At 28.4% G+C, this 119,019-nt stretch overlaps 11 protein-coding genes and 3 long non-coding RNA genes across 33 annotated transcripts; 5 read left to right on the top strand and 9 right to left on the bottom strand.

Moving 5' to 3' along the window:
- The first annotated feature begins 4,820 nt into the window (after window positions 1–4,820).
- LOC100867469 (protein-lysine N-methyltransferase SMYD4) lies at window positions 4,821–19,816 on the top strand. The gene is made up of 9 exons (XM_012495472.3): window positions 4,821–5,763; window positions 8,688–8,838; window positions 10,513–10,640; window positions 11,421–11,616; window positions 14,427–14,548; window positions 14,617–15,063; window positions 15,645–15,846; window positions 16,970–17,185; window positions 19,306–19,816. The coding sequence occupies exons 1-9, from the start codon at window positions 5,403–5,405 to the stop codon at window positions 19,628–19,630; spliced, it is 2,148 nt and encodes a 715-aa protein (XP_012350926.2). The 5' UTR covers window positions 4,821–5,402; the 3' UTR covers window positions 19,631–19,816.
- On the bottom strand, window positions 18,924–19,659 carry LOC147657680 (uncharacterized). Its single transcript, XR_015291976.1, has 2 exons — window positions 19,227–19,659; window positions 18,924–19,138 (listed from the first exon to the last, which is right to left on the bottom strand). It is a non-coding gene; the product is annotated as an uncharacterized LOC147657680 (long non-coding RNA).
- An 89-nt stretch (window positions 19,817–19,905) lies between the features above and the next one.
- On the bottom strand, window positions 19,906–29,599 carry yps (Y-box binding protein ypsilon schachtel). Of its 4 annotated transcripts, none has more exons than XM_012495473.3 (7): window positions 28,835–29,599; window positions 27,285–27,348; window positions 26,369–26,402; window positions 26,013–26,274; window positions 25,635–25,945; window positions 23,586–23,648; window positions 19,906–23,233 (listed from the first exon to the last, which is right to left on the bottom strand). In XM_012495473.3, exons 1-7 carry the CDS (start codon window positions 28,893–28,895, stop codon window positions 23,189–23,191), a joined length of 840 nt encoding a protein of 279 aa, XP_012350927.1. In that variant the 5' UTR covers window positions 28,896–29,599; the 3' UTR covers window positions 19,906–23,188. The 4 variants fall into 4 exon arrangements, with proteins under 4 accessions (XP_012350927.1, XP_012350928.1, XP_012350930.1 ...); XM_012495474.3 differs by having other exon boundaries at window positions 26,034–26,274; window positions 28,835–29,045; XM_012495476.3 differs by lacking the exon at window positions 23,586–23,648.
- Window positions 29,600–30,326: 727 nt separating this feature from the next.
- Window positions 30,327–36,054, bottom strand: LOC100872678 (uncharacterized). Of its 2 annotated transcripts, XM_086907823.1 has the most exons (6): window positions 35,774–36,051; window positions 35,169–35,660; window positions 34,502–35,079; window positions 33,887–34,420; window positions 31,288–33,822; window positions 30,327–31,206 (listed from the first exon to the last, which is right to left on the bottom strand). In XM_086907823.1, exons 2-6 carry the CDS (start codon window positions 35,657–35,659, stop codon window positions 31,043–31,045), a joined length of 4,302 nt encoding a protein of 1,433 aa, XP_086763949.1. In that variant the 5' UTR covers window position 35,660; window positions 35,774–36,051; the 3' UTR covers window positions 30,327–31,042. The 2 variants fall into 2 exon arrangements, with proteins under 2 accessions (XP_086763949.1, XP_012350934.2); XM_012495480.3 differs by having other exon boundaries at window positions 35,169–36,054.
- Window positions 36,055–37,435: 1,381 nt separating this feature from the next.
- Window positions 37,436–40,387, top strand: bor (ATPase family AAA domain containing bor). Its single transcript, XM_086907816.1, has 4 exons — window positions 37,436–37,778; window positions 38,205–38,679; window positions 38,760–39,783; window positions 39,881–40,387. The coding sequence occupies exons 1-4, from the start codon at window positions 37,583–37,585 to the stop codon at window positions 40,010–40,012; spliced, it is 1,827 nt and encodes a 608-aa protein (XP_086763942.1). The 5' UTR covers window positions 37,436–37,582; the 3' UTR covers window positions 40,013–40,387.
- A 1,997-nt stretch (window positions 40,388–42,384) lies between these two features.
- On the bottom strand, window positions 42,385–45,693 carry Skp2 (S-phase kinase-associated protein 2). 10 transcript variants are annotated; one of them, XM_086907818.1, is made up of 9 exons: window positions 45,488–45,693; window positions 45,374–45,405; window positions 44,511–44,559; window positions 44,383–44,405; window positions 44,094–44,316; window positions 43,719–44,016; window positions 43,174–43,610; window positions 42,967–43,094; window positions 42,385–42,893 (listed from the first exon to the last, which is right to left on the bottom strand). In XM_086907818.1, the coding sequence occupies exons 1-9, from the start codon at window positions 45,565–45,567 to the stop codon at window positions 42,547–42,549; spliced, it is 1,617 nt and encodes a 538-aa protein (XP_086763944.1). In that variant the 5' UTR covers window positions 45,568–45,693; the 3' UTR covers window positions 42,385–42,546. The 10 variants fall into 10 exon arrangements, with proteins under 10 accessions (XP_086763944.1, XP_086763945.1, XP_086763946.1 ...); XM_086907819.1 differs by having other exon boundaries at window positions 44,094–44,298; XM_086907820.1 differs by having other exon boundaries at window positions 44,094–44,298; window positions 44,511–44,564; window positions 45,488–45,583.
- Window positions 45,694–45,935: 242 nt separating this feature from the next.
- LOC105737443 (uncharacterized) lies at window positions 45,936–47,977 on the bottom strand. 2 transcript variants are annotated; one of them, XM_012495448.3, is made up of 3 exons: window positions 47,692–47,977; window positions 46,236–46,380; window positions 45,936–46,145 (listed from the first exon to the last, which is right to left on the bottom strand). In XM_012495448.3, exons 1-3 carry the CDS (start codon window positions 47,825–47,827, stop codon window positions 46,007–46,009), a joined length of 420 nt encoding a protein of 139 aa, XP_012350902.1. In that variant the 5' UTR covers window positions 47,828–47,977; the 3' UTR covers window positions 45,936–46,006. The 2 variants fall into 2 exon arrangements, with proteins under 2 accessions (XP_012350902.1, XP_012350903.1); XM_012495449.3 differs by having other exon boundaries at window positions 46,037–46,145; window positions 46,243–46,380.
- Window positions 47,978–55,887: 7,910 nt separating this feature from the next.
- On the bottom strand, window positions 55,888–65,779 carry LOC100873035 (MAP kinase-interacting serine/threonine-protein kinase 1). The gene is made up of 5 exons (XM_003691232.4): window positions 64,651–65,779; window positions 61,449–61,586; window positions 57,956–58,312; window positions 57,291–57,861; window positions 55,888–57,179 (listed from the first exon to the last, which is right to left on the bottom strand). Exons 1-5 carry the CDS (start codon window positions 64,703–64,705, stop codon window positions 56,717–56,719), a joined length of 1,584 nt encoding a protein of 527 aa, XP_003691280.3. The 5' UTR covers window positions 64,706–65,779; the 3' UTR covers window positions 55,888–56,716.
- An 860-nt stretch (window positions 65,780–66,639) lies between these two features.
- LOC116415637 (uncharacterized) lies at window positions 66,640–70,069 on the top strand. The gene is made up of 2 exons (XR_015291973.1): window positions 66,640–66,909; window positions 67,767–70,069. It is a non-coding gene; the product is annotated as an uncharacterized LOC116415637 (long non-coding RNA).
- A 10,568-nt stretch (window positions 70,070–80,637) lies between these two features.
- Window positions 80,638–81,490, top strand: LOC147657679 (uncharacterized). Its single transcript, XR_015291972.1, has 3 exons — window positions 80,638–80,909; window positions 80,983–81,166; window positions 81,235–81,490. It is a non-coding gene; the product is annotated as an uncharacterized LOC147657679 (long non-coding RNA).
- Window positions 81,491–85,128: 3,638 nt separating this feature from the next.
- On the top strand, window positions 85,129–89,513 carry LOC100863283 (nitric oxide-associated protein 1). 3 transcript variants are annotated; one of them, XM_086907815.1, is made up of 6 exons: window positions 85,129–85,330; window positions 86,808–87,940; window positions 88,035–88,331; window positions 88,420–88,741; window positions 88,870–89,084; window positions 89,150–89,513. In XM_086907815.1, the coding sequence occupies exons 2-6, from the start codon at window positions 86,947–86,949 to the stop codon at window positions 89,329–89,331; spliced, it is 2,010 nt and encodes a 669-aa protein (XP_086763941.1). In that variant the 5' UTR covers window positions 85,129–85,330; window positions 86,808–86,946; the 3' UTR covers window positions 89,332–89,513. The 3 variants fall into 3 exon arrangements, with proteins under 3 accessions (XP_086763941.1, XP_003691282.3, XP_086763940.1); XM_003691234.4 differs by lacking the exon at window positions 85,129–85,330 and having other exon boundaries at window positions 86,420–87,940; XM_086907814.1 differs by lacking the exon at window positions 85,129–85,330 and having other exon boundaries at window positions 86,442–87,940; window positions 89,129–89,513.
- On the bottom strand, window positions 89,514–91,608 carry LOC100863516 (uncharacterized). The gene is given in 7 exon segments (XM_031920665.2): window positions 89,514–89,638; window positions 89,750–89,871; window positions 89,873–90,107; window positions 90,232–90,332; window positions 90,427–90,543; window positions 90,619–90,978; window positions 91,052–91,608. Coding segments are annotated over 7 exon segments (1,032 nt in total). The 5' UTR covers window positions 91,100–91,608; the 3' UTR covers window positions 89,514–89,589.
- Window positions 91,337–91,945, bottom strand: LOC100867716 (uncharacterized). Its single transcript, XM_031920671.2, has 2 exons — window positions 91,692–91,945; window positions 91,337–91,608 (listed from the first exon to the last, which is right to left on the bottom strand). Exons 1-2 carry the CDS (start codon window positions 91,943–91,945, stop codon window positions 91,449–91,451), a joined length of 414 nt encoding a protein of 137 aa, XP_031776531.1. The 3' UTR covers window positions 91,337–91,448.
- Window positions 91,946–92,027: 82 nt separating this feature from the next.
- Window positions 92,028–115,256, bottom strand: Nuak1 (Nuak family kinase 1). Of its 4 annotated transcripts, none has more exons than XR_015291971.1 (13): window positions 115,139–115,256; window positions 114,705–114,904; window positions 113,592–114,062; window positions 112,485–113,001; window positions 111,309–112,425; window positions 110,878–111,225; window positions 110,392–110,774; window positions 109,533–109,829; window positions 109,310–109,345; window positions 107,729–107,895; window positions 94,999–98,523; window positions 94,443–94,865; window positions 92,028–93,481 (listed from the first exon to the last, which is right to left on the bottom strand). XR_015291971.1 is itself a non-coding variant. In XM_086907813.1 (13 exons), the coding sequence occupies exons 1-13, from the start codon at window positions 115,234–115,236 to the stop codon at window positions 93,394–93,396; spliced, it is 7,542 nt and encodes a 2,513-aa protein (XP_086763939.1). In that variant the 5' UTR covers window positions 115,237–115,256; the 3' UTR covers window positions 92,028–93,393. The 4 variants fall into 4 exon arrangements, 3 of the variants coding, with proteins under 3 accessions (XP_086763939.1, XP_086763937.1, XP_086763938.1); XM_086907813.1 differs by having other exon boundaries at window positions 95,127–98,523; XM_086907811.1 differs by having other exon boundaries at window positions 94,443–98,523.
- Window positions 115,257–119,019: the final 3,763 nt, after the last annotated feature.

Genomic DNA, 119,019 nt, shown 5'->3' with positions numbered 1-119,019 from the left:
AAATTCTGAGAAAAAATATACTATAAATGTATATATAAATGCAATCATCGATTTATTTTATCAGATATATATTATCATATCATAGTATCATAAAAAATATATATTATATGTATATAATATTATATAAATTTATTAATAAAAGTATGTTACATAACACATATAAAATAATATAAAAAATCGAATCGAAAACAATTTTATCTATTACCTTTTCTACTCGAACTATCTATTTATATTTTTTTTTCAGAATTTGATTTGATCACTATTATATTAGACATAAAAATAAAAATTTTTGAGATGTTCAAGAATGGAACGTGATTCAAAAGAGATTATAAAGAATATAATTATTAAAAATTAAAAGCAAAAACATCATTTTCGAGCTATGGAATTCAAATTGACATCTTTATATCAAAATTATACATAATATTAAAATTTCCAACTATTATTTAATTTTAATAATTTTCCATGAGTAATAATGAAATTTTAAAAGCGAAAAATTTGAAATATAAATCGATGACAATTGTATCAAATTATAGCAACAATTCATTTAAATTTGACAACTTTTTGCTATAAATAAAAAAATACTAACATAAAGATCAAACGGTAAATCCCTAGCTAATAATCATCAGCAGATGTTAAATTTATCAAATGTCTGCTTGCATGGTTGCATGACTAGATCGTCGCTTCAATTAACACTAGCATAAAGAGTGATGTATTTGCTAGTGATGGGATCGATCATATCGTAAGCCTCGACAAACAAGATTTATATTTTATTAAGTATCTTGAAAAAAAAGAAACTTTCAAATAAAATTCGAAATTGAACAAATTCAAATCCTCTATGAATATTGTACTTTATGAGACATAAAAATGAAAAATTCAAACTGGAATCGAACGATCTACTCGAACTATCTCTACTGGAAATTTTTTATTTAAAATTAATTTTCTTAACTGTTTTTGAAAATAATTGTTGCGAAAGAATTATCTTATAATATAACATTTCTTTTTTAATTTTTTTAAAAATAATATACATTCTCATATATATGTTTTTAACGATGTATATTATAAATCAAATACCATTTTTCAATAGTTACGAAGTAGAAAAATTAAAATAAAATTGTAGAAATTTTCGTTTATGCTTTTGAAATTTTTTATAAAAATTCAATAAAATATATCTATTTTCCTCATAATTCGATTGTTATTTATAAAACGTTTCTAATATTGAACTATGTAGGAATATTTCTCCAAATACTTATTCTTTAAATTAGAATTGGTTATTAAGTTTAGCTTTACACATCTTGTCAAAATAGCATTCTTTGTCTAAATCACGAAAAATAATAGCAAGCTTTCATCATATTTCAAATTTATGGCTACGTTACATCCAATGGAGGAGAGAAAGAAAAGTAAATTTCTAATATTTTGATATTTGCCAATACAAATTCATTAAAAAAATTATTTAAAATCAAAGAATATTTATTTACATTAAATAAAAATGCGATCATCGAGTGAGTAATCTTTTAATAACTAAACAATGAACGACTTAAAATTTTTTGAAGATTATGAAAATGATCTCTTACGATATGTATCAAGATGAAGATCATTCCAATAAATTGCATGTTTGTGATATATAGAATGGTTTACAAATTGACTTTGTTTTATATCGTTATTATTATTTATAGCAAAAAAATTTTCAAATAGAGTTAAATGATTTTAAAAAAAAATGTATTATTAGTTTTTTATAGGAATAAATTTTTATAGGAAAGTAGAGGATGTGTGAAGATCATTAACGTTTTTTTTTTTTTAAATGGAAATATATATATTTTTATTGCATTTGATACAACTTGATATTCTCTATGTAAAAAAAGATTAATCTACTTGTGTGTAAAAATCATTAGTTCAGAAGATATTTTATCTTGAAATTCATAAAACTTATCGTATAAAAGACAAGGAAAACGCAGAGATATTTTATACGTTCATGTTCTCTTTGTATACATTAATTTGTCTATATAAAACGATGATGATAAATTGAATGATAAAAATATGATTTTACTTTAAAATTTTTTTATAAAACTTCAAGTTAAGATATCTTCTACATTAATGATTTTTTGACGCAAATAGAATTTTTTTAAAAAAATATCAAATTGTATATCGGTATGATGCAGTAAAAAAAAAACATTTAAAAAAAATATTAATCACTTTCATACGTGTATTTTATGCATTCATCTACAAAAGAATTGCCAACATCAAAATATATCCTTTCTGAAATCATTCAATTTCGTGTGAAACATTTTTTGTTTGTCTGAATGGATGAAAATCGAAATGATGATATCTTGTGAATTAACCTTTATCTTGAAAATTAAAGTCAAAATTAAAGCAATCATAGGAAAAAGTTATTTAAAATTATTCTTAATGTATTTTAAATCATTATAATCAGTTAATTATTCACATTATTATGAAATGAAAAGGTAAACGTTTATACATCCGGCAATCACATAATTTTATATACAATGATATGCACTGATTTAATAAACGGATATTTATGTGCGTGAGATTATTGATCAATATCTAATGTAATGTATATACTCATATTATTTAATCAATTGTTTTTTAATATATTGTGATACATGTTTGTAGATACATAAATTTAATTTAAATAATGCATATTTTTTTTGCAAACAATAAACGATTTATCAAATTAAATAAATGATGAAAAGATTGATGAAAAAGATATTCAGACAAGTGATCAAATATTTATGAATATTGTATATACCAATGATAAAATGAAATATATATAATGACTTATTATTACAATGACTTATTATTTTTACATTATAAAACCTATGTCTATTAAATAAATAAAATTTCTATTAACTATAAAAAGTGTTCAAATATGTATGTTAAAAAACAATTAATTTAGTAACATTAAAATAAACAAATATATATCATAATGTTTGATTATTAATAATATTATTATTAATAAGAATAATTCTACTATTATATTATATTTATATTTTTTTTATTTCTACTATATATATATACTATATATTACTATATATATATATACTAAGATTATAATTTCTATATCAGAAATGATATATATTCAATGTAATAAAATTATATTTTTCACTTCAAAAGATTGGAAAAAAATTTCCTTTTATAAAATGAGAAAATTTAAATTAGGTAAATGTAGAGGGAAAAACAAGTAACAGGTGACTATAATATAGGAGATTAAGAATCAAAATAAATAATTTTCTTTTCTTTTTAATAAAATTCTATTTTTATATTAGATATTCATTTAAAAGAATATCTTGGAAAGTTTCTATGAAAAAAGCATTATTATTATTAGCAACTTTTTTTAAAAAGATATCAGAATTAATCAGAATAATAAAAGTTTCATGAAAATAAATTATTTCAAAGCAAAGTTAGAAAACATGAATAAAATTAGTATTAAATAGATATTTTATAAGTTTTGTTCTAACTAACATTTTTATTTTCAAGAATTTCTTACTTGTCCTCACCAGAACTCACAATATGAAATTCATGTTATAAATTGAACTTTTAAATTAGCATAATTAATTATATATATGTGTATATATATATATATATATATAAACAAGACATAATAAAATATACAAACATAAGATCAACAATTAGTAAAGGAGAACTTTACTAAGTGCAATGAACACTGATTTTGCATTACATTTGGAGAAAGTAAGTCTACAAATTTTGTATGAATACATTTTGTGAATTTTCTTAATCAAAAAATTAACATCACTCATCATTTTCAATATTTTTGATATTTTTAATAAAATTTAATTAAAGTCTGGATGATATTTAATAATAATTTTTATTAATTATTGAAATATATGATATATTTAAGTACATATTAATAATTTTATTAATTTTTTTCTTTTATTTTGATTATGGTAGTTTTATTATAATATAAATATTCACAATTTTTTTAAATCAATTAATGTGATAATGTACAACTGTTTTAAATAAGCTCAAAAAATTTTCAATTGAATTTATTCAATCAAGAGAATTATCTGGCCATGATAAAAAAAGTATAATGAAAAATAATGAGATATTATGTATCATAATATAGTATAAATTATCAATATGCGTGAAATATGTAATATTTAAAATTTGCAATTAAATTTTCGAATTTTTTAAATTCCATTAAAAACACGAAAAATAATGAAAATTTTTTTATATATCTGTATATATCTATCAAAATTATCTAATTAATAATGTATTTAAATTTAATTGATTTCTCTTAATTTACTATCTTATTTTACTCTTCTCACAAAAATAATTTTTCTTCAACTCTTATTTTGAAAGTAACTCAATAGGGGTTCACAATAATAACAAAAATAACGAAATATATGTTATTGTCCACACATACACACACACTAAGGAAGGTTGTTCCAATTGAATTAAATCGTAATTTGATTGATTCAATTACATTATTTCAATTATGTGATTCGTGAAACTTTCGATTAAATATTTTATCATCAATGTAATCACGGTATAATATAATTGAAATACATTGGAATTCAATGTAATCAAATTATAACCTCGGTGTTTTTTTCTTAATGAGTGAGCCGTTTACGTGATTGCCGTTATTTTTTCCCTGTAATATACATGATATATTATAATCTTAACACTATAGAACAATCAAAAAATAATTTTTTATTTTACGATTATCGAGAGCATGAAAGTATTTTTAACAAAATTAATATTGTATAATTTATTTTCATAACATCATTTTAATTGCAATCATTCTTACGTAAAATAGATGGTTAGATACTGTAGACAGATTGTTCTAACGTTAATATATTGTATTTTCTTCTAACGTACATAACATAATATATAATATGTAAATTAAAATTGTATCAAATAGATATATATTTCATTATTTGAATACATATGTTTAAATTTCGAAAAAAACAAAATAAAAACACTATTCGTGTTCAGATACTTTCCCGATTACTTAATCTTTTTCATCTTTCATCATTTCATCACTTTCGCTTTAATCAACATTCCTTGATTCCTAATTCCCAAGTCATCGTTCGATTACGTTATATCTTATGCGATCGTGAATGAGCACAGTAATCTTGATCGAGCAAAAAATCTGAATTAAAAATATAATTCGATTAATGTGAACTACATTTTAATTAATTATAACACATATCACATGGAATAATTCAATTGTAATAATTGCAACAACGCTCCGCGGCGTAAAGCAATTCGCAATTGCTATTTCGAGACGGAAATAGCTGGGTCGAGTTCGTCTAAAATTATTCGATTGGATAGAACGAAATCTCGTTTACCACTTAGTACGCTTCCGTGCCGGTGTCTCTTAACCGCGATCGATCGCGCCGGTGTATCGATTCAACGACATCGATATGGCAGAATCGGAACGGTTTTACAAAACTCTGTGCTCGTTGGAGACCGTGAGATCCGAGAAAAGAGGTTTCTTCCGTGATTTTAGCGAGAACGTGACACGAGTCGCCGGGGAACAGTGGATTTCGAAGGTGTTCGGTCGACTGGCCACCGACGAGGAACGAGTTCGAACTGTTTTCACCGATTCAAAGATAAAGGACGCTGTTCTAGAAACATTGAATCGCACGGAGATCCTTTATCGTGACAAGGATGCAATGGCGTCTAGAGCGAGAAGACTCGAAGGATTCGAGGCAATGGCAGCGGGGGAAAGACGGAAGGCGTTATTGCTGTTCAGTCAAGCCATTCTTCGAGCATCTCTTCCAGGTTTTTCTTTTCTTTTTTTTTTTTTTTTTGGAAGATAATAAATTAATTTACCGATGTTTAATTAAACTTTTGCCCACTGCGCGATTAATGGAAGAAATTAAGGTTAGGTTACGTCTGGGTTTACGTGTATCTTTTGTGGTTATGTCTTTATATATTTAGGAATTTTGAATGGAAAGATTCGTTACATTAATTGTAAATTAATGTTTGATTAGGAAATGTTATCTTTGCTTGAAATAGTATAATTCTTTATTAAAGAGTTTGGAGTTAATATGGGATTTCAATTCTCTTGAACGTATTGATTATGATATTTAGTAAATTTAGTATTATTATTATCTTTGTTATTAGTACTTGTATATTTATATTCATATCTATTAATATATTGTTTTTGCTTCGAGATATATCTAAATATGCATATAATAAATATCTATGAAATGAAAAACACATTTATTCAAATAACATGAATTAGAAATCCATAATTTACATAAAATTCCACATTATCAATAAATTAATATTATAAATATATTAAAACTTCTTATTAGAAATAATAAATAAATATATTGTCTAGTTATCTATTAAAAATAACGAATAATTATCTACAGAAAAAATAGAAAAAAATTAATAGACAAAGAATTAAGAAAAAATTTTTTGAAATGTTTAAATCATTTTTTTCTTTCTGCTAGAAATATTTGTAAATTAAAAAATTATATTAGACATCACTTTAATATTGATTTTATTGGAAGATTTATCAATTTATTGATAAATTTTTTTAACTTTTTTCATTACAATTATTTATTGTTATCAGCATACAAATTTTTACTGTCGATCGAACAAAATTTTAAATATTTACGTCGAAGATTCATGATACATCAAACAAGTGGAAAACTCCTGTATATATCAATCTGCCAAAAGTATCAAAATTATTCAAATCAGTATCGAATCTTTGAATATTTAGCTAATATACGTAAAAATCGAAGAATCGAAAAAAAAAATCGAATTTTAAGATTATACATACTATATTTACCAATATATAAAATGTGAAAAAGAAAATATAAAATGTTATATTGGGGTGTTTTTAAAATAGCAACAGACGTGAATTGCAAATGTATCGATATTTTTTCGAGATGTATTTTATTTATTTAAAAAATTCAAAACGATCGAGTAAATATCATTTACGATTTCTTTTGATGGCCACAAAGAATCATATATTGTGATTGCCATTATATTGCCATCATTCTTTGTCAATAAAGGCGCGGACACATTTGAAAGTAAAATTTTCGAAAATTACTTCTTGAAAATACTATCAGTGCGACAATGTGATTAATCGTTTCTTAGATATAGATATATGTATATGAAAAATGAAAATATACATTGTGTAGAAAAAAAATTGAGTACAAATTTTAAAAGCATATCATCAAAAATCATTAATTTTGAAAGTATTCAGATATTTTATTGTAATAAAATATTATTTCTAAATATTATGTATTTTTTTTTTTCAATCTGTATTTCAATATATTTTTTTTATAGAAGTACGCCGATTTAAATCCAATGGATTTTTATCTATGGAGACGTATAATATATAATAAATCAATTGTTTCATTAAATGAATTAAAAAATCGAAAATTATTGTTAAGAGAAATGAATCGAATATTGTTCAACTTATGCATGCTTCTATGGAAAATGGTGAAATGGATGAGAGGTTAAAATATAAAATATCTTTTTTTTAATTCAAAACTAATGATTTTTGAACTTACATTTATTAAGAAATTGTTCAACTTTTGATAATTATTATTACACGTTTTTAAAATTTGCCTTCAATTTCTTTTTCGTACACTCCATTTATATACATATATATATATATATATGTAATTTGAAAAATCAAAAAAAAAAAAAAAAAAAAAAGGAAAAAGTCATTAGTAACATACTTAGGAATTAACAAATGATTCATGCGAAGAATATGTACACGTTATGGAAATAAAAAATATGCATTATGCAAAATATGTAAAATAAAAAATATATTTTTAGAATTTAGTCCTACGATAAAAATGGACAATGATAGAAACATAGATATTTTTGTTCGAGTTTCATTTTTTTATCTTTATTTCGTGTAAAAATAGGTATAAATTATGATAACATTTGCATAAATATCCTAGACAATCTTTAGATAAAAATCGATAATACCAAAGCAAAGACAATACCAAGTATTATCAAAATTTATTGATATTTCTTATTCAGTATATGTATTGATATATATACTGAATTGTATATTAAATATTAATATAATATTATTTGTGTATTTCATTTTTTTTTATTCAAAATAAAATTCAACGTTATTCTCTGTTGATTTTAAATATATATTATAAATATATATTAATATGTATTTTATTGGTTCTATAAAATTTTCGTTTATTTACAATAATTTCTATTTTTATAAAATAATTCTCTATATATTTTTAATGATTTTGCATAATTAACTATGTTAAAAAAAAAATTATTATTTCATAATAATTTATATTATTTATAACATGAACATTATTTTACGTATACACATGATTTTGAAATATCAATAATTTTATAACACGTAACAATCGAAATTAAAATCAAAAAATATTTTTAAAAATATGTTTAAAAAAAAATTATCGAAGTCTTATCAAAACTTTTCAAAAAATTAATTTTACAGAAATTATTTTTTGCATATGAAATCATAAATAAGACATTAATTTTAATTATACATATAAATAAATATAATCCACTTCAATATGATGCTATTCTGGGGAAAAAGTCATGAAACCACGAAAAAAAAAAAAATGCAGATCTTTGTAATAAAATAAAAGCAAAATAATTATTTTGAGATGCAATTTTAATTTTTTTCGTTTCACTATCAATTTTTCTCTCTCTCTTCTCTTGTTTCTTTTTTTTTTTTTCAGGCAAATGCAAGACAGTCGATCGAGGATTAGGATTACCACTCGCGTTCCTAGCTAGAGCCGAGGCTTTTCTCACGTGGAACGAACACCGGTTCGCTCTGGAAGATTTGACTTTCGTCGAGGAGATGAATCATCTTCTGCCAAACGAGTTAAGGTGAAGAGAGAAGCGTTTGACAGGAAGATGGAAGAAACAGAGATCATAAGTGTCGTTTTAAAAATTATTCAAAGTTAAGAAGATGAATATACATATTTTTTTCAATGATCTTTGTTATAAATAATTAAAATTATCTATTTCGATTACCTAATAATCAATAACAATGATAAGAATTCTTTTTCTTTGTTACTCGTAATCAATTTATAAAAATGTTTTATCATTATATTAGATTATTGTCAACTTTATGGTTATTTAACCGATCAATGATATAAGATTAATTATTATTTATAGAAAGATAGATATGGATATGCATGAAACAAAGAATAGAATTAAATGGAAAAGTTAAGATGTTAAACATTATACAAGATGATGTATCTAAAATAAACCGAATATTTCAATTGTTGTTAATGATGAAAAGAAAAAATGAAATACCAGATTAAATTTGCACGATAAGAAGCATCATAATTTGATATATGAATAACTTTTTTGGTAAGTAGAATTCATATGAAATAATATATTTTTGTAAAATGTCGTAGTAAAGCATTTTAAAAGTAAAGCATTGGTTCAAGATCATTTATAATCAATAAAGCTTGTATTATCAATTGTAAAAGAAAATAATTTATTCTTAATATGAGCAATCAAATATTTTACTTGTGTAATGACAATTTATCAATGTATTATTGTATTTACTTTAAATATGTAAAGTGGTGAATTTGAGCATCCAAAATTTGAGCAAATTTCGTTCTTTCATCTCTTCTCTGATTATCGATTCTCTATTTTATTGTATTCTTTAATTTAATCTTCCCCATAAATAAAAATCTAAAGGCATTAAGTCTAATGAACCATATTGTTCATCCTTAACATATTTTGTAAGCCATATTATAATCTATAGTAGAATATATTTAAAATTAATAATATTCATAGATAAAGAATAAATAATGACGTATAAGAATGTTTATATTCGATATATACGTATTATGATGTTATTAATGATATTATTAATAATCAGAGGAATTATATAAAATAAATTATTCTCGAATTTGATTTTAAAATTGACCTTGTACCATTATGCAAATCATTGTGCGCATTATCTTAAAATGTTTTACTAGATAATAGATACGAAATATATCATTCCATTTAAAAAAAACGATTTTAGCATGACCTCTAGGCGTTTACCTATTAAAAAGCTATTTACATGCAAGTTTGGTTGATATATTTTTTCTTATCATTTTCCTATCAATAAACCAAGATGTTTAATTCATTATTTATTTTATTCTTTGTTTCATATATATTCATATCTCTCTTCGATTTAATAAAATATATAAGTTTTACAATTAATTTTGTGCTATTGATGGATATTAATTGCAACAAATGACAATTGACAATAATTAAATATAAGAAACATTTTAAAAATTGTATTAATAGTAATGAAGAAAAAATTTTCTGATCATTAATATATTAGTTATCAAAATAAATTTTCATTTAAATGGTTATTCTAAGTAACGAGAAGAGTTGAGAGTTTATTTTATTTCTAAAAAAGATTTGATTATGGCTGCCATCTATTTAAGTAAATAGTTAAATTTTTACTCGACGATTTTTTTGTTTTTTCTAATTTTTTAAATAACTATGCTATTTTGGATTTTTGGAAAAAAGTAAAAAGAAAGTATCTTTTAGAACAATGTTGGCTCGGAAGAAAGAAACGTGCGAGAAATTCTTACGTGCAAATGAGAAAAGCCTAGTATCTATTGAACAGGTGTCGGATCGAAGGAATGGAGCATTGGTTGCCACCGAGGAGAAATATGGTATGTTTCTGTCGTTGAGATTGGCAACCATGACGGCCAATACAAGCTACACATAAGATATACATCCACATCTACATCTCCATAAAATCAAACAATTCACTAAATTTTAACCAAAAAAATTTTGTTGAACTGTTGAAAATTTTGGAAAGAAATATTTATTCGTTTATTTACATATTCATTTATACAAAAAAAAAATATATACCTACACATTTTAAAATCCACAAAATTAAAAGATTATACATATTTTAATCAAAAAATTGTTACTCTTTCAACTGTTCTACCTTTGAAAAGAAATATTTGTACAATTATTTATTTATTCATTTATAGAAAAAATCCACAAAATTGTCATCCCTTAATTTATCAATTATTGAAACTCAAAAAATAAAATTTTTCGTTTATACAAAAATAAATACGGAAAACAATGTCCAAGCTTAATCAATAAATATTAATTAACTCTTAAATTAACAATTACACCAAAAAAATGGTTTTCAAAAGAACATTCAAATTCTTTTATTTTATAAACAAAAATACATAATCCTCTTTACGATAAACAATTCATTTTGTGTATAATTTACATACTTTCAACTTATATTAAATTGGAATATTCACCGTAATTTAATTGTATTGCATTCGTATCGGAAATTCCACAAAGAACGTGTTAACGTTTGAAATATCAAGAAATTCATTTTAATACTCATACTCATACTTCGTTTATCAAACTGTAGATAATTAACGATTTCCTTTTCTATTCATTTCAAATCGAATTCGTTTACTCTTCAGTATTGAAAGGTGGTGAAAATCCTCGTCTACCAGGAGCCTCGACTCTCCTTGACGTCGAAGAAACGGCGAATGCTGGGAAACGAGTGATCGCGGCGAAAAATATCGAGCCTGGGGACCGATTGATCATTGAATCGCCACACGCGGCCATTCTGCTTCCAGAATTCTTCGGTACCCATTGCCAACATTGTTTTTCGAGGTTAGCCTTGTCCCCATAAATATCCTTTTTCTAGAAGAACCGCGAAAATTTGAAACAATATTGGAAAATTTCCAAGCGTTATTTAATATATTAAATCGAATATTATTTGCTACGGTAAAACTTTCATTATTTTCATCATTGCTAAGATAATTTAATTTACACGTTTAGAATATTTAAATATTTAATATAAAAATATATGAAATAAATTGTACAACAAATATTGTTACAAAATTTGAAATATTTTCATGAATATGTAACTTGAAAATATTATTCATTTAATATTTGAATATTATTTGTTGTAATATAATCTTCGTTATTTCTATCGCTATGATGGGATAATTTAATTTTTGCATTGTAAAGTGATGGAATGTTTGATTATTTTAATATAAAATATGAAATAAGTTGAAAATTATTCTATATTCATACGAATACTATTTATTACAATAGAACTGTCATTATTTTCATTGAAGTGGTATATAGATAATTTGCATTATTGCGAATACGATTCAAATGATAGAATGTTCGAATATTAAATTAGTTGAATAATGAAGGTTTTACTAGTATTTACATTTGGATTAGATTAGATAAATTGAATAATTTTAATTCGTATTAAAATAAATTAAAATAATTTACTTAAATTTAAATAAACCGTTAAAATAAACCAGTCAGAAGGCAAATATATGATATGACTAGTTAATATCCCTTATATAATAATAATAATCTTTTCGTGAGGATCATTTTTGGAGGATTCATCCAAAATAAACAATTCTGACGACAACAGTCGTACACTCGTTTTTGGTCCAAACGATTATTTTTACACAGATGACAGTTTAGAACAGTGGCCAAATTAGTGTGAATGATACTGATTAATCAAACATTTGTATAAATATACAAATTTATGATATAATATATATCACAGGTGATATATTATCTGTTCTAATATTTTACTGTTATCATTTCTTTTTTGCTTATTACAATTAGAATATGGATTATCCATAGAACAACCAATAACTAACTATTTGTAATATGATATTCAAACATCATGGTATGAAAGGTTGTTGCTCTAAAATTAATACACCTTTCAGAATAAAATTAAAGTTGACGAAATTATAAAAATATCTGTTAAAACTTATTTATTAATAATTATAAAAACTTGTTATTAGAATTGTTCCACATTATCCAACGTGAACTTAATTTGTTTAATAATTTAATAAATAAATCTACTAATTTTATGTGTCAAATTTTGCATTCGTTCTAGGATTGATCCTTCAAAAATGTCTTCATATAAATTCTCTTCTATTATCTTTTCATAATTTATACGTTCGTTTTTATCTCTAACATCAATCCTCTAAACGTATTCCACAAATATATTTCGAAATTATATTTTGATTGAAATTATGTATCTTTTACAAAAAAAAAAAAAAAATTAAATCTGAAATTGAATTTTCACACATTTTCGAAACAAGCATTTGTGTGCTATTCAAAAACGGAAGCAAAATATATAAAATCGCACGTTAAAACTTATGTGAGAAAGAAAATCAGGTAAAACTTCATGTAAATAAAGTCTATTAAAGTCTATCTATTTCAAAAATCTATTTCCACTTTCTTTTTGTATTAAATCGTTAGTTAAATCGGTAGTTTTAAAACGATTCTGAAAATAATTTCTTCGTACTGTTATATATCGGTTCTAACTAAAACAGTTATATGGAACCGAAATGATATTATAACAGTTATAAATTAAAAAAGTTCTAGTCTATATCGGTTACGGTCCCGGTTCTGCAGAAACCGTTATTATCGGTTCTGAAACGATTCTATATCGGTTTTTAAATGATTACGTATCAATATATTCCATTTTCTCTTTTACCTCGATCGTCACGAATGAAATGTAAAGTATTAAAAAAAAACTTTTCTTATTCCTTGAAAAATTGATGGCAAATAAAGTTTGATGCATGCCAAACAGAAAGACATATTTTTGTGATTAGGCACAAGTGAAAAATAATGACTTTGAAACTAATTAGTTATATATATATACATTAATATTAATAATTTTGGACATAATGATGATTATTGACATTAAATGGCATTTATTTCTTTGAATAAAATATTAAAATGTTTATAAATGTTTATTAATAAATGAATAAAAGAATTGATGCATTGTTGATCATATAAATTTATATAATTTATTGGAAAGAAAAATTGTTTTGTTCTTTGTATATATTTTTGCAGAAAAGAAAGTGATCTTCAGTTTTCTTTAATTTGCAATACTGCATATGCTTTTACAACATATGAAACCATATCATGTGTCAAGACGAATTCATTCGTGTGCCTGACCATCATTTTCAGGTGTATCATAAACGATATTTTTAACAGTGCATCATAAAAAGAAATTGAGAGGAGACAAATCTGGAATCATCATCGATAACCATTTAAATTACCATAGGTTTGTCAAATTCCATTTGTTTGGATAATAATATTCTATTCAAGAAAGATGTCTAAAACAAAAAAAAGCTAATCACATTGAAAATATCAATATAATATATAAAATGTTTCTGATCTTATAAGATCATATAATATGTAATAAATAATCTTAAAGATCACTTATGCATAAGATCATGCATATGAATGAATTCATTTCATTCATTCATGATATGAAAATATGTACAATATGTGCAAGAGCATTTAAAAATTGCTCATCTCTGTCTCTCGAAAATTATTGGACAAAATGTAAATATAAGTATGCAAACTAACCAATTTTAAAAAACCAATATTATCTCCTTTTTTTTTATTCTTCCCAACTTCGACATTTTCAGATTCAAAGCGCCGATAGGATGTCCGGATTGCAGCAGCGTGGCGTTCTGTGGAAGAAAGTGCAGGGATGCAGCCTTGGCCGGCTACCACAAATACGAGTGCAAAATTCTGGCCCTGTTGATAGGTATAACGCACGAGTAACAATCCCCGCTCCAACGTTCCGAAAAACACGATCGTCTGTTGCTTCGTCAGGCTCGGGGATGAGCGTTTTGAGCATGCTCGCCCTGCGAATGGCGACTCAAATTGGCGCAGCAGGCTGCCTCCGCGTCCACCGAGCATTAAATCGTCAGGATCCAGTGGTGGACGGGGAGGAAGCCGCGGAATCGTCGACGATAACAACGACGACGTCAGAGGGGAAACTGAGCAAGTCGGCGAAGCGTCGTTCGAGAAGGAAGAAACTTCGAGACTCGAGACGGACAAAGGAGGGGGAACCGGTGACGAAACGCGGGGAAATAAAAGAAGAGGAAGGGGGGGGCGAGGAGAGAATGGTGGAAAGTGTGGATCTGCGAGTGTACGGTCTCGTGATGCATGAAAAACGAAGGGCGGCCAAGGACTTTTTCGAAAGATCGTTGATGGCGGCGTTTCTTTTTAAGTGCTTGCAGAAGGTTGGATTCTTCGACGATCCGTCGAGCAACGAAGGTAAGAAAGGAAAGTATTTTATTTTGAAGAGGAGAGATTATTTTCTCTAAATAAAAATATAGAATTAATTTTATTTCGTTCGAAAAACGATGCGATTTTATTCTATATTTTTTTTTTTTTATTTATCTTCACAAGTAAAAATCGAAAATTAATTAATATAATTATAGTTAGAACAAGTTTTCGAATTTAATTTTCTCGAAAACAAAGACCTAAAAGAGAAAAATTTTATTTTATATATTTATATAATACACTATTGCTTATTTATTAGTAGCAATGAAATTTGCAATTTTTGAAAATTGTATTATATACAGAAAAAAAGCCATTGTTACATATTTTGCACAACACTTTTCCATTTTACGAAATTTTACAAGTGCATTTTTGAATTGCACGTTTCCTTGGAATTTTGATGCAAGATTCTTAATCTTAAAACATTTAAAATCATGATTTTTGAATTCTTGCAAATAAGCGATATGTATTTCTATATGCTCAAAATCGTTATTTCGTCTTTATAATTGGTTCGAAGAATACAAACAAAAATTTAGCGCTTGAAAATAGAGTTTAATCACGCCCTCTCGTTTCAGAGACGCCCAACGATCGAGAGATCGCAGTGGCCAGCCTGCTGCTGAAACATCTTCAGTTGTTGCAATTCAACGCGCACGAAGTATTCGAGACGCGACTTGGAGTGGAGCATCGGTTTCGTGGTAGCAAACCTATCTATATAGGAGTAGCCATTTATCCGACAGTTGCCCGATTCAATCACGATTGTTATCCGGCGGTAACCAGGTGGTTGTTACTTTTAGGGATAAATTATTCGAGACTTTTCGAGTTCTTAAGCCTCGAAACTTTTTGCTATTTTTTTCGAAACGTGACGAATAATTTGCAAATTAATTATTAATTACGAAGATAATAAATTATACGATACAATGTTAATTTATTTTTATTATATTTACCATTTGTATTATAATTCATCTCATTTTATATTTGGCACAATTTCATCAATTCATTAAGTATACAGTTTACTTAAAAAAATAAAAGACAAATATTTAATTTTCTGCAAATCGAAAAAATTACTATTATATGGCCAACTATGAAATTTCTAAATTTAAAAAATTTCAGAAATTAAAAGTTTGTTAGTTCTTTGCGAGACAGATGAGTATTTTTCAGGAAAAGAAAGAATAATATAAATATTTTAAGTGTAGAAAGTTTCGAGAGTTCATAAAATTCGAATTTAAAAATTCAGTCTCAATCTTTAGTTACAGTGATGTCCATTTTAATTGTCGCAGGAATAGCATAGAAGTTCATTCGTTATGGGAGATATAAGTCTCGTGACAATTGTTTTTACTCAATTTCATTCTTCAATTTTTATTAGTTTGATTAGAAACAAGAGAGAAAAGCGTTCTCTAGAGATGCTTGTATTTCTTTTTACGATACATAATACTTTAATAGATGGGCGTCATTTTTATTGTTTTTGCACATATAACGAGGAAATCTCATTATTGCTCATAATTAAATATTATGAATTTAAAGAAATGAAACTTAATTTTGTAACTAAAAAATTAATCAATTATATGTAGATTTATTTGTTATTTTTTTGTAAAAATAATTATCTAAAAATTATCTAATCTAACCTAATCTTAAAATTAGAACCAATTCATAAAATGGAAATATGAAATTTTAGAATTTTCATGTTTTTTTTTTTTATTTTTATAAAAACGACAAATAAAAATTTGTTCTATTCAAAACTGAAATCTCCACAATATCTTCGAAATATTAAGTTTCTAGTTTCTATGCATGTTTAAAAAAAACTGGTTAACAAAGGACTATATTATATTTCGTATTAGATCAACCATAACTTTTCACACTAAAATTCTCTGAAATTATTATACTTCTTATTGCACTTCTTTAGATATTTTCTCGGCCGTTGTATCGTGATTCGAGCAACTCGCAGTCTCCGACCAGGAGACGTGGTCGCTGAAAATTACGGGCCTATATTCACGAAACGAAACTTAGAGGAAAGACGAAGAAGTCTGGCTGGAAGATATTGGTTTTTCTGTGAATGCAACGCCTGTCGTGAAAACTGGCCATGCTTGGAAGTTATGACAAACGATGATGTTAGACTGAGGTGAATGTGCTTTTCTTTTTTTCTTGTCTTATATTGTCTTATACTCGCCTATAAAGATGTTTTTGTGTTGGGATCTGAGGGAAAAATATGAAGTACGAAATCAAAAAGAAATCAAATTGGATTTGGAATAATCAATTATTACGTGTATTGCACATCTCTTCGTGAATTTAATGACTTTTTAAAGAGAAATGTGAACAGAATTTTAAAAAAAAAAATAAATAATATTATACAGAAATCTGAGAGAAAATTAGATTGAAAAAAATAAAAATTATCTTTATATAATTAAATAAACTTTACGCTTTTATAGATTGTTTTTAATCACTTTGTTATGATGCGTATATTTATGGAAGATATATTTTTAATATATTCTCAGGTCGGAACGAATAATAGAAAAGTTAATGTACAAAAATGTCGATTAAGAATTATTTATTAAATTATAATTCAAATTTGTGTAGATGAAGCGAGAAAAAGTCGATGTATCTCAGAAATATATTAATATCCTGTATAAATAATAAAGAAATAATTAGTAGAAATTCGTTGCATCTCAATAATTTTAAAAAAAAGAATAAAAAGTTTAGTCTAATCAAAATTAATTCATGAAAATGTGAAAATGAAAAATCTTAATTTCGAATTATCTTTTTTTTTGAATTGAAATAAATTTAAACGTGGCCAATATGCCAATATTGAAATTCAAAATTTCAATACAACTGCATAAATATTTTTTTGGAAAATTTTGGCGGAAATTTTTACTAATTAATAATAATATAATATAAAACTTTAAACAAATTACAATTTTTGTTATTATTTATTAACCTAACTCGCTTTAATTCACAAGTTAAACTTACATTAAGTCTAATCAAAATCTGAAAAATATTACAATATGTATAATGAATATATTTACATTTTTGAAATTAAAACCGAGCAGAATAAAAAATTTTTTAAAATTAAATTATTAAAAAAATTAATATAATAAGTTGATTATTTTAAATACTGAGTTCAAATTGTGTTGTCTTTATATTAATTCATACTAATTTTTTTAGATTTTTTTCATCATCATCTGACACAAATCACAAATTTTTTTTTATTTTTCTCATTATAACAAAGTGTTTAAAATAATCTTATTATAATATGTGAGATACATTTATCAAATTTTATTTTTAGGGAAATAATTTAAATTTTATCTTTTTCAAAAAATCTTTCTCTTCAACTATGTAAAACAATACATAAATATATAAATATATAAAACAATTATAATTCAAATTGAATCTTCTATAATAACGAAACAAAACAATACAAATATATTTTTCATGACAAATAGAATAATTCCTTATTAACAAGATTCAGAATACTGTATATTTTTCCTATAACCGAAAATTAAATTGAGTTTAAAGAGTATTGATGCAGTAATTGAAATCACAAGATTTCATTTTGACCAAATTTTTCTTGAACTCGATCTCTGTATATAATATCCAATATTTATTCCAAAAAATATATTATTCAAGATATATTCAAGATAGGAGATACTTCAATTGCAAATGTTACAGAATTGGATTGATGGAAAAATAATATTAGTTTTGTGTAAAAATAGATCAATTTACTGTAATATTCTGTATATCTATCTAATTTTTAAATTATTTAAACTTTGTATGAATATTATGAAACTGTTATAGCGTATTAGTAAATATTTTTCATATTTTTCAAGAAATATATGTTAAGAAATGATAAATGATTATTCGTATTATTCTCAGAATAGTTGCATTTATATTTTTTTTAAATTCATATGATTGAGAAATTGTCTCGTTTAAATGCTACAATCTTTTTCAATTTAATTTAAATTGATTTATAAAGTCAACAATAAAATACAACATCTTCATCTTCATAAAATGAATCCATCATATTACATATGAAATTACTTATCTTACCAGATATCAGTGAAAAAACTTTTTTCAATATCTAAAAAAATATTAAACCAATAAGAATTACAAATCTACAAGTATTTATAGAAGAAACTATCCATTTCAATGAAAATTTTTACACTTACAATTTATAATAAAATTTTTATATTCACAGCCTGGTTTAGTTTTTTGATCACAATTTCATAAATTTGTTTTCAATCGTAGATGTCCAACCAAAGGATGCTCTAACATTCACCAGCGTCCACGAAATACCAACAAATCCATCTTCGAGTGTTCCTCTTGTCGACGAAAAATCGACTTGAGAGAATCGTTGGACCAGTTGCGCGAATGCGAACGACTATACGCTCGAGGATTTGAAACAATGGAAAAAGAACAACCCAAGAAGGCACTGGAGGCATTCTTTGAAGCAACAAGCAAGTTTCATAAAATCGCTATGCCGCCTCATAAAGACACTCACTTGGCTGAAATTGCAGCGAGCGCGTGCATGGCGGATGAAGGAAACGTTTACCAACTTGACTCCTTCCTTTGACTACGCGAATTTGCTACCATCTATACCATCTTATGAACAACGAAATAGAGAAGAAATGGAACTAAAGAGAACAGGAATAGAAAAACAAAAAAAAAATTATGTGATTATTACCTTCATCGTAGTTTGATCGTTTGAGCAACATTTATCTCGATAAATGGTGATTAAAATAAAGATATTTCAAAGAAATTGTTACAAAAATCACGTGATAGATCGGAAAAAAGGAGAAATATATGGATAATCGATGTGAGAGTGTAACAAACTTCACCCTCAATTCGTGAGTTTTGCGATTTTTTTGGCATTTATTTTTTATAATGCACATGTTTCGTGAAAAAATTAAATTCCGTATATGAAAGTAGCTTTTCCAAGTTTCGCATTTCGGTACAAAATTCACTGGGTTCAAAGGGAAGGAGGGAATCGTCAGTCGTTGAGGAAACGGGGACAAGGACAAGGATATATGGATTGGGATTAGGGAAAAATATGGAAAAAGGTTAAGAATGAGGAAAGCAGGATGGAACGATCGATGGGATATCGATCGACGGACGACGTGTTGCAACGCGTCCAGGTCGCGACCGGCGAGATCTACGTCTCCTCTTTTACCTGTTGTTTATTCGAGGGACACAAGTTCCCTCGACATTCTTCTCTTTCATTCCTTTTTCTTTCCATCTGTCCCTCGACCCTTCGATTCGATAGGGACAGCTTCTTATCATCGTGCATCATTGCGATCGCTCCTCGCGAAAAGCTGAATTTAAAACTAATTGACTGTCGCAACGAGTGGTACGCGGATTGTCACGATCCTCTCGTACTCGTCTCTCCCTCGAAAGTAATAAACGCGATTCAAAAAAACGTCTCGCTCGAGAAAAACGAAACGAGAGTACCGAGAACCGTCGAGTACGATTGTCACCCGACTGATTAATTCCAGGCCATCGAAACGGGAACGCATCAACATTATACAGATCGCTCGAAAGGGATCGTACGATCGCTTTGCGCTCGCTGTTCAACCGCAACGTTGGCCGACCTTCGAACATCGCGTTGCCTGTTGCGCTCATCACACGCGTACACTTCCGCTCGGTTTTTCTTTTTTTTTCTTTTTTTTTCCTTTTTTTTTTTTTTTTTTTTTTTTTAGTACATTTTCCTTGTTTCTATTTCTTTTAATTCCGATATTCACTTTCAACACATGCATCGTTCTTTTTTCTCGTACAATTATAACGTTCTTTGTCAAATTACGCGTGTTTCTCGTCTTCTTTACGCTTTCTGTTCTCCCTTTCTTCCTTTTTGTCGCTAATTCTGCGTCTCGCGCGTGGGCTCATTGAAGAACTACGAGACCACGATGAAATCTCGTATTTTAATTATTTATGAGCCGGCACGCTACCATCTTCCCTCATACTCACTTTTTTTTTTTTTTTTTATTTTCAATCGACTGCGGAGGAACGCGAGATCAGGCGATACTGTTTCATATTTGATGCTATATTTCAACATACACACGCACACGCACACGCACACATTCTCTTTCTCTCTTCTCTCTCTCTCTTTTTTGCCCCAGCTCTATTCTGGTATTCTGGTTCTCCCAACTATGCATTCCAAGATCAATCGCAAAAACATTTGAAGAGTGTAAATCTTTTTTTTTTTTTTTTTATATCGAAAATCGCAACATGACCATACGACGTTGGCGATGACGATGGCGATGACAATTACGACAATGGCGACCAATTAAGACTGCGATGATAATGAGGAAAAACAAATAAAAATTAAAACAAAAAGGAAACTAAAAAATAACTTGTTCACATATGTTGAAATAAAAGAAAAATGTGTCACAACAAACTGCGCGTGTAACTTTCAAAACGCTTGGAAAGAAAATTGTACACTTTATTTTCCGACGATAAAACTACAAACTGAAATTTAAAAAAATGTTCCGTTTCCATGCAAAATGGTATAAATTTTTTTCGTCCTCTCTTTCTTTTTCTCTCTCTCTCTCTCTCTCGCTCTCGCTCTCTCATTTCTTCATTCATTCATTCACTCGTTCATTCACTCACTGACAAACCGCAGGTTTGCATTGTCAATTGAGAGGACATTTTCAAAATTTGGAGAATCGACACGTTCGAGTAACGGTGACAATTTTTACACGATAATCGAACGTTATCGATTCATTATCAAAAATTACGAAATAATTAATCCGATTAACTCGCAACGCGTTCTTAAATTTCTTAAAGTCAGATAATACATTCATCTGCTTCAAAGGTTATATGCCCTCCTGGGGCACATCGACCGTGTTATTTGGTACAAGCGATCGTGAAAGTATCGACAGTTTGTAACACGTCGCTAAATATAGAATCAAACAAAAAATTTTGCATAATTTGCTATCGCGTTTAAGTCGTTAATCATTGAACGAATCGTTTTTTTTTTCTTCTTTTTTTTTTTTTTTTTTTTCTTTCTCTGTTACTGCGATGCAAAGTCACGAACGAACGAGGACCGAAGAGACAAAAGCGACACGACGAAAGACTTGATTTTCAAAACGAAATCGAACCTTGCATTTCAATGAAGACGAAAAAATAAAGGGAAAGAAGAGGAAAAGAGAGAAAAAGAAAAAAAAAGAAAAAAAAAGAACGGAATAATTTCGAGAGAAACTGAAACGATTAAGCTGGCACAATCACGGGTAAGCGCGCGTAGTAGCGTTGCAATGTTCCAATGATTTCACGCGCGCATTTACCGATTACGACAAGAGAAAAACTCCGCGAACATCGCGTTAAACTCAAAGATATACATATACGTAAAACGATCGAATGCGTTTCGTTGAAGAAAAATTAAAACGTATGGAACAATGAATACGCAAAAACAAGAACAAAAATACCACTATTCGAATTCGTATTTTATCCCATCACCGTATTTCTTCTCTTCTCTCTTCGTTGTTTCCCTTCACAATTGAGATTACTCTTAAAAACTTTGTATACACCGAAATTCGTTGTAGTCGCAATTTTCGTTTTTCATCTTCACCGCCGCCTCCGTCCAACGAAATACTCCGAAATATATCACTTATCGCCGTTTCGTTCCGAGTCGCGGTATCGAATCACACGGTTAAGTTTCGATTCCGCGTTTCTTTGGACCATTTTTTTTTTTTCTTTTTATAATCTATAGAATTTTAACGAGTAAAAAATTTACTCGAAAATCTATTCCATTTTTCCATACAATAAAAAAAATCATCGTACGGCGATAAGTTCAATTTGAGAGTTTGTCCGCTCGTAGTCGATCCAAGATAAACTTTCTTCTTCACGACGAGACTTTTTCAGCGTATTATTATATCAAATAATTCCGGCAGCGCTTTGCACACACTTTTTAATCTTCTTTATCTGCCGGGGAGAGTGGAGCAGTATTTCATAATTTCTTTTCATTTCTTGCTTTTTTGTTTCGCTTTTTTTTTTTTTTTTTTTTTTAACTTTTTCAATTGTTATGTTACATTGTTGCTGCTGCGGTTGTTGTCGATGCTGTTGCTTCAGTGTATAACGGGTGTTGGTGTTATATATTAAAAGGAGTGTTTTTGTTGTAGTGGTACCATTACTCTTGTGGTTAAGCGGTGCTTTCGGTGGTGGTGTTTTGGACCGGCTGACTTTCCTGCAAATCAAACGAATAAGATTTAACAATTACTTACAATTCTGCTCAAATAGAAGAAAACCGGGCCAATTCACAATGATAAAACATGAGTAACCTTACACTGAAAAAAAAAGTACAAATATAAGAACGCGAACGAATGAAAAGCAACGAATCACACAAACAAAGAAAACACAGCAGATAAGGATTGGTGGCTATTGTGATACCAAGAGAGAACTAACCCCAAGATGTTAAAGAGAAGAAAGAAAGAAAAGAGCAGAAAACTGAGTTGTAGTGAAAATGGAAAAGTACAGGATAGCGTGTACGATCGAAAGAACGATGGAGGAGGGAAGAGAGAAAAATAAAGCCATGTTACCTGTGGAGCAGGGACATCGACAAGTGCATCCTTATCTTTAGGTGCATCCGACTTCTGCTCCGACTGAAAAGAGTACAAAAAAGATACGTGCAAATAGTGTGTGCTAAGCGCTACGATAAAGATTCGTCAACGGACCGAACAATCGCGTGATACAACAGAAACTAACTGAAAAAAAAAAAAAAAAAAAATACATATATATATATATATATACAGAATGTCCCGGAAATCATGGTACACATGATCGAATAGTGATTGATGATACATGCAAAAATAAATCGGGGGAAAAAAAAAAAAAGAAATAACATTTTTTCATTTCCAAGTAAATCATGTTTAAAAATTTTTCAAATAAAAGTAAAATTGATTAATTCCCTGATTGAATATCCTATTGAAACGAATTATTGACAGGTAGTTATATATGATACATAGAAATAAAAAAAAAATTTTATATTCTTATTTTTGAAAAAGGAGAATATTGAATATTTATTGTATCAAGGAATCTAATCGTTGAATCTTCAAATCCAATTTTCTGAAAAATTAATTTTTAAAGGAAAAAGATATTCTATATTTTTTACTTATTTTTACATGAAGAATTATCTTCTATCGATAATTCATTCTTATTTATAATCGGCAAACAACTAGTTTTCCTTTGCATTTGAAACTTTTTTTAAATTTGATTTATTAAATTAATTTAGAAAACAAAATCTTACTTGAAAAAAAAAACAAATTATTCTTTTTTTTTTTTATTTTTGCATATAGAATCATCATCCAATCGCTTTTGTACTAAGCTTCGAAGGTATTTTGTATATATGTATGTGTTATTATATTAGTAGAATATATCTTTACGGAATCGATACTTTTACAAATACCAAAACAAATATAAGAGTTGTGATATACAAAAATATCAATTGAGGCTTATTTAATTATAAGCAATTAAAGTTTACTTATAAATTGTTAGACGAAACAAGACGAGAACAAAATGCGATCTCATTCTTTCTGTCTCGCTTCGAATTGCTTAAATTGTTTATAACCTAATAAGTAAACTTCAATCAAACAACATTTTTATATAACAAACTTTTATATTTGTTTTGATTTCTAGAATCGATCCACTAAAGATATTCCATAAATATATATATATATTACTCTATATATATTTTTTATTAGTACATATGTACAGAAATAACTAGATAAAGAAGCAGACATAAAGGAGAGAAAGAGAAAGAAAAAAACAGAGAAAGATGCAAAGAAAGAAACAAATTACAAACAACTAAATTAAGACATTGTATAAATAAAATAAGATAGAATAAAACACAGGAGCAGAAGAAATACGTAGTATGTGCGATCCGTTGATGATGATGGACGTATTTACAAGTGTATCGTACAAAGAAAATGAAAGGTTTTGAAAAACAGACAATGCATAAATCTCGGACTCTAATTTTCTAATCGATCCAAACAACCATTCTTACTTGCATCGCTCTTTATAATTAATTAAAAGTAACGATTACTCGAATTCAATTTGATAAATGCCAATATTCAATATACACCAGTAAAATAATCCTTCATAAATTTAGAAAGAGCGATAGCGATAATGCATTGAACGATTAATAAAGTATATCAACATGACTCTACATCTACCACGAATTTATCGTATCTAGCAGGAAAATCAAAAGGAAAATTCTTCATTAAATTATGAACGGTGATATAGACTACGATTACGAAAACTACCATGCAGGATTATCGAAATTACTAGGTTAGGTGAAACGGTAGCCACAATTTATATTATGATCGGAAAGGGCGTTAATGTCGCGATTCTTAAATAATCCCTTTCATTAATCGATGTCCGAAATTCATGCCAATCGAAATGGGAGAAACAAATGTTGAAATATGATCGATAGAGAAATAGATCCAAATAAGACGATCTCGCGTAAAATGGAGCGATAGAAAGCAAAGATCGAAGAACAAAATTGATATCAATTTGGTGATAATGATAATGATAATATCGCGAAAATCGATGAAGAAAATAAATTAAGTCAAAAGAAAATTGTTACGGACTTTTACTTGGCCGTCCTGGCTACGAGGACGACGCGGAGGTCCGCCACCTCTTCCTCCACGGAAATTACGGCGGAAGTAACGACGAGAAGGTCCTCCGCGTCCACGGCCGCCACCACGTGGCACGCCACCGTCACCGCCAGTCTCGCCACCTTGCTCGCCACCTTCGCCAGAGTTATCCCCTTGCTGTTGCGCGGACGGACCAGAACGGCGTGATCCACGATAGTAGCCGTCGTACTGTCGTCGAACTCTGTAACGTCGTTGTTGTCCGCCACCCTCGCCGACGTTTCCTTCGTCCCCGGTCTTACCCTCACCTAAAACAGATTGACAAATTATCAATTCGATCGAGAAGGCAATATCGTTCTATCACTTATTACACACCAGTTTCATAACCATCCTGACCTTCTCTAGGTCTGCGTTGAGTTCGAGTGTTCCCACGTCTTTGACTGATGTACCAATGACCTCCGCGATATCCGCGTCGCTTATCGGCAGCATAAGGCGAACCTTTTACTGCTTCCCCGGATGGACCAGTAACGTTGGCCGCTTCGTGACCTTTTTCGCCTATTACCACGTCAAATTCGACAACTTCTCCATCACCGACACTGCGTACAGCCTTTCTCGGATTGTTCTTCACGATGGCTGACTGTGAAAATTATTAACACGATCAAAAATTTAAAAATTCAATCCAAATTTATTCTTCGTTTCTTCTGAACAATTATGAAATTAAATATACTTACTTGATGAACAAACACGTCTTCCTTGGTGTCATTCCTAGAAAAAAATCAAACAAATTGTATATGATTATCGATTGATTATAGAAAGCGAATTCATTTATGATTCATAAATACATAAGTTTCAAGATTATACGAAAATTTTGTGCGTCTGAGAACATGGATCGAATGTTAAAATTTGTTACGTGCGATCCAATGGGTATTCAGACAATCATTTTCTTTACCACCGGTATTTGAAATTATTCCGTTTAATTCGCGCAATGAACGCGAACAACGGTGCGAATGATCAGTGGCAAAATTTTTATCACGAAATATTTTCTCCAATCTATGAGTAAACTTTTATTAACTGCAATGTTACGAAAATCGTATCATAACATACAACACGCTTTGGCTACTTTCCAAACGCATAATGCGTTATATCGTTACCTATATATATCGGTATATATTACGAAGAAGCAACAAGAGAAAGGTAAAGAAGAGGAAGAAAGGGAAGAAGTAGTAGAGAAGTGGTATGAGGTGAGGTACAGTAACTAGAAGGAGGAGGGGGGGGTGAATAGAAGAGTACTAGAAATAGTCGAAGATAGAGGAACCGTGAACGAATAAATGTGATCGATGCACGTGTCAAACAAAACGCCTGTTATTTGTAATAAATATTAAAACGCTCGACTAGAAATCAGAAGTGAATTTGCATTATTAAAAATCGTTTTGTCAAATCTGTCTTCAAGATTGATCCTTTTGTAACAAAACTAAAATGCCGGTTAATTTTGAATTAATTTGCCATAGATGATGATAGAAATGTCGCAGTTAGAAAAAAAAAAATATTATTGTAATAAATATTAAGGAAAAAATAAAATTAAAAAAAAAATAAAAAGAGATAAAAAAAAAGAAAACATGACGCGGAAAATAGTAAATCGTTACTAACCTGTTGATGAATCCATACCCACTCTTCACGTTGAACCACTTCACAGTCCCGGTCACTTTGTTAGCTGAAACCCAACAAAAACGAAATGGCACTAATTAAATATCTACCATCACGCAACCCGGTATTATTCGATAAACGCATTCTTAAATTTGATTAAGTCATTTCTTGGAAATTCGAAGCAATTTGAATATGTGTCATTTTATTTGTATTTGATCGTTTTACGAAAAGTTCGTTTCAAACAATAATTGTAAAAATCGAAAATAATAATGATATGAAAAAAAAAATATCAATATTGGTGATAAATTAAAAATTTCTATTTCTTTGATTAAATAGCAATTTCAAAATCGAAGTATGTAAATAGATATATGTATAGATCGACAATTAAATGATAATAACAATTGTTTACTTCGTATCATATTCATAACTCTATTTATGTTCGAAATCTTTGTGTTTACTAATTATTGTGATGGTAGTGACAATTAAAAACGAACTATTCAAACTGTTAGATTAGATGTTCACATAGCAAATGCTTTATATTACCAATGTTTTCACTAGAGATGAAAACAATACGCTCACATTTCTAGAATTTCGTTCATTAACGGTTTCCACCGACGATTTGCACTTAGATCACATTTCGCGCGTTTGAAGTGAAATACGAAATATAAAATATCAGGTAAAATAACGGTATATTGATGCATGCAGACGCGTGCACGTTTCCCTTTCTTTTCATTCCTCATAACCTCTTGAAATTGCAGTTCATTTTTCACTCGTAGAAAACTTTTCGCGAGGCCAATCTAAAGTGGAAGCTGACGATGGCAACGCGCCCGGTTTGCTCCGAAAACGAATCATTCAAACGGAAGTGAACGTTAACGGACAGTCGGAAACTTACGTAACTAAAGTGGTGTTTTGCTTGATTTACGAAAAATACATCGAGAACGCGCGGAAAGAAAAACAGCAAAGAAATTTCCAGAAATTGAAACATTATGATGTAATCGTTAAATTTCAGATTATTATTATTTTATATATATTCGATACAAATAGAGATAAAGTGAAAGGAAGGAATAAGGAAGAATAAAAATAAAATAAAAAAAAAAAGAAAAGAAATAAAATCGAGACGAGTGTATACTTTTGAAGCGTCTATACGGGTTTTGATATACGCGTCTCTTTCTTTCCCTCTCTCTCTCTCTCCCTCTTTCTCTCTAGGAATCAAGAAATTTTAGTAGAACTCGGCAGTCGATGAGACTATCGTGCAAGTTATTTTAGTCAAAATAAAATAAAAAATAAAAAGGAGAAAACAAGTGGGGAAAGAATAAATTTCGAATTTAATCAATTTCTATGCAAAAAATTCGAAAAGATATAAATAAAGAAAAGAAAAATAGTAGCCGGCTTGCCGGCCACATGCCACATGGCTGAACGTCTGCTGCTCCCCTAGACGCCATTATTACATGCAAACGATCTCAGAGAAACGAATCCGCTCTCTTTCTACTCGATTTTTACACCGCTGCAATACACGAAAAATGATATTGAGACTAAATATACTATTCACTCACCGATGATCAGCTTCTGCTGGCCAGCCTTTGGTTGTTCGGGCTGTTTTTCCGGGTCAGCCATGGTGGTGGTGTTAAGGTGTTAAGACACGCCGCTGCCGAACCTAGATGTTCCCGTCTTTCTGGTTGTGGTGTTGGTTCCCTTCTAATGTTCCCAACATGGCTGCGCCTCCAGGCGACCGTACAAACATCCTTCCTGTCTAACGAGCTCTCTGATAGGTTGGCTCACAAACAAAACCGCTCATTTGACCAATCCTGGCTAGAGTTTCACGGAACGCGCGTGACGTAACTCACGCGTTACTTCCTTGATTTCTTTCTCGCTTGCTCGCTTTTTCTCGTGCTTTCTTGCTCCTTTTACCGCGCGCGCCTTTTCTCTCCTGCTCGATCTTCTATACCGATTGCAAACTATTCTACTTTATTCCACCTTCTTTCTCTTATTTTCTCGCTTAATTACTTCGAATTTTATTAAATAAAAATGTAATTAAAGTTTTGTAATTTTATCTCTGATTTTTTCTTTTATTTTATGCGATTTATTATATCATTCAAAAGCATTTTTCTAACGGAAATGCAACATCATTTCATATCTAAATGTATTTTGTAAACTATGAATATTATTATTATATGTTAAATTCGTCTATTAGAATAATTATTTATTTTTGAAATATAAGTTCAACCCAGTTATTAGAATAACAACATTAAAAGTTAAATCATACTATTCACGATTATAACCATATTCACGATACTGATTATATTAAGCAAATTTCACATATCATATCCTTTCAGAATACATATAATACCTATAAGATGTGTAGAGAGAAAAAATGCATTTACTATTTGTATAATCTCTACTTGATGAATATTTGACAATAAAATTCATGTAATGATGAATCATAAAATAAAATTATAGCGAATATATAAAAAAATAAAATTAATTTAATGAGCAACCAAGGACGAAGATTGTCAGGAAAGATTGTCATTGCAAATATAAAATGCTAATCATATATGATATGATACTCGTACTTCTGTTCGAACTTCATTTTTCAAATTTTATAACGTTTCATTAAGAAGATAAATCTGCCTGAGATTGTAGAGAAAAAATAATTGAATATTTCTTATAATTGACATAATAAATCACATTTGTGCATCTTATCTTTCTATAACATTCTTCTCATGTCACATTGAGTATTTTATGTTTCTTGATCGGATATGATTCACGAATCACGAAATCTAGTATTTTTCTCATTTTATTATCAATTAGCAAATATTAATTTTCTTGATTCCTTTTTTTTTTTTTTTTGATCCATTCATCTTTCTAATTATTTATTTGTTTCTCTCGGAGGAACAAGATAAATAATTGTCGTTTCAATGAATAAGTTTTAATTTCGAATATGAAATACGTACCAAATAGGAAATATAAATATTTCTGATCAAATTTATAAACAATTTAAGAATACTGAACTTAAGAAATATGCGATTAGAATTAACAATATTAATCTCAACTTTCAAATCTAAAAATATATTTATCGAAATAGTGAGGATTTCTGAAAATCACTTTCTTTACATTATCAAAATATACAACTTCGTTTGTTTAACTTTCTTCATCTTTGCAAAATAAATTTAAATATCATATATTCAAAATTCTCTTTAGTTTTACTTTTTTAATTGAATATTATAAATGCCACTTAAATAAAGTTTAATCTTTAATATTTATCAACTTGATATTTTGTAAAAATAAATAATAATTTTGCTTGCAATCACTGTGGATCAATGAATGTTAAATATACAGTGTTCTGTAAATGAACACGATTTTAATGTTAATTTTTTTTTAATAAAACAATCACGCGTTTTATTTTTCTATATATATATATATATGTGCGTATTTGTATATGTATATATGTATTATGTATTCTAAATAATGCAATTTAAGCAAACTTTAATCATTGATAGATAAAAATCTGCTTTAACATTTTCATATGTACAAGGTGGATAGGTTTAACAATGGCGAAAAATGTAAAATTAAAATGATAATTCTATTCTATAATTCTGTTTTCAGTCAAATAGAATTGCATCGATTTGAAACATTACTTGACACGAATCTATGAAATTATGATACTAGAATTACAGAATAACAGTATTAAAAAATTAAACGTCGCGTTTATGTATTTCGATGAAGAACTTTATGTAAAAGGCTAGCAAGATTTACATTCTCCATCATCTCAATTTTCTAGTCCGTATATTCCTGGATCTTGGAGCAGTAGAACCACTTCCGATGCTGAACATACCAGGTGTGGGAGCATTGAATGTTGATGTAGAACTCGTTGTTCCAAAATTAATGGATGGAGTTGTTGATGGAGCGGAGAAATTAAATCCTGTAGCTAATTTATTTTAAATACATTATATTAGTAATTATGAAAAGAAAAAAATTATAATTATATAATCAAAATAAAAAATCTTACCTGAATTCGACGTTGTTGTGCCAAATTGGAAAGGTGAGGAAGTGGAAGCAGCTGCGCCAATAGCAGCATTATTGTTAGTATTACTATTGGTACCGAAAGGAAATACAGTAGTGCTTTGTTGTGATGGCTTTTGATTTGCCCCAAAGGTGAATATACTGCTGGTAGTATTACTTTCATTCGCGTTAGTATTTCCAAAGGTGGGACTCGTTATATTAGGAGTTCCAAATGTCGAGGATTGTGATCCGAATGGCGAAACCTTGTTGTCTCCAAATGTTGCTGTACCGTTTGGAGTACCAGTTGCTGTCATACCAAATGTAGGATTCGATGAGATAGAGGTATTCTGCCCAGAAAATGTATTATTTGATGCTGAAGAATTGAAATGACTGGTACCACTATTTGAAGCTCCGAACACGGGACCAGCTGTGTTCTCGCCTCTGAATATTGGATTTCTGACACCGAAATTCTGTGAATCAGAATTCTGAACTTCTGAATTTCCTTTGTTTTGATTTTGTGATCCAAAATCAGAAGTAACAGTATTTGTAGCGCCAAAAGTCGGGACGGATGCGTTGCTTACGGAAATGTTTGTAGAACCAAAAGTAGAAACAGTAGAATTGCTTGAAACATTTGCAGTAGCAAATGTAGATGACGTAGTTGGATGCGAACCGAATAATGCAGAACCACTGTTATTTCCAAATACTCCTGGATTATTTTTGAAATTCCCTGTTGATGAATTTGTTTGGCCAAAAATATTACTTGTTGTAGGAAATATAGATGCCGAAGTAGTTGAATTCACATTTAAAAACAAATTAGTACCGACGTTGTTCGTTCCACTACTGGTTCCCATTCCCGAAGTGGATAAACTTGTACTAGAACCAAACACTGGTATTGAAGTTGTATTTGTTATTTGTATAGAAGATCCACCGATATTCGAAAAAATTGGCATCGAATTCGTAGATACGAATCCTGTTGAAATAGTGGAAACATTGGAACCGAAAACTGATGTAATTGTGCTCTTAGGAAGAGTGAAGATAGCTGTTGTAGTATTTGAACTCGAAGGTGTACCAAAAACTGATTGAGTTGAATTTGTCGTTGTTGCACCAAAAATAGATTGTGTAGATGGTGAATTGGTGAATATGGAACCAGTATTTGAAACAAACTGGGCTGTATTACAACTGGTTATTGAAGATGGTGTTCCGAAACTCGAACTCGAATTATTATTTCCAATAGTAAATAGAGTTGTATTTGAGTTTCCAGCCACTGTGTTTGCTGCTGATGACGTATTATTGAAAGAAAAACCAGGTTTGCTGTCGTTTGCGGATGAGATGGTAGAAGATACAAAAGTCGAATTTGTTGATGATCCAAAAGTAGGAATACTAGTTTTTGTATTCGATTGAAAACCAGTACTAGTTGTGACATTCGTGATAGAATTAGTTTGCGTATTACTTTGATTATTCGAAGATGTCATCACTGTGTTAGTAATTATTGAAACCTGTTGAGAGGTTGTCAAACATCCAAACGCTCCATTATTTTCTGATGTTTTACCTACTGAACCAAACACAAATCCTTCTGATTTGGATGTCATTACTTGTTTATTAGCATTGTTTCCAAACGTAAATGATGGAGTTGACGTGGTTACATTTGATGTAGATACAATCGATGTCGTTATGGTCGACGTTGTAGTCGATGTATTAGCATTCGAATTAGCAATATTTGTAATACTCGTAAATGGTGTCATATTTATCTTAGCAGCAATCGATGTTGATTCTATACTTTGTTCTTTGCTTTTCGCAACAGTGTTTGAAGTCATTGAATTCGAATGAGTTGATGTGAAAATTATGTTATTATTTCCAATCGATACATTCGAATTTGAACTAATTGTTGTATTTTGAGAAATTGATTTCGAGATATTTTGATTCGCTTCGGTTTTCGCGTTTGCTATAGTTGTGCTCATAGATACTGGTGAAGATATTGGAGTAGCGGTTACAACATTTCCAAAAATGTTGGTTGTTGCGGAAGTGACTGAAAGAGATTTGTTATTTGCAGAAACTGTATCTACAGCACGTATTGGCGAAGTACTTGCCGTTGATGTAACCGAAGCAGATTTGTCGAAATTAAATGTTTGTATATTCGAATTTATTGGACTGGATGTAGTTGTATTCGAAATAACAGATTGAGATATAATTTCGGATTTTGTACTGGTTAATGTAATTTTAGGTGCAGCATTATCTATTTTATTTGCTACGGAAGTCGAAATGCTTCCGTTTTTACTCTTAAATATAGTAGCAAAATGGACATTTGTGTTTGAGGAACTATCTTTATCTGATAAATTAAAAGTCACATGTTTTGGTGACTTTGTATTGAATTCACTAGTACCAGGATTAGGAGCTACAGCCGATGTAGAAATGGGTGTGGTATTGACGTTTGTTGTAGTAGTCGAAGAATTAAGTGTCACACAAGTGACAGGACATGCAACAGGTTTAACAATATTTACTTCTTCTGCTTGAATTACCACGTCCGGATTTATTTGACTGGCCGCTAAAAACGCAAACGAATAGTCTTAAATTAAAAATCAATGTACTTATAGATTAAATTTGCTTACCTTTACCAGATATGGCATCAAACATACTCTGAAGTCTTGCCCTCATGCTTGTTTGTCTCATATCAGCAATATCTTCCTTTTTTATCTCTTCTACATCATCAGTAGTAAATTTCGCTCGTATATTACCTTGTTCTTCGACCAGCATTCGTAACTTTTCATTTCTTTCTGGTTCTGCTCTCATAAATAACTTGTGTGTTAATTTTGTTGAATCTGTAGCTATCATCGATTTTATCGAATGATCTTTATCACTATTTTGTGTGTTTAAATATTTCGTGTGAACGAAATTATCATCTGATTCATATTCTATACTTTTATTACTTGTTTTTAGAATTCCTTTTAATGGAGAATATTCCGGTAATTTTTCGACAGAGTTACACACATCTGAATTATTTTTCTTTTCTGTTATTTCATGGTTACAATGTTTCGGGCTTACATTTGGAACTTGTACTAATGTTTGTGTACTAGCATTTTGAACGCATTCTAAAGATTTAAAATGTTTTTCAAAATCTGGTGTTCCACTCCGTGAAAAATCTCCTACAATAAATAAGATAAATCTATAATAAAATGTTTTATTTTTACAATATTATAAATAATTTTTTTTTTACTATTACTTACTAGCTTTTCTTTTGACACCAGAAACAACATGCTTGCTAGAACTAAGTGAATTTATAATATCGTAACATGATGGTGTTTTAGTTCGTTTTGTTGGTCGTATAGTTTTACTTTGGGGAGATGTATCATCTTCTGATTTCAAGGATTCTTCTCTGCTTCTTTTTTGTTTTGTTTCATCTTGTGTTTCAAATTTCTTATTAATAATACCATCTGTTCGTTGTTTCTTTGCTAGATCTGAAGTAACATCTTCTCTTGATGCATGTCTCTTCAATGAAATTTCTCTTAAAGCTTGGGCAACACTAGGTGAGAAGCAACTACTATCTGATTGATGTGAATTTGTCAAAATGTTTTGTTTTGATGGAGAACATCGTATAGTATGAGATGGTGCTACTCTAACTGTCACTGGTGTTCTTGTCTTCACAGATTTTGCATTAATCAATGGAACTGAAGTAGCATGAAGATTTACTTTTGGAAATTGTCCTACATGATATTTAGATTGATGAGTTAATTTGTTATTGGCTTCAGCCACATATTTAGTTAATCGACTTGTAAGTCCAGGCGAAGTTACATCATTATATACTCTGTAATAATTGTTATAATATTTCTATAATTTATGCAAATATATAGAATCATAAAGATTTATGATAAATCAAATTAATTTTTTACTTACTTTGGATCAATATTATATCTAGTTGATGATAAAAGAGGTCCTGTAACTGCTTGAACATCTGTTCTTTCTTCTGTTTTCGTATCTGCTTTAGAATTTGTACGAAAATTCCATGAAGAACCTTCAGCATCAAAGTATTTTGTATCTTCCATTTGCATCATAGCATGATTCTGTCCATATATAGGAGATGCTCTTTTCGATAACATTTGACCACAAGGTGATAATTTGAATGTTTGATTTTCTAATTCTTCTTTATTACGTGGAAACGTTCGTATCGAAGTACGTTTAGTGATAAAAGAATTGTGATCATAAGAAGAGTGACCAGAATTATGATAAAAATTATTTTTGAAATTAATATCATCTGACAAATCGGCTTTTTGTAAATTTTTTGAAATTGGACTAAGCTCTGCAATCGGTTCGAAGTGACCAGAGTTTTTCCTAGTTGGATAAGGGTCACTGCTAAGCTGATAATTCAATCCTCGACGTCTTTCCATCCTAGAATAGGTTTGGGTTAGGTATCGTTTTCGAAATTGACGATTTGCAGTTTCCAAAAATTGGCGAATGTATTGATATATGTGATCGATAATAGTCTCAAAACTTGTACGAACTTCGGAAAAGAAGTGTTTGCTGTAATCAAGTAGAAGGAACGCGTGCGGCGACAATAAGTTGTCGTTAATAATCAAAGAGTAACACGCATAGATTGTAAAAAACAATGAAATCGTAAGAATAAGTATCGGTCCCCAAACGTTGTACAGAAACACACACCCACTCAACACACTTACTAACACGATGACACTCCGATTTCCTAATTTCCACATATTATTTCAAAAAAGTAACCTCTCCATGTTTGAAAAGAGCACATTCACCGAATTACCGGAACCTTGCTGTATTAAGCTCAACGACATTATCGACATAGCAACTACTACGTGATACTAAGTATTGTCTTCCGAATTATGTATATTTTTTTTAAAATTCATTAAAAATATTTTAGAAAAAATTTTAGATTTTATTAATAAATCAATAATTACATAACAACTCATTGAAAAAGTTTTTATGATTTCTATTACGATCTATCTTCTATAGTCAAAGTTTTGTTCAATGTTGTTTCAATTCTTAGACTCATATTATATTCATGTACAGCGCCATCACTAATTTTAATGTTAAGTTAGTTCAATAATTATTAACATTTGAAATTCAAATAGTTCTGACTAAAAAAAAAAATATTTATCTATTTATCAATTTGCAAATAGAGCATATATATTTTTTATAATTTGTTATTGAAGATAAACAATTATAATTTAAAATAATAGAGTTTAAAACAGCTATTAGATCGTTAATGAAATTTAAACTAATTTTAGTTAAGATTATCAAATATGCAATTTATTCTAAAATATTATATAATGTATGTGAATATATAGAAAAAATAGATAGAATAAAATTTAAAAATATATATATATATGATCTAATTATATACATGATCTAAAAAATATATATACATGATCTAATTATATTGATAATTGTAATTAATTATATTGTAATTTTATACAATATATTATAAATATTTTTATATATGTTAAAAATTATAAAACTATTATTTCAACAGATTATTTTAATATTTATTTTTAAAGAAAATTATTTTTTATCATAATTACTTTTAATTCCAATCAATTATTATTATTGTTGTAATTGTGTTTAGTATTATTGAAAAATAGAAAAATAAAATTGTATTGAAATTATACAATATTTAATATATAAAAAAAATAAAAAAAATATATTTCATATAGCTAGATACTATTAGATCTATTATGTTATATTTTCTTTATATTTATTTTTATTAACTTAAATATTTTTATTAAGTTATATTTAAATAAAATTTTATTATTTTAATTATTTTTAAAATCAAAAATATTTAGTTATACAAAATTGAAAATATATTTAAAAACAAAAAAATACCATATTTATATATGGTGCATATATATATAGGGGACTGGCGCGATAAGATACTATTTTCAAATAATTTGACTGAAATAATCTTTATTTTATTTTATTTAAAATGCTGTATAAATTATATGCAATTAAATGGATATTTTAATATTTTCATTTTAATTATTATTCTTGTACTATTAATACTATAATATCACTATTAATAAATTTATTAATTTATTATTAAAATGAACATTAATTTAAATAAATAGAAAATTATTCCAAATATTTGGATATTTTTTGGCGTTTCTTTGTTCAGATTTAAGATTTATGAAACGGATCGGTCCAGAATCCACTTGTTTCAGTTTTCACATTGGTAGTGCACGTGGGAACTCCTCGTGATAATAGAAATAGAAAGGTTAATAGATTCACATTCTATCGACCTATTTTATTACCAAACTCTTTTGTAACTGCATTTTAAAGTAAAGTAAGCAATGTCGTGGCTTTTTGGATATCGTAATGCACAACCGCAAGACTTCTCACAATTTGTACAACCACCGGCATCCGTTGGAAGTGGAGGTGGAGATGATCGTACACCACCACCGAGAATTTCTCAAATGGAACCCTATCGATTCGATTCAAGTGCTTTAGAAAGAGCAGCAGCAGCTGCCAAAGAACTTGAAAAATCTAGTATGATGAATTGCTTTTATTAATTTTTCTTATTAAATTGTTACACTAGATTACGTAAGCAAAAAACAACTAGGTTAAGAATCTCATGCTCTGTATGACATGATATTTCATAACTCTATAATCATACAATGATACATTCTTAAATGAAATATTAAAAGATAATTTTCATAAATGAAAATAATCATGAAATGAAAAGTTATAAATTTATTTAAACAAAGTAACCATTTATGTAATATTTAACATTTAATATACGTTTTTTTTTATTATAATTATTAATTATTCAAAAATTTATTTTATTATCCATCGTAGAATGATAATTATTTTATTTATTATGGATAGAATTATTATTTAAAGTAGAAAATCATAAACAAATTATTCTTTACATTATATAGAACAAAATTATTATTATTTTTTTTAATTTTATAGTGCATGCTAAAGAAGCATTGGAATTATCTAAAATGCAAGAAACTACTAAACAGATGGAAAGGCAAGCAGAAGTAAAAAAATATGAAGCAAGTATAGAGCAAATGAAAGCAGAACAAAAACGTATTGATGGGGAAGAAAGGAGAAAAGTTTTGCAAGAAGAAACAAAACAACATCAAATGCGAGCGCAGTATCAAGATCAATTGGCAAGAAAACGATATGATGATCAATTAATACAACAACAGAGAATGAATGATGAAAATTTAAGAAGACAGGAAGAATCAGTGGCAAAACAAGAAGCAATGAGGAAAGCTACTATAGAACATGAAATGGATTTAAGACACAAAAATGAAATGAAAAAGTTGGAAGCAGAAATTAAAGCAAAAGCAAAAATAGATAGAGAAAATCAAGATTTGAATTTAGAGAAAATTAGAGTAAAAGCATCTGAAAAACGAGTAACAGTTTTAGAATCTATAAAGTTAGTAAAAATAAGTAGTATACGACAATATAATAAAAATATTAAATGAATTGAATTATATTTATTGAATTTTTTTTCAGAACCGCTGGTTCGGTATTAGGCACTGGTATGACTGCTTTTCTTCAAGATTGGGATAAAATTCTTGCTGCAGCTGGAGGTTTATCTCTATTGGCTTTTGGTGTATATACTGCGAAAGGCACAACCGGTGTAGCTGCGCGATATATAGAATCGCGATTAGGAAAACCATCCCTCGTTCGAGAAACTTCTAGATTTACGGTATTAGATACGTTACGGCATCCTATTCAAGCAGTCAAGAAACTAAAAGATAAGCAGACCGATGCTTTATCTGGTGTTGTTTTAGCACCGAAGCTTGAAGAAAGATTACGCGACATTGCAATAGCTACAAAAAATACAAAACTAAATCGCGGAATGTATAGAAATATATTGATGCATGGACCTCCTGGAACAGGTAAAACAATGTTCGCTAAAAAATTAGCAGAACATTCGGGTATGGATTATGCAATTGTAACTGGTGGTGATTTGGCACCATTGGGTCGAGACGGTGTCACTGCTATTCACAAAGTTTTTGATTGGGCGGCAACATCTAGGAAAGGGCTTCTGCTTTTCATTGATGAGGCAGATGCTTTTTTAAGGAAGCGATCGAGCGAACATATTTCGGAAGATTTGAGAGCGATGTTAAATGCATTTCTCTATAGAACTGGTGAGCAGAGCAACAAATTCATGTTGATTCTTGCATCAAATACTCCGGAACAATTTGATTGGGCAGTAAATGATAGATTAGACGAAATGGTAGAGTTTCGTCTACCAGGTCGAGAAGAACGTGAACGTTTAGTTCGACTTTACTTCGATAAATTTGTTCTTCAACCAGCGATCGAAGGAAATAAGAGATTAAAAATTGCGCAATTTGATTACAGCGCTCTTTGTAGTAAAATAGCAGAAATAACAGATGGAATGTCAGGCAGAGAATTAGCAAAATTGGGTGTTACTTGGCAAGCAACAGCTTATGCTTCCGGAGATGGAATATTAACAGAACAAATGGTTATAGATAAATGCAAAGAAGCTGTTAAACAGCATAAACAAAAGGTCATTATTATTATTAATTAAAATAATTGTTTTTTTTATTGTTTTTTAGAATAGTAAAAAAATATTTGAAATATTTTCTTTCTTTTCGTAATTCCAGGTTCAGTGGCAGAGTGAACAAGAAAAACAAGAAGCGAAATCGATTTACGTTACCGAAATAGAAATTCCGCCTATAAAAACTAAACCTGTAGTTGAAACACCATCGGAAACAACTTCTGTGGCAACAGCTTAACTAATTAATGCACAAAAAATCGCAAAACATATTTTATTAAAAAAATGAATTAGTTAGAATAAATGACAATGTGAAAGGTGTAAATGATATTGTTACAAGAAGATGGATTTAATGATGAGTTCTCATTTTCTATATAAAATATAAATGTATAAATATTTTAAGATAGAAGTATATTTGTTGTAAATTCTTAGCTTGATTAAATATTACGTATACCTTTATATGTATATGTACATATACGTATGTATGTTTGTGCGCGCGCGTGTATATTATATATTGACAGTATGTATGTTAGATACTTCGATTATACAGTTTAAAGAAAAAAATCTTATAAATTTAAAAAGTCATAATTAAAATTCAAACATATATTGTTTTCAATGTTTTCGTTATTCATTTGATTTTCTTTTCTCATTTATTTTCAATAGATTTCTTAAATTTCATTGAACATTCTTAATTATAACTATAAATTAAATTTAATAGTTAAAATAAAAAAAAAATTAAAAATTCTCAGAATTTTAATCATAATTCAATAACTAAATCATTGATGTAGTAAAAATAAAGTTAATTTAATTGATATCAATTAATAATACTATAAATTGAATGTAGAATGAATTTAACATCTAATACATTTTCGTATTATATAGTCTAAGAATTATATAGTCCCAGTTATCATTCTCATGTCACATGTGACATTATCGATTCAAAATAAGACAAAAGTAAAACAACTAAAACTAGAAAAGCAATTAAACATAGACAATTGTCTTTGATATAAGAATTATAGTCGATTTATTAAATTTAAATTTAAATATTTATTGTGAAATATTTTCAATTTTTATATGTGAATTTTGACATAAAAAAAATACATGATATCATTCCTATTAATACGTTTAATTTTAGCGAAAGTCTATTGTAATTTATAATTTATTAAATTGTCATTTTTATTAGAGTTTTTGAGAATTGTATACTTTTTATTGTTGTAATGTATTGAATTTTTTTTAATTTTATTACTTTTTAATAATTTACAGTTTTAAGATAAATAATGGACATTATTTTTATATTAATATATTTTAAAAATTATTTAAAATTTATAATATATAATATGGATATATAAATATAGATGGATATTTTATAGATATTTCATAGATGATAGCTATAGTAATAGCAAAGATTTTCTCCTTTTCTTCTAAGAAAAAAGAAGAAATAATCATTTGCATGATTGGAAGAGAGATTTGAAATTCTTGCTTGGAAAATGCAATGATCATACAAAACAAATGTAAAGTCTGCAATAAAATTATTATGAAAAAAATAAGCTATTGAAATATACATTTCAGTTAAATATCATTAATATCATAAAGATATAAAAGAAAAAAAACCATCAACCTTCAGCAGAAAAAAAATTATTATTGATAAAAATGTTTGATCTAAATAATATAATAGAAGCTTTCATTTATTTTAATATTTCATTTATTTATTGAAATGTATAAATCAGCATAGCTTGATTTAAATATGGTAAAAAATATGTCTTTGAAAAGAACAAAAATAGTTCTTTAAAATGATAAAAAAAAATAGCTATCATTAAAAAAGAAATGTTATAAAATACTTACACTATAAATACATATTACTAATATATGAAAGCATTAGATTAAAAACAAAAAGTAAATGTAATTATAAGAATATAATATATAGAATTTTAAAACACAAAAACTATCATATAAACAAAAATATGTTAAAATTATTTAATAAGAAAGGAACAAATTAAAATTTTTTATTGCAAATAAAAGAAATAATTTTTAAAAAATAAATTTATAAATTGTATATATTGTATATATATTATAAATTTCATATATTTGTATTCATGCTTTAATATGTAAATATATATTCAAGTTATTATTATATATTATTATATTTCATTATTATATGTTTTCATAATAAATATTATATTATTTAATTTTTTATTATTAATTTCTTATGATTATCTTATTTCTTCTTTTATGTTTTGATCAATACATGCATTATATTTTGATTTATTTCATTCATGGAAAAGACTCAAATTTTTTTAAGATTATTCTACAAAATATTAATATATTTGTAAATACTTTTGAAAGATCGAATTTAAAGATTAAAACAAATATAAAAGTTAATATACAAAAATATCAATTGAAACTTATTTATTATTAATTATTATTAATTTACTGTTAATTATAAGCAATTTGAGTTTATATTAAATAAAGCAAGATAATAGTATATATAACGAAAATAGAATTATTTCACTCTATTTATGTTTCGTTTTGTTTAATACAAATTGGAAAATTGATTATAACTTAATATATTTTAATTATAAAAAAAAAAGAAAATAGAAAAAGAGACAAACAGAATTTTATACAAAAAATGTATTGCTTTTATTTTGATGGTACCATAAGATCAGTCTTTTGTTAAAAAGACACTTAATAGAAAGGCACACAAGTACATTTCAATATCCCTTTGGTATTAAATTGATTATTTACCGCTAAATATATAGATAAATGTTACAGTTTCATTCAATCTCTAACACGAAGCCCCCAGATACTTGTTCTTCGAACACCAACTGTTGGTCTTGCAACAGAACTATATAGATATTTATTAAGTTGAGTTTCACCACAGGTAACTTGTAATGTTTTTAGTACTGGTTCAGGTATTACACCAAAAACATCCAAATATAGCAAAGATGGCATATATGCCAATGTTACATATGTTGAAGGAGGTATACCATAACAACGACTTAGCGACAAATGTTCTAATTTTGACAAATCAAGTAAACTACGAACAGTATTCATTGTAAGCATAGTACAATCACTCAAATCTAATTCTATCATATCTGGACAACTTTTTACTAAATCCTTGACATCTGAAATAAGATATAAAAAGAATGATTAATTGGCATAACACAAATTTTTTTTTAAATATAATATTATACTTACTATCATCTGTCATAGTTTTTCTGCATCCAGCAATATTTAAACGTGTAACGGACGGAGGCAAAGATTTACAAAGTAATGTCATAGTCTCAGTATCTAAACTACACCAAGCCATATTGACAGCATTAAGACTGGAAAAAATAAGTAAATTACTTAGAATTATTAAATTTTTTTTCTATAACTGATATTATTGTAAATAATTTTCCTTACTTTTTAAGTTTCATCAAATTCTTGATACATTCAATGTCTAAACCCTCACACATTGTTAAGTTTAATATTTCTAAATCATTATTATCCCTAATAGCTTTGCAACACAATCTATTTACTATACACTTTTCTAGAGACAATTTTTTAAGGTATTTACATTTAGATAGTAACATGGCCAATCCATTTGATGAAATTACCGCCATCGAGAGGTCTAAATACTGTAATTTACTAATGTAACCATCGGTAAGAACTTCACTATTCTCAAGAAATACAGGATCTGCAATTTCTGCTTGTGCAAGTCGAAGTATTTGCACACCTCTTGGTAATATATGACCTAATGTACCTTCATTTAATACTTTGCTGCCTAAATCCAATCTGCTCCATAATGCTTCATCTCGCGCTATTTGACACCATCGTTTACAAACCAACATGGAACGTACCTAAAATTAATAATCATGAAATGTATATATAAAATTATATAAATAATATTATCCTTGCTTTATCTATAAATTATTTTTATTATTTTTTTTATTAACTTATTATCTTACCAAACACTTTTTTGGAAGCCATTTTAGTATCATTAAAATCATTTCATCAGATAATTTGTTAAATTTATCTTCACCAACAATTGAAGGTTTTCTTTTCCTTCTATAGAGATAAAATTGTTCAAGACTACTTTTTACAGAAGAATCATTAAGGTCATTTTTTGAAAAGGTTTCTTTTGTATCAATTAAATTATCTATTTCCATTTTAGAAGAATAACCAGATTCATTTCCAATCGTTGAATATGTTGTAAGTTCATCAGACTCGTATGGATCGTGATCTAATCTTCGAGTAGCTTCAAAGCTATAGAAAATTATATAAAAATATATGAAATATAATAAAATAAGTGAAAAAATGCACGATTGTATTAAAATACAAACCTGTCTATACTGACAGTATCAAAGCTGGAACCTCTATAAATATTTTCTTGACTCTGAAAATTATTAATTTTATCACATTGTCCACTGTTATCTGAAATAATTGGCGAAGTTGTCCGTTCCAGAGAATCAGTCTTTTTTGTACTTTCATAACTTGATGCTTCATCTTCTAACATACTAACACCCATATCTTCTAAAATTTCTGGTTCTACAAGATTTGCATCTCCTGAATATGACCATTTTGTATTATTTTTGGAAGCATTATTTAAGGTATCATTTAAATTGTTACAACTGTCATCTAGGCGTAGCCGTTTGCTATAAGACATATTTGTAGAAACAAGATTAATTATTAAGCACTCTTGAAAAAACTTTTAACTACATATATAGTTAGGTACAAAGAAAGAAAATAAAAAAGGCAACCTGTTCCACCAGGGTGAAGAAGGCGGTCCTGACATAGTAATTCCAGAGTCTTCCCTTAACCAAGTATGTTTTGTGTCACAAATGTGTACAGGTTTGGAACATAAGAAGCATACAGAATGGCAGTTGGCAAAGATTATGTTTAATTTAAATTATAAACAGTTTAATATTTACAAATGATTAACTGACTTAAGGTCGTTATTGAGCTGAACATACATAACATTTATAGTTCCAAATATAATAAAAAATTGATAGGATAAAAATACAGATTTATTTTTATCAAAATTTATATTTACAATTCATTTAATACTTTTTGATTATTAATATTAGAAATTATTTAATTAATAACTAATTATATTAATATTTAACGATTAGAATGATATATCATCAATAAAAACTATAAAAAAAGTAATTTAATAGATGATACAGGAATGTGGAATTAATAAATTTTTTAATTGAATATTTTTAAGTACGAAATATTTCTATATCTCAAGTTTTTACAATAAAAAAAAGAAAAATTCAATTTTTTACTATTCTAAAAAAATTATAATAATATAAAAGAAAAAACGTTAAATCAAGTAAAATAATATTTTACTAATTAAAATAATAATTTGCTAATTATTACAATGGAAATAGAAAATAATTTTTTTCAAATCATAGAGCAATTAATCTAAATTAGATCTGAAGAGAATAATTTGGAAAAAAAATGTTTTCTATATGTTCAATTAATAAATTTGAAATTTATAAATTTAGTGTTTTTCTCACTTCACGTAAAAAACTAATAAGCAACGATAAAAAGATGAACATTTACTATATCTTGTGAATACAATTCACAACTCACCACTGGCAGAGGTTCTTAACCTTACCTATGCGCGCGAAATAACGCACCTGCATCATCCTGAGTAACAGGTAAGAGAGACGTTTGCTATGATTCAGGGCTTCTTTTACAAAAATGGGGGATTGCCGTGAAATTAATTTACCTTTCAGGTGGTGAGAATTCTTCAGAATTGTCCAAGCAATCTTCGCTAAGTCTCGTGTGTTCCGCCACGCCGGAATTCATTTTTGGCGGAATCCCGTCACAACACCGTTTTTTCAATCGCTACTGGTTGTACGTACAGAAAACAATCGCTAGAGGTAAGTTCCAATTGCTCGAATCGCTCGTGACGATTCGAGATATTCCGTTAGTCTTGTATCTGATTGGTCAGTATTATATATATTTCGAGATGGCGGGAAATCAAGAAATTGATTGCGCGGCAACTGTTGCTATCTGATACATCCGCTCGGCGCTGCTGTGCTTTTTGAAAATAAATGCTTCCTTAGAAACTAACGACCAACTTAAAATCGAAAAATCTCTTTCAATTTCACCAGATAAGTTTGCGTATTATAATTAATTTTTGTTTACTTTTAATAGATGAATGAATACACACATTTTAAATTAGATAATAAAATATTAGATTAGAAAAGCAAACATATAAATACGTATGCAAGATACTTTTACATTATTGCTTTAAATTTCTAAATTTTCGATTTTCCGCGTTATTAGTGTCTATTCCAAAATTTATTAAGTCTGTTGTTTTTTTACGAAAATCGAGTCGAGATTCAATCGGTCGTAATCCCCGTTCATACCACCACCCGTATCTAAAATTGAAAAGCAAAAATTAAAATTAAAACACAAAAAAATCAGAATTGAAATCTGTAATCTCGTTTCCTTAAGAGAATTCAAATTACGCATAACTAGTAAGTATGGCTGGTCCTTTTCTATAATCACAATTATTTTCCTTCTGTTCCGTATTTTTTTCATGCGTATCAATCGCATTAAAATTCTCTGGCGTATTCTCGTACTTCGAATAATATTTTGGCGTGATCAAATCACCTGTAATGTATCATCCATAATGATTATTCTAAGTGGTACAAAATAATAATAATGAAACAATGACAAACATTTATGTCTAATCTAAATATCTACACTAGATATAAAAAATTATTTTCATTAAATGTGCAATTGAAAAATTTGAATTATATGTATGCATTTTATATTTACTAGAAAATTTTGTCTTAATTGAAATGAAAGATTTAATAAAATGTCAGTTAAAATTATCGAAATTCGAAAAAAAAAAAAAAAAAAAAAAAGAAAGAAAAAAATATATGGGAATTGAATAAATTTTCCAAAATATAATAATAAAATAATAAAATATAATTTAATATAAATCAAATTGTCAATGAAACAAATATTCAATGGCTAATTAATTTATACACAATAATTGAAAAACCTATTTTTTAAGGAAAACTGTTTTAAAATTTTATTTATACAACACATATGAATGTTTTTCGTTTATGCTTTCAATAATTGATTACATTATATCGTAAATCAATATTTTCGAAGAATCCTCGAAGTGAAGTCAGCCAATATTAAATCACGCGCATCAGAAACTTTGGATCTAGAGAAAACCATGTTTTTAAAAGTTTTAGGGAAATTTTTCTACCAATTCGCATCCCTGCACTTTAGAAAAAGTATATTAAAGATGTGACATTGACGAGGCAATTTGGAACGTGCGGAAGTGAGTTTCCGATTGGTTAACTCCATCATTTCGTTATTAACCAATTAAAAACATCTAAAATATATATATATATAAACTTTTACTAGGAAAACTAGGAAAAAACAAGACATTCAATCTTCTCGAAATTTTCAAATATGTTGTCCATTATTGTAGAATAAAAGATAAAGAATCTAAATTTTATGATTCATTATATAATTCCTATTTCTTCAAAATATATAATATAATAAATTTTCTATATATGTATATATAAAAAAATATATAAAAAAATGGTAAACTATAATAAAATAAGCAAAATTTTCAAAAGTTAAATAACATTTCATTTTGTTATTTTCAATAGTAGAATAGTTGCTGTATTTGATATTATTTTAATGAAAAATTTGATTAATTCTATTTTCTCCTATATTAAAGAGAAAATTAAAAAGGAAAACTACGAAAAATTATAAATACTTCAATCGATATATACCTTTTCGAATACGATATTTTTTATGATTGTTCGATAGAATGCTAAATTATACCACTGTCTTAATTTAATTTAATTTATTTCGTTGTTAAAATAATATAATTAGAAATACAAGATATCACGCATATTTGAAGCGTTTTAAAAATCGAGCAAAAAATATACCTACCATTGATTTTCGATACACGTATGTTTGATTTGCCAAGTAATCTATCTTTGGAAAAGCATAATTTAAACGGTGGTGGTTTTTCAGACTGTTTATCCATCATCGATAAATTCGTACCACAAGAATTAATTCTATCCATCGTCTTCTTTTTTTACCGATATTTAACGAAGCAACTGTTTTTATTTGCCGGATTGATGATGATCACTGTGCAATGTTACCAAGATGACATCCAATAAAAATGAAAGGGACGAAGGTAGGGGTATATTTATTTGGTCGATATATTTGAAGGAATCACATACAAGAGGAAGAGAAAATTCGAGCTAGTATACAAAGTTTTCGATTTTTGATTTTTTCACAATAAATTATGTAGATCAGATATAGTTATAAAAATTGTTTTATTTTGACATATATATGATTAAATAATTAAAAATGATCTAATATAATAACGATTGATTTTAATGTATTTCTAATATTTTCCATATTACTCGAATAATCTTATTAATCAGAATTGATAGTTAAAATTGATAGATACAATAAATTTAAAAAATATTATCGATAAATTTTTAGTTAAATAATAAACGTTTAAAAATTTTAATTAATTAAATATAAATTATAATATATTACTTATAAATTTAAACAAAACATAAAAATATTAATTTAAAATAAAAATAAAGATTTAAATATAAATATTTAGAAGACTAGATAGAAATTTGATTAAAAAACTACTAATGTTATTTAATTTATAGCATTATAAAAAATAAGAGACAATGAAATTTGTGTAAAGCAAATTATAATTTTGATATTTTTAATTTTTTAATCTGCAGAAGAATAAAATTTCAATTTCCAAAAATTTTTCAATAAATGTTCAATCATTGAATTAAATTTACATTTTAATTTTATAATTTTATATTTTGCAAATATATTTCTTCCAAAATATAAAATATGAACACAAGACTTTAGATTTTTCAATATTCATATTGCTAATTCGAAATTCTGAAGATGAAAATAATTTAAAATATGGAATATTCCAAAGGTTATTTTATTTAGATTAGTAAATGATGAAGAAACATTGATTAATCAACTTGCAAATAAAATGATTAACTCTTAACTGTATTTAATTAATTTTGAGAAGTGACTATTGATTATATTGAGATTCTAGTGATGAAGAATTAAGATATCAAAATTTTATGGAAATTAAGATTGAAGAAATTGATATTATAATTCTTGATTAAATCATAAAAAGAAAATAATTTCTATAAATATTTATTTTCTTCAATTTTGTAGAAGAAAAAATAACTTGCCATACCACTATTCCAAATTATCTACAGTCTAATTGGAAATTTTTTCCATCATTTTTTAATTAAAAAAAAACCAAAGTTTCAGATATGTTCTTTTAATATTATCAAGAATATGAACTATAATATAATTTATCAATTTTTCTCTCAATTTTTGCAATAATTTATTCGTTTTAAACAAAATAGTATATAATAATGTATTTCTTCTACACATTTTCTAAGCTTCTAAAGACACGTACTAAGTCAAAAATTGGAGTTTCAAGTCAATTCCAAAAATTAGCGAGGATATAACTTCGCTATATAAATATAAATTAAGAAAGTGTGAGTTATATGCATTTTTTTAGTTCAAAAATAAATGATAAAAAATCGGAATCAGATCAATCCGAGAGTCAAATGCACTTTCGACGATCAGTGTTGACGAATCGAAAGAATTCTCAAAACAATCTGAGAATAATCGTTGTAGAGATGGAGACAGAAATTATAAAGACCGCAAACAATCAAGATATATTTGCCAGTTTATCGATTAAATGCTATTTTATTAGGAAGCTTACAAAGTTCTCATAAAGATTTGCTCGCTTTTACACGGAAAAAACAATGCCGTTCGCAAACTTTTACGATTCTCAAGTCCCCTCCTTCCCCCTCCTCTCCATCATTCTCTTTCTCACCCTTCTTTCACATCTCGAAATTTTTCGCACTCAAATTACTTTACAAGAGGTTGTCCATCTTTCTCTCTTTCTCCTTTTCTTTTCTTTCTTTCTTTTTTTTTTTTTTTTTTTTTTTTCCCTTTTGGAAATCGTTTCCATTCCGTACGATCGATCAAATATCATACGCAATTATAGAAATAGTAATTATGCCTCACACTTTCACATTTTTTTTTTTCGTATTTTTTGTGAAATGCATTCGTTCTTCGTTCTTATTGTACCGCCTTTTGTCGTCTACTTTTTTTTTTCGTCTCTCTCGTTCTTTTTTCATTCTCATTTGATCGCTTTCCGTGCGAAAGAGAACCTTTTAAAAGTTTCGCATCTTTTTTTCACAGAAAAAAAGGACGAGCATCGTTCTTACGATCGATTCGTAATTCTTGTCACAATATATAGCCAATAGATCATCCAAAAATCGATGAAGGAGAGCAACGACGGGCTTCTTCGTAAGATATTTTACGGTATGAAAACTGGAAAGGAATCGAAATACGCATCTTCCGGTCCGGCAAAATGGCTGAAATAAAAAGCGGACGAGGAAAAAAAGAAAAAAGAAAAAAAAAAACCGATGTTCGTTTGAAAAGTACTCGTGACATTTTTTTTTTTTATTCGTTCTTCAAGGAATTTTTCATTTTTCTCTCATTCTTTCATCCTCTCATTCTTTCATTCTCTCTTTCTCTTATTACTATTTATCTTTGTCTAAAATAAAGAACCGTAATGAAAATGCTATCTCTTCCGGGGTATACGTAACACGGCCTCTTCCTCTCTCGTGAAATTTTTAATAAAATTCAGAAAACACAGAGAAAATTATTATTATTATTTTTGAAAGATGCCAAAAAAAAAAAAAAAAAAAGAAAAAAGTCGAAAGCATTTTGTATTATCCCGGAAGAAACTCACAAGCAATGTTTGCGCAAGCCGTGTCCTTGTATACCGTTGCGATATGTCGAGAGTTTGCAATAAATTGTATCTTTTTGACCGGTTCGTGTAATTTTCGATCGATCGATCGAAAATTGTCCCCATCGAAAAATATTCTCATCCTAATTTCGCACACAAGATCACAAAATTCAATTCAAAAATCCACAAAAGTACGTACAAGGGTGTATAACTTGTGCACGCTTACTCCATGTCTTTGATTGATTTTTTTAGAAATGAGAATTGTCAAGCTTTGAGAATGGAAAAAAAAAAAAAAAAATATATATATATATATATATATATATATATACGCGCAATATTTTAATTCTCCCTTTTATCCGACTAGTACACAGCTTTAAGCGCTGTTACGCCGTTCAATGAACGAATAAACGAACAAATGAATAAACGAACAAACGAAGCTATGCTACAACTGCATTCGCGTAGTACGGATGAATCGCGACCTTTTCTCTCTCTCTCTCTCTCTCTCTCTCTCTCTCTCTCTCTCTCTCTCTCTCTCTCTCTCTCTCTCTCTCTCTCTCTTGAATGATAGACTCTTCGAAGAAAGACTCGTCGGTATAGCGCAGCGGTACCTTAGCACATAATTTTACAAACCTATACTAAGGTGTTTATTCTTTCGCTTATACACTAAATATTATTCTTTTTCCCGTTCGAGTTCGTAACAACATATACACACACACGCATACACGCACACACACAGATACACGACATACAACTTATATATATACATCCATAGACGCATACAGAAAGAGCATGTAATTTTACTCGCGCGTGTAATTCTTTCGTCTACACGAATGAGACGAAGATAGACAGATAGGCAGGCATACAGACGAACAAACATTCATGCACTCGCATTGTTATTACAATTTTATAGATCTATATTATTATGGCCATGGATATTTCCTTTTATATATTTCTGATTCGATTGCTTTCCTTACACAATATTTGTCGCTGCTCGTCCTTTACTTTACGCACTCTCTTCTCGCATTTGAATATCCCTTCGAAAAAGCATTTATCTACGCCGCATCGTTAACATATTGACGATATGAAACGGTGCACGCTCGATCGATATCACGTTGGTGGAAGCCATTGCCGCTTCGAAAACGACAATGGGATGATGGCGTGGGTTCAAGGGAGCGAAAATTGTATGAAACACATCCTGAAATAAAACAATATCGTGCGAGAAATAGATATCGGTCGAGAATGCATTATTAGTTTTCTCATGAAACTATTGTATTACCAAGACTGTGGTTGATTACGCCATACGCTATTGTACATACATATACTATAAATGAACGAACGGAACAAGTAACAAAAATGTATCGTTAAAAATTCGAAGATGCAGTTTTTGAGAGAAAGATGTCAATCGATAACGTGTGATCAATAGCGAGAATTAGGCTATGAAAGGTATGATATATTATTATTTGTAGATGAAAACGCATTCAATCGTTTATTATTTCATCTTCTTTTTTTCTCTCTTTCTCTCTCTTTATTATTTTCATTTTTCTCTTCGCATTCGTATATTCTTTCCACTACCTCATCATACCTTTCGATTTACGAAAGAATTAAGAATAAAGAAATGGGAGAAGAATATGAGAAAATTACGAAGAAATTATGAAAAAATTACAAAAAAAAAAAAAAAAAAAAAGAATTACGAAAAAGAGAAAAAGAAAATCGCGATACATTCGTGTTTCTTGATGGCTTCCATGATTAAAGAATCATGGTTGTAATTAATGTGTAACGCTTTTTTTCGTCTCTACGTCGTAAGCACGTGCAATGACGCATGCGTGGTCTCACATGATTCTTCTCTCGCTAAACGACAAATCGATAACGTTATTCTCGCTAACAAATGTTCCAATTTTCAAGGGAAATGCCGATTTTCCTTGAAATTTGAGACATTTGGATGAGCATAACACGATGGAATAACCAAAGATTTGTTAACGATCGATTATACCGTTGTGGTCTTGTGATATTTGCTCTCCATGGGAATTGAATAAAGGTTATGTGACAAAATGATATTTATGTTTGTAAGAAAGTTCGAAAAGATCGAATGTCCTCGAGAGGAAAGTTTAGTAATGCTAATCGATCTTTACGAATCGATTTTCTGTTATTACCGTGTCATCATGCCGTTGAACAAAGTTTTTTCAGGGTTAACTTGAAGAAAGAACAAGTAACGATTAATTTTTCAACCCTGGATGGACTTCGATCGCATACAAATATCATAAGCTCTTTCTTCTTGGTTTCCTTCAAACGCGATAGTGTGTATGTAATTTATAACAAATTTGCGCAGCTCATTGTAACTGCCCTGAGTAAAGAATCCCCCCACCACAGCGCGACTCATCACTGTAACAATTATTGTAAGTATAAAATGAACATAAGTAAATCTCAATGTTATCTATTATTAATTTATCCATTTCTTAAAGAAAACATGTTTGCTATCATATTGAATAAAAAATCGAATAAAATCTACTGAATTAGATGATATAGAAAGATAATACTTAATAATATCATACGTTTGAAATTCATACGATTGCGATCTTCCATCGTATAATGAAAGAATGCAACATTCATTGTTTGCATATTTATATTTTATTTATATGTAATGAAAATTATTCGATCAAAGGAAAGTTTTCGGTTATTACTTGCAATCAACAGAGTCGAATCGCAACTGTATGTGGGTAGATGATAAAATGACATTTCGTCGATAAAACTCTACAAAAATACATAACAGTAATTAATGGATGTGATTTTTGTGTAATCTAGGTTTTCTTCGAGAAAGTTCACCCGTTAACGTACGTGCGCATGTGCACGTTATCGGATATATCTCTCGATCTCTCTCTGTGCTTCGTGTACATCTTCATTTCACTCCTTCATTCGGTATATTCTTAAATCACTTACGACGCAGGTACATTTTTTTTCTGTATTTTTTTTCTTATTTTTTTTTTTCCTCTTTTTGTTAAACTAACTTTTTTTTTTTTATCATCCTTACGTACTAAACTCCCTACAAAGATGCTTAAGAGACATTTACAAAAAATGGCCGTAATTATCGTTCCCCTTTTCCTTTCGCGTTTTTATTCCTTTCTTGGAATCTTCTTTAAAACAATTTTCAACTTACACTCTACTACATTCTTAGAAACCTACTGAGCAAACTATTCGTAACATGCACCAAGATGCGCGGTTTAATCTTCTTACCATTACACACGTTTTTATCGTTCGAAGTTGCTGTTGCTGTATTTCATCATTCTCAACAGATTATTATTAGAAAAGAAAAAAAAACTCGGAAATATTTCGTTAAATCGTACCTACGCATTCCAAAAATATTTAAGATGAAACTAAGAAACTAAAATAAACAAAGCAAATATAGGTATGTATTATCGATAATTGATTCTTCATCAAACACAAATCATTTTCTCTTCTTTAGCGTCTTTCTGTGTATAGCCGTTTCGATAAATCGATATGAACGAGCATATACACATGAATTTCTCTCTAGATACTATATAACAGCGAAAGTACAGAAACATTATCTACCATGACTTATTTTTTTTTTTTATTTTTTTTTTATTTTTTTTTTTTTTAATATTATGCTATATGTTTTATCTAATGAATATTAACAGTGGAATGTACATATTACAGATTTGAAGTTCCTATACGTTCCATACTAATGAAGAATTTTAATTTGAACCAGAATAGAAATATATGATTGTTTTGACTTTTTATATGTACATATAATGAAATGTTAAAATCGTACACCTTAATACGTGGAAAATTTTTACTTATAAATTAAAAAACTTTGTTTTGACAATCAACAATTTTTTTTTATGTCTTTTGAAGATATTTGGCAAATAGAATTCAAGAATATAAGTTTTGCATCCAGAAAACTCATTGTATCAAAAGTTATGGATTTAAAAATGCGATTTACTGTATAAAAAAGACAGCAAATGAAGAAAACATTGAATTTGTAAATATAATATGTGAAATATAATATAGACAAGATGGCTACAGACCAGGACGGCACTTTTTTCATCACATCATATGATTTTATCTGTAGATATAATATTTTTGGCTAAGACGTGCCTATTTTTATAGACATATATATTTGAATCTATTGGAATCAATCAATCAATCAGAATTTGGTTTTTTTGTCTAACCACCAAGTAATTTCTGCAGAGTACATTAATTGAAATTTAGATTAAGTTAGATTAAGTTAGATAAATTTTCAGAATGCCATTAAGTTATAATGATTTTTTAAACTTATTTAGACAATTTAGGAATCATCCAAAACAAACTAGAACAATTTAATTGCAATTTGAAATTAAAAATTCTATTTATAATAGAAAAATTAATTAAATATTAATTAAAAATCTTACATATAGCAGAAAATGTTATTATAATTAATAAAATACTTAATAAAAAATATATATTTCTTTTTTCTAATATTCATGGGATAACCATGACTAGTATATGATTTTTTAACATTGATTTAATTATAGAATTCTTTGGATATTATTATTCCATTCTATCTTTAACACAATCCTTTGGTCTTATTTGATGAAAATATATTTAATTTTCTTTTCTAATTCATGCCAGACATGCTCATCATATTAATATTAATATCCGGTGACCAGGATGATGTTTCTGTTATATAAATATTAGATCATCTCATAAGTAATATTATTCTAAAAACAGTTGCAATTATAAAGAATTATTATTGTATATATTCTTATTGTAAGCTTTTAAAATAAAATCAAACTATTATGAGAATATTATAGTGGAAAAATTAAATAATATGCTTTTGATAAAAATAATTAGTATTAGAAAATTACAAAGAAGTTTTTTTTCCACTTTAATACTTGACTATACACAGTACAGTACCTACATACAAAAGTAATAATATCAAAAATTAAACTTGTGTTGATATATTATAACATCTGTGTTATATTTATTAAATCTATATATTTTTTTTAATCCAGCATCAAAGAATTATAATCTATTTTTTTTATTACAAAATTTTTTAAATAGCAAAATCTTTGAAAATATAGATCAGAAAATTAAATACATTTAATAAATCTTTTAATTGAAAAGATAAGAAATTTTTTGCAGCAAAAGAATTAAAATTTTTTCCATTATAAAAAATCAATGTCACAAATAACGCTCAATTAATTAAAAATATACAAATAGATATTATTTTTCTATAGAAACTATACTTTTAAAATAATATTACTTATGAGATGGTCTAATTTTTAATTTCTAATTATTATATATCAAATAAGTAAATACAGTTTTGTATCGCTCGAAAATTCCTTATTACAAATTAAGTAATAAGCGGTGTTTTAGTGAATTCATGTATAAATTATTTTAAGCTTTTTAAAAACATTATAAAAATAATTTATAAGGAAAAATCCATACATTGAGGTGTACGACATTAATTGTTTACTGTATATGTATGAAATTTGTGCTGTATTTGCTTATGTTCGTTCATATTATTTAACGAATATATTGTAAAGCAACATGCAACATATAAATCGAACGAATACTGTATCTTTATGAACCTAAGTGCAAAAAAACAAAAAACATTGAATAGTTTTGTCGAAATGAAACTAGAGCATAACGGGAAGAATAAGAGAAAAAAAAAAAAGATAAAAAAGAGAAAAGAGAGAAAACAGAAAAACGAAAAAAAAAAAAAAAAGATATTCGGATACGATTTCTTTAAATCCCATGTCGGGAATGGAAATTTACGAAGAATTATTGTCTGACTGAGTGTCGTGTACTGTTGGCGTTGCGCGCAGTTGATTGTGTATCGGAGTGAAGACACGTTTTTATGCCGTCGCCCCATGTGTCGCTGTACAGAATATGCTCGTGTATATGTATAATAATCGTCAATTGTCGAGCAAATCATTGTAATGCGACTCTAGTTATTTTTAACGAAACACAACTCTTCTCTTAGCCAATCATAAAGTAGCTTATATCATTGTTACCCTTTGTCAATTATCGATAGATAACATTACTGTACACACTTCTTTCGTATCCGTATATGCAGATGTGTAAATATGAATTATACGCGGTACCAAGAAAGGAGATCTTTGTTTTCTCTCGTAAAAATGTCACCTTTCAGCCACTAGGGGACGCGATAACTGCTTTGTTCGTCTGACGTTCCAGCAGATCTGAACGAGCTTTTAAACGGCGCTGCATCAAACGGCTCTCGCTAGGCGGTGACAAACCGAACAATTGATGAAGCGATGAATCCTTGCCAATCATTCGATTCTTTCCAATGGCTTTTGATTCGATTAAATCGATACTCGAATGAACCGAACAAGATTTTACACGCGAATTACCATCAAATTCGTTTGAGGAATGAGTCGCGCAAAGCTTACTGTGCTCCGATAATTCGCTGCTTGAATCGGACATGTGCCCGTAAGGATGGTTATCTTCATCTGTGGACGAAGTAGATAATCTCGGTTCCCTTTTCTCCGCCAACTCCTCCAAATTCACGGAGAAGTGTTGAAGTACAACACGATTCACAGCCATCGCCGATTCAGCAAACGCCGAGAGTTCTCTAGCAGAATTGTTTCTTCTACGAACAATAACAGATATACTTAATAAATTTATAGAACTAATCAATAAATCTAAGTTTATATCACATTTTAAAATTGAATTATTTGGCGATTATCATACGAATACGAACCTGATAATATGAGGAGTTGTAAGAGATTTTTCAGTATTTTCAACGGAACTTGGACCAGGATTAATCCATGGATGTTTCAAAATACTCTCGGCGCTAAGCCTTTGATGAGCTTCCTTTACTAGCAGGCCTCTGATCAAATCTTTTGCGTCTTCCGAAATACACCTCCATTCGTTGTCTGGGAATTCATACCTGCCCTCCTGAATACTTGTAAATAGAAGCTCTTGGCAAGCCTGACAATTTTCGCCTCTCTCCCAACCACAGTCGGAACCGCAATTCCCATAGAAAGGTGGATAACCACAAAGGAGAATGTACATAATCACACCAAGGCTCCAGAGATCACAACGTTTGTCATAATAATTCGCTTCTCCGATAAATGCTTCCACAACTTCCGGAGCCATGAAATCGGCACTGCCAACTGGTGTTAAAAGTTGCGGGGTAGCTACAGGACTTGATAACGAGTTATTGAATTTTATGCCTGAGCCAAGATCAAAATCGCACACTTTAATTGGTGTTAACTTATCCGGATACACACACAAGATATTTTCGGGTTTCAGATCTCTGTGAGCGATACCTAGCAAAAAAAAAAATATATATATATATATGTATTCGTTGAAATAATTTCAAAGAAATGTATATTTTAGAACAGCTAATAGAAATTGCATTACCTTTCTTATGAAGGAAATTTAACGCGCTTGCGATCTCTTGGATTATCTGACTTGCTTCCCGTTCACTGAAATGAATTCTTTCTTGTATCCGGCTCAATAATTGACCACCGTTTACTTTCTCGAATACCAAATAAAACTTTTCTTCATCTTCGAAAAACTCGATTAATTGAATGATGTTTGGGTGTCCTTGACAATGATGAAATGTTTCGACTTCTTTGAATACACGTGCCCGTGCATGACCAGGAATTTTATCGATAATTTTGACAGCATATTCCAGGTCTGTATAAAGCGACCTGCAAGTCTGAACCGAGGCGTAAGCACCTTCGCCAAGAACTTCGCCAGTCAATCTGTACAGTTCTGAAACAAACATAGCAAAATTTATAATTTGATAATTGTAATAACAAAAATAATATATATATATATTCAATTAATCATGAAAAAAAAATATAAGTATGTAAGTATGTAAGTATATATTTAGAGTATAATAAAGAGTTTTGAAAAACGAATAAATACACAATAGAAGGGAATAAAGAAAGGTTGGGACTAGGCAGTATGAGGTAGAGGGAAATAGGGGGAAAACCGAGAGAGAAGCGAGGCTGTCCAAAAATAATCGTATCGCGTCACGTACGCAAAAACGGTTCATGTTTCGTAGTAAGCACATCCTTTATTATTGTTTGTGTGAGTAATATTACTGTTTTATTCACGTGAAAAAATTGGAAGTAGCTTACAAAAAAATTTTGATGATTTTAATATAATACCTGCTTTTTTTTGTTTCTAAAATTGAGAGCCTATTGGAAGGCATATGTATTGATTTTTTTGTATCAACATTTCATTTGTTTATTCCAATCTTCTTTAAAAATATCAAATATCAAAAAATATCGTGCGTTTTACTAAATGAATATTCCGCGTCGCATTTTTTATGAATATAAAATTTTCTTCAATTTGATTTTCTCTAAATATAAAATAAATTTAATAAATAAATAATATGCTCGCTTTCTATTTAAAACTCTTCAATTATTAATTCATAAAGAATTTATAATGTTCACATTATTTAGTATAACGTATATTTAACTTTGACATTATTACATGCTACCAAATATTGTTTTATAGTTGTTATATTGCTTTTAGAAAGTTAATCGTTATTAGAGAAAATTATCATATTCGAATTATACATATAATGTATTCAATGTTAAGGCCAAAAGGGAACCAAACATAAGTAAATATTCGTTACGCACTACGCATATAAACATACGTATTCTTTCTGTCTTTCTCTCTGTCCGAGAACTTTAAATTTCTTGTTCACTCTTGTTTGACCCCCACCTCACTTTCACAATAACATGATGCTTCCGTTCCATTCTATCCGGCTCGTCGTTCATTTGTTCGTTCCCTGGTTCAACGTTGCAACTATATATTTCAAGCTGCTATCAACTCTCTTTTTACCTTCCCTTTTCTGTTCCCTAACCAACAGTTTTACTCTCCCCCTAGCTCCCACCTATTTGCCTCACGCCAAAGATACGATTCTGCTTGGCAACACCGCCGACGAATACCTAGCAACCAGAACCCGATAATACACTTCCATGTCTCCACCATACCCATCCACCCCACTTTTCACAGTTAAAGTACTACATCATCAATTCAATTCTATATTTTTTTATAATTTAATATCATGAGACATATATGTGTATATATATACACATATATATACTCGATATACTCAATCTGACTACTACATTATATATTTAATACATAATATATATTTGTCAATGATATTTTTAATTTGCTAATTAGTTTTATAATAAATTAAAAATTCAATGAACAAAAGAAAAAGTATAATTTTCAAAAATATTGACACATTTAACGCATGCCAAGAAAAGCATAAGTTGTAAACTAATAAGGAATAATTTGAAATACTTTGAAAATTATAAAATTTTAATTAATTTAGATATTTTAATAATATCAACAACAAGAAAAAAGTATCTTATTATTAAAAATGTTAAAAAAATTAAGAATAAATAGTAATAAATAGTAATAAAAATAAAAACAAAAATAATAAAAAATTTACAAATTGCATCACAAACTTAATATAATTAGTATTTGAAAAAAGAATATAAAAAAAAAGTATGAAAGATAAAAAAAAAATTAAAAAAAAAAGTTTCTGAAACATACATATACATGTACATAATATATCAACGAGTTAACCCGTGGCCCAGATTGTATATGTATAATGTACGTATAATGTAAGTATATGGGTGCACTCATGCCTAGTTCTCACTAGTAGCAATACAGAGCAGGAAGCTTCTCGAACACAAACTCTACAGTACTATACTACACTATATCGTACGAATCGATCGCATGATATGACATAATGGTCTCAAGCAGTGAACTCGGTCAATAATTAAAAAAAATAAATAAATAAATAAAAAAAAAATAAAAAAAAATAAGAAATTATGTTTTCATTATTGCATTTTTATTGATGCTTTTTATTGACGTATAAGAATTTAAAATATTAAATATTGAAAGACAAAATTAATGTTCAATTATTTCTTAATTTTTAAGATGTAACCACATGCATCTTCATGCACATCTATTGTACAAGATCATAAATTTTATGGAATTTTTATAAAAAATGATTTAATATTCAAATAATTTCACGAAAAATACAAATTAAATAAATAATATTGATCAACAATTAATTATGCATTGTGATTCGAAAAATATTTTTAAGTATCTCATAATTAATTTTTAACATTTTCATCATGCATTTCAATTTTTTTTTAATAATCAGATCATTTAAAAATACAATAATAAATATATATACATATCAAAACTTGATATAAAATTGTTTTTTTTGATATATAATTTTTCTATATTTTATATTCTATGACCGGACTAATAAATATAAAAATGATCGGTCATTGCATTAAAAAGAAAAATTAAAATAGCCATGCGGTTAATTATATTAATATTATCAATTTATATAAATTTCTTAAACGTTTTGAATTTGTACAAAATTATATATTTAAATAAAATAATTATAAAATATAAAATAAAGACATTATTAACTTAATTGCGTATCCACGAAAACAATTTATAATGCAATTTAAAATATGTTATAGATAATATATTATTTGATGATTCTCTTATGTAACGCACAGTTCACATTATTCGGCCAATATAATTGAACTTTGTAACATTTAAAAATAAATCAATAAGAAAATTTTAAAAAACCTTAAGAAATTATAATAAATTATCTATAAGTATTGTGTAATAATTGTAAATATAAATACGCAACGTACCTATGAACAATAAATTAGATATTAAATCGTGTTCGTTGATAGAAAATATTTGTATAATTCGGTTAACGTCATACGATACACATTAAACATTGTTTATGCTTCGTTGTACATATTTGTCACACAATATACAAGCATATGAATTTTTTAATTTTTATAACTAACATACACACAAAATCTTTCCATATATTGAATTTTACCTTGGAAGCAAGAAGACATTAAGGATGATCCAGAACGTTTCTTCTTGCGTCTTTTGCGCCTAGCTTCTTCTTGTCGAGCTTGCACCGCGCTCATAGATTCGCCCGTGGAATTCACGGTGTCTCTGCAATTTGCATCTTCTGAAACAAAAAAGCACAAACGTATGCTTTAAATAATTACAAGATTTTATAATTAAACATAAAAACTATATAAAAAAATGAATGGAAGATTTTCTATTTTTAAAATTTTTTTAAATTTTATATATGAAATTGTAGATATAATTAATAAATAATTAATCAAATATTAAGAATCTATTTTTTACATTTATTTAGAAAAGTTAAATATACAAATCTAATATATTTTGTTATTAAAATTGTTATTAAAATATAAAATAATTTAATAATAATAAAATAATAAAATAATTTATAAATTTGTTACAAAAAAAATAAAACAAAAGAAAATTCAAGAATTTTCAGAAATAATTTTTAAAAATTAAACTTAGATATAGAAGAATTTTTAAAAATGTAAAATGCAATTACATTATAGTTGTTTATTCGCTGAAAAATTTATTGAGAATAAAGTAATTAAAAAAATATATATTAAATTGTATTAATATCATAGCAGATACAATGTACATTGTTTATTTTTGTACATATTTATCTAAACATAGCTAATCTCAAAGGTTTTTTCATTTTACATTAACAATATTTATATAACATATCAGTCATAGACGATTTAATTTGTTTTTTTTTAATTTAAAAATTCATACATATATGAATATATTATAGTTTATTAATTTTGTAACATTGACATACATTTTCTCGAAGAAGCTAGAAATTTCTATGAATCATAAATTATAGATATTGTTAAAATATACAAATCTTATAAATAATTAAAACAATGTCAATTTGCTAATAATTCAATCAATGAATTTATATCTAACGAAAATATAAATGAAAATAATATATATTATTACAAAATTTAAAAAAAACTGAATAATTAAAAATATTAAAAAATTTTTTTTAAATTTAACAATTTAAATTTTAAAAATTGTTCGATAAAATATAAAGAATCGCGCGTAACCGCCATATTCGATCGAATCGAAAGTGCATGAATTGGTTGCGTAGGTTGACAAGGAGAAACATTGCATGTACAAACATGTGTAGATAGATCGACCTAGTAATAGAATAATGAAATTTTTAATCTTTAATATTGTATTTATTATCAAACTTAATCATCGATTATCGTAAGTCCAAAATCATGAATCGAATTTGAAAAAAAAAACCGGTAAATTCATGTTTTAATTTTCTGGTATAAAAAAACTGTTCATTACTGAAAAAAATACGCAATCAAATGAAAGTTATTTTCCATATTATTTTAATTATTTTTTTAACATTAAATAGTAATTTAGATGAGAATGAATGTATCTTTTGATTGTTTCGCATCGACGATGCAACGCAATGCAATGCAAGAAGCAACACAACCGAGCATTGAGAGCTCAGAGTTCAATGACTGACACAGAAAAGGAACGCCGCCATCTTACGCGAGATATACGTGTACGAAAATATTATTACCGCGTTTGCAAAATCTGTGACAATAGACAACCAAAATAAACAAATGGAACAACTATACATAAATAAACTACGTCGCTTCTTGAATGTTTGCTTGAAGTTATTTAACGCTTAATAGAACGTTTGTGAAAATTCAATTTGTTTTAAGTTTAAAATTTATTTTAAATTTTGAAATTAAATGATTTCTTTCTATGAATTGTGTTTTTCTCATAGAAAATAATAAATAATTTTTAATCCGAAAATTTTTTTATATATTCTTTGAATTGAAATGTTAATTATACTGACATATATTGTATCAATAAAAAAAATATTTTCCAAGAGATCAAATACATTGAAATCTTTTATTTTTTGGAGCAAACTATTCCCTTTAAAAAAGAAGGGTAGCAACGAATTTAACGTACATACAGGATTCTTCATCTTTCTCTTTTTTTTTCTTTCTCTCTCTTATTCTCTCCCCCTTTTACTCTTTGTTTGGGTTACCCTTACCGACACCCCTTACGATTTGCATCCAACTCGAACGAGACCCAACTAACCCACTTTGACCCTTGAAAATAATTTAACAATATATATATACATATATATATATATGTATGTATATATATATATATTGCATCGTCGTAACTCTGTCTCGCTTTGCTTCGATATGTTCTTTCTCTCACATCACATTCGCATTCTTCATTGCGTTTAGCTTCGCACACACAGAATTTGTTATGCGTCCCTTTCGACATCACAATCGTATTTTTAACGGTTTTTATTATTTATTCGATTATTAAAAATGATTTACTAATAAGATATTGAACCAAAAAAATATATAAATATACTTTATATTTTATGTGTTGAACGAAATATATTTCCTTCGAAATACAAGAATAGTTATTTTTGTTTCAAAATAAAAAAAATAAAGTAAAATAATATGTAGATATATATTAAGTGGTACATGAAGTGGTGTTACTGATTTAGTTTTTGAACTTTAACAAACTCTTTTATAAAACTTATTATAAAATATTTATATTAATTAAATAATTCGGAATGATTAAAATTTTAAATATTAATTTTGAGAATGTTATATATATAACTGTCAATGTTATCATAATTCAATTGAGAAAATATATTTTATTATAAGCCAGAACGAAATATAATAGAAATGAAAATGTAAGTAAACGGATTTAAAATGTAAGTGAAGGATTTTGCAATTTGAATTGAAAGAACGAAGAAGCTAGCAACGTGCGCACCGGCTTCGAGAAAGTTCTTCCGTCAACCGACTCCGATTGTCACGTACCGTGTGCTCTTCAACAATTGATCTTGAAAATTTTCATCCATTATCTCAATTATTTTATATCCTTTTTTTATTTTTACATAAATTGAACTCGAATTTTCAATCGAAACGATATTTCTCTTTTTTTCGATTAATGACGAAGTTCATATGAGAGAATGACATAATAAATTACATAGCAATCATTTATTTAAAATAAAATATAATACATCTATTAAAAAATTATGTTAAATGATTAAATATTAATGATATTATTTTGATTTGTTACTAATAAAAGATTAAAATAGTATCAAATTTCATCATGATCATGTTTAATTTGAAGTGAATTGAATTAACATTTATTATAAAAAGAATCCATACCTCTTGCAACCTCTTGACAACCGTCTTCTCGTTCTTCCAAGATTTTCTCCACCATTTTCGCACAGTTACCACAAGCTTCGGTTTTTTAATATCCAGAAAAGAGTCAAAAAAGGAAAGTGAAGTTCTTATTCAAAACAAAACTTTCTTTTAATTTTTTTCTTCTTTGAATCTTCCTTCTTTTTCAATTAACAAACAACAATAAAACTTCCTCTCTTTTTCGCTCTTAACCCGATATCAATAATTATAAAAAAGAGTCAGTCGTATATACAAAAACATCTATATCCACTAAGTTACTGATATAATCTCCTTTCCCACTATCTTAACTTTTTAAACCACTATGCTGCTTCTCTTAATTCTTTCTCTCTTTACCGACGTATGCTTCCTTTCTTTCTCTCTTTCTTCCTCGGGATAATTCGATGTATATCAGCGTCGGTATCACAGATATAAATAAATATATAAAGGTTATCTATTCCTCTGTTTCTCTAACTCTTGCGATTTATAGGAGCGACAAACGATGCTACTGTGGTAGACAATACCCGGTATAGCTGAATCGTTTGAATAAATACTATCACAGACTTTGACACTGCGCTTTTTCTTTTCTTTTCTTCTCAATTATCTCTCACTTGTTCTTCTTTCTTTCACCTTTTTATTACTTTTTTCTCTTTTACTCTTTCTCTTCACTATCTCCAATGATATGAACAGAGTTCTTTCTGTCTTCTCCACTGCCTTTAATCTGATGAGATATTAAATATCGCGGATAAATCTGTTCCGCGAGAATTGAAATTGTTATACAACTCCTCGATGCCTTCTCGACTTCTATTCTCCAGCGTCAAAACTTCGCCTACTTCTGCTCCCTCGATTCCTCCTCCTCTGCTCCTACCCTGAGACTTTTCGCCGGATAAAACAAAGTTTTTCCGTATGCGAAAATCTCTGGATGGTCGCTGCTCCGTTGTCGGTATCGCACAGCCTTTCGCACGTAGCGGTAACCCGGCTCGGAAGCGCATTAAAAAATCCTTCAGCTAACACATCGAGTCTTTTCTTTTACCTTCCCTCACTGCACGGCAGTTGGTTTCCGACTGAACCTCGCAAGATGGCCGCTTCGCTTACTAACAACCCCTCCACTCTCTTTCGTCGCTGTTCTCGTCCCGGCATCGACGAGTCCTCGATCCCCACCACGCTGTCGTTACTGCCGCTACCCTCCTCCCTTTCCGTTGCTTCTACGTAGCATCGAGCAACTTCGTCGACGCCCTCTGAAACGGCGCCGCGTCACGTAGCTTCTAGGCAGGGGCTCTCGTTTTTCGAAGAGACAAAACTACTACGCTAAAGCCACGTAGTTACCGAATTGAATGATGCAATTTTTATCTAGCTTGCAATTCTATTTTTAGAGAATTCGTCATCGATATTATTTAAGTAAACACGATCTTGACATTCACGTTAACGAATAAATACTCGTATTTATTATATATGAATCATCAATATGAATGATTGAAATGCGATATTGAAACTGACAATTAAAGAATTATTATAATTAAAGAAAATTAAATGTTAAAACTACCTTTCTTCTTCTCTTCCATCCTTAGTTCTTTCCTTTCTCTCTCTCTCTCTCTCCCTGTTTAACACTTTTTTCGTTTAATTTTTACAATTTGTTCAAGAGCGTATGAGAATCACTGATTGCTCTCGTATGTTTGGAATCGACTTGCCGGTAATAACGCCATTCTGTACGTAAGATTTCATCATGAATGTTTTTTCAAAAAGCTTGAGTAAAACGTGTTTATCGACTGAATGGTTAGATTATATGTGCAAGATGTTTACAATTTAGCATCATTTATACCCGCATTATAAGGGACCTGAGCCAGATAAACATAGAGGAACGGGAAATATCGCCGAAGCGGTCGCGGCGTGCGTTGTTTTAGGAAGGGATGCGCGCGCACAATGGCCACGTATAACATCACGCGACATAGAAAAAGAATCGAGAGAGACAACCAAGACGAAGTACGAAAGTATTGCTGTTTAAATTTATGTGAAGATGTGCACGGTGAAATAAAATACGAAGAAAGAAGATAAAAAATACGGGAAAGAGAAACGACAAACATTTCTCGTGTTTTATAGTAGTTCAAACGTAGGCATATACACATACAAATGCATTTATATACGTAGTTTTTATGCTACGCGCAGACTCGTGTCGGCCATCGAAGTTTGTTTTCAATCGGCCGACATCGCGTGAACTTGTTGCCCGTATAATCTGTATGGTATTGCGTCGTAAGTTTATTAGCTGTATTATTATTACGTAACATTATACGGTCATTTATTTATCTGGCCATACGATCTACAGTTTTATATATTTGATTTTAAGTTAAAATTAAATCGGAATGAAGCGTTTGCCCAATTAAAAACTTTATTATATATTCAAATCTTTTTATATTATTATGATTTATATTTCGAAAATCGATCTGTTTATTAGCTCCTTTCTCACCGATTATTATAACTATAATCATTACAATTTCGATTATTTCGTTATTTTATTTTTGCATTCCACAAATTTGAAGAATAGATATTAATTAATGATATTAATTCATCTATTATAAGTGAACATTTGCCGGTCGCCTTGATGTGTTTATATAAATAGTTGATAAATACTGATCATATACGTGTCATGGATGTACATCCAGGCAGAATTAATGATAACAAATATTTTTACGAATATCTTGAAAATCGCCAATTATGTGTAAAAGAAAAAAAAATAATCTATATTAAAATCGGTGAGAATGGAATTAATTAATAAATTCAATTTCAAATATATTACTGAATATGTATATTATAAAAATTATGACTTTCTCATCCATGAAATAGCACATATTATGATAATAATTACATCATCAACATCATGGATGTAATAATCGTATATCCGCATATCGATCATATCGAATTAGTAATATGGGTGCAATGTTCGATCGTTGCGAAAGAAAAATGTTTTTCACTATCACGTGATGTATACAATATGCTTCATTGATGAGTAAGAAATTTTTATTTTCTGTTCAATTTTGTAAAATAATGCTTTCGTAAAAATAATGTTCGATTTGAAAAAAAAATTGAAAGGGACCACTTCTATTACGTAGAAATTCAAGAATCAATCAGATTGAAAGGACATTCTTACCGTGAGAATTCAACAGATTTCGTCTAAACAGAAAATTTAAAGGACAGTGTTCGGTCGCACAAAATAACAGCACAAACCGGTTTTTGCACGTGGCAAAAGTGACTTTGCTGTGCTTGCTATATCAGCAAGCATCCAATACAATACTTATTATCATACTATCAATTTACTATATAACTTTCTTCCATTTTTACACACATATTTTTTCCTCAGTTACTAATGTTTCACAAAATGTTAAAAATAAATATGTTATTCAAACGTAAAAAGAAGTTTAAATGACACAACATCGATTGAAAAAGTTTTGTAGATATGGATAATAAACTGAAAGTACAAGTAAGTGAGAAAAAGAAGAGTACATGATGATTTGGCTAGAAACGAAAGAAGAGTATTAAAAAATAAAATATTAATAATATAATTCGCAAAATAATTTTGTTTGTTTGATTTTTTTTATAGTTGTTTTTCAAATTTTAATATTATCAATCGATCCTTCTTTTTTTTATATTCACATTTGTAGCTTTTTTCATTGTTTTTATGTCATGCCATGTGATATTAGGTAAAATTAATTATCCAAATCAATTCCGAATAATCTTGCATTGCGACAGACAGTAAAAAATTAAATTATGAAAAGTCATCGCTTAAAACGTAATATTTGTAAACCGAAGATAGTATGTGACTCGTAAAAATTTATCTGGTTAATTATATCATTTTGTATACGTGAGGTGACAAAAGTACGCGCAATTTATTCATTTTATCTACTTAACGTTTTTTTTTCAATCATTAGTGACTCATCCAAATGCGATTATCACTTTACTGGATCTCTTGCTTCGCGAAGTGTAAAGAACGCTCATTACAAACTTATTCCGCGTGTTAATATTAGTCCAGTTTTCAAAAATAAAAACAATTTCGAATAAGTTTTAGTATTATTTGATTCCTTTGAAAAGTTAAATCGAATTATTATGTTATTATTGATAGAATACAATTTCGAATTATTAAAATTTTAGCTTATTTAATGATAAGAAAGTGAAAAATAGACGATAAAAATCAATCGAGACAAGAGGTGAGGACATATTTGCCATAGCAAGGCAACTGCGTATCTTGTGCTGCGTGGTGAAGTTAAAGCAGAACTATCACGGTATAGTATGGACGCGTAGTACGTTACGTAATTCACCGGCTTTGAACGAGATTCGTTCGTCTCTTCTCTCTTATAACTCTCACTTATAAATTTATATTTTTACGAAAATAATAGCTTATATACACATACATACATACATATATACATACATATATATATATAAGAATAGATTAATAAGTTTAGCAATGGATCATGGTGATTCGAACTAATTTAAAATAATAGGTTATAAAAATACGATAAAATATTATAACGAGCTGTGAGCTTGGAAGATAATTTTTAATATACCGATATGTATATGATTGTATCGATAGGATGATTTATACGATACGAATATACATACATGTGATAAAGAATATTAACATATAAAAGAAGATTGTAAATATTATATTGGAGAAGAAATGTAAAATAAATATGACTTTTTTTATTTTTGTTATTCATTCGTGGTTATGTAAATTTGTTATTTAAAAAACGATGTTTTGAGAAAGAAATTACCGGCAGATAAATTTTTTGACAAACTGGTCGATTCATAAGCAGCTGAGGTGAAAGGAGTGAGAACGATCTTCGAACGATTCTTCATGTAGCACGTGTATCCATAATTCAAGGTTAAATAATGGGACGCACAAAAGGTTCTCCTTGTTTAAGGTTTTCCGTATGACAATTAATTTTAAATAATTGTTTTATCACGCATACATTTCGTGTGAGGCATCGAACGTTCCACATATTTTTACTTGAATGGAAAATTTATTTGAATCTTGAAAAATGACAGAAATCGTTCAATTTCGAGATCACGTACCATGTGAAATTGAATCATGTGCACTGGCGAGATGGAACACGATTGGATATTACCGACAAAGAATCATGAACATCGTAAACAACGGAACATGTTAATGCGCATGCGCGTACGTAATGTTTACTCTTTGTAACAAGTAGTATGTATGTATATTGTATGTATGTATGTAGTACGTATATATATTGTATGTATGCATGTAGTATGTATATTAAATTGTAATAATAATCATGTGTATAATTGTTGTAATGAAATTTATCGAAAACGAGAACAACAGAAAGAATGAACGATCATCCGATGTAATGAAAAAAGAGAATAGAAGATAATAAACAAAAAGAATATTATTTTATTGGATCATGTACCAATAAATATCCGATCTGGTATATCTTTATAACGAAATGCGGATATAAGCTGATTCATTTATTATTATTTCGCACACTGCAAAAGAAATATTATCATTGATAGCGAACGATATCGGTAAATTGTACGCACTAATAAACATTCGATCTGCTAGATTTTTATGATGCAACGATATATGGAAACAAGCTGATTCATTTATCGACTATTCCATGTCATATCAGCATGGAATCGCGGCGGAATTAGTTGCAAATCCATGGTGTCGAGCGAATTGGTAGAGGTCATCGACCATTATATATCGTACTCTTTCCAGCATTTGTCCGCTATGCTTATTTCTGGATATCGCCCGGGTCATCTACCGTATGGCCTCGTGGGTCATACGCGCGGTTCAATGTTGCTTTAGTTAAACGCTTCAAGGTAAATTGAACACCTTCACAAATCTGTTCTAAGATTGTACAATCAAAATGGACGGTAACAAATGGTAGTAAGTAAGAGAATTATGAAACAGAATTCGATCGTTTTTTACGAGAGAGGAGAAAGATTTGAGAAAAATTGGTGAAATTATGTTACACGGGAAAAAGGCAACGAATTTAGCTGACCCAAGAGAAAGATTGGTGTGTTACATAATTCATGCCAAATTTCTTACGATACTATATTCATTGTATTTCCACATTCCTCCATGAAGATGGATTAAAAGTTCGAATTAGTGAAACATCGAGCCTAACTACATATATATTATCCGACAGTTATACTGGTATGTAATCTTGATTTTATTAAATTTATTATGAATTATATGATATTATCCATCTCCTTTTCGTTTGAAATAAAAATGACAAATAAAAAAAACAGGTAATTATTTCTATAATAATATAATAATATAAGGTAAAGGAATAAAATATTTATTTCAAATAAAGATGTATCTAAATAAAATCTTGGATAATTTATTCGACTAAACTATTTTCGTTACTATTTTCAAATAATTTATTTATCAGACATTTGATTTTTTTAATTTGATTTTTCGAACAAGAATAGATAGGGAATATAATAACTATTTAATTTCTCAGTTTAAAAAGTATGAAAATTATTAAAAATAAAATTAAAAGTAGAAATTTACAAAAATTATCCCAGAAAAACATTTTTATATTTTTGTATCAAAATGTTCGTATATCAAATAAAATAATAATAATTTATTTTTCAAATACATTATTGTTCAAACAATCTTGCAAGATAAAATAACAAAATAAAATAAAAATTTTATATTTATTTCGTTAAAACTCAATCTTGTATAGAGAAGTACAAGTGTACAAACACAATAGCACAAACGAAGAAAACACTTCAATTCGAAGTTTCGTATTGTTTTGTCTTTATCTCGAACAAATGCTTGAAGCGCGATTTTTTAAAGGATTTTTACGTTAAATGAATCAACGATAAAGCTTATGTATATATATATATATATATATATATACAGTTATATGTATATATTGAACGTGTATTAGGGCGAAATAAAAAAATAGTAAATATTTTCTTTCTCCAATGAGATAAGATTAAAGGAATGGTAAGTATACATATATATACAATATATGTATACTTTATATCTCGCAGAGTATTATGATTTCTCGAGATAATGAAGTGCTCGAAAAGCAAAATGAAAACAATATTTAGATAGATTATAAGAAAATCACGTGTGGATTGTGAATACATGAAATGAAACACGTTTCAATTTAAAATTTTTTTTTAATAATTTCGATCATCGCAATATAAAAGTACAGTAAAAGATGGATAGTTATTTACGACGACCTATTTGTTCGGTAGTCAGACTGAATTGGGTAAGGATAGGGAAAGGATATCTTTTTTCTTTTTTATTAATTATTCAATCAATCCATGACAAAATGGGAATGTTATATCAAAATTAAATTTCGATTCCATTATCATGTATAAATGCTCGATTTAAGTCTTGATTTTTAAGTGTAACTATCGAACTTTTACTTTAATTTTATAACGGACAAGTTATATTAGGTGTATGCGCACTATGGCGTATACGAAGATACACAGCTATTTTGAATTATTCAAACAAATCGGAAAAAGAGATTAGATAATGTTCACATGACAATATTTTTTATATATCACGTTATAATTTTATACCAATAATATCATTGACAGATAAATAAGTAATGTAATAACTAATGTAAATAAACATTAATTGTTAAACTTGTGTATGTGTTCTTATCCATAAGTATATAGAGCATATTTGTAAAATAATAGATATGATAATAATATTTAAAGATTCAAAACTTTATGATATCTATCTAAAAAATTATTTTTTTTATTAAAAATATATTTTTTTCGACAATCATCGCTAGATAAAAATATAAGAAAATTTTGAACATGAAAAATAATTAAAGAAAGACAAAATCAAATAAATATGATGGATCAAGTACTGAAAATGTATTTTTGAGTATTATTCTGTCATATTTTTGTAATAAGACATTGAATCGTTATAATTTGTGTGATAGGTATTATATTTGTAATAGGACTCTATTTATCTGAATTTTATTTATGCACATCAATGTCAACAAAATGCGCAATTTATCGAATTCATTGTTAAGCTTCTATTATGCGAACTAATTTGCTTGTAACATATTGCTTTATTCATGACATTCATAAAAACAATTGCATTTAATATTAACATTTAATAGAACGATTTAATTAAAAGTTTTTTAAATTCTTTAAATAATTAAAAAAAAGAAATAATATTTATGTATTCAAATAAACGAATATAAATCCAGTTATGTAAACAGTACCTCGTATACGAACCAAGTGACAACAACGTTAGTGAAGGAAAAAAAAGTTAGTGGACTTCTATTATCCGAATGATCCAATTATCCGAATCATCTTGTTCCTAGAGTTCGGATAAATAGAATTTTTTCATTGTATTTGTACCTTTCTTTATGTAAAATTGATATGATAAAGGATATGAACACATAACCTATAAAATGATACGAATAATTAGATAAATTCATAAGAGAGTAAAAAAAAATTAATTTTCGTTAAATTTATTTTTCAGACACAGATAATAGGTAGGTAAAATTATGATTGACTATAATTTTTATTATAATTCACTTTATTATGGATATTATTTTTAATGACAGATGTACAATTATTATTATATGTAACAATATTTTTTGCTAAATTTTATTTCGGATATGTATTTAATAACACTTAATATTGTATAATTTAGTTTTTTAAATTTTATAAATAATTAAAAGTTTATACGATATATCTATGCATTATGGCATTATTATAATAATTATGGCATTATTATTATAATAACTCTATAAACATAAAAAGATAAAAACAGTACTTAAAATTAAAAAAAATATTTATGAGAACTCTTATGGAAAAACTCTAAATGAAAAAGTATTAACTGTGAAATATTAGCTATGAATAAAATATTAATGGATATTAATAAAATCATTTTTAAAAACGCATAAATATATCAATGAAAAGAAAATTTAATTATTTTTTATCATTTTTGTTGAAATATTAAAGACATTATTGATATTTAATTATTTTTTAATGCAATACAAAATAAATATATAAAATTTAATAAAAAATATTTATAATAATTAGTAATAAATGAAATTTAATGGAATGTTTACTTAAAAAAATTGTTATTTAAAAATATTTTTTATAATTTAATTGTTGAAAAATCACGTTTAATTTGAACAAAAAAATCATTTGATCGCTGAAAAAAAGACATAAAACTTATCTTTGCTATTCATAAATTATGTTAGACACGTATGTATCTAACAACTTCCTTTAATAGCATCGTAAACAAGTCATAGAATAGCAATTATCGGATGATTAGTTGTTTAGACTTGTTTAGATCTTCTTGACTTTTTGAAATTCTTTCTTTGCTGGTTACCTTTTGTACGATGGGATGCTATTGAAGAATTTTCCAAACAGAACTATTGTAATTTAATGCAATTAAATGTTAAAGGTTATGGTTGCCTTGTTATGAAGGTATCTATATACAAAATCATATAATAAGTATTTATTATTAAGATTATACCTATATCCACTGTAGTGTGTGAAACAAATATTGAATCTTTATATATATAAAATATATGTGTAAGAAAAATCAAGATAAGATAGAAAAGGTAAAATTTTATAATTTTAATATGAATAAAATGAAAAAAAATTTAAATTGAAAAATGAAGAAGAATTTTTATTGAATAATATTTTTTTTTATTTTATTTTTCTAAGAGAAAAGAAAATATGAAAAAGTAATAATAATTATGTTTTATAATAATCTATTATAATAACTATATTTTATGTGTTTTATATACACGATTTTTTTTCCAAATGTTAAAATTATTTTATAAAAAAATCTGTAATAATTTTATTTTTTTGTAATTAATTATTATGTAAAATAAAATAATTATTATAATAATAATTAGATATAATAAATTAATATTTAATTAATTTTATTATTGTACAATAAAATATTATATAAAATTAATTTAAAAAATAACGAGACGAGAATTTTTTTTATTTTTTAAGAAATTAGATTGTTTTATTTATTATCATTTTATTAATCATCTTTATTATTACAAATATTATTACAAATATTAAGTATATTATTTATTAAATTATAATATTAATTCATATTAAATCTATTTCTACATGATGTAATACATTGTATAAAACCGTGTATTTAATTATTTAATTCTAATTTATAATGATAATTAAATAATTTATTAATAATTAAATAATTATTTTAATTATCTATTTAAAGATATTTATTTATTTAAAACCATATTAATTTTACTATATTAATAAAATATTTATTTTTTTCATTAAATGATGATCAATTAATATATTAATTTTTTATTTATTATAATTTATTTTGGATGTAGAAATATAAATGAAACCATCGTTGCCATCCTCAATATTTTTACATAAATCATCTTTCATAAATCTATTCTTAACAGATTAGAAATTATATCCAATTTTCTTTTGAATATATACATAGAATCTGTAATTTATTAGATACAAAATATAATTGATTAATATTTTCTTACAGTAATCTCATTGTGTTTCATTTTTTTATATTTTCTGTTTATCGTTTCAAAAAATTCTCTTTTTTGCTATTTTCTTGTTAATCGTAACTTTTCGATTATCTCTTTATAAGGAAATGAGAAATGTGAATAGCAATCTTCTCACTTTTGCCTTTCTTCTCTATTTTATTTTTGGCGAACAAGCTTCAGCAATTTAGATGAAATTTAAATTTGCCTTTGGAATTTATTATCTTTCAAGACTTTATAATTTTCAAGGAAAAATTGGACATTATACGATTGTATTTGTTTCAATGATTCGTCTCAGATTCGTGAAATTTTCAACTGCAGATCACCTCTTTATGATATAATAATTATATAATTTCTATTCTGTTGAGATTGAGAAATATGCATTCATAAATAATGGATCCATATGTATATCCAAAATGTAAATATAAGATATGTTCGTGGATAAGCATTTTGTATATTGTTTTTCATATGTAAAAGATTTTGAAAAAATTTATCATTTTTAAACATTCTGAATTGAAAGAATAAAAAATTTAAACAATCTTTTGTTTGAATAATTATTATTACAAATAAAGTGGATTACGTCTCAAAAGAGACGATTATTCTAAAAATTAAATATAGTAAGTAAAATTTCTCTATTTGCAGAGATAAAATATATAGATGCACATATATAACCTATCATGCTTAAGTATAATTTAACAAATCGATTTAAATCAAATCACTTCAAATATTAAAAATATAATTATGAAGTTAAATATATTTATATTAATATTCTCATTTTATTTGTTAATAACTTTTTAAGAAGAAATAAATAACGATTAAAATCTCTTGAATATGATTTATATTGTCAAGAGGCAATATATAATTAAGATCATTGATCTATGTATTATGTGTGTTAATAAATATATAAATCGATCATATTATTTGGAATTCATTTAATTTTTCATTTAATTCTCAAGCAGTATTATAATTATTTTTTAAATCATAATGTATATTGATCATTACGAATTTCCAAAAATTTTTGTCAAATAATGCTTCTAACAATTCAATAATTCAAATCACTTGCTCTAACATTTCTAAAATTCTTTCTTTTTCAATTAATTATTATCATAAAGATAAGGAACATTCCATAATACACGGTTAAAATCAATTCTAAATTCTCACTTTTGTTTAATTTGAATTTTGCAAGTAATTGCATATAATCCAAAAAAAAAAAAAAATACTTATATGACTGAGTCTACTTATATAAACATACATTCTTATTATTTAAACGGAAAATGACAAATTAGCAGAGGAAATCAACAGACTTCTATTATGTGAACGACCTAGTTATATGTTTGGCTTCCAACAGGTTCATAAATGTAAGTATATAATAAGACAGTAGTCAGTAAAATTCTTTTTATTAAAATATCTGTAAATCCGATATAAATTAAATTAATTTTATTATTAATAATCTTATTAAAAATAATCTTTTTAATATCAATATTATTTAAAACAATTCAATTCTTAATTAAAATTATTCTAATTTATTTTGTGTTTGGACATTTCTATGAGAAGAATTTTAAGAATCTATTAATACTAATCTATTTTTATAAAGATGAGATGAATATTAAAGATAAGAAGAAAGTCCAAAAATTTTTTTTATTGTATAATTATTTTTTTTTTGTGGCATTTTTGAAGTTATTCACTTTTTCCTATTATATTTTTTTTTTCCTTTTCTAGTTAAATCAAGTATTCAAGCACTAATAATGAATAGCAAGGAATATTATTATATTCAATTTTGAACTAATTTTTTTTATGTATCCATATATGTCAAAACAAATGTATATAATTAAATCTAAAATATATTCAATTTCAAAGATAATCTCACAAACAAAAATTTGAGATAATGAATTATTTAAAATATTTTATTATTTTTCAAATAATTTAAAAAAGATAAGTAATTTTTTTTTAATCGAAATAACAATTATCCTTAAATATTGTTTAATTTGAATTAATTCACTCGAATAAAATAATTGCATACGAGAGATTATAGTGAAATTACTTGTTAATAACTAAAATTATTTATTACTTTTTTTTAAGTGAATTAATTCAGAGAAAGCATTATTTGAAAATTATTTATTATTAAAAAAAAAAAATTACAAAGTATTTAAAACTTGTTATTTGTGTTTTATTTTAAAATCTAATGCTTATTATAAATTATTTACGTAAGATAAGATATGTTAATCTATATATATTCTTCTATTTCAATATTTTAATATTTTTCATGTTTTATAATGTATATTTTAACAGTCTTTTATCTGTGTCATAAAAAGATTTACATTTACCGATTTTATAATAAGAATATATTAAATTCACATTTGAATGTATATACACATATTTAACATAACTTCAAACCGGAACCTATGATATCAGTTGAATCTTCCTTATGTTTCAAGGTCGTTATTCTTCCTTTGCTGGCGTAAAGCTAGTCTAAAAAACATATTGCGTCGTAACAAAGCTAATTCTTGTGGCTTCGACTCCTCATCTGTTTGTTTATATATATATATTATTGACATTTCTTTAAAAAAATTTCTCTCTTCACCACTAATATTTAAATTTTGCTCTACTTCAGTTTGATAATCCAAATCTTACATAAAAGCTGTTACATAAACAATTGTTCATAATAAGAGACACATAATTTTGAATGACAGATATTAACGATTCATTTTTGGTTAGGTTAGTCATTTCGTTAGGTCTGAAAATCATGAAACACTTGAAAGAATTGGCTCGGCGATAAACATATATATCAACTAGTTGAAAAGAACATTCAACGATGCAGAATAATTATGTATCTATCTCTCAGACGGTCAAACGACTTGCAACGAGAACACCAGTTAATATAAACGATATTTATAACGATACGTTAAAACGCGGGATCCGTGCCAGACGCGTAAAAGCGATTTGGATCAGTTTTACTCTTGAAAACTACAATTTCCTATCGAATACAATTTCAAAAATTTGACCACGGCTAATACGTAATATTTCATACAATTGTTTTATATGCAACTTTGTATTACAAATAATTCTTATTGAAAAAATGTTCTTACAAAATAAATGTTCTTATAAAAGTGAAAGCGATTGTCGCCTATTACATATAGAATGAAACATATAACATATGACAAGCTATTTTTTTTTGAATTATTGCAAATATTGACATATTTTTTTTAAATTAAATTATTTTTTAAACACTATGTATGGATCAATATTTAATACAGATTAATAATAATATTTCAAACAAAAAAATAAAAATTATAATATATATAGATAAATAAAAAAATTCAGAATTTTTGAATCTCGAAACTTTTTGTTATTTTTATAATTCGAAATAAAAAATAACTTGCATAACAATTAAACTTTTTACAAATTAAGAAATATAATTGTTATTACTATTTGCTGATTACGAGTTTTAATTTTAATGAATTCCTGAAATCAAAATTTATTAAAATTTTAATTCTTGATAAAATATAAGATAATAATAAATAATAATAATAAATAGAGACATTTCTTAAAAAAGAAAGAAGTAGAAAAAAAATAATTCTAGAGTTTCAAGAGTTTCAAGATCTCACAAAACTTCAAATTTCAGTTTTATGAATTAAAAAATTATATTTCATATAGATTTATAATAAATTAAATATATTATATATTTACATAATAAAAAATATTTATATGTCAGATTGTTTGTATTAAATACATTTAATTTGATTAATAATAATTAATTTCTAGAATGATTTCTATAATTGTGTTTGTTTGTTTATATTTTCATTAATTATATATTCATATAATTCATATAATTATATAATCATTAATTAAAAAATAAGAAAAGTTTATTTTTAAATAAATACTTTTTTATTTTTTATATCTTTTTATCTACTTTTTTTAATTATAGAAAATCATATTTGATAATTTAAAATAAATAAAAATATAAATTCAGATATATAAATTTTATTTTGAACAATTATTTCTATAATATCTGTAAAAATTATTATTTTATTTTAAATAAATATTTTCCATTCATGTATTATAAATAAATATTTTATTATAAAATATTGAAATAAAGAACTGTTTTAAAAATAATTTTCAATACTTTAAAATATATGAAGGAAAAAAAAAAATTTAACTAGTTCAGAAATTTTTATTAGGATTCTCTTTGAGTTCTAAGAATTTCTTCATATTTTTCCATATTTTTAAATGGAATATTATATTATAATTTTTCATTATTTAAATAATTGTAATTAAATCTAATAATATAAGTATTTTTGAAATATTTTTTAAAGCTTTTTTATGAAGATTATAAACTAGAAAATTATTAATGAAGAACAAATAAAGAATTTTTTAGAGATATGTTTGTATGTTTATATTATATATGTTTATATTATGTATCGAATGTTATTATTGTATTGTATAATGTTATTATGTTTATATTTATAATAAATATAATTTTATTGTAAAATACTATTTTAGAAATTATTTTATACACAAAGTAATGGAATAATTATTATGTTACACATAATGATTATATTTTTGCGAAAAAATGACTAAAGACACATTTTTTTGCATATTTATCTTTATGTAAATTATTTTTGCAAAAACTATGCGGAATAGAAGAAAATGCTGTTAGGTTTGATAACATTCAACAATATAATAACAAGCTATTTGAATAACAACAAATTAATATATCGTTCTATTATATGAAATTTTTTAGGTCTCAAGGAAAACCGCACTAAGAATTTGTTACACCCTAGATGATTAACCTCTATAAACCGCTTGATTTAAAAAGAAAGGTATGTCGATATCTGCAAATCTGCAATAACTCCAAAGAAAACAAATTACCGTATTTTATATCATTCATTCTGTATATTTTTTTATAGTAATATTATTAAATTGATTGTTTTTCAATAATAAATTATTGGTTGCAATAAATAACAATAATTTTAAATAACAATAACTTTACAATATAGATTTTATCCATTTAATATATAGGTTACTCATAACTTTAAGCACAATAATGGATAAATTATTATAAAGATTATCATACAAAACAATTTACATCGTAATAAATCATTGCATTTTTAATTAATATTATCGCTAATGTATAAAAATAATATATATATAATTTATTCATTATCTGAATATTTTTACGATGTTAAATTATCTTATTATTTTTATCACTTGTACAGAATACTATGTGCAATAAATAAAATTTTAATATTTTTACCAATTAAAATTAATGTTCTTTTTTTCATAGAGAATTAAAAAATAATTCATTCAATAACATCACTATGAACAAATATATTTATAGAGCAATAAACTGTCGCATACCGTAATAAATATGAATATTAATGTGATCATTGTAATAACAACAATATGCGTCTAACGTATATCTTGGTTACGTTGTTACTCTAGTATAACGGTATCTTTTCTTGGTATCTATTCCATTCTAGTCAAGGTAACGCCACATTATTGGCACCGAGCATTCGTGCTAAACGTGTACCAAACATTTTACCTGGTTGTTCGTTTGAAATTAATGGGGAAACATTTTACATTATATTTTCAGTTTCATTCTTTTACGATTTATGTGAAAAACAATCGAAATTTAATTATTAAGTGATGATAAGAAAAAATTGTGGCTTGTTCAAAAATATTTAAAATACGGTAAAATCAATAATGAAAAACGATCGAAAAATAGATTAAGCAATAATACCAACAGTAAGTGCGACTAACTCGTTGTTCATCTACATATGATCGAACAGGCATTTGCATAGTTATTTTCTAACTCTAGTATGGATAAACAAACGTGCTATGCGAACGATAGAAGACCTTTATATTATATAGGCGTGTAAACACGCAAGTGAGACGCAAACAAAATGTAAACATAGAATTCACTTAGACGCAAATAACGTCAGTGTTGATTTAAGTTTCAAACGAAGTCGAAATTTAAAATTCGCACTTTTCTAGTTACTATAGTTAGTATTTGTGATTAGCGTGGCTGATAGCATTTACACGAAATATGAAAATGATTTATATGCCGTAGATGAATTTCATACTATGATGGATAAAGTATTTAAGACGAAAAATAATGTCAACTTGTTATATAGTAGATATTATTTTTTTTCGATAATAGTATCGATCCGATATCCAAAGGATTGAGACCATGACCTAATTAATTCTTTACTATCGGACGCCAAGTCTTGCGAGACCGATGCATCTATTATTACATATTTTTCATTTTATAAAATGGAAATATTTTGTAAAATGAATAAAATAAATAATATTCTCATATGAAAAAATTTTTTTATTTTTATTTTATATTTTGACCAATAGATCAAAAATGATATTGCCCGCTTTTTAAAAATTAACTAATAATTATATATAATATATTATATAATATATATAATATTCAGTAAATTAAATTATCAGAAATTAAAAAATCTGATTATTGGCTAATGAAATGCATCAAGATTAAATATATCTATATATTATTTATATATATACATATATTGTTATTCAAAAATTATATTATATTATATAGAAAACATTTCCTCTAATTATATATTATATTTCTAATATGTATATATATTATATGAAAAATGTGTAACATATATATATAATTTTTGATCTAATAGTACTTTAATTATTTAATTTAACTCTAATATTACTAGATATTAATTATTATTAATATAATCATTATTTGTGATTAAAATTAATTATTATTATATTTTTATACTTATATATATTCAAATATTTTTTCATGAATTGTATATTTATAATATTATTCAAACTTTATATAATTTGGATCATTTCATTTTAAAATAATATTCATTTTAAAAAATTTCATAAATAACTATATATAATAACACACAATATTACATTTTCTTCGATCTTTTTATTGCTTTTATTATATTTACTGATATTGTTTTTAAAATTGATTTGTTTATGAATTATTGCGTTATTTATTTATTATTGATTTATTATTACTATATTTTGATAATAAATAATTTCGTGAATAAATTAATTCGAAAATTATATTAATTATAACTTTCTATTTCATTGTAGAATTATAAATTCGACTCTAATTATTCTTTTGATCATGTAATTTTGTTATATACTGTAATTTGCTTTGTAAAACTATACATATAATGTGTACATGTATTTATATATATATAAAATTCGAAATGGAGTATGATTGAATATGTTGGAACCATAAAAGTATTAACACCTCCTCTATATACATATATATATCAGTCAATCGATCACGCGCACAATCTTGCGAATGAATCAAAAAGCTGGCTGACGCAACGGGATCGTGTTCGAAAGGTTTCGGAACTATAACCTCAGTCGAGTATGTAACCAGCTTAACGAGCTATACTAACGTATACTCGACCCTGTGTAATAATTTGTCGCGCATATGTAACATACTTACAATATTTTAAAGCAATATTTTTCTTCGTTCAAATCAATTCACATTAATTAATTTGAATGCAAGTATAAAAATAAAAATTCTGTCTAAAATTTCATTTTTTAACATAACCTTAACTTAAATTTAATCAGTGAGCATATAATATTTTCGTTATAAGACGATAACTTTGCATATTTTTTTCAGTCAATCGCGTTCAATTTTAAATATTTCAGTTTTGATATATCAGCTCTTCCCATTTGAAATCGAAATTTATTTCTTTTGAAGAAGAATTTATATATAGAAAGCAAAATTCACTGAGATTCATGATTCGATCATATATATGCTATATATATATAGATGTATTTATCAATTCCAATAAATATTAATATAAATATTATTATTTATATATATGAAATTTTAGTTCAATTTTAAGTATATTTGTTTAATTTTGAATAATTCAAATTATTTCAGGTTTTATTTTATCTATACATTTATTGCCCAAATATTAATATTACATTTTGATAATCTAATATTATCTAATATTATAAAATATATAAATTTTAGACGATTATTTCGATTAGTTCATAAACGAAGCCTCATTTTATTTTTTAATAATATACATATATTCATATTAAACATAATATATTTTATCATTTAAATTAAATAAAGTATTGGAATTATTATTTTATTGATATCTATAACTGCAACTTTTATAGACCACATTCTTTCATGAGGTCAATATCATATTGAGGAGCAACAGTTATTACCAATTTATTATCTGCTATTGAGAAACACATATTCCTATTTCTTTTACGAACAAACTAATGCCGTTTGAATAGTCTTAGTTTTAATGTATATACAAAAATATATATTAGTATACACAAAAAAATCTAATTAGAAATCAAATTATGTTACCAGATATTCAAATGATTTTAAAATACAATTGGAGATATTTCGATTGTTCTATCGATACAAATAATATAGTAATAAAAATAATAAAATTAAAGAAAAAAATTTTAATCGTTTATTGAACAAGAATTTGAAAGAACGAAACGAAAAGGATATGTGTATAAGAAATCAATAGGATATTAATAACATGGCTTCACCGAGGTGGATTTCACTGAGAGGTTATTGGCTCGTCGGTAGAAAGATTATGCTGTTGACATATTAATAAGCTGGGCTATGCCGCTATTGGTATCCATGCGATCTTATGTCTTCAATATGAAGCGAATGCATGCTTTCTGAATTTATTGCATCATTTGTAAATTACACTGACGTGGTGCGACTATGATGACGTGGCTACGTTTACTGCGTGACCATGACCATTCGAAGTCAAAGTCGTTTCGATCCAAAGGGAACGACTGCATCTTGATAAATACGATATAGAAATAGAATATTGAAATATTGCAAGTTATTATTTATTTGTTTTTTTGAACGATAAATTCATTAAATTATTTATTTAACGATTATTTACAATCTCATTGTTAAATATTAAAAAATAGGTCACTTCATCCAGAATATATGAAAGTTAAATGCATGATTATATATATAGATGTATATAATATACATATATACAAGAACTCATTTGATTTTCTTCATTATCCATTACATAGACTCGCTACTACCCTCCCTTTCTTTTGCAATTCTCCATTTCTCATATTTCTTGATCGAGATGCTATACTAGCGATGTATTAAAATTTTCAACATTCTTCGGTACTTTTTCACTGTTAATAGTAATTTTGCTTTTCTGCAGATTTCATTTCAATCACTAAAATAAAATAATTTTGTCTGTGTTTTAAATAAATTTATTTTTGGTATTCAAAATACATATTCAAAAACAACGAATATCGATATTATTATTGATTTAATTAATATATTCAAATTCCTATTGATGTGCTATGAAAAATATGAGTTTTAAAATTTAAAGGATTTTAAAATATGTTTAAAACGTTATAAAAATATGTTTGATTAATGATAATGAGCTACTGATTCAAATAATTTTTCGGAATCTTATCAGTGTGAAAATATCAATGATAATTTGTTATGATATAAAATGAAAATCCAAATATATTTAAAATATTTTTTATTTTATTGCTCAATATATGTATATATATATGAAGTTTAATTGGCTTAAGGATTAAATTAGATCGGATATTTTGATCGATAATTCTAAAGAGAACTGACGATATTCTGACCATCCGCAATGTTTTCTTGATTGATGTGTAATTTTTCTCGCATTTTTCCTTTAGTCTCTCCAATTCTTTTAATTTCCTGAGAATCTGAGAATAACTTGCGACATTGCGCATGTAGTTGGTATATGTATATATATATATATATATACATATATCATGTATAACATATATATATGTAACTTTGTATATATACATGTGTGTGTTTTCATCCATTTTTATTTGGCTATATTTATTTGTGCCTCCTTATCTATCTAAATATATGTATATATATATGTATGTATATGTATATCTATTCATATATATGATCGAAGACTTATTCCTTTTACCATTTTTTCAGAATAAACTCAATAATCAATTTATTAATTTGATTATTTGATTAACAATTGATTAATAATTGATTAAAATGATAAAAACTAAATAAAAAATCAAAATCTAATTTTATTTCCACAAATTCCATAATTAATTATTTGGTTCCACAAATGAAGCTGCACGACCTCTATAGAATTAACTCGAGTTAAACTTGTCGACCTCGTCGAATCGTAAGTTTACATGTCACAGATCACGTACGCTTTGTCGATAACTGTTTTCTACTGTTTTTCTATACTAAATTCTTTTAATGTCAAGTCAATGAGAAAACATGTTTGGCTATGTTAATATATATCGTATCATTCTTATTTTTTATTTGTTTCAACTTTTTAAGTGTTATTATTATTTCAATAAAAATATACTTTTACATATTATTTATATATACAAGGAAATAATTTTTATATTTATATTATAATTTTTATTTTATGTTTATTTTCATTTTATGAAAATGATTATATTTTAACTAACTTGATAATAATAACATGCTATTACAAATAAGATACTACTGCCATCTATAGTTAATATATAATACGACACATATATATAAGAGCATATATATATATCACACATTATATATCGGGGAAATGGAGTCTTTTATTGTTTCTATTAAATGTAAAATTTAAAACAAAATACATAAATATTTTTTATTTTCTAATATTTTTGTATATTAAAATATATCTTTCCAAAATCATTTTTAAATCATATATAATTTCAATTGTAAAAAATATAATAAAAAAATAGTAAAAATATCAGCCAATAAAAATATATTATTGATATAATTTTCGAAATAAAAGCATCAAAAATAAATTAATATAATTATAGATATCTTATAATGCCGAGATTCAGATATTCAACCCTGACCAACTTTTGTCTTGGATTTGTTGATACTATATCCTTTCTCCACTCTCAAATTATTTTTCATTGTAATATAATTTGTAATTGCTATAAAAACAGCAAAAATTTTTTATAAATTGTATTACGTTAAAAAATAAAATAAAAATTTAACAAATAAGAAGTATCGCATAAATAATTTTTTAGATTGATCGATACATCAAAATCGAATAAAACAAAATTTTTATAAAAAAAAATTTTTTTTAAATTTATTTTGTTTATTGTTATTTTGTTATATTATATATAAAAATATATAAAATATAATATATTTCAATTGATATTTTTATTATTATGATATATATATCATTTTAATATGTTTTTTAAGTGATTTTTTAATGGTACGATTGTTTTCACTAATAGTTTTTTTCGATAGTTTTTGATTCGTAGCTTTGTTCACTTGTATCTATCTACTTACAATGTATGAATAATGTTTATAGGTTATGTATAATCTTTTTGGAAATATATTTGTATTCTAATTATTAATTATTAATAGTTATGTTAATTAATACAAATCATAATAAAAATGATATTTAATATTGTGTGATAATTTTGATATATTTTTCAATTTTAAATATTAAAAAAATATCGATATATTCAACAGATTAAATAATAAGAAAAAATATTCTAAAAAAATATCTTAAATAATATTATTATATATTATCAAATGTCGAATCTAAAATTTTGTTTATTTCAATTATGTAATCATAATATGTATCATAATTTAAGATTATGGCAATTTAAAAAAACAATTTTATATAGGAATATTGTATCTAAGGTGAATCCAAAAGTTTTATCTCTTCGAAAAAAATTGTTATATTGCGATTATTTAGATTATGAAAAAATAAGATATGCAAAACATAAAGAAATAAAAAAACAAAGAATAGAACAAAAAGAAAAGATGAGATTCGAAATGACTGAAAAAAAAACATATAGCATTATGCTAAATGAATGGTTAAAGGATAAAAAAGAAACTAATATTCTCAAAGAAGAAAAAAATGAAGAAAAGATTGATAATGAAAACGAAACTGTGAAAAAACAAAAACCTGTATATATGCCATATGCGGCAGTAGACTCATATGAAATAATTGATACAAAAATGCTAGATGATACTAATACAGAAAAAACAAATATAAATTTACCAAATGAAAAGTACAAAGAAATGTATGAAAAATATTTGCAAATAAAGCAGAATGCTTTGGATGATGACAAAAATATTCCTATGTTTGAGGATGTAGAAAAAAACAATAGGATACCAAAAGGAGAATTATGGAAAATTCCATCTACTTGGATGACTGATTATGAACAGTTTGATGATACTTTACTTAACAAATATTGGTATAATTGTTATGGTACATCAGATCCTGATTCAGAAGTCAGTTCTATACCATGCGGTGGCTGCGGTGCTTTACTGCATTGCAAAGATCCAGAAATTCCTGGGTATTTACCATTGGAATTATTTTCAAAGAATAATGATGAAGACTTGAAATCAACAATATGTCAAAGATGTCATTTTTTGAAGTTTTATAATTCAGCTTTGGAAGTGAAAGTATCTATTGAAGATTATCCTAATTTACTGAAAGTGATTAAAACTAAAAAATGCGCCATTATTCTTATAATCGATCTGACTGATTTTCCTTGCAGCATTTGGCCTGATTTAAAAAGTATTATGCATCCTTTTACTCCTATTTTTCTTGTTGGGAATAAAGTTGATTTATTGCCTAGAGATTCTCCAAAGTTCCTTGAGAACATTAAACAACTCTTAGCAAATACAGTAGTCCATGTAACTGGTGTAAAGAAAGAAAACATTACACACATCCAACTCATATCTGCAAAAACTGGATATGGTATAGAACAATTGATAAATAAGTTGCAGCACAAATGGCGATATAAAGGTATCTGTTGATATGATTTATAAGAAAAAATTTTCAATTATATTTTTTATTTTTTCATATTTTTCTGTATACTTCATAATTATTCATATTTCAGGCGATGTATATTTAGTTGGCTGCACAAATGTTGGAAAATCTTCTTTGTTCAATACGTTATTAAATTCTGATTATTGTAAAGTACAAGCTGTCGATCTCGTACAACGCGCTACAGTATCTGCTTGGCCAGGAACTACATTAAACTTACTCAAATTTCCAATATTAAATCCAAATAGAAAAAAATATTCGTTAAGAATACAAAGGCTTATCAAAGAAAAATTTTATAGGATGCAAGAATCGAAGTATAGGGATTATAAATTTAAAGAAACAGGAAATATGACATTTGCAACATTAGAAGGTAATTAAAAAATTTTTAATCTTTTTGTTAATTTTTATTAATTTATAAATCGAACATTCATTTAAATGGAGTTTTTATTTATATTTAGAATATGTTGGTAAATCGTTTACCAAATACTCGGAAAAAGATGAGAGTATCGATCCTTTTTTAGAAAAGTCGCATAAATTTATGACGAAAAAAATTTTTTTAAATGAATCCGAACCAGAATATGAACATAGTCGTTGGTGTTATGATACTCCAGGTACTATTCAGAAGGATCAAATACTAGATTTATTAACTACTGATGAATTATTGTTAACATTACCGCAAGAAATTATTACACCAAGAACATTCGTATTTAGACCAAAACAAACTATATTTATAGCTGGTATGGGAAGATTAGATTATCTTGAAGGAGAATATTTTATACGGTATACATATATATATAATTTTTATATTTTTTGTTGCATGTTGAAAAAGAAATTATTATGCAGATAAAGAATTATTAAATTAAAAAAAAATTAAATTTTCTTATATATTCCTTTTTATTGAAAAATAGATGCACGCTGTTTGCAAGTAAAAAATTACCTATAACAATATGTCATACTTTTGATGCAGAGGAGATATATGATCAATTGTTAGAAACTGAAGCTTTCGTCGTACCCACAAACGATAAAAAACGATTAAAAATATGGCCGAAATTAAAATCGAAGGATATAAAAGTAACTGGTGTGAAAAATGAATCTGCTGGAGATATTGTATTGTCAAGTATAGGTAAATCTGTATAATAAACAGTGATTGAAATGATTTTAATATAGTTTGATTTAATGAATCGATAGGTTGGATCGCAATTACACCATTTGAAAACGATAGTGTCTCATTAAGAGCATGGACACCAGAAGGTCGTGGAATATATTTCAGATGTCCAGCATTGTTAAGCAAATCAGTGTGTCTTCGTGGTTCGAGAATTCAAGGTACTCCATTGCATTCATTAGGACGAAGAGTATTCATTAAATATTAAATTAAGTTTCGAATTTTATCCTGGTTGATTGAAATTATTAATATTGCTTTACACTTGATCGATTTAAAATCGCATTTATCTTTTGCCTCTTTATCGAATAATTGAAAGAAAATTGAAAGAATATTCTTATAAGATTTTTCAAATTTCAAAATTTGAATAAAATATTACTGCATACAATAAAATGTTGTTATTTTTGTGTATTTTTCTTTCTTGATGATTTCATTTTATTATAAAAAAACGATTAACGAGCAATGGAATCTATACATTTGATTTGTAATCCTTTGCCGAAAATGTCAAGCCTGGTACTCTGCAAAAATAAAAACGAAAACAAGAACAAAAGAAAGAAAAAAAGAAAAAAGAAAAATAAACTGATCGAATCATTTAAAAAACAATTGCATCATATGTACAATAAACTTACGTAGAAATAGGTTCTCGCGACAACTTATTACTCGGTAAACAATAGTGATATCCGTAATGTTGATAATTATACAAGTTTATTGGAATCGACTTATCGGGAGAAGTACCATCACATTCACTGTGAAGAAAAATAACATTTATACTTCAAACAGACAGGGCAGCTATCAAAGATATGCAGGTTGTCACAAATAAAAGGTGTTTTATATGATGGCAATGTATCATTTGTATCAACATCGATGGCAAGATTTTTTCGACTTCTTAATTTCTGTTTCAACGGATGGTAACATTGACTACTTTGAGACGATTCAATCTGATATGGACACATCATATCGTTGCATGATTTGCATCTATATCGTGGACTGTGAAAGTATGCCATATTTACATTTGATATTTGTATATGAAGTTCAAATAGTATAATTTCATTTATATTCATTTATTGATAAATATTATATATTATAATAATAAAAAATTTATAATACTTACGGATAGCAAACTTGATTTTTCGATTTCGCTCGAGTATGACAAACTTTTCTTTGCCTGATAATACCTTTGACGGCTCGTTTTTTGTGGGTATAAGATTTTTTCTAAAAATCACATTTGTTGAATCAATCGATTAATAATTGATTGACGCATTAGATAATAAAAATAAATATTAAAATAATATTTATAATATTTTACCTTAGAATCGATTGTTTTCGTATTGAATACACAAGATTGATCAAGATTTGTAGCATAAATCGTTTTCACTTCTATGATTGTTTTTGTCGAAATCTCGATTTTAGGTGCTATAATACCCTGCATAAATAAAATCAAAAAAATAATATTTAATTGAACTTGTACGAAGGAAGAAATAAAAAAGAAGATACTAACAGGAAAATATTTGGTGGGATCCATAAGTAGATCAATGTCGACTCCAGGTAGTAAATGTTTGCACTGAGCTACGGGATAGAGAAGATCAGCTAAATTAGTATGAAAGGTGGCCAAGATGATGGGTTGGTTACACGGGTTAAGCCATTGTATCAATTCCGCATAAAAAGGCTCTTTCTCCAGAATCCGTTGCAACTCTGTCAAAGCAGCCAGTCGTGTGAAAGTTTTCTTAAAGTTAAACTCGTTGTGAAATAATAGTGGAAAAATCGGTGATACTCTGTGGGATTCTAGGATGGAACCAAGACTGGTTATTCGCAGCGCTATTTTCCCATTGGGACACAACCATACACCCGGACACGTTATCTAAAAGAGGTTATTTCGCATAAGTTTAACATTGAATATTGACCGATTGTTGAAATTCAATTATGATACTTACAGCGTGTAATTCAAGTTGTATTTTTACGCAGAAACCTTTCCCCGCCATGATCGTTTCGTTTAACCAACAGGTATCAGATATCAAAATATCATTTTTTTATTTCAAAATCATTTTCTTCGGTAGCTTAAACTGATAAACGTTTACGATCAAAGAGGGGGCCTGTGAGGTTGATCGGCGGCGTCCAATTGCTCAAAAAAATCGCACGATCACCCTCCAAATGGCGTTTCTTTCAAAACACGTTTCCTCGAGCAAGGAAACGATATATACGCAAAATTGTTTGGCCTATAGCATGTTGAAGCGGGATCTGTGTTGTTCGTTTGTTGCCAGGAAACGAGACGGGCATAACATCGATATTGAATTTTATCGACGATCGTTTGTATGATTGATACGGCGTGCTTTAAACTTTGAATGGTATTCCGACAAATTTTTCGATCGGTAAACCTCTTTGTATGTGACGTATTTTAAGCTCGTTAGATATGAAATCCGTTTGCTTTTTAGGGAAGCATAATCGTGGATCTTTCGTTCGAGGTATCAAAAGTTCGGAAAACCAACCATATCTATAAAATTTGAACACGAACGAAAAGATTATTTTATAAGGGATAACGTGTATTTGTTTTCGATGTACTCATATTATGCGTACTCCATATTCACTGTCGGTGGTCTGAACGTATAAATATCCTTTGGGGTTAGAAGTAATCGTTTCGAAATCAAATCGATATATTCTTGTCGAATCTCGCATTCTGGGATCACATCATGTTTCGCGTAAAATTTAACGGTTAGTGGTTTTGTTCGCGCGATAGCTACAAATTTTTCATGCAGTCGAAAATATTTTTTTTCCTTCTCGAATCTTTCGTTATAAAATCGTAATTTTATAGGATTCATGTCGCCCATCATCGCGATTTTAAATACCACTAAAATTTATTTTACAATTACTGGAAACTAGATTGAAATGTCACGTAGAAAAAAGAAACATCAGTTTTTAACAATGGGCAGGCGAACGATGCTTGTTCGAGTAGCGTACTTTATTTTAAAATATGAATAGAAAACGCATACATAGTAAGCGGAAGACCATGTCTAATCAGTCAAAGATTTACAGCAAATAATTAAAAACTTTCGAGAAAATATTCGAAGAAAAATGTAGAAACGAAAATATAGAAGAGATTCGCACGAAAATGACAAGGGATCAAAGCGATAAACTTATATAGGCATTGTGCTCGAAACATTTTTAGAAATATATAACGAATAATATTAAATATATATAATAAAATCGAATTAAAAATGTAGATACAAGTTCAAATATTTCACGTAACGAAGAAATTCGCTATTCGTACAGAGTTTCATTTTCACAATATCTCAATTGTTAATAAAGTATCTTACTATAATATTCGTTATCGTAAATTATATATCTCGTGTCAATTTGTAATTTTTAATTCAAATATAGCAGCTAAAATCACTCCTACGTAACGTATGCAATTTTTAAGGAAATAAAAAAGAAACGTAAAAAGAGAAAGAAAAAAAAAGGAGAAAACGATCATTGTGTGATTAGATTATATATACGTTTTGCTATTAACACGCAAGCTGAGACGCACAAAAAAAAAAAAAAAAAAGAAATACAATTTACGTCGCAGCAACACTTGCAAGGCACACTTTTATGTAAAACAGCCAAAAAATAATAGTAACTGATGATCTTAAATGATGATGATCATGATAATAATTAATAATAATAATAAAGAGAGCTATGATGATTATGATAGAGATAACGATGATAATTGATGATGATGATAAATAATAATAATAATAATAGAAAACAATTAATACAATGTATGTATTTTTAAATTTAAAAAAAAAAAGGAAAGTTCTTAAATATGAGAATGGATGAGATAGCTACGATAATGAATATCGATTCAATATTTGGCGTAATAATAATAATTGTGCCACAAACATTCGGCAATCGAAAATAATTTGCCGATATCTTGAAAAAAAATCAATATTGTGTGAGTTTTGTCTTTGGTACAATCAAACAATTTCAATATTTATCCGAAATCTCAAATTAAATTAAATTAATAGACTAGAAGAAAATTAGTAATCGGTAATCGAAAGACGATGATGTGTTTGTCCTTGTAACATATATAGGAACGTTATTTCGCTATAGTTTGGAAATTCGTTTATAAAAAAACGAAAAATGACTATAAAAGTTTTACAACGAAGTGGTGATCGTATACGACGGGTGTAATAACGAATATCGTATTCGTTAGCAAATATTCACACGAATCCGAGAAATCGGCGTCGTATATCGAAGAAAAATTGCAAATTGGTTGTAAAGTATTATCATGTAGTCAAAATTAACTGTGATCGTTGGCGCAACTTGTCATCTGTTCTGTACATGTTGAATGGGAACATTTCACTTCGGGCGTGCATTCGTTCTTACTCCTGAAAAATTAAAACGAACCCGATATTAAATTTTCATTCATAAAAAGTTTAGAAAGGAAAGTGGAATATATAACTATTGATTATCAATATGTTATTATTTTATTGATATTATTTAACAATATATCGATTATATCGTAAAAATATTATTGCAAAAGCAAATAAAAGCGACAGTTTAAGAAAGAATTTCTTGATAAAAGAATTTTTTATTTTCAATTTGAAAAAATGTATCATGATAAAAAGAAATTTAATATTTAAAAATTTTAATATATAATATGTAATTATATAATTGTAATTTAATCATGCAATTTATATATTATATAAATATTAATCAAAATAATTTCGATATATATATAATTGGATATTAATAATGGTATTTTAACAATGGATGTATATACAGAGATTATAAATATAAAAATATAAATATAATTTTTAGTATATTTGCGTGTGTAAAAATAATTTATAGTGATATTGATGATTGAAATCTATCAAAGAAGAATGCAATGGAACTTATAAGAATCAATTATAAAAAAATTTAAGATTAAATTTCGATTATAATTTCAATTGATGAAATAATACAGAAAATTTAAATATTCTTTAATAATATAATTTAAAAGAAAAATGTATGATATCTGTAATAATCTATGTATAATTTATGAAATGTATAAAATTAAAATTTTAACATAACAAAATTAATTTTTTAAGATAAAAAATATAAGACAAAAAAATTAATAAAATACATTTTATTAATTACTCTTTTATTATTTTCAATAATAAAAGACTCGATCTCTGAAACTATTTCCACATATTACAAGACTATTGCACATTCTATATTTTGAATGATTTTATTACAATTAATATATTGTAATATATCTATCTTACTTATTTTTATATTGTCTTAACGATATTATGCATAATCATAATCATTTAAAAGAATGGAGGAAGAAGAGAAGAAAGGAATTACCTTTTCTGTTCCGTTGATTGTTCATCAGAGGAGACGGGAAAACTCGAAGCACCACTTTCTGAAACCTCTAATGTTTTTGCATTCTCCGAACCAGGTTTCCTTTTCGTAACATTCGATTGTTCAAGTTGACGACCAAATGTATCCAAGTTTCCATTGTAATATCCGTTCTCGCATTTATTAGAATGCTCGTTGAATATTGGTGATCTTCTGGCCGGCAAATAATCCGTCGTACTTGGAGATAGTAGTTCCTCGTAATATTCGATAGTTTTTGGTTCTGAGATTCCATATTTCCTCGGAAGAGAGGAATAACCAAGGCCGACGTAAACATGATTGTCAATTCCAGAATCATTCGATAAACCGGAAAGAGAAGGTTTGTAGATTAGATCTGCGTCCGCAGAGAAATCGGCACTATGATATCTCGACCTAGAAGTGGAGAGGTCGAAAGTCGGTGATCTAAGATACCTTCTAACGGGATCATAGGAAGAGGAGAGAACGGACACGTGTTCGGTCGGCGATTTAAGGTCGGTAACATAGCCAGCATCTGAATAACGAATACCTCGATCAAGTGAGCGATTGCGACCGATCGCAACGCCATCTTCGGCGTATAAGCCGTAACTTTTCTCTGTCGTGTGCCTGAGAGTGGGTTTCGAAACCGTGGCCAATCCTGTGTATCCTATTCCGTACCTGCTACGATCTCGTTGTTCCCGATGTCCTGAAAAACTGAATTTTCTCGGGAGCGTGGCACTGCTTGGTAGATTGATGCCTGGAGGAGGAGCGGTCAATGATGGTCTTCGCCTATCGTTGAATCGTGAATAGAAACTGCGCCTGCGTATTCGGTCGATTATCGACTCTGAGTTATCCGACTTGTCGTTTCGAGTAAACAGCGAATGTGAAGGCGAGGTTGGAGAATGCAAGTCAGGCCGTGCATGACTCATTTCTGCTGAACTGATCGACCACGAATCGAAACTCTCAGGTTCATCCATTGGAGAGAACAGTTCATTCGGATAATCTGTCGATTTTGATTCTTTCTCTTTTATTTCTTCTTCGATCGACGCTCCCTCTGGAGGATTTTCTGATTCCATATGACCGACTGCCATCGATTCCGCATGGCTCTCGATGATTTTCGCACATTCAGTTACCTCTTTCTTCAATTCGGCCACGTCTTTCGCGCGTAATGGTTTATCTATGATTATCTTATTACCAGCAATATTGGTGTGATGTGTCACTTTTGAAAGACATTCCATCAGTTTGCCAGAAAGATCTTCGTTTGATTTGGGAGAATCGATAGAATTTTTTGGCGCATCTGATTTCGGTGAATCCTTTTTCGGTGTGACATTCCTGAATGAGTGTTGGGGTATTTTGGACAGATCAAGCTTTAAATTGCTTCTGTTTGCTCGTTGCTGAGATTCCTGTCCTTTTGATTGATCACTTTTTGTTTCTGTCGCCATTGTTTCGTCTCCAGAATTAGTTCGATCTCCAATAGCTGAAATTTTTCCCGTTTTGTCTTTCGATTCTATTCCACTATTTTCTTTCGCTTTGTCGGTGACATTCTTTGTGATATTAGTGCCGATTTTTGATTCAATCTTTTTCTTTATTCGCGATTTTCCAGATTTTTCCTTTTCGTCCAAATTTTTATCGGTATCGGTACTAGTATCATTATTTGATTTCTTTGCGACTTTTTTTACCACTCGAACAATTCTTTTTTTCTTTACACCATTAGAATCATTATTTTCTGAAGTTTCAGAAGTCTTTTTAATTAATTTCTTTGTCTTTTTATCCGTGTCCTCGGATTTGCTCTGTTCCATAGACGAACCATTCTCCAACGAAGATCGATTCGTTTTTTTCACTTTGCTTGTCAATTTCTTTTCCACAGACTCTTTCTCATCATTATTCGATTTCTCACGCGTATCAGTTTCCATCTCTTGATTCGTCAATTTTTCTCCTCCAAATTCTTTTTCACGGGATGCACTTCTTTCTTTGCTGGTCGACGTTTTCTCTTGTTTCGATCCTTCCTTTAACGAGGATCTCTTCGAAGATTCGGATATAGAGGAGCAAACTGTCTTTTCCAATTTTTCCATTTTTTTCGAATCTCCGTTCTTTTTCATTATCTTGAAATCAGTATTTGAGAGTTTAGTTGGTATTTTGCTGGTAGTGACAGGAACAGTAACATCCTCATTGGAAATAACATCAGATTTTACCAATTTTGGCGGGCTCTTCTTCAACTTCGTTAAAATTGCAGTTTGTGATCGAGTCCCATTTATGACTTTATTTGTATCCCCGGTTTTAAACAAACCGAGGACGGAAGAAACTTTGCTTTTAGAGGAGGTCTGATTCAATTTCTTTCGAGATAGATCCTCGGCACTGTTCGCTCTCGTAGCAGTGTTGTCAGAATGATTTGAAGACGGATGATCGATAGGAGGTGCGGATCGTTCCCGAGATATCTCTTTTTCCATTTCTTCCTTGTTCGTTGCAACTGACTTCTCTATTGTTGTCTTCTCCTCTTGTTGCTCGTCATTGGATCGAAGTCTTTCTAATTTCTTTTCCAACGAATGTAAAAATCCGTTTCGACTATTTTTATCCGACGAATCCACACTTTTTTTCTCCTCCTGGGGATCCTCCTTCTCTCGCGATCCTCGATCCCTTCTCAACAAATTGATCTCATTTTTCAATTCCTTCTCCCGTTTCTTTTCTCGATCGACGCTACCTTCTCGACTGGTTGTTGTAGCCGTAGTTTTCATTCCTATCGCTTGTGGCGCTGCTTTACTCTCATTTTTACGTCGGATAAATCGAGACTTGCGACGCTCGTTTTCCGCCGCTTTTTGCGCTTCCTTCTCTTTCGCATACCGACTTTCCTCTCTGGGGGTATCGAAGAAATCTGGGCGCAGGAATCGCGATATCCGACGTTGCTTCGACTTTTGCGGATTTTCTTTCTCCGTTTCTTTTTCTTTGTCATTCGCCTCGTTTTCCGACTTGTTTCCATTCGTTTTGAAAAACTTGCTGAGCAATGATTTTTCCGGGCCGAGAGCACGCACGACAAGACTCGCAACATCCTGCGAGTCAGCGTACGATTTCCGACGATCGATGCCCGTGCACGGTTCTCTGGTCAACGAACCGGATCGTAATCTCAAACTGGGTATACAGCTTCGACGTTTTGAGACGGTCGAAGATCCGCTCGCCTCACCAATCGAAATCAATGAATGTTTCTCGCATTTATGCGTGTCTCGGTAGCTGGAACTGAGATTCTCAGCCGATCTCAGATTCTTTAGTTTCGATTCTTTGATTAAATTCTCCGCGGCAAGCATTCTATCCTCGAAGTTTTTCGATGGATCCGACTTATACGGGGATTTGTAGTCGACTATATTAGAGGAGGACTCGGTCGGTGACGTTTCATATTCCGACTTAGCGGATAAGCTAGATGTCGCGTCCAACGGGTTTGCGTTCGAGTCGCAAGCCGAAGTGGATTCTGACACCGAACCATTATCCATATTGTTCTCTTTTCTGTCTATGAACGTATCATCCGCGGTCTCCTCTTGAATTTTTTCTGTACGATAACAACGAAAACTGTCCTTTCGAAGTTTTCCCGTATTAGATCGGCCACCGCTCGTTTCCTTATACCATCTGCCCAAAGTATGAACCATAGCTTCCCTGGGCAATGTTGAGAGCAAAGAGGAACAATGATCGATATCATCGTCGTTGAAGAGATTGAGAACGGATCGACGAGCCGAGTTTCGTGATTTCTCTCTTTCAGTGGATGGATCCAATAAACTGTTTGTTCTTCTAATGGCTCGACGATTGGCTGACCGATCTTTATATTCGGTCTGATCGGAAATAGTAGAGACAGATCGGTCTGTGAGATCGGACGTATCCAAAGAATTCGTTGGAACTAGATCCCTTTCGGCTGATTGAGCTCGTGCCTCGCGCGATACAGATGGCGATCTCGTCAATGAGCGTCTAGTTTGTTCGATCAAGTTTCTGCTCAATCGTCGAGCCAAACTTGGCGTGAAGCTTTGTTCTAACGGATCCTGTGGCTCTTTCCTGACTCGTATCGATTCCGCTTCTATGTCTTCGCGTGTTACTTTATCTGAAAAACAAATCTCGAGATAATATCTATGCGCGGCAATTTGAATGATAAATGATTACAATTAAATTTTGGATTATTAATTGCAGTTATATTTTGTACTCTTTCTTGATTTTGTGTTATAACTTGGCTATCAGTTAGTCTAATTACTTAATTAAAAATGTCGTAAGTCGAAATTATTTTTTTAAAAGTCGTTTCTAAATTACATATATCGTAAAATGTAAAAGTAATAATGTCGTAAGTCGAAATTATTTTTTTAAAAATCGTTTCTAAATTACATATATCGTAAAATGTAAAAGTAATAAAAAAGATAAAAAATTATAAATGTAAGCACAATTTGATTGTTGAAAATATAAATATAGGGATACACGAAGATAATAAAAAGTTCGAATTTCAATATTGCACGTATTAAGTTCATCATAGATATTTTAAAATTATATTTTCAGCAGTCAAAATACGTGTAATTTCTATTTCCTCGTTTTAAAGATATTATATCTACGTATGTATATCTATTATATATGACATATAAAATGTCTCATATTAAAATGTTTCGCATTTTGCTATTTATTTTACAAATAAAAAAGAATTTATTTTGAAATTTTGATCCCGATTGTGGCCAGGATGCAAGGCACGATAACTGAAATAAATATTTAATCAATGTTTAAAAATCATTTAATCGCTAATTTAGAGATTAATGATTAAAATAAATATTTGACTTTTAATACAATTAAAATTTTTAATGTGATTAATATTTATGTTTAAAAAAAATTAAAATTGTTAAAAAATTCACGATTGATCTAATCGCTCAATTATTTAATCAATTTGGTTTTTATATTATATACAATTTATATAAAATTTTTTTTATTTCAAGTCAATTCTATCTGTATTGATCGAATTTTTCGAAATGGAATATTAAATGATAATAAAAAATTAAAATGATAAATTTCAACATATTTATTTATAAAAATTTGTTCTATATATTATTAATTATTTTGATTATTATTTATATTCATTAATAATTAATTTTTTTTGATTATAGACTTCAATTAAAAAAACCAAATTAAAAATTTTAATCGATTTATACCCAACATTGGTGTATGCTGGCATTTCATTTGGCAGGAAGCGAACAAAATACTCTGATTTTCTCGATATTTACACTCCTTTATTTCTACATACATTAAATCTCTTCTCTTCTCTTATAAAATTTCTCGAAAAATTAATAAATAAATCTAACTGATGAAAGTTACCTCTAGTGAAACCGTGTACGATCACTATTGAACAATCAATGATTCTGTCCGCGTAAGGAAGAAAAGGAAAACAAAAATAGCGTTCCTTCTTTGTTGATTTTTAATCGAACATTGCACAAAAAATAATTAAATGGAACAATTAATCCCAAAAGTATTCAGCCACATTCGATATCTTATAAAAAATATAAAAATATAAAAAATATATCAATAGAAAAAGCAACCCGGTATCAATTTTTTTATATTCATTGTTTCATTCTATAATCTAATCATTTAAAAATAAAATGCGCAGAATGATCGTTATAAAAGGATGAGACCACTATAAACTTAATAAATCACATTTTTTAAATTTTATTAGCAATAGCGCAATTTTAAAATTGGTATTCTTATATAATTTTTCTGCATATCTAATAATTAAAATTTATCATATCTTAAGACTTATAAAATTCTCCAGCTATTTCTTTCAACTTTTAATTGGCATGAAAAACAGAAGATTAAAATGGATCAAAATGAACTTATCAAATCTTCATGTATGAAAAACTAAATATGAAATATTTAGAAGGCTAGATATTTTTTTTGGGACTAATTGTAAACTTCAAAAAATGAAAAGAAAAGAGAAAAGAGAGAAAAAGATTAAAAGAAACAAAAAAAAATATATAATCAAACGCATAATTGAATAGACAAAATCATCAATAGTTCGTTAACTTTGGCACTCTTCGGGCCTACACACTGTAATCGTAACCGATCTAATGATATCTTTTTTTTTTTTTAAAAATGTACATCATTTGAAAACGTACGTCACACAATTATACACGCATACAATCTCAAATATACACGCGGCAAGCATACGAGGATAGATATATATATATATATATATTATTAGATAGATAAATAGATAAATAGATAAACAGATTGATAGATAGATCGATAGATAAATAGATAAATAGATACATACATACATACATACATAGATACATACATACATGCATGCATGCATGCATACATACGTACATAGATACATACATACATACATACATAGATAGTGTCTCTAAATATATTATTAATGCAACAAATTATTAAGTATTAAACGTGAAGGATTACATGCAACAAAACAGGCTTGCATACGAAAACTAATTTATAGGTTTTCGATAAATTTTACAGCAAAATGATAACGATATTTGCAAAACGCTGTAGTTTGTTTTTCGAATCGGATAGAATCATTTATTTCTGATGGCGATTGAATGAAGCTATTAAAATTTTTAATTAATTATAAAATATTTTTATTTTTATTTTTTTTTTTAGAAAAATTAAGTAAAAAAAAAAAATAATTATAGAATGGAGTATTGAAACGTTCATTCTATATATTTTTGCATAAATAATTTTCATTTTTCTAAAATAGAAAAAAGTTCCAATTAAATAGGAATATTTATTTAAAAAAAAAAAAAAAGTTAAAGTCATGATCTCCAATAATGGATTATCATGTATGTTATTTTTTGAATCAAATTTTTTACTGATTTTATCATTAGAATTTAAACTTAAAACTATAGATATTAATAATAATGCAATTTCGATATATTTTTTACAAAAAAAAAGTTTTTGCGATTATAAAATTTTATATATATATTTAGTAATTTTAAATTTTAGTTGAAGAAAATAATTTTAATTTTTAATACTTTATTTTAAAATATCTGTTATAAGAAATATATGATTTTTTTCAATTCTTATACGAGTATAAAATAACAGTTAAAATTTACACAATAAAATTAATATATAAAATTAACTAAAAACAGAGAAAACAAAGAAAACAAACGAAAAACGAAGAAACGATTTAAAAGTTAAAAATTTAATAAATAAACTCTTATTTATATAAAAAAGTTAATAGTTTCATTCAATTTTCAATTTTCAATTCGTAAGCAACGTGGTTTTACGAATTCGCAAAATAAACTATTGCACTCGACATCGAAATAAATATATAATAATAATAATAATAATAATATATATATCACTTTAAGTGTTTAAATCACAACGCGTCAAATATGTAAACTTAAATCAAGAGTAATGCAGTGTACAGTTATTAAATACAATATAGTAGCATTATCAAAGCATGCTGAGAACAATATAATAAAAGTAATAAAACGTTGTTATTTAAACTCTTAAAAACACAACAAATATCAGCCATCTCAAACAAGGGTTAGCTCCTTCGCTTTGTGGTACGCAATCTATCGAGACACTTTCTCTCGATAATATCTTTCCAATGGATGCAACGAATTTGTCGTTTTCAAAGACGCGATAACAGTAATAACAACAACGATCATCGTACGTATGTTCGAACAAATAGTGTTGTTGGCCCGAATTGCTCCTCGCTTTCATAAGTATTCATTTCGACGTCATAATACGATTTATACTTTGCCACATTTTTATCTTTATCATAAAGATAATTATTTTCGAATAGAATAGTGAAATAATAATAACCAATCGTGCAAAAGCGAATAACGGATAAAAATCGTTGCTCATACAATAACACAAAACATTAATAAAATAGACAATTATCAATATATTCACATTATATGTATTTTGATAGAAGTACATTTATTTGATGACACAGCACAGTATAAACATTCTTCTGTACTATTCCTAGATGGCGGTTATTATTAAGTAGACGCATTTCAATTAACTCTTTGTAGTTGTTTCCATTAAATGTTTTATCAATTTATATTGATTTTATATTAATAAGTTTATTAAATAATATTGTCTAAAATAAATAAATTATATTATTTTTTTTTTTAAACTTTACATATATTTAACACATAACATTGAACTTGATTTTATATCGATATATATATATATTTTATATTACATTATTTTATATTTTTGAAAGCATGCAAAAAAATTGATTTACATTGATATGTAAGAAAAATAGTTAATTTACAATTATTAGCTATGAAATAATTATCATGAAAATTCAATGACAAAGAATAAAATTACAAAAAAATTAAAAATTTTTAAAACAACTATATTAACGTTGTAAATGATAAAATTCCTTTTAAATTTTGACAATTGCCTATACAATTAATATTACGGACAAAAAATCGACAAAAATTTAAAATTTATTCGTGTCATCCAAAATTACGCGAAAGTCAATCTCAAGGTTTTTTTTACATTTATGGCGGAAATATATAAATTTTTTTTGATAATGAAAAAAAAAATGTGATCAAAACTGTTAAATTATTCGGATAATTGATAACAGATATATAACTGCAAATGGTTAAAATACATGTAAAGAATATGAATATGTCGTTCATGCTTTGTGTTATTAAATGTGCGACGATCTTCAAGCGCAATAAAACCGATGATCGATAACAGCAATAATATTTGTTGAGATGAAGGTTAGATTGAAACCACGTCAATCATTTTGATTTTTGTGTTTTTTTTTTTTTCTCGTCTTCATGTGTCAATTTCTATTTCATTTTCGCATATGTCATCCGTTAGGCTGCGATTATTAAAGATACATTTTTTGACGAGTTAACGAGTTCTGATAAATAAATTAAAAATGTTTATCAAACAAATTTACATTGGGACATTTGAACAGTAGTGCTCTAATATACTAGAGATTCTTGTTGTTATCTTGCGAAGCAGATAGAGATTTTATTTCAAAATATATTTTGAAACTAGAACTTCTTAAAGGACAATAGATATAGTAAAAACAAACGAGAAAGATATAGTAGAACAGTTTTGTGCTTTAAAGAGATAGCACGTAGAATGAAACATTCAATTGAAAAAACTTAAATTTTTATAATTTTCTTTAAGAATTTTTGTATTAATGAATTGATGGGACTTTGCTAAAAATAAATCCAAATGCGATATAAATCGAATGAGTTTTTTTTTTTTTTTTTTTTTTACCAATAATCAATTAAACTATTCCAAATGAATATTCAAAAGTCATACAATTTATATCATATTTGAATTCATTTTTATAAAGAGAATTTTATCAATCGATCAATCATATCATTTTTTTTAAAGATAAAATGAAAATTATAGAAATATAATTTTTCGAATATCTTGTTTGCTCGTTTGCCATGTTTTTTTCGTTTACTCTTGCTATATCTATCCAATTTTTATCAATAAGTTTGGAAATATTGAGATAATGAGGTTAAATCATTCAAGTGAGACGTTTCGATTTGAATTTAAGCAGGCACTATTGTTTTATCATTTTATTTGTATTTGTTAGAAAATGTCAGAAAATGTATCCACTGTAATCGATAGCCTTACATGTTATACGGAATTAACGATGGAGCAACAACGATGGCGGGTGAGTATTTTTTGCGAGTGGAATCGAGATGTTTTGTTCGCGTAGTTGGACAACTGTCGCGCGGAACAGGTCACCTTAGTGTTCGACGTATGTAAACAATCGAACGACATCGAGAAGGAGAATAGAGAGCACCGTTCACTCGACGAGGTGACGTTCGCCGAATATGAGTGTAGCATAGTACCTAACTTGATTTGCCTATTGGGGATTAGCATCTGCCCGCCTACGTAGAGTCACTCGTACGGTCGCTGCAACAACCGTCAGAAAAAACGATCAATTATACGTATTTAGACGATACGATTCCACCGTTATTTTCTAGAATATATTTTCGATAATCACTCGTATCGTTGTTCGCTCATACATATATATATATGTAACGAGCAACGAAAAAGAATGATGCCAGTGGGGGATTAATTTTTTATTTTTTAATTTCTCTTTCGAAAAACTTTATTCTCACGATCGAACGATTCTTTTGATCAGCTTTGCCGAGTGGAAAATGGGTAATCAGCCGTTAAAGCGTTATCGCATTTAATCGAATAGTTGTTTTCAGACGAGATATCGATTTTTTAACAAAACTCACGTTCGTAGTTTCAGCAAATTGTCCAATTGCGCAATTTCTGGCACCATTCTTTCGATGTAAATGGATTTTACACCTTTGGATACTTTATGGGTTTTTTCTTTCCTTGTTCTTTTTCAACATAAAATATGACACAGATGTATTAAATTACCAAATATTTTTTCTAATTATATAATTTCTTATTTTCTTTTCTCATTACGTATCGTTTTTCTTCATTTTTTTCTTTTCTCTTTCGATCCAACATTATAACGTAGTATGAATATGGTACCGAAGAAGAAAGCGAAAAAAATATAAAAGGCGTTGATGGAAAAGAAATGAATTCTTGACGAAATACGTGTATTACCGAAAATATAAACTGTAAAATATCGTTTAGCGGTGGAAAACGATAACTCCTTTGATCGCTGATTGCAGAGTCGACGATAGACGTGAAGTAGATGCATAAATTTTGATCAAAGATGGATTCTATTCTTGGAGAGTAATAGAACTGAATTTCCTCGTGTACTTGTGTGTATGGATCACGTGTGCAATCATGCTTAATAAACTTTAGTGTAATACACTGAACAAATTAAAGAAGAAAAATAAATTGCAACTACTACATGTTAATAGGATAATATGTAAATCAACAACATTGCAACTTGCTACTATTGTACGTTACGAGGTTCTATGTTAGGCAAAGTGTGAGTTACGTCTGTGAGTAATTTTAATGCTCAAACTTTTCTAAACGCGAGCGAAAAAATATTGCGATCAACCGTTGGGCGCTTAATCCTCAGAATTACGTAAGATTCGGCTTCCGTTTCGTAATTTAACTGTTCTCAACTTTATGGAAATAGGGAGGGGGAAAAAAAAAGAGAGAAAAATAAAAGAAAGAAAAAAAAAAGAATGAAAGAAAAAAACAACAGGCAGATACCGTTTACATGCTCTCGTTCAAAATCCAAAAAGAGACACGCGCGAGTGACGTTTCGATCAGCCGACACTTTCGATCAAAAACAACCAACGATTGACTCGCTCTCCCCTCCTTTTCTTTCTCTCTTTCCAATAGCGGATTTAGCGGTAGTCGGATTGGGTGGCTGTCAGGGGCCCTGAGCTTGAAAAGGTCATCGATTGAAACAAATTTTTTATTAATATAATATTGAAATTTTTTTAAATATTCTACGATTTAGATTTTCCAGATCCAAAAAAATTAAATGTAAAGAAATTTGGAAAAATTTCTTTAAAAAGTAGAGAAAAATATAATACCGTGGCAAAAGCATACAAAATTGCTAAAATAATATTTTGAATATTTCCAAACATACAGGATGAATAGATCTCGATCAAATATTTATGTAAATTAACTTTGTCTTTGTTTTTAGAATCGATGAATGTTCATGAGTTATTAAATAATAATTAATATCTACAATAATTCATAAATTATTTGCTATAAAAATGTTGAAAAACTGTAATACAAAAATATTGTAATGCATAAAATTATTAATTTAGAATATATTTAAATATAAATTTTGTTAAAACTGTATGAAAAGTGAGAAACAAAATAGTATTTTTCTTTTCATGTTTTCTTCTTTCATATAGCAAACTTGATAAAAATTTAAATTAAAATATTTCTTAAAAAATTAATCATTTTTCATTTTCTCAATGAATGACTGTTTGCAATGTATGACAAAAAAATATATGATTTCATTTAAAAATATGTTAAAGTTGACAAAAATTGATAATATTAAGTAATCAATAATTCAATAGAATCAATAATATCTTACAACTTTTATATGAAACAGCAAATAAATTCATGGACTATTTTAATGATTATTCTTATTAATCAAAAATTAATAAAAATTACTTTAAATATTCCCATTTGGAACTTATCAGCAGAAAAATCTTTCTTTGTTTTAAAAAATTTGTAATAAACTATTTAAAAAAATATGAGATTGAAAAAAAAAATTAGATAATATATAAATATTAATTACAAATATTATTTCACATTACATATTTAACAAAAGAGATAAATCTCATTGTGTTTTATATTTTGTGTGTATTCGTTTTTTCTTTTTAGAAGCCCCGAAAATTATACCACCAAGGGCTTTTACTTCGCTAAATCCACTACTGCCCCTCCCATCTCTCTTTCTCTCTCTCTCTCTCTCTTTCTCTCTTTCTCTCTTGCTATACACCTCGAAAGAATTGTTTTTCGGCTGAAAATTACCGAAACGTTTACCCACCTGTGCCAAACAAGAACCATATATGTATTTATTCTATATATGAGGTTAGTATAAAAATGTTGCAAAAACATTGTCAGGCAACAACATCGAAAAATATACTCGGAAAGAGAATAGATATAATACGAAGAGAAAAAGAAAAAAAAAAGAGAGAAGTGAAGGAGAAGAAAAGGAGAAAAAAATAACAAATAGAAGGAAAGATGGAGCGAATTAGAGCAAAAAAATAGATATAGAGAAAGAGAGAGTGGAGACGAGAAGAGAAGGAAGCGAAATGGAGAGAAAAGAGGTGAATCGGTAAAAGTAAAGAAAAAAGATATGCTCTGTCTATCAACGACTCGACAACAGCTAGGTATACTAGGAGATGCATACTGAATACCATTCAGCATTTTCTCGCACTAGTTGTGGTTTCAACCAGTGGTAAAATAGCAACGATCATCGTATCGCAACTTGGCAGAAGCTTGTTATATCTTTCGAATTATTTCGAATCGTTTGTTGTCTCAATGATTCAAGTCTACAACATTCGATGGAAAAATTAAGTTAGCATTGCTTCTGCGAAGGCACGTTTTAACGAGATACTACGTAGAAATGTATCTCTATTGTAGTCAGCTAATTCAGATTGGCCTGATTAAGCGAAAGTTGCAATAAAATTTTAACACTGGATCGAATCCCGTGTGTAAACCATTTGCGTTCCGAAAATCATCGTTTCGACGATCGTTGCTCGATCGAGTCTCGTGCAAGTTTTCGATAATTATGAATAAATAGAAGAAAGAACGCAGAGGGTTCACTTTCGTTAAATACCAATGATTTATATTGCAATTCGATACGGTTGTATTCGTACAGTAAAAATTCGTAGAACAATCGCTTGGCATTTTCTTACCTCTTGGTAAAGTGTTACTGCCGATATCGAACACTGTTTCCCTCGAAGGAACATGTGATCCTGGACTATTTGGAGTTCCCGGGTTTGATGAGTTTACAGAATCTTTTCTCGAGAATATATCACCTTCCCGACTGAGCGAATGCCTGAATTGAGACTCTGACAGTCGCCTAAATTCAGTAACAGATAAAAACATTCGTGTGACTTTTTTTTTGTGATTTCGTAAAGAATCAAAAATATTATCATTTAGCTTTCATCATTTTAAGCTTTTGTAAAATCCTAATGCATTAGGTTATTACTGCGCGTTACGATAAGCGCGATTATTTTCTAAAATTTTATTTTTGCATTACAGAGATTGTTACAGAGTTGGGCAAATTTTATTCGAATAACGAATAATGAATAAATCATTGAGAATTTATATATGAAGAGCAAAAAAGATTAATCGAGTAGTTGAATACATGATAAGAAAATCAGAGAAAATAAGAAAAAATAAATAAAAGTGAAACAGATTGACATTAATTTGATAAAATAATATAAAAAATATGTATTGCTAGACAAAAAAAGAGAAAATAAAGTTAAACAAGAAGATAAAAAAGACAAAATATTTGAAAATTGTAACGTGATAGAAATGAAAGGAAAGAATATTGTTAAGAAAAATAAAAGAAATGATGGAAAATATAATAAAGAATTTTTTTGAAAAATTCGAACTAGATATAGGATTGTAAAAATTATAGAAAGAATAATTTTTCAGATTTATTCGTATATAATGAATAATGATTTTATCTAAAGAAAAATTATTTATTATTAACAAATAAATTTATAATATTATTCGAAAGAAATTTACCTCAATACATTATTCATTATTCGAAAGAGCTAAATGACAATAAATGCGACACCATACACTATATATATATATGACATGTCTTATGTTGGTATATAAATAAGGTTAACAATGAGAAGTATTTCTTGTGACAAGAAAGAAGAAAAAGAGAAAAGGAAAAACTAAAAGATAATAAATATAATTAATATATATGATACATATGATTAATCTCACTTTTATCAGGAAAATGTTACGAATATATTGATATAATTTTTAAAGTAATTTTTCATTGAACCAATCATTCGTTACATTATCGTTATCAATCTTCGCAAGATTAAAAAACCATTGCTTTTGATTTCAATTCAGATGGTGCTTCTAGCAATCTTACATTATAAGAAATAGTAATTTCAAAACTTAATCAAAGTTTTTATCTGAAAATTATTCAAATAAAATTTTTATTTTTAATCTAATCGAAACTAACCTAAAAATTTATTTGAATTTATTTTAATGCCCAACTCTGATGTATATACACGAGAGGGCATAGATGAAAGAAATCGTAACAAATGTATGCTGTCCAAAGTATAAAATTGTCATTTATAAAAAATATTTTTTCTCTATGATGTTTGTTTCTATGTGTGCGTATTACGTGTGTACAAGAAAAAAGGGATTTATATAAACCGATTCGTGATATATTTTGCACTACCTTCTAAAATAATCAGCATAGACTACATTGTTCTAAAGTTGTTGTTAACAATTGGACTCACGTAGTCACGGTCCTCGTTTCGACATATGTCTGGTAGCTTGCACAAACAAGCGTTAAATCGTTGTCATTAGGTATTGAAAGTTCATACGAGCAGTAAGCTAGCTAAAAAGATATTCGAAAAAAGCGAAACGCGGATGCTTTGAAAGGAGAAGCAATATTGAATGCTTAAGAAAAAGCAATGGATAACAGATGGTCAAATTGTAAACAATATAAATGAATATTACCTTGATAACGGTTTATTCAGACCCCAGAAAGCTTGCGAGGAATTAGATCCTAATCTTCCGAACAATCGGGAACTCGGAAAACCGGTGGTACGGTTGTCGTCAACATTCAATCTTTGTGTCAAGCTTCGCACTCTGGACAATAGAGTGGAAAATAAGTTCTCGGCAGTTAATAATTCGAATCCATCATCATCATCATCTTCGCCAGAAGATAAACTGTCTGCGTGTTCTGATGGTTGTCTTGTTGGTCGAGAGCTTCTCAACCGATGCATATGTCGTTGCAAGAGATCCTCGCTATCCCTGAAAGACAAAAATGAAAAATAAACTCATTTTTCATAATCAATCACATATTGATTTGATTTCATTTTGACTAAGAAATAATTTCAAATATTTGTTCACATATTTGTATATAATAAATTTATTTTATAAAAGTATACTACGTTCATAAAATATTCTAATTGTCTGAGCTCAAGAATCAAATATTAAAATAATTGCAACAATTAGATACGTTAATTGCTCATATTATATAGATTCAAAGAAAATATAAATGCAATTATTCTGAAAAAATATTTCCTATATTTTTGAAATGAATGAAAAAGTTAATATATATTAATACTCTTGACAATTGTTTTACAAAAATATAAAAAAATATCCACTAATAAACTTATTATACTTAAAACATAAAAAATATAATAGTATCATATTTTTTTATATATAATAGTTTTATAATACAGAATTTAAAAACTGATTTGAAAACTAAACGTATGATTATGTTATTATTTCTACATCAATGAAACCGATATTAATTTCTCACCGATATATCAGAAAAAAAAAAAATACACCAATTTTTACCAATAGTTACCTGTGTAACGAGGAGAACGGTGATTCGTCCTCGCTGGCATCCGAAAGAAGGGAACTCATTCTTCGAGGTCTGCCAAACCTTGATCGGGGAACGTTTGTGCTGGTAGACGAACTACCAGTTTTGGTTTCAGGTTCGACGCTACCAGACCTGGGGGTAACATATCCACCGCCTTCTACGGCAATGGGAATAATGTACTCTCGAGGACTCTTTCGGATTGGCTCAGGTCCAACGGTAGATCCGAGAGCGCTGTCAGTGTCCGAGTCTGCGGTCGATTGACGAGATAACGAACCAGATCGCTGTGAAATTGATCGTTGAGGCATTGGCGGTAATTTCGATGGTGGTGAGGTTGATGATTGTATCGACTGCTGATTATCCATTTCCATCTAAAATAAACGTAAATTTTTTATACAAAAGAGAAGAACAATTAAAGTACACATTATAATTGCAAGTCTTATAATATATCTAAAATTCGACTTGATATTACACCTGGATCGGAATTATTCTTTCTTTTGGCGCAATGTTCTTTGGTCTGGTTTCAGGTTCCAAGCTCGAACTTCTATTGGTTTGTGGTATCGCAGCCGCAACGGGAAAAGCAACTTCGGATCGTTGTGTTCGCAGTTTTTGCGGTTGGAACGCATCAATCTTGGCCTCGAGTTCAGATTTGAATGCGAAGGGAGATTCAGAAGATTTCCCACCCGTCATAGAAATCTCGGCTTTGCTCGTCTTTCGCGGTCTGGGTAAAGTTGCGCTTTTCAGAGTAATTTCCATTTTGCTGGACATTTTCGGTTCCTCTTGCTCTTCCTCGTTATTGAACGCCTCAGACGCAGTCGAGACCTAAAAGATAATGATTGAATAAAGAATGCGCATCAATTCGTTGTTTTTTTTTTTTTTTTTTTACCAAGACTTTTCGATCTTACCGTGACTCCTCGGTTAGCATCCACCGTTCTTTCATCGAACGAAAAATTCGTCTCAACATTTGGCATGGACGCAGATTCTGAACGCAAATCATTCGTTTCAACCTTTGACGATACTTTTGGTGAAATTTTCTTTGGCTCTTTACTCGAAGGGGATATCGGCGGAGAACCGTTTATCCTCCTTTGCACAGGTGGTTTTCCAATAGCACCACTTATTATATCGACGGCTCGTTTCTTGGCCTCCTCCTTCTTCTTTTCTTCTCCCTCCATTTCCACTTCCTCGTTCTCGTTTCGAGTTTGCTTCGACTTGTCGCTCGAATTTTCATTCCTTTTCGTATCCGTCGTGGACGGAACATCGATGATCATTTTCGAGGCAGTGTGCTTGACAGGTGGAGGTGTGGTTATCGAAGAGAGACTGGCCTTCCTCTCGAACACGCGCTTTGCTCCTCCGACATTCACGCCCGGTATGAAGATTTTCTTAGGTTTCTCACTCTCCACGCTTGACGCCATTTGATTGAACTTCTCCGCAGTTTCGAATATTTTGGAGCGCCTCCTTTCGAACATCTTCGCAGGAACTTCTCGCACTTCGTTACAGAGTTCCGAGTCAAGAGAGAGTGCTTTCTCCTTAAGCTTTTTAAATTCTCGTTGAGTCGCCTCAAGATTGATCGCATCGTCTCGACTAACGGATGATATTTTATCGAGTCTCTCATTTCCAATTACTTTTTCGTTCGACACTTCGAGCTTGGGAGGCGCGGATATATTCGTCTGATTGAACGCGAGGCTCATCGTTTCTGAAGGCTTAATCTCGTCGCCCAGTGTCGATTTCGCTCGACACTCATTCTTCGAGTACTCGTCGTCGACGCGATCGTTGATAATTCGATCTTCCGATAAAATTTGCCTCGATACATCTTGGAGTGGTTGCTCCTGTTCGAAAACTACCGGTGTTTTGCTTCGCTCCTTGCTCGGAGACCTTTCGCTACATTCTTTAATCAATTCTAAACAAGCAGCCGTAGATTCTATTTTATTCAAGTCGACAGTCTTGCTGATAGGAACAGTTACCATAGGATCTACCTCCATAGCTTCCTCCGTGATGGAATTTGGAATTGGCGCGGAATGGTGCCTGGAATGGAAAGGAATAAATTAGAAAATGACGCTTAAAAAAACGTCTTTTTTAATTACCTTGACGCAGACTTATACATTCTAGGTTCCGGCTCATCTCGTTTCTCTTTTCTTCGCGACCGTTCTTTCCTCTTCGCATCGGCGGCAGCTGTTTCATCCATTGACGGCGTTGTCTCTAATTTTCTCTTGGCATCTCCGCCTATCGGAGCTGTTCTCGGCTCCTCGGCTTCGAGTAATTCCCTTCTTATCCTTCTATCGGAACTACTCTGATCTAATTCCATTAAACTTCCAACAGAATGACACCTTGTAGGTATTAGAGTTTCGGAAGACACGTTATTTGGAACATCTCCGGCCGATTGTTGATCGCCTACGACCAGTTTCTCCGCGCTTGCCGACTGTGGTACCAGAGAGAGCAGCAAATCCAATCGAACAGGAGTCTGGGCCGCTAACTCTTCGGCAATATCCAGACAATTCTGTTCGTATCCTTCATTTACCCACCAATGGGTACAAATCCTTTCGATGTCTGCTCTCCTGCCAGGGCAAACAGTCAGCATGTCTTTGATAAGAGGAGAAGCAGCTAAAAAAAAAAAAAAAAAAGAAAAAAACAGGATTGGTTAATCTTATGCTATCTTAAAAATACAATTAGTCACAAAATAGTCTTTATACGATACATTTTTACAAGAAATTTCACCATTATTCTGAATATTCTGATTTCTTTGATACAAGTTTATGTAGATCAATATAGTTTTGTACACAGAGCAATTTTTTTTACCAATGAAAAATATTTTTCAGAGAATTAAATCATTCGATCAAGTTTTCAGCATTTTTTAAAACAGATAGAATCCTGATTAAATCCTTCAAATATTTTTTTAATGCATCTTTTATAAAATTTTTATATTATTCAGCATTGACAAAAACTTTAAAAAATGTATTCAATAATATTCATAATAATAATTAATGTATGTATTCAGGCGATTGATCAAATGATTCATCAACTGGTAAACACTATTCTATATATCTTATAAATCTTTTATTATTATTATTATTTTTGAGCATAATTCGTTAATTGAGTTTGCATTAGATATACGAAGATTTTTGTCGTTGATTGTAATAAATTTCGAGAAACAAAAAAAAAAGTGAAAGGGAAGAAACATGAGAGATACTTACGCGATGGTTTCTTAGGCTCGAAATAATCTGACTGTGAGATCTGTTTGACTAGTCGTTTGAAATTAGACCCGTCAAAGGGCATGGCACCGTAAACTAAAGTATAAAGAAGAACACCCAAGCTCCAGCAATCAACTTCAGGACCATGATAAGGAGTACCCTTAACGATTTCGGGACTGGCGTAGAGTGGACTACCGCAAAACGTGTTCAATAATCGTTGCTCGTCGAACACGTTTGATAAACCAAAATCCGCGATTTTTGCATTTCCAACCTGATCTAGCAAAATGTTTTCAAGCTTCAAATCTCTATGGCAAATTTTATGTTTATGACAGTAGAAAACGGCGGTGGCTATTTGCCGAAATATTCGTCTTGCTTCGTGTTCCGTCAATACTTTACGCTCGCTTAAATAATCATAGAGCTCGCCACCGGCCGCGTATTCCATTACCAGCACCATCTTTTCTCTATTTTCGAAGACTAGAAAAATGTAATTAAGATCAGAATTTAAAAATAAATTATAAAATAAAATATAGATTATAGGATTAGGCATTATGAAACAAATTTATTTATATATCATTCATATAAAATTTATATTTTACTTTTTTCATTATTTCATCTCTGTCTTATTTGGATATTAATGTAATTTGAAAATATAATAAATTATTTTAGCATTTTTTTACTTTATTTGATCACACACACATATATATATATATAAAGATGTTTTTTATTCGATGAATTAATTTTTCTACTAAGTTTCTTTTTTTCTCTCTCTCTCTCTCTTTTGTTCTTTACATATAATCCTTGCCTATATTTTAATATATAGCAATTTTAATAATCTAAAATCTGTGCTTCGTGTAGATATATGTACAACTTTATTATTATTTTATCTTGTTCATCTTATCTTATTTACTATTTTTATTCGAAACGATAAAACGTACGATAAATAAATTATTTAGAAACAACAATTTGTTTTGTCAAATAAAATTTAAAAATTGATCGAATATTTTTTCAAACACGTTTATTTTTTATTGTTAGTGATCGTTCGTCCTTTTTCTTGTTTTTCAATAAAGAACAAAAATAAAAAGTGCCCAATCTTGATTACACGGTATAAAACGATACCTTCGTATATGTGAATAATATTTGGATGTTGTACACTCGACATTATCTGAATCTCTCTTCGTATCCTGATCAAATCGGCTTCCGTTTCTATTTTGCATTTTTTTATAGTCTTTATTGCCACCTCTTGCCCCGTCTCTTTGTTGATCCCCAATTGAACTTTACCGTAAGTACCTTGACCAAGCTTTTTGATGATGTCAAACCTGAAGAAAATAAATGGAACACGGAATAATAACAGAAACGCCTTGAACCACACGGCTATTACTAATTTAACGAATGATTTACGACTGGCGCGTGAACAAACGATCTCGTGTTATTTACGTTCCGGCAATCTTAAAAGATCTCCGACCGGTCCCAATGGCCGACTCGAGCCAACCGATTCGATAGCCAATCGTCCACGGATGGACCCCACGAGATATTCGTAATGCTCTTCATACCTCTGCTTCAACTTCCGTTTGTGATTGTGAAGTCGCACCCCACCCGTACTCTCCATTCCTCCCATTATGTTGTGTATGCTTGCCTCTCCCACAACCATTTTTCCTTATGTTTATCTAAAAACAAAGCGTATATTAGTATATTAGCCAAACAATAAACGAACAATAAAGGTGCGAATATAATTAAGATTAAATGTTGTAAGAAAATTATAACTGTCAAGAGTTATTTTTCGTTATTATATTTGAAAAATATGAAGTAATTTTCCAGCAATTTAAAAGAATCAACATTGAGAGTGAAAATTAGATGATCCAACTCGATGTTCATTTGCAAAAAATATCTTCAAAACTTTGGAAAGTTAGAAGTTTTATTTCAATTCAAGTTTCAAGTTTATATTTATAGGAGAAAATGTTCGTGAAATATTTTCTTTGAAATGAATATAATATAATAAACATTTTATAATTGCAAAACCCCGCGCAACCGCCACTTGTGTCGCCGTGATCCAGGAAGTCGCGCGAGAAGATCCATGAAAACACCGGCATCCGGGCAGGCCGAAGCTTCCGGGATACGAGAGACCTTTGATGACATTGAACGTCTTGTTCGAGTTCGTCCGACCTTTAATTAGTAGTTACGATTTCATTTGCTCCCCAATCGCTTCCGTCTCCACGGATGATACTTATAATAAATGCAATTATTCACGGTTGAAATATGCGTTAGGAGTGTTCTAAAACAGTCGTTTTAATAGGATTACATTGGCGGTGTAACGTTAACACCGAGTGTCAGCTATCGAAAGAGATGGAGGTGGCTTTGCAAGCGTGGCCGTTCGTCTGAATAACGGAAACAAGCCGAGGATAGGTCTTTAACCAACGATCAATAAATCCTTTTACTCGGTTCGAATCGGCTGTCACGTTCCTCTTTACGAGCCACAATGGGGAAGGCTTCCCCTGAAAAATGCAGAATTCCCCGTCCACCTGCTACCCCGAACAATCCCCCCCTCCCCTCCCCCCCTCCCTCCCTGTACTGGCATTATCCGCGGATTAAACGCGAGGAAAATGGCCGAGGACGCGTTACGAGAGGTGGAATAGGCAGAAATGGATTGGCGCGATCAATCCGGCGATAGTTGGCGCACCGCACCGTTCCTCCTTCTTCGCTCTTTTTCCACGCTTCTCGTCGAACCCTCTCGGGTTCGGGACCAATCTCTTGGCCTCAAACGCGGCGTTTCACGACGACGAGTATGGTGTCGTAATACCAGCGAGAGCGGCGAGTAATATCTCTATTAATAGTTGTAATTGCTGTCAAAACGGGAATTGTGCATGCGTGCAACGACCATTAGCGGAGGGCAGCCTCGAGAGGGCACCCTTCTCGATGGACGTTCCACCTGTGTGCGTTTACGCGGGTCACGGGTGAAATTAGTGCGATCCATGGTTGGATGAGCGTCGGAAGATGGATCTGGATGGTCAGGGTGATTCGATGTGCAGTTAAAGCTTTCGACACTAACGGAGTGCGTAATAAGTTTCAAAGTAAGTCTTACAAAAGGTGCTCGACCTCCTATCGTATCATGTTCTCCTAATACAAAATCGCATTTTTGGACAAAAATTTTACTTCGATCAGGGAATTTCGTTACCAATCTTTTTTATTAAATATCTCGCTTATTCTTCACGATATTAAAAAATGTTTCGAATGAAAGTTGAATGGTTTCGAAAGGGCTATATTACGGTGCCCTCAATTTTTTAGTGGATCAGCTGGTAAAAAAATTATCAAGGTCACCCTTATTTTTTTAAATAGCATCATACACTTTTTTATGCACCCATCTATGCATCTTGTCATTTTCTATAAAAATGGAAAGGGGTACTTTTTGCGAAAAACAATTAGTTTCGAAGTTATTAATTATTTTTTAAACTATAAGTTTTTTGCCATATATGGCTTAGTACTTTTTTATAGAGAATATTAAGGGACAACTATTGGTGTATTGAAAAATATACAGTCCCATTTAAAAAAACCGCATTCGCGTTTATAAGTCCATAACCCTTCTATTTATAAAAAAATAAACGGCAGCATGACGTGCCCCTCTCGAAACCAAGTAACTTTTATTCGAAACATTTTTTAATATCTCGAAAAATAAGCGAGATACATCGAAAAATGTCGATCTACTATTCGAACAGTTCCGAGAATTTGACGTCATTTCTAGGAAAAATTTTTCGGTCGACCTCCTATCGTATCATGTTCTCCTAATACAAAATCGCATTTTTGGACAAAAATTTTACTTCGATCAGGGAATTTCGTTACCAATCTTTTTTATTAAATATCTCGCTTATTCTTCACGATATTAAAAAATGTTTCGAATGAAAGTTGAATGGTTTCGAAAGGGCTATATTACGGTGCCCTCAGTTTTTTAGTGGATCAGCTGGTAAAAAAATTATCGAGGTCACCCTTATTTTTTTAAATAGCATCATACACTTTTTTATGCACCCATCTATGCATCTTGTCATTTTCTATAAAAATGGAAAGGGGTACATTTTGCGAAAAACAATTAGTTTCGAAGTTATTAATTATTTTTTAAACTATAAGTTTTTTGCCATATATGGCTTAGTACTTTTTTATAGAGAATATTAAGGGACAACTATTGGTGTATTGAAAAATATACAGTCCCATTTAAAAAAACCGCATTCGCGTTTATAAGTCCATAACCCTTCTATTTATAAAAAAATAAACGGCAGCATGACGTGCCCCCCTCGAAACCAAGTAACTTTTATTCGAAACATTTTTTAATATCTCGAAAAATAAGCGAGATACAACGAAAAATGTCGATCTACTATTCGAACAGTTCCGAGAATTTGACGTCATTTCTAGGAAAAATTTTTCGGTCGACCTCCTATCGTATCATGTTCTCCTAATACAAAATCGCATTTTTGGACAAAAATTTTACTTCGATCAGGGAATTTCGTTACCAATCTTTTTTATTAAATATCTCGCTTATTCTTCACGATATTAAAAAATGTTTCGAATGAAAGTTGAATGGTTTCGAAAGGGCTATATTACGGTGCCCTCAATTTTTTAGTGGATCAGCTGGTAAAAAAATTATCAAGGTCACCCTTATTTTTTTAAATAGCATCATACACTTTTTTATGCACCCATCTATGCATCTTGTCATTTTCTATAAAAATGGAAAGGGGTACATTTTGCGAAAAACAATTAGTTTCGAAGTTATTAATTATTTTTTAAACTATAAGTTTTTTGCCATATATGGCTTAGTACTTTTTTATAGAGAATATTAAGGGACAACTATTGGTGTATTGAAAAATATACAGTCCCATTTAAAAAAACCGCATTCGCGTTTATAAGTCCATAACCCTTCTATTTATAAAAAAATAAACAGCAGCATGACGTGCCCCTCTCGAAACCAAGTAACTTTTGTTCGAAACATTTTTTAATATCTCCAAAAATAAGCGAGATACATCGAAAAATGTCGATCTGTTATTCGAACACTTCGAAAAGTTCCAAGAATTTGACGTCAGTTCCAAGAATTTCAGAGATACACAGAACCTGGCCCCAGTTCCAAGAACTTTAGAAATTCTCGGAATTTGACGTCATTTCTAAGAATTTCAGAGATTCCGAGAATTCGACGTCATTTCTCGGAAAAATTTTTCGATCGACCTCCTATCGTATTATGTTCTCCTGATACAAAATCGCATTTTTGGACAAAAATTTTACTTCGATCAGGGAATTTCGTTACCAATCTTTTTTATTAAATATCTCGCTTATTCTTCACGATATTAAAAAATGTTTCGAATGAAAGTTGAATGGTTTCGAAAGGGCTATATTACGGTGCCCTCAATTTTTTAGTGGATCAGCTGGTAAAAAAATTATCAAGGTCACCCTTATTTTT

This window comes from Apis florea, unplaced genomic scaffold (genome assembly GCF_048593485.1).
Source record: "Apis florea isolate Af1SG1 unplaced genomic scaffold, ASM4859348v1 contig_2899_pilon, whole genome shotgun sequence".
In the NCBI taxonomy this organism is placed as follows: Eukaryota; Metazoa; Arthropoda; class Insecta; order Hymenoptera; family Apidae; genus Apis; species Apis florea.
The sequence above is the reverse complement of the archived record's forward strand: the minus strand, read 5'-3'. Positions and strand labels throughout refer to the sequence as shown.

What these genes read in the sequence shown, in the direction of transcription:
- LOC100867469 (XM_012495472.3), top strand. Translation starts at nt 5,403, where the DNA reads ATGGCAGAATCGGAACGGTTTTACAAAACTCTGTGCTCGTTGGAGACC. An exon ending in CTTCTGCCAAACGAGTTAAG is followed by an intron (nt 8,839 to 10,512) that starts GTGAAGAGAGAA and finishes AGTATCTTTTAG; the next exon opens with AACAATGTTGGCTCGGAAGA. An exon ending in CGATCCGTCGAGCAACGAAG is followed by an intron (nt 15,064 to 15,644) that starts GTAAGAAAGGAA and finishes CTCTCGTTTCAG; the next exon opens with AGACGCCCAACGATCGAGAG.
- LOC100872678 (XM_012495480.3), bottom strand. Translation starts at nt 35,983, where the DNA reads ATGTGGAAATTAGGAAATCGGAGTGTCATCGTGTTAGTAAGTGTGTTG. An exon ending in TGGTGTCAAAAGAAAAGCTA is followed by an intron (nt 34,421 to 34,501) that starts GTAAGTAATAGT and finishes TATTTATTGTAG; the next exon opens with GAGATTTTTCACGGAGTGGA. An exon ending in TGATGCCATATCTGGTAAAG is followed by an intron (nt 33,823 to 33,886) that starts GTAAGCAAATTT and finishes TTGCGTTTTTAG; the next exon opens with CGGCCAGTCAAATAAATCCG.
- LOC100863283 (XM_003691234.4), top strand. Translation starts at nt 86,713, where the DNA reads ATGTCGAATCTAAAATTTTGTTTATTTCAATTATGTAATCATAATATG. An exon ending in GAAGGAGAATATTTTATACG is followed by an intron (nt 88,742 to 88,869) that starts GTATACATATAT and finishes ATTGAAAAATAG; the next exon opens with ATGCACGCTGTTTGCAAGTA. An exon ending in TATTGTATTGTCAAGTATAG is followed by an intron (nt 89,085 to 89,149) that starts GTAAATCTGTAT and finishes ATGAATCGATAG; the next exon opens with GTTGGATCGCAATTACACCA.
- bor (XM_086907816.1), top strand. Translation starts at nt 37,583, where the DNA reads ATGTCGTGGCTTTTTGGATATCGTAATGCACAACCGCAAGACTTCTCA. An exon ending in ACAGTTTTAGAATCTATAAA is followed by an intron (nt 38,680 to 38,759) that starts GTTAGTAAAAAT and finishes ATTTTTTTTCAG; the next exon opens with AACCGCTGGTTCGGTATTAG. An exon ending in TTAAACAGCATAAACAAAAG is followed by an intron (nt 39,784 to 39,880) that starts GTCATTATTATT and finishes TCGTAATTCCAG; the next exon opens with GTTCAGTGGCAGAGTGAACA.
- Skp2 (XM_003691230.4), bottom strand. Translation starts at nt 45,567, where the DNA reads ATGAATTCCGGCGTGGCGGAACACACGAGACTTAGCGAAGATTGCTTG. An exon ending in GTTAAGAACCTCTGCCAGTG is followed by an intron (nt 44,565 to 45,348) that starts GTGAGTTGTGAA and finishes TACTTGGTTAAG; the next exon opens with GGAAGACTCTGGAATTACTA. An exon ending in AATTTGATGAAACTTAAAAA is followed by an intron (nt 43,095 to 43,173) that starts GTAAGGAAAATT and finishes TATTTTTTCCAG; the next exon opens with TCTTAATGCTGTCAATATGG.
- Nuak1 (XM_086907811.1), bottom strand. Translation starts at nt 115,236, where the DNA reads ATGGTTGTGGGAGAGGCAAGCATACACAACATAATGGGAGGAATGGAG. An exon ending in TATTATTCACATATACGAAG is followed by an intron (nt 114,063 to 114,704) that starts GTATCGTTTTAT and finishes ACATTTTTCTAG; the next exon opens with TCTTCGAAAATAGAGAAAAG. An exon ending in ATGTATAAGTCTGCGTCAAG is followed by an intron (nt 112,426 to 112,484) that starts GTAATTAAAAAA and finishes TTTCCATTCCAG; the next exon opens with GCACCATTCCGCGCCAATTC.
- LOC100867716 (XM_031920671.2), bottom strand. Translation starts at nt 91,945, where the DNA reads ATGATGGGCGACATGAATCCTATAAAATTACGATTTTATAACGAAAGA. An exon ending in CCACCGACAGTGAATATGGA is followed by an intron (nt 91,609 to 91,691) that starts GTACGCATAATA and finishes CAAATTTTATAG; the next exon opens with ATATGGTTGGTTTTCCGAAC.
- yps (XM_012495473.3), bottom strand. Translation starts at nt 28,895, where the DNA reads ATGGCTGACCCGGAAAAACAGCCCGAACAACCAAAGGCTGGCCAGCAG. An exon ending in TCAGGATGGTTATGAAACTG is followed by an intron (nt 25,946 to 26,012) that starts GTGTGTAATAAG and finishes AATCTGTTTTAG; the next exon opens with GTGAGGGTAAGACCGGGGAC. An exon ending in TCGATGTCCCTGCTCCACAG is followed by an intron (nt 23,234 to 23,585) that starts GTAACATGGCTT and finishes TTTGATTTGCAG; the next exon opens with GAAAGTCAGCCGGTCCAAAA.
- LOC105737443 (XM_012495448.3), bottom strand. Translation starts at nt 47,827, where the DNA reads ATGGATAGAATTAATTCTTGTGGTACGAATTTATCGATGATGGATAAA. An exon ending in ACGTGTATCGAAAATCAATG is followed by an intron (nt 46,381 to 47,691) that starts GTAGGTATATTT and finishes GATACATTACAG; the next exon opens with GTGATTTGATCACGCCAAAA. An exon ending in GCCATACTTACTAGTTATGC is followed by an intron (nt 46,146 to 46,235) that starts GTAATTTGAATT and finishes TTTCAATTTTAG; the next exon opens with ATACGGGTGGTGGTATGAAC.
- LOC100873035 (XM_003691232.4), bottom strand. Translation starts at nt 64,705, where the DNA reads ATGGTGGAGAAAATCTTGGAAGAACGAGAAGACGGTTGTCAAGAGGTT. An exon ending in TTGTCAAGAGGTTGCAAGAG is followed by an intron (nt 61,587 to 64,650) that starts GTATGGATTCTT and finishes TTTTTGTTTCAG; the next exon opens with AAGATGCAAATTGCAGAGAC. An exon ending in ACAACTCCTCATATTATCAG is followed by an intron (nt 57,180 to 57,290) that starts GTTCGTATTCGT and finishes TATTGTTCGTAG; the next exon opens with AAGAAACAATTCTGCTAGAG.